At 47.7% G+C, this 119,279-nt stretch overlaps 4 protein-coding genes and 1 pseudogene across 11 annotated transcripts; 3 read left to right on the top strand and 2 right to left on the bottom strand.

The window, feature by feature from the left end:
* The first annotated feature begins 20,082 nt into the window (after positions 1 to 20,082).
* Positions 20,083 to 22,374, top strand: NFE2 (nuclear factor, erythroid 2). The gene is made up of 2 exons (XM_068561816.1): positions 20,083 to 20,196; positions 21,373 to 22,374. The coding sequence occupies exons 1-2, from the start codon at positions 20,083 to 20,085 to the stop codon at positions 22,372 to 22,374; spliced, it is 1,116 nt and encodes a 371-aa protein (XP_068417917.1).
* A 4,511-nt stretch (positions 22,375 to 26,885) lies between these two features.
* On the bottom strand, positions 26,886 to 31,507 carry HNRNPA1 (heterogeneous nuclear ribonucleoprotein A1). The gene is given in 12 exon segments (XM_068559919.1): positions 26,886 to 27,604; positions 27,839 to 27,867; positions 27,870 to 27,904; positions 28,173 to 28,328; positions 28,873 to 29,022; positions 29,230 to 29,304; positions 29,574 to 29,666; positions 29,753 to 29,845; positions 29,943 to 30,153; positions 30,301 to 30,447; positions 30,720 to 30,836; positions 31,395 to 31,507. Coding segments are annotated over 12 exon segments (1,224 nt in total). The 5' UTR covers positions 31,410 to 31,507; the 3' UTR covers positions 26,886 to 27,501.
* CBX5 (chromobox 5) lies at positions 31,125 to 68,142 on the top strand. Of its 6 annotated transcripts, none has more exons than XM_068559924.1 (6): positions 32,089 to 32,229; positions 36,530 to 36,631; positions 49,823 to 50,001; positions 54,655 to 54,841; positions 57,887 to 57,987; positions 59,643 to 68,142. In XM_068559924.1, the coding sequence occupies exons 3-6, from the start codon at positions 49,865 to 49,867 to the stop codon at positions 59,791 to 59,793; spliced, it is 576 nt and encodes a 191-aa protein (XP_068416025.1). In that variant the 5' UTR covers positions 32,089 to 32,229; positions 36,530 to 36,631; positions 49,823 to 49,864; the 3' UTR covers positions 59,794 to 68,142. The 6 variants fall into 6 exon arrangements, with proteins under 6 accessions (XP_068416027.1, XP_068416025.1, XP_068416021.1 ...); XM_068559923.1 differs by lacking the exons at positions 32,089 to 32,229; positions 36,530 to 36,631 and adding exons at positions 47,941 to 47,986; positions 48,127 to 48,227; XM_068559926.1 differs by lacking the exons at positions 32,089 to 32,229; positions 36,530 to 36,631 and adding an exon at positions 31,125 to 31,142.
* LOC137775008 (leydig cell tumor 10 kDa protein homolog pseudogene) lies at positions 45,608 to 46,203 on the bottom strand (annotated as a pseudogene).
* Positions 68,143 to 103,296: 35,154 nt separating the features above from the next.
* Positions 103,297 to 110,708, top strand: SMUG1 (single-strand-selective monofunctional uracil-DNA glycosylase 1). Of its 3 annotated transcripts, none has more exons than XM_068560854.1 (4): positions 103,322 to 103,349; positions 104,017 to 104,092; positions 106,691 to 106,989; positions 108,027 to 110,708. In XM_068560854.1, the coding sequence occupies exons 2-4, from the start codon at positions 104,023 to 104,025 to the stop codon at positions 108,552 to 108,554; spliced, it is 897 nt and encodes a 298-aa protein (XP_068416955.1). In that variant the 5' UTR covers positions 103,322 to 103,349; positions 104,017 to 104,022; the 3' UTR covers positions 108,555 to 110,708. The 3 variants fall into 3 exon arrangements, with proteins under 3 accessions (XP_068416956.1, XP_068416955.1, XP_068416957.1); XM_068560856.1 differs by lacking the exon at positions 103,322 to 103,349 and adding an exon at positions 104,687 to 104,958 and having other exon boundaries at positions 103,363 to 104,092; XM_068560855.1 differs by lacking the exon at positions 104,017 to 104,092 and having other exon boundaries at positions 103,297 to 103,349.
* Positions 110,709 to 119,279: the final 8,571 nt, after the last annotated feature.

Here is a 119,279-nt window from a genome sequence, read left to right as displayed (position 1 = left end):
GAGAAAAGTGGAGCTCAGAGCAGTTAAATAATTTACTTAGGCCATACAACTATTAATTGACAGCTATACATTTGGGCATAGGAGGTCTGGTTCTAAAACCATGTTCTTACCCACAATCCACTCCTCTGATCTGTGTTACAGCCTCCCTGTATCCCAGTCCTACCTGAAGTACCCTATACCAGTGCCAGATGTTCTATAGGGACCACGAGGAGGAAAAATATGTGATGTGGTTGGTTTGGGGGAGGGGGTTGGCTCCTCTTTCTTTGTGGAGTAACTGACAAATTTTAACAGTCAGACATTGTTCCAGAAGATGGCTGATTCTTAGCTCTCCAGCCTCTTGAGTAACTGTGCTGTGGAGGGAAGACAACTGGCTGGATAGGAGACATTAGTTCTTGTCGTGACTTTGCCTTAATAAAGTCCTTGTACCCTCTCTGGACTACAGCTGCCACTTTTGGAAAATGGGGAGGCTCAGACCAGAGTTTTTTTGGGTCCTACCTAGCGTTAAAACTCTATGGTTGGGCTTCCTTGGTGGCGCAGTGGTTGAGAATCTGCCTGCCAATGCAGGGGACACGGGTTTGAGCCCTGGTCTGGGAAGATCCCACATGCCGCAGAGCAACTAGGCCCGTGAGCCACAACTACTGAGCCTGCGCGTCTGGAACCTGTGCTCCGCAACAAGAGAGGCCGCGACAGTGAGAGGCCCGCGCACCGCGATGAAGGGTGGCCCCCACTTGCCGCAACTAGAGAAAGCCCTTGCACAGAAACAAAGACCCAACACAGCCAAAAATAAATAAATAAATACAAAAAAAAAAAAACAAACCAGAACTCTATGGTCATTGCTCTTCCTGCTTCCCTCTCCTCTTCACCTCGAAAACCTTTAAGAACCAATCAAATGGAAAATGCATGTTGCCCTCCCCTTACTCTTTCTATATACACACATAGTATAAAATCATGTATATATGGTTACAAACAGTTTATTAAAAATATGTGGAGGGGGCTTCCCTGGTGGCGCAGTGGTTGAGAATCTGCCTGCCAATGCAGGGGACACGGGTTCGAGCCCTGGTCTGGGAGGATCCCACGTGCCGCGGAGCAACTAGACCCGTGAGCCACAACTACTGAGCCTGCACTTCTGGAGCCTGTGCTCCGCAACAAGAGAGGCCGCGATAGTGAGAGGCCCACGCACTGCGATGAAGAGTGGCCCCCGCTTGCCGCAACTGGAGAAAGCCCTCGCACAGAAACGAAGACCCAACACAGCCAAAAATAAATTAATTAATTAATAAAAATTAAAAAAAAAAAAATTGTGGAGAAGACTGGAAGTAAATACACCAAAATGTAACCAGTGGCTGTTTTGAAATGCTAGGACTTTTTTCAATGTTTCCATATTTTCTTTTTTTTTAATTAATTAATTTATTTATTTATTTTTGGCGGCGTTGGGTCTTCATTGCCACGCGCGGCTTTCTCTAGTTGCGGCAAGCGGGGGCTACTCTTCGTTGAGGTGCGAGGGCTTCTCATTGCGGTGGCTTCTCTTGTTGCGGAGCACTGGGTCTAGGCTCACGGGCTTCAGTAGTTGTGGTGCGTGGGCTCAGTAGTTGTGGCTCACAGACTCTAGAGCGCAGCCTCAGTAGCTGTGGCGCACGGGCTTAGCTGCTCCGCGGCATGTGGGATCTTCCCGGACCAGGGCTCGAACCCATGTTCCCTACACTGGCAGGCAGACTCTTAACCACTGCGCCACCAGGAAAGCCTAATTTTCCATGTTTTCCAGGTGTCCTAAAATGTGTGGGTGCTGGGGAATTCCCTGGAAGCCCTCGCACCACAATGAAGAGTAGCCACCACTCGCCGCAACTAGAGAAAGCCCGCGCGCAGACATGAAGATCCAATGCAGCCAAAAATAAACACATAAATAAATAAAATTTTTAAAATGTGTGGGTGTTATTTTAAAAGGAGAAAAATAAGCTATTTTTTAAAGGATAAAATCAATCAATATCCTCTCCCATGATGCCTTCCATGATATCCCCAGGTGGAGTTGGACACTTCCTCTTTGCTGCCATCCATGGCTCTGGTCATAGTCATGTTGTAATACATCAATCTAAGTCATCAGACTTGCCATCTGGGGCAGTGCTTTGTCCCATTCATTTTATTTCCTTAGCACCTAGCCCTCAAATCGTAAATACTCAAACAGTGTTTACTGAATGGAATGAATATTTGTGAAAATGCAAAATATAAAGAAGAATTAGCAATATCAAAGGGGAGTTTAGATTAAATGCCAAATAAGGGGCACAGCTATTGAGAAGGAAGTGGTCCCTGGGGATTTGGGGGTGGCGATGTCAAAGTTCAGGAGAAAAGGAGGTGTTGAGTTAGGACTTGATTCATTCATGCATTGATGGAATGATAGGTAGGGTTTGATATGAACAAAGGGATAGAGGCTGGGATGTGTAAGAAATTTTTTTTCACTTTTTAAATTGTAAAATAAAATATTTTCATTTATTTTTATTGATAACATAAAATTTGCCATTTTAACCATTTTTAAGTGTAAAGTTCAGTGGCATTAAGTATATTCATATTGTTACACAACCATCTCTCCATCTCCAGAACTTTTTATTATCACAAACTGAAGCTCTGAACCCATAAGCAATGACTCTTCATTCTCCCTCCCCCTCCCCAGCCTTTGGTAACCACTATTCTACTTTCTGTCTCTATGAATTTGACTATTCTAGTACCTTACATAAGTGAAATCATATGATATTTGTCCTTGTGTGTCTGGCTTATTTCACTTAATATAATGTCTTCACGGTTGTGTAAATCTTTAAGGGATTGATTTCATGGGACAGAGGATTCAAATAAAGATATAGGAAAGAGGCTGGAGAGGAAACTGGAAAGATAGCCAGATTGTGAAACAACTTGAGTGTAAACTTAGGTAGCTGCTATAGTGCGACCAGATGATTGTGGGAGTTGGGACTGTTATGCTCTCTTGGGAAGTATTATGGCAATATCTTTTAAAATTAAACGTGGACACATCCTCTCCTAGAGAATTAAAAACACAGCCAGCACATAATGATACATACATAAGAACACTTATTGCAACATTGTTTATAATGGTAAAAAAAAATTATTGTCTATCAATAGGGGAATAGCTGAATAAATTATTGTACACCTGGACTGTAGAATAATATGCAGTTTATAAAAAAGTATGTTAGAGCTGTTGCATTTACCTGGAGAAATGGCAATGGCATGTTAAATGACAAAAATAAGTTGCAGAGGGAGACTTCCCTGGTGGTCCAGTGGTTAAGACCCTGCCCTTCCACTACAGGGGGCACGGATTCGATCCCTGGGTGGGGGATCCCACATGCCCAGCAGTGAGTCCAAAAAAAAAAGAAAAAAAAAAGTTGCAGAGGAATTTATGTGGTATGATTCCATTTTATTCATTAAAAAAGTAAGACTCTAATCATGAGTAAATGTTTCTTTCTATTCATTCACTCATTCAACAAATATTTATTGAATGCCATCAGTGGGCCAGCCTGTCATTCTGGGATACAAAACAAACAAGTATCGTGAAACTTGCATTCTAGTTGGGGAGCAGGAGCAGACAATAACCAAAGAAATAAGTAAACTCTATAGGAGGTTAGGTAGTGATAAGTGTCATGGAGAAAATGAAAACTGAAAAGGAGGCTGGGGGCAATTCCACTATGTTGCACAATTTGGAGTGCTACCACTCACATTGTGGAGAAGTGCTCTCACTTTTTTTTATGGCCACTTTTTGGGGGGCGGGGGGAGCCAGCACCGCGAGGCTTGCAGGATCTTAGTTCCCCCCAACCAGGGATCTAACCCACACTCCCTGAAATGGAAGCTGGAAATCTTAACCTCTGGACTGCCAGGGAAGTCCATGAAGTGGTGTTTCATTGTGGTTTTGATTTGCGTTTTCCTAATGACTAATGATTTGAGCATATTTTCATGTGCCTGTTGGCCATTTGGATAACCTTTAGAGAAATATCTATTCAAGACATTTAGCCATTTTTTAATTGGATTGTTTGTCTTTTTGTTGGTGAGCTCTAAGAGTTCTTTATAGATTCTGGATATTAGACCCTTATCAGATATATGAGTTGCAAGTATTTTCTCCTATTTTGTAGGTTGTATGGAACAGATTTTAAGATGATTAATTTGACAACTCTGTGTACCGGAAAGATTGGAGGAGAAATGAAAGGCAGTAAGACCGACTAGGAAGCCATTGCACTTCTTCAGTTTGCAGTGAACGCAAAATAGTAACAGTAGGAAAATGCCCTATTAAGGAGCAAATAACCTGGTGTAGTTTCAGGAAAGCATAATTCTATCAATATATCCAAAGCTCTAGCAGCCTAATCACTTAAAGTAAAATGGCTTAAGCCCTAACAAAATCAGACTCTAACCCGATCAATTATAATAAAATGGCTGAAGTGAACATAAACAGAATCAGTTATATTAACTTGGCTGGAGCTGAAACCCAATCAACTGAATTGAACCTTGTCTTCATAGAAGGGAGAGATAATCTGCATAGAATTCTCCCTCTCCAACCAAAAAAAAAATATTTTTTTTTTGTCACTATTTCTCCTGCGATGTTTAGGGAAGAACATTCCGTTTGGCCAAGTGAATATCTTATATATTTACAAAGGTGAGGGATGCAGTTCTATTAGCCATTAAAATTATCCAGCTAATTTGAATCACTTGTTCACTAAATGACCTTCTCATTATAATATTTGACTTCCAAAATAGTCAACTATTTCGATCAGTCAATAGAATTGCCTAGTCTACTGTAAGTTTTATGTCGAACTATGTAAATGAACTGTATGGCTTATATATCATGCTCTTTTAAGTTTAGTCATCATAAGTGGGCTCTCCCAACATGAATTAATTGACCAAAATCAGCTTCTGGGAATTCACGCTGAGGTTCGGATCCTCTTAAAGAAAAAGAAAAAAACAAAACAAAACAATGTTTCTGTCTCTTGTCACTCTAACATAAACCTAAGTGTGGAAGGAACCATATTTCATGTCCTCAGAGAGAGATAGTGAGAGGAGTTTTTGTTGTCCTGTTTTTCCATTCTAGAATGGAACCAGAGACTCAGAAAAGTGATTCAAATTGCCTAGGGCCATACACAGTTCACAAGATTGACTGAAGCTGAAACCTAATCCTTTGAATTATACTTTGTCTTCATAGAAGGAGATAGTCTGCATAGAATTCCCCTCCTCTACTTCCCTAGTGGCGCAGTGGTTAAGAATCTGCCTGCCAGTGCAGGGGACACGGGTTCGATCCCTGGTCTGGGAAGATCCCACATGCCGCGGAGCAACTAAGCCCGTGCACCACAACTACTGAGCCTGCACTCTAGAGCCCGCGAGCCACAACTAGAGAGGAGTCCACACACCACGACGAAGAGCCCGAGTGCTGCAACTAAGACCCAACGCAGCCAAAAATAAATAAATATATAATAATAATAATAATAAAAGATACATGCACCCCAATGTTCATTGAAGCACTATTTATAAAAGCCAAGACATGGGAGCAAGCTAAATGTCCATCGACAGATAAATGGATAAAAAAGATGTGGTATAGGGCTTCCCTGGTGGCGCAGTGGATAAGAATCCGCCTGCCAATGCAGGGGACATGGGTTCAAACTCTGGTCCGGGAAGATCCCACATGCCGCGGAGCAATTAAGCCCGTGCGCCACAACTACTGAAGCCTGCATGCCTAGAGCCTGTGCTCCGCAACAAGAGAAGCCACTGCAATGAGAAGCCCGCGCACCGCAACAGAGTAGACCCCGCTCACTGCAACTAGAGAAAGCCCACGTGCAGCAACAAAGACCCAACACAACCAAAATAATAATAATAATAATAATAATAATAATAATAATAATAATAATAAAAGATGTGGTATATAAATACAATGCAATATTACTCAGCCATAAAAAAGGATGAAATAATGCCATTGCAGCGACATGGATGGACCTAGAGATTATCATACTAAGTGAAGTAAATCAGACCAAGAAAGACAAATATATGATATTGCTTATAGGTGGAATCTTAAAAAAAAATGATATAAATGAACTTATGTACAAAACAGAAATAGACCGAGAGACATAGAAAACAAACTTATGGTTACCAAAGCGGAAAGGAGTGGGGGAAGGGATAAATTAGGAGTTTGGGATTAGCATATACACACTACTCTATATAAAATAGATAACCAACAAGGACGTCCTGTATAGCACAGGGAACTGTACTCAATAAAAATAAATAAATTTTAAAATTTTTTAAATAAATAAATAAGGGAATTCCCTGGTGGTCCAGTGGTTAGGACTCGGCGCTTTCACTGCCATGGCCCGGGTTCAATCCCTGGTTGGGGAACTAAGATCTCTCAAGCCTCGTGCAGCCAAAAACAAAAAAAAACAAAAAACAAAGGAGATGAATGCCGTTCTATTAGCTGAGCTCTCTAACTCCTAGACCAGGGCTTGCTCTGCCTCTTGCTAAAGCAATCATAGATTGCTTCTACTCCAGCCGCTGCAGAATGGGAAACAGCACAAACAGCGGTAACCACAGACAGCAGTGTTGGCAGCTACAGCTTATGGCCTGGAGATGTGGGCACATGCCCTCTACAGGATGACTGGTGAGGACACCTCCCTCAAGTCTTGGGTGCTCAGTGGGGCACTCCCTGACAGTGAAGCAGGTCTTAAGGAGACAACAGAAGAAGGTAGCATCTTTCTGACCTAATAACAGTCTGGCTTTGTCTCAGAGGTGTAGGAAGTGTCTCCCCAACATACAGCTATGATGAAACTTAAGACGCAAAGAGGAAGCTTCCTGGGTTTATATAGCTGCTGTTTTCATCCAAGGGAATGGGTGGGGAGTTCTACCTGGATGAACTCTTAAGACTGCCACCTTGTGATTCAGCCGTACCTCTGAATTACTTTATCATTCTTCCTCATGACGGAATCCATGCAGTCGGCAGCACTTTGCTGTGGTGCAGAATTGAATGTTAGTTATGAACTCAGAGGAATCTAATTTTCTCAGCTCTTCACAGAGCTGAGAGGGGATGGCTTAGGAACAGGGATACTTCTTTCATCTTAATAAGGTAGAAGGTCAAGCATGTAGATGCAAGTAAGCTGGTAGATTTGGTATTGGAAAGATAGGGCAGTCTCATCTAATTGCATCTATTTTATCAATGAAATATGGGCAAGGTCATCTGCTGAGAGGGAAGTGGAGGGGGTGTTGGAGATTTTAGAAGAGAGAAAGTGTGAAATAGTTATTGAGCAGAGTAGAAAAAAGAATTTACTAGGGAACTATAGAATTATTTGGCAATGTTGAGTTTGGGGGGCATAAATTTGAAGTATACTAGTCAGCAAGATTCTGAGATTTCCTCCATCAATATTTAGCTGCCCAGGTATAGATGTGGAGAAGCTGAATTGTTGGACTTAACCAGAAATGTTTTGTTTTGTTATGTTTTGTTTTGCTTTCCAGGAAAGTTCAGTGGAGACGGAGAGGGGCAAGGAAGTTTACAGTGTCTACAAGTTTATAGTTCTGGATATGAAGGGGAGTGGATGGATTACTTTAAAAATAAAATTAAAAATAGTACAAATGGTTTAGAGGTCCTTGAGGCAGGAGGGTATTAGGATGGGAGGAGGGGTGTTAGGGTATGAGAAGGAAAGGCAGATAGTAAACAGAGGATGGGTTTTTTTGGCCATGCCTCACAGCTTGCAGGATCTTAGTTCAAACCCAGACCCCGGCAGTGAAAGTGCTGAGTCCTAAACACTGGACCACAAGGGAATAGGTACTTTCAGTTTCAGAGGATTTTATCTGGATTGAATTGCTCCAGCTCACTCTTCTTTTCCAACCCTTGGTTTTCCCTTCTTCCTTCTTTCCATCTCTCCTCCCACCAGAGAGAGAGAAGCAATGAAGTCTGCTTTTCATTTCCTGTCTGGATGACTGAGAGGCTGGCTCTCCATCAGTCCTCAGATGGATCTCTCTTTTTCTCTCTCTCCATTCTGGAAAAGGGAAGCTGATATTTGGGGGATGATGTGGCCCAGGAGCCCTTGACCTTCCTCCCCGTGGGTGTCTCATTCTCTGGCAAATGATCCCTTTGGGGAAAACAAGGCCAGAGACAGCAGCAGCCAGGCTAGGAATGTGGTTTCAGCTGCAACCAGAAAGAGCACAGACAAGAACCAGGGAGAGTGGGAGGCCCTGGTGTGGAGACAGCCTTCATGGGAAGAACTTGCAACACCAGAGAATCTGGGAAGTGGCCCAGACACACTGAGCAAATTAGACAACCCTCATCCTGGCTCTCCATCACCATACATGAGACTTGGGGAATCAAAGGGACCCGGGCTCACACAGTGAAGACAACCCCAGGATGCTCCCTTCTTGTTGGTTTGGCCCAGATGGTCACTCCAAGAGACTGGAAGCACCTCAGGAAAGCCCTCTGAGTCTTCCCAGGGGAGGCCAGACCAACCTGCCCCAGGGTCCTCGGAAGGAGAGGACTATCTGAGAACTTTGATAGGCAACTAGACTCCTGGCAGGGAGTGGGCCCTGAACCTGGTCACCATGACCTACCCTACTGTCCCAGGAAAGTGTGGAAAACTTCCCCTCCACCCAAACCTCCTTTTAGACCCCTGGACTTCCAGACTCTGTAACTGATCAAACCTTTATAGACTTTTCCCCCACAGCTATGTATTTACACATATTGTTTCTTCTTCCCAGAATTCTGTCTCCCACTTTTCTCCCTAGAAAATTCAGATTCTTCTTTTTTCAAGACTAGTTGAAAGGTTACCTCCTCCCTGAGGCCTTCATTGAGAAAGTTAGTGGCTCCTTTTCCTCTGTTTCCCCGAATGTAACTTATCCATTCTCATATCACATCACATGTTTATACATGTGTCTCTGCCCAAAGGCAAGGCTCACTCTTTTTTTTTTTCAGTATTATTTATTTGAACCAATTTAGCACTTTATTCATTTTAGTTGGTGTGGCATTTATTTTACTTATTTATTTTCCCCATTATTATTATTATTTGGCTGCGTAGGGTCTTAGTTGCGGCATAGGGGATCTTTGTTGAGGCATGCGGGATCTTTTCCTTACAGCAACTGGTCTGCTCGGGTTTCTCCCTAGGTGTGGCGCGGGCTCCAGAGTGCGCGGGCTCTGTATTTTGAACTGCGTGGGCCCTCTCGATGAGGCGCGCAAGCTCGGTAGTTGTGGCACGGGGGCTTAGCTGCTCCCGCCCCGGCATGTGGGATCTTAGTTCCCCAACCAGGGATCGAACCCGTGTCCCTTGCATTGGAAGGCAGATTCTTAACCACTGGACCACCAGGGAGTCCCAAAGCTCACTCTTTAGTCATCTTGGTATCCTCCAAATTTAGCAATCTGTTAAATACTCTATAAATATTTGTTGAGTGAGTGACAGTATATTGTACTCAGAACTAGACACCTTGAGGTATATATAAAAAAGACAAAACATAAAATGCAACCCCTCACAAGAAATTTACCTATTAGTTAACAATAAGTTAATTTAATATATTTAATATTTATTTGATAATAATAGATGTACCATATATGTGCCATTTAATAGTGCTTACTATATCCCAGACACTGAATCACTAAATTAAACATACATACTCAGTTGTTAACTTCTCACAATAACATGTAAGGTAAGTATTGTTATTATCCCTAAATTACAGATGGGTAAAATTAGGCTCAGAGAGATTAAAGAATTTGCTTGAGATCTCAAAGTGACTGTCAGAGCCAAGATTTGAATGCAGGCATTTCTGATTCTAAAACTTGTGCTCTTCACCATTAAACTACGATGCTCGTGAAAAGTTCTGTATAATACTGTTTATGTCATCACTATTACAAGATAATATAACAAAACACAGAATCATATGGTTCAACTGGAAAAGAAAAAAATTTTTTTATAAATTTATTTATATATTTTATTTTATTTATTTGGCTGCATTGGGTGTTCATTGCTGCGTGCAGACTTTCTCTAGTTGCGGTGAGCAGGAGCCACTCTTCGTTGTGGTGTGGTGGCATGTGGGCTCAGTAGTTGTGGCCCGCGGGCTCTAGAGCGCAGGCTCAGTAGTTGTGGTGCACGGACTCAGTTGCTCTGGGGCATGTGGGATCTTCCCGGACCAGGGCTCAAACCCATGTCCCCTGCGTTGGCAGGCGGATTCTTTTTTTTTTTTTTTTTCCAATAGTGGCTTTAGGGTTTTTTCGTTTTTGTTTTTGTTTTATAAAGAAGGGAGTCATTATTTTTTAAAGTATTTGTTTATTTATTTATTTATGGCTGTGTTGGGTCTTCGTTTCTGTGCGAGGGCTTTCTCTAGTTGTGGCAAGCGGGGGCCACTCTTCATCACGGTGCGCGGGCCTCTCACTATCACGGCCTCTCCTGTTGCGGAGCACAGGCTCCAGACGCGCAGGCTCAGTAGTTGTGGCTCACAGGCCCAGCTGCTCCGCGGCACGTGGGATCTTCCCAGACCAGGGCTCGAACCCGTGTCCCCTGCATTGGCAGGCAGATTCTCAACCACTGCGCCACCAGGGAAGCCCTGGCAGGCGGATTCTTAACCACTGTGCCACCAGGGAAGTCCCAGAAAAGAAAATATTTAAACGAGGTTATTAATTCTCTGGTACATATAATAATTGCAAAAGGAGTTAGACAAGAGAAATATGTGTAAGTGTTGAGGTAGCCAGAGAAAATGTTGTGGAGACAGAACTTGAACTGAGCTGGGTCTTGGAGAGTAGATCAGAGGAAGGGATCCAACATTAATGTCCTTTGTGTATAAGCACTATATGTACATTGTCTCATCTGATCCTTAACAAGAAGCTCTGTTCTCCCCAGTTACCACGGGGAAACCGAGGCTCAAGGAAGCTATATAATTTGCCCAAGTCCACACTGCTAAGTGTGAGCTGAGACTCAAACCCAGATCTCTTTTCCACTCTACACTGCCCCTGGTTGGTAAAAAGGGCCAAGGAGAGCATTCTGGTGCAAGGGAGCAGGAGGAGCAAAGATAGGAGGCTGGAATGAGCAGGATGCCTGTTTAAAGGAGGAAATAAATAGTCAGGCATCAAGCCTTCCATCCTCTAAGGAGCAGAGGGTGGGACTTCCTAGGCAGCTCCGCCCACTGCAGAGGATTGCAACAGGGTGGGGTGGGGGTGGGGGTTTTGGGGTTCCTGGAAGGTGACTGAAGCCCATAAGGCTGGCACTATGCCCATTGTGTGGCTACAACTGGCCCCGCCCAATAGTGCTGGGGTGGGAGAGCCATGGCCCCAGAGCTAGTTCCTGGAAGTCTACCACCCCTCCCCCCCAAACACCGCTGCATCCTGGTCCTGGTTCTCTCCCAGAACCAGGCTGCCTACTGGCTTCAGTTCTGTCCCAGGTATCTCTCCACCAGAGTCTGGTTCCAGATAGACTGTTCTCAGTTCCCAAGCCCCTGAGGCACTCTGGCGTCCAGCTTTCTAAGCTTCTATCTCCTAATAATAACAGACTCACTTTCTTATTGATCTCTTTTTATCTTCCCCAAAACTCCTTTTATCTTCTCCAAAACTCCATTATCTCCATTTTCCCCGTGAGGAAGCAAAGCTCAGAAAGGTTGAGTTGCCCAAAGCCACGTAACCCGTGAATGCAGGGACTCAAGTCCAGGGTTTAAGGTTCAAGATCTGATCCTCCCTCATTCTACTCTACACCATGCAATCTACTGTTCTCTCTAGATTTAGAATTAAGCTCCAGGGGTTATTTCTTCTGGACTATTCTGGACTCGTTTATCAGCCTTCATCTGTTTTGGATTCAGTGCGGGGCTCTGCTAGCAGGGCATAACTCATAGTCGCCCAGGTCTGGGAACCTCAGTCCTACCCAACTCTCTGGACCCTTTTGGCCTGAGAGTGGGGCTCAGTGTCCTCAACTCCTGAGTCAATCCTCTAAGAATTCTTATCTGTGGAAAGGAACCTCTTCAAAGACTTTTTTATCCTATCCTCACCCAAACCAGAACACAAGGAAAAACCAGTGGATGGCTTAGGAGATCTGTCTCCACCATCTGGGCCTCAGTTTATATCTCCCTTTTCTTACTTTAGTAAGAGGGGCCTCACTATTCCCTGGTCCCAGACCCCCTCCAACACCTCCCCCAGCCATCCGGGGTAACCGCCGGGCTCTGCAGCCTAGGATAACGCCCAGCCCTCCCTTGCACCCTGTGGCTGCCTCCCTTTCCGTCTGTTGAGAGAGGAAGCCAGGGGGTGGCGGGTGCAACCCTGCAGGGCACTGATAAAAGGGCCAGCCCTGCCCCCGCCCCCTGGGGCCACTGCGGTCAGCCCAGCAGGCAAGCAGGCTAGGCAGCCAGCTCCTCCGGGACCTGTGGCCCTCCCCAGGTTCCACCTCTACCCACCCCACCCTACTCGGGAAGCTGGTTGCATAACGCAGTGGGGTGTTTGGCAACATTGCTTGTGGCTTGCCCTGATGCTGGTGGTGGTGTGTGCACACGCGCTGGAGTGAGGGTGGGGTGGATTGACGGGGGGTGACAACAAGCCAGCCTTTTGGGGGTGCGTGAGCAGCATAGATGGAGAATGGCATAACAGTAAAGATATGTGGTCATGTTTTTCTCCATATTCTGTCTCTGCTGCCTTTGCTGAAGCAGGAGAATCTTAGGTATCCTATCTTAGGGATAGGAAAATCTTAGGTATCCTGGCTTGCCCAGCCACAGACACTATCCAACCCATTCAGGCTCCTAATCCCCTGCTAATCTTACATCAAGCAAAAGAGATTTAAGATAGAAGGAGGTTGACTCTGGACCTCAGGAATCTGAGAGGAGGGAGCTAAAGGAATCATCCGCACCCCTGAGGGCTATAAAGAGTGTTCTGGAGGCAGGACAGAGCCTGGGAACCGCAGTAACAGACTCTTCCTATGGGAGGGGAGTGGGGTGAGGTGGGAGAGACACCCTGGCCCGTCGCCTAAATGAAGGCTGTCTGTTCACTTAGCTCAGCCTGCACGACCATGTCTGTCCCCGCAAACAAGTAAACTGCTTCAAACACATCTATGACCCGCACAAGGGATGAAATACAACCTCCCTAGTTTAACTTTCAAGACTTTACTATCTAGCCCCAGTCAAATTTCCCAGGCTTATCTTTTACTACTTCCTACCCCACACCCCATCCTAGGAAACCCAAAGTACTCCTCTGTGTTTGATGCCCCTATGTCTTCACACCTTTGCTTGGAATACCCTTCTCCCCTTCTTTTCCTGGTAAACCCTGAGTCATTCTCCACAGCCCAGCTCAATTGTCGTCTCCTCTGTGAAGCCGGCTCTGAATTTCACCAGCAGCAGTTCAGCTCCATAGCACATTATATAGACCTTTATTACTGTAATTCCCTGCCTAGGCTGTTAATGAGGACACGGACTCTGTCTTATTCATCTTTGTGTTCCTGGAGTGGGAAACGTGGTAGATACACAATAAATATTTTTTGAATGAATGAATGAATGAATGAGTAGACACTCAGTAAATATCCATTCATTCATTGGACAACTTGTGTTATCCATAGCTGTATCTGCAATGCCACAAATAGCGTCCTGAACTGGTAGCTTTCATTCAGTAAATGTTTGTTCACTAGCAGTAGCCTGATATCATTACTGAATCAGTCACAAGTGTGACTATCTCCACCCCTCATCCTCACTGAGGGGCCCAAATAAGTATATAAATGAGAAAGCTATCTGAATGCTCATGTATGTGACCCAGATTCATACCCAGGTCATCAAGAGATTCTTTACCCTCTTGTAACATGTAATGAAGCCAGGGGTCACCTCCTGCCCTACACAGATCATGCCTGTAGAATTATGATCTCCTGGGATGGGGATGGGATTCAAAACATTGAACCATGGGTTTGGCATGGGTGTTGATCAAACCCACACACACAGGCTGCAAGGAGGCTGCAAAGAGGCGGGTATCCCATTGCCTCTTGAGTTGCTTGGTTGGGTTATTGGGTTGTGGGGTGGTCCTGAGAGAGAACCGGGGTGGCTGACATAGTGGTGGAATGGTGGGGAACACTTGGAAGACTCCCAGAAGCTATTCTTCACCAACGGGGACAGAATATTTTCATTATTTTAATAGTGAACGCAACCCTATAAGAGAATGCTGGCTGAATGCCAGCTCTGCCTTACGGTGGCACCTGCCTGCCTCCCCAGTCTTTAACTGTTTCCAATTTAACTTGAACATCATAAGAAGAACAAATAGAAAAAAGGTGTAAGCTGCAGCTATAAGGAGTGAAGCTAGACATAGGAAGGACTTTCCTTAGAGCTGAAAACCACTAAAAGCTAGGAGGAAGCAAGACTTTTCTCCTAGTCTCTGGAGAGAGATCTGTTTGGCTTGGGACTTGGGTTGTGAGTTTGAGGCAAATGGATGAATGAGTGACTTCTGGGGTGTACTTACTGGCCTGCCCCAGAGCTGCCGTGGGTGCTGGGGGATGGACCTGATATCCTACACACGTGTACTGGTCTGTCCAGTGTATGTGGCTGCCATGTGGCTGGGGTGCCTTGCCTGGAAGAAAGGACAGAGGGCATCTAGGGTCCCCTTTAAGGGAGGTGAATAATGTCCCTGCCGGGAGCCTCCTCCACCCCCAACTCCCCTCACACACTGACAACAAACCTGTCCAAGAAAGAGGCCTTTGTCCTAGGACATCTGAGGCTGCAGGGGGAGGGGAGAAGGCTACAGGTGAAAGGACACATCAAAGCAGCTGGCCCCTCCTCCCCCCAAAAGCTCCCCTACCCCTTGCCCAGAACCCAGGCTTTCCTGAAATAAAAGCACTGCCCTGAATGCCCACCTGCCTAACAGCTGGGATGCTAGACATCTGGTCCTTTTCTTCAGCTGCCCTCCACCTTGCCAGGACTCAGTTTCCCTGTCCCTAAGAGAGTCAAGGGGGCAAAGGGAAGGAGGTTACAACTTGTATAAAGTCTAGAGGTCACTCTGCCACGGATTATCAGGTTGGAATCCATCAGATGCATGGGAGAAACACAGAGCTGGCTGGACTCCTGGGCTCAAAAGGAGGGCTGGGAGAGGCTTGGAGCCATGTGTGCCCCCGCTGGCTGGGAGCAAGGTGGGGGCGGGGTGTGGGCAGAAACCACACCGGGCTCAAGTTTCCTCTCTTGGCCAGAAGGGGCAGGAGGAGAGGAGGGCCACGGGGAAAGGGGAGGGCTGGAGGCAGGACAGAGAACTCAGGCTGAGGGCTTCAGAGAGGAGGCTGGTGTGCCGGCCCCTGAGGTCCCCTCACTCGGCCCGAGCCTACACTCTGGGCGCTCAGCGATGGCCTGGGGGCAGGGCACGGCCCTCCCCAGTTCTCAGAGGTAGCAGGGATCCTCACCCAGAAGGTGTCAGCCCAGGCCCAGCCTCCCCAGAGACAGCACCCGGAGCCACATCTCTCTCCTCACCCTGCTTGGACCCTGCCACAGGTGCCTGAGGGGCAGGGTGGGAGGAGGATTCCAGGGGAATCCAGGGGCAAGCTGGGGAGGTGAAGGAGGCAGCGGGAGAAAATAAGCAACTTGCCGTGCATTCCTAGGAGATCTCAGACCTTTCCAGGCTGCCCCTGGTTTGGGAATTTGACATCTTTGGGAATTTCTCTGGGAGAAGACCTAGATGGCTTCTTGAGCCCTCTGGGATTCTTGGGGTGAAAGGCTATGGATGGGGACCAGATAGTGGTCCCCTGAGGCACGCCTGAGGGGCTGGGGAGTGACACTGAGTAACCCTTCAGCAGGCTGGCTGCTCTGGGGCAGCCAATAGACTCTCAGGTATATGGTACCATCCTTTCCCCTACTCCATTCTATCCCGCTGTCCTGTCCAGCCGTCTGGGAGGTTTGGGGAAAGCTGAGGAATCCGAGACAGTGGATGCCTGGATTGCTGGGTAGTGTCGTTGCAGCAGGATGGGCTGCTAGGGGTAGGGGGTGCTGAGTTCTTGCCTCCCTTTGCCCGTTCTCTTCTCTGGACCTAGGGCAGTAGGGATCAGCTGGAACTGGAAGGGAGAGGAAGGCATCCCACCCCAGCATAGTTTCTTCTGACTGGAAATCTTGGCAGCTTGGGAGGTAGAGGGCTGGGAAACAGTGGAAGAGAAGAGGTCAGGTATCACATCTGCTGGGGCTGAGATTCTCTAGTCACTGGCCCCCGAAGGACTGGAGTTGGGGGTCTAGTGACCAAGTGACAGGATGGCAGAAGCTTGTCCCTCTCTCCCTTGTTCCCATGCACCTGTTTGAGTCATGTATGCCCCCAGGAGACTGAATCTTACTGTGATCAAATCTCCCCCCCCTTACCCCGCTCACTCTCCCTCCCCACCTCTCCCCCCAGCCCCTTTTCCCTCCATTCTATTTCTTTCTCTCACTTCTGTGTGCCTCTCCCTCCTTGGGCATTCTTCCTAATCTTTCTAAATAGGCTGCTCATCTGCCACACCACAACCCAAGTTTTATTGATCCCTCCCCATCCTTTCCCTGCCTCTATTGACACCTGGAGAGGAGGGGTTGTCTAATAAGCCTCAGAACACGGTCCCAGAAAAACAACAACAACAGGGTCCCAGAGGTGAGCCCTTTCTCTGTCTCTCCCCCTTGTCAAGGTGTTAGAGCCCTGGGCTGCAGATGAGGCCAAATACCTTCATTTCCCCAGCATCCCTCCCCAGATGGTCCTCATTCTGTGTCCTGAAACATAAAGCTCCATGTCATTCTGTGTGTGCTCAGGGATTGTGATAAGTTCTTTCTGGGTAATCCCATCAGGATGAGAGTAAAGAGGGTGGGTTTTAGTCCCTGGAGGTGGTGTCCGTCCTACCTGATGTGCAATGTTGGGGAGCAAGATGCCTGTGTGACCTCAAAAGTGTGGCTAAACTGGAAAGTGGGAACCGTCTGTTGTAAAAGAAAAGGGACACAGGGAGGCATGTTCCACTTTCCCAGTATCTCTCCAGCTTCTGTACCCTCTGTGATGTTCTATTTGATCCAATTCTGACTATACCCTCCTTCCTGAGCTATACCTCTGGCTGCCAGCCCCCTGGCCCGTCTTCAGGAAGGTAGACTCCTAAGACCTGTTGAAGGTAGACTTCTTGACCTTGCTTGTTGTATAGACCTTGCTTGTTGTATAGACCTTGCTTGTTCCCACCACCCATCTCTGAATGTCTAGGGAAAAAACAGACTACGCCTTTTTGGCCTGGTGCAAACTTGCCACTGCACCGGAGAGCTGGTTGGATTTGATCCTGAGGTTCTCCTTAACTGCCTCTTTCCTAACCTCCCGCCTCCCCCAGCAGCCCTTCTGGATTCTCATTTCCCTGTCCCAGGGTGAGGGGAAGATTAAATTCCTGGTCTTTATGAGGAGGGGCTGATATCTAGTCTCAGAGACTAGGGCAGCCTAGAACCCAGCCTTGCCTGGATCAAGGGTGTGAAGCTAGGAGAAGTCTGGAGATTACTTGCCAGGTGCTCTTCTGGCTTTGCATTCTTTTAAGTCCATATGGTTGGACCAGTTTAGTAGTTTTCAAAGTAGGGTGGGCCTCTGGCATCAAAAACACCAGGCCACTTGTTAAAATGCTGATTGCTGGGTACCTGCGCCTATGAATTCAATTCGATAGGTCCAGGGTGGCTTTCAGAATTCTGTATTTTCACAAGCACCCCAGGTGAATGCAGGCCACAATAAAGTTTGTGACTGCCTGAGGCAGATGCAATCTACTGCAAGGAGGTTCTCCAAGTCTGTCCCCATTTAATAGGAGAGTCTGAATAAGAAGCGATTTGCCCCAAATCATGCATCTGGAAGGCCAGAGAACCTGGTCTCCTGCCTCCTAGGGCAGGATCTTTGTACTGCACCTAAGAGTCAGATCCGGGAAACTATGAGAGACAAAACGGGATGTGTGTGTGTGTGTGTGTGTGTGTGTGTGTATGTGTGAAGGACTGTGAGGCAAGAGTCATTGTCCCTGCCCCCTAAACCCCTTCTCCATTCACTTTGCCTTTGGGCAATTTCCGCCAGAACCTGGGTGGGGGAAGGTGGGGTTCCGGTGTTGAAATGGCATCCTGGACAGACATAAACACCCCACCCTCTGCCCACTTGCCAAGGGCCTGTGCCTATACCAACTCCCAGCTCTGGGGATGGCAATATAACAAGGGTTAGGGTTAGGGGGCAGGGGCTAGGGGAGATCGTCCTTCAAAAGGACAATTTAAAGTTCTCACCAGTTTTGTGGTGAGTCAAAGAGTGGATCCCATATTAAATAGCTGTGATAGGCCAACCTTGTGGTGATCTAAGGTCATCCAGTCCTATGCTCTGTCCTTCTATAAGTCTCCCTCACCCACCCAGCCTGCCTGCCTTCACTTACATGGCAAAGGTAGGGTGTGGTGTCTGGCCCTAAGAGATCAGGAGGCCCCTGCCACATCTACTTGAAGTCTCGTGCCGAAGGCAGGGAGAACAGATGAGGGTGAGATGGGTGTCAGGGAATAGGGAGGTGGGATGAGGAGAGAGGTTGACAGAGAGGAGAAGATGAAGGTGGGGTGAGGGGTTGCTGAGAATGTTGAGCTATCCAAGCAGAGAGGGACCTCCAAGTTCAATTTGTCTCACTCCCTGGTTTTACAAATGAGGAAACAGAGGCTCAGAGAAATGTGATGGCTTGCCCAACATCACGCTGCTGCTCTGTGGCAGAGCTGCAGCTAGAGCCCAGATCCAAAGAAAAGGGGCTGGAGGGAAGTGTGTATTCAAGCCTCTAAAGAAATATTCCTTAGAAGAGAAAAGAGACTGAGATTCAGGACTTCCCTGGTGGCGCAGTGGTTAAGAATCCACCTGCCAATGCAGGGGACGTGGGTTCGAACCCTGGTCAGGGAAGATCCCACATGCTGCGGAGCAACTAATCCCGTGAGCCACAACTACTGAAGCCCGTGCGCCTAGAGCCTGTGCTCCGCAACAAGAGAAGTCACTGCAGTGAGAAGCCCGCGCACTGCAACGAAGAGTAGCCCCCCTTCGCCGCAACTAAAGAAAGCCCATGTGCAGCAACGAAGACCCAATGCAGCCAAAAATAAATTTAAAAAAAAAAAAAAGAGTCTGAGATTCCACAGAAAGAGTTGATTGATGTCGACCGCCAATAGAGTCTCGGCGTATGGAGACGTGGGAGCAGGACTGGGAAGGCGCCTGGAAGGTGGGATAGGCTAGTAGAGTCGGCAACTCTAGTTACCAGACCTGACTCTGCTATTTATCAGCTTGAGTCTCAACTTCTGAATGGAACTTACAGGATCTCTGTGGAAATCAATCTCATAAACGAGTGCTTATACACCACCAGCTCGGTTCTCCACAAATGCCAAATAAGTCTTTGCTGTGGTTATTATATGACCTTAGGAGAGAAAAGACCCCTGGTTGTATGGAGTGGTGTATAGCCAAGATGACCCTGTGGGACACAGGGCAGAGGTCCAGTGTCTCCAGAGACCATTCCTCCTCTGCTGCCTGCTGCTGATAAACCTCTTATCTGGCCCAGGCAGGGGAACCCAGGGCCTGGATAGGAGGAGAGGGCAGGGCTGCTATCAGTCACCAGGCCTGGGCCATATCTTAGAGAAGGGGAGGGGCTGTCTGCTTGGCTCTTCCCACAACACACTCCTTGGGGATCCCCAAGCACTCGCTCTCATCTTGGAAAGAAAAGACTGAGATCCTAAAAGTGAGGGCAGAGGAGGAGAGCAGGAGTGATCCTTGATGTTGCTGCAGGAAACAGGAAAAATAAAAAACACTGGATGATGTGACTTTTGTCCTGGCCAGTGATACAGTTTTGAGGAGTAAGAAGTAGGGGAAAGAGAAGGCATCTTGTCTGAAACGAAGATAAAAACCTACTGTGCTCCCAAAGGAACTGCCTACAGCCATAGCAGGTGAGATAGAGACAACACAGCAGAAAAAGGCTTCCTAGCTTAAGGAGTTTGTCCGATGAGTACAGCATGAATGGGGGTGGGGTGGAGCGGGGAATGAGGCATCTCCTTCCCTCAGGTGAAGCTGGAGGGAGCCTCTCCTTGGAGGAGGACAAAATTGCTGACCTGTGGCAGGAGAGGCCCTAACTCCTGTTTCTCCTTTCACACAGATTGCTGGGACCATTTGGGCTTTCGGGACCTTGGACCAGGCCCTGGCCCAGTAGGATGCCCCCGTGTCCTCCCCAGCAGAGCAGGAACAGGGTGACACAGTTGCCCACTCTGGAGCTGGGTGAGATGGAATTGACTTGGCAAGAGATCATGTCCATCACTGAGCTGCAGGTGAGTGGGGTTAGGGGGCAGGGGTGGGGGGAGGGAAAAGCAGAGAAACAGGGATTCTGGCTGGGACTGAGGCGGGGGGCTGGAGCAAGCAGAGCCCAGGGTCTCAAGATGGAAATGTTCCAGGCACTGTAAAAGGAAGGGCTGGAGTCAGAGGGCGATCTGGTTGGAAGACCAGAGCGTTGAGGGGGAGGGAGTGTGGATGAGCAGGAGATAGGAGTGGTGGGGAAGGAAGGATCTGATTGGGGGTGTAAGCTCTCTTGGCATTCACTCTGCTTACGTCTCTCTGCCCCACCTCCTGTCCCGCCTTCCCTTCCTCACCTTCTTCTGTTCTGACCTCCTCCAATCCTGCCCATCTTCTTCCCTCATTTCCTCCCCCTGCCCTCAGCAGCGGGGGGGGGGGGGGGGGGGGGCCCTTTCCCTCAGGTAGCAGAGCTGTAGTTCTGACCTTGGGAAGGGGGGTCAGACTATGCCGGGGTCCTCTCCTCCTGCTAGTTGGACAAAGGGGTGTCTGTTGGCCTAACAATGATGCCTTTGTCCCCAGCTGGGCTGGAGCAGGGTGGCTCCCCGATGTGGGTTGGGGGCCCTTTTCCAGCATGTTCTCTCCTCTTCTCTGCACCTGGGCAGGGACAGAGGGACTGAAGGGGAGAGGGCAGAGCTTGTGCCGGCTCCCCAAGGTAACTCTCAGCCCCAGACCTGGCTCTGTGCCCACCCCCTTCTCTTCCCTGCCACCATGCCTGGGCCCTCAGGGTCTGCCCTAAGCCCTCTTCCCACACAGCAGCTCCCTCTGCTGGACACCCAGGGCATGGCCAGGGTCTGAACTTGACCCTTTGACCCTAGATAGCGGCAGCAGGAAAAGGGTTCCGAGGGTCATCCTGGAGACACTCCTTGTCTTCCTGAAGGAAATAAAGGGACATGAGCCATTTCAATACAGTAAGAACTTCTCCTGAAGAGGAGGGGATTCCATAATTGTTGCGTGACTTCTTGTTTAAGCCGCTTTCCTTGTGAACGAACTGTATCACAACTTTGCCAGAAGCTTTCAATGATACTCAGCACCGTTCTCTTCCCTTGTGATTATCTCACTGGGTCTTTCAGCGGGACCCAGCTTGGTTCTGAGAGAGAGCTGGTTTCTTTTCTTCCTCAGCCTGTCTCCAAACCTTTTGGTGTCTTTTCTTGCAGGGTCTAAACGCTCCAAGTGAGCCATCCTTCGAACCCCCAGCCCCATACCCTGGGCCCCCGCCGCCTCCAAGTTACTGCCCCTGCTCAATCCACCCGGAGGCTGGCTTTCCCCTTTCTTCACCACCTTATGAGCTCCCAGCACCCACATCTCATGTCCCAGACCCCCCATACTCCTATGGCAACATGACCGTACCAGCCTCCAAGCCACTGACCCTCTCGGGCCTGCTCAGTGACCCCCTCCCAGACCCCTTGGCCCTCCTGGACATTGGGTTGTCAGCGGGGCCATCCAAGCCCCAAGAAGACCCAGAATCCGACTCAGGATTATCCCTCAACTATAGTGACGCAGAATCTCTTGAGCTGGAGGGGACGGAGGCTGGTCGGCGTCGCAGCGAGTACGTAGAGATGTACCCAGTGGAGTACCCCTACTCACTAATGCCCAGCTCCTTGGCCCACCCCAACTATGCCTTGCCACCTGCCGAGACCCCCTTAGTCTTAGAGCCCTCCTCGGGCCCCGTGCGGGCCAAGCCCACTGCACGGGGGGAGGCGGGGAGTCGGGATGAGCGTCGGGCCCTGGCCATGAAGATCCCCTTCCCTACGGACAAGATTGTCAACTTGCCAGTAGATGACTTCAACGAGCTGTTGGCGCGGTACCCGCTGACGGAGAGCCAGCTGGCACTAGTCCGGGACATCCGAAGGCGGGGCAAGAACAAGGTGGCCGCCCAGAACTGTCGCAAGAGAAAGCTGGAGACCATCGTGCAGCTGGAGCGGGAACTGGAGCGGCTGGGCAGTGAGCGGGAGCAGCTCCTCCGGGCCCGAGGCGAGGCCGACCGGACCCTGGAGGTCATGCGCCAACAGCTGACGGAGCTGTATCGTGACATTTTCCAGCACCTGCGGGATGAGGCAGGCAACAGCTACTCCCCTGAAGAGTATGTGCTGCACCAGGCTGCTGATGGGGCCATCTTCCTGGTGCCCCGGGGGACCAAGATGGAGGCCACAGACTGAGCTGGCCGGAGGGGTGGGACTGATGATGGAGGTTTCCTTCATTCTCTTCTGATAAAGGTACTCCCCAACCGTGAGGCCCAGAAGGAGCTGAGTTCTGTAGACCAGGAGGGACCACAGTGGGAAACCTGGCATTTGGAAGGTCCAAGGTGTGTTTGGTGAGGCTTGCCTGGAGGCGAGGATGTGAGGGCAGGGCTGGAATCTCTCTTCCGTGATTCAGTTTCCCAGGTCTCCAATCTCTTGTTTGAGCTTTGGTATATAAAGCACTCTACAGAAATAGCTTTCTGCTGTGTCTTCCTTCTCGAGGGAGGGTGATGAAAGGGGTGCTCCTCAGAGCTCACTGCCTGTTGGTGGCAGGGAGGTAGTTCTGCTGAGCTTGCTTCTTTCCCCTACGGCTCTGTATGAGGACGGGACACATGACAACACTTGGGCCTGAGCAGTGTGATATCTACCACCTTCACTCCCCTTCTCAGAGCCAGGGGCCATAGATGATTTGAGGAACCGCACCTTCTCGGGTGGCCCCCTACTTATAGAGCTGAGATTGATTGCTGCCAGAGCTGGCTAGACCCTCTGTGAGAGGTCCCGGAGTGTTAGGCCACTCCTTTCTCAAACTCTGGGGCACTGGAAATCCTAGAATGCCCACAGGCCGTTTTCCCCTCCTCGTGCCTACTTCTACGGGACTCCCTCAGCCTGGGTCCTGATATGCCAGAGCTCTCTCAGAAGACTGAGTGAGCTGCTCTTGATTGGAATGAGAGAATTTGATTGGACACCCAAGTTTCAGGGGATTTCACACCCAGGTCTGGGTAAAGTCTGCTCCACAGCAGAGCACAGTATGCATTTCAGTGAACTCTTCCATCTCCCTGGTTACATTAGACAGATGTTACCCAATTCTTGTTTTGGTGCCTCCGTCCCCCTTTCTAGATCCTTGAAGATCTAGGGCCTTATTATTTCTTAGAACACAACTAAGTTTCAGAATCTTAGCCACACGGATCAAAGTCCAGTCAAACCTCCACACACCTTCATCTCCTTGCTTGGAATTGGGGTGGTTCCCAATCTTCCCAATCAGTAAATTATATAAATTACCTCTGGTGTGTTTTGTTTCTCTTTACACTTCTATTCAATTTTACTAGTTCCATTTCAATACAGAAACCATACTTCCAAGTTTTGATACTCATTACAGTCGTGACACAAAAAAGCAGACATAAGTGATCAAAGTGGAATCTTCATGCCTACAGATTCAGAAAAAAAGTGGTCTCTAGGGAATGAAAGCTTCCTATTCCTAATAGATCTGAAGACAGTCCAACCTGTCAACTTTCTCAAAAACCTGAACATGTGGGATCAAGTAGTAATGAGATTAGTTGTCAAGTAGTGAGATTAGTTGTTCAATTTGATTAGTTTGCTTAAGGGCTATCAGAATGAAGTTTTTCATTCTAACCAAACTCACAAAGATGATTAATTCACAGGCAAATTTAAACATTCATTCAACCAATATTTACTAGGCACCCAATAAGCTTAGGTATTAGGTATCGTTCTAGGCATTGGAGGTAGTGAACAGGAGACACTTCTCATGGAGTACTCCGTAGCGGGGAAGACCCTCAGATACACATATTTAACAGTAACTAAGGCCAAAGACGGGAAGGGTGGTCACAAGAATTTGAACAAGGTATTTATCTTCCTACAGGTTCTCATTTAAAAACTAGGGAATTTACTTTTCAGCAAACTGGTAGCCTCAGTTGTCCTATCCCTCCAAACCATTGTTGTATGAATCAGAGAAGCCTCATTCAGTAAATGGAGATTCTTACTTGTAATTCTGGTAGTAAGATAACTGACCTATGGATTCACACACTTCATTTCCTTTTATCAAGGATGGAAACTGAGGCTAGATAATGACCTTTCCTGAGGATGGTAGAAAAAATATAAACATTTCCTAGAGTTCAACTATTGCTTTAAAATATTTTTAGGTTCATTACCTTTGAGAAGGTAAAGAACTTCCTTCACCTTCTTACCCTTGGCTCAATATTTTTGAAGCCTGAAATAACTGACCAATTAAATATTTATTCACCCAAGATGAGATCCACTATGCCCCTCAGGAACTGAACAGATAAGCGCAGTTCCCAGAAGAGACTCAAATTCAACAGCATCTGCCATTCAACAGCATTCAACTACAACTTGATTTTCCCTTGCCAAGAGAGCTACAAAAAGGACCTGTTCAAGAGGAGCAGTAGCAAACAGCTCACTTCCAACTGGGTCGAGATTTACTCCTGCAGCCAAAGAAAACCAGTTTCTCTGATTTCACTAAACCATGGATGCTGATGGGACAAACTTTAAAAAATAGTAATACATAGTATTAGAATCACTTCCAACAAACCCAGTACTTCCTCCATCTGAATTAACACACGGCTGTGCTTAAAGCATTTATAATGCAGTTTTCTTTCAACAGCTTACAGTGACTACAGGGAAAAACACTGGTAAGCAATGAGGGTAAAATTCTTCTGGTTTACCATTAACTCCTGCATTTCCCGTTCTCAAACTTGATCTAGTAAAGAACATGCACTATCTCAAATTATTTACCATAAACATCATGAAGAAGACATAGAAAACAAGAACCAAAACCAAGTTAAACGCATTTTATTTTTAAAAAATCCATTCACAAAATTGAATGATTAATTCAAGCTGCACAGCAGCTAATGACTACTGCATGGCAGTGAAAACGAAGTGCACAGTGGCTCAGATAAAGGTCCTCATAAGGATGGTCCTGCAAAAAAGAAAAAAGTATATACATAAGTAGCTGAAAGATGCTACAATTATATCCACTCTCTTTACTGAGAATCCCATTGTTTTAATAGCTTTTTGCTGGCTACAGTCTGTCAGACAGTCTGTCAGATCAGATAATAGAAAACAAATTACGAGATCTTACTTTTTTAATTCTGAGGCACAGCTTGCCGTTTTACTGTAGGAATACTAAGCACTGTTACTATGTAAACACCTACCTTTTGGCCATGAGCTTGAACTGGAATTTTGTTTGTTAAGAGTTGCTAAGCCTGTGGTAGCACACTCCTCCCTAGAAAAGTAAACAGCCTTTAGAACTAGCTTTTCTCAGAGCCAAGTTCCATCTCAGGCTAAACCCTCCCACCTCCCACTAATGGTCCACCCACCCTCCCCCACCAGCATTCTGGGGAAGATTCTAATACATTACTTTGAGCCATTGTTTTAAGTTAATAGGTCAAAAGATAGGAAATATAGAAATTAAAGGGTAAGAATGTATCATTATACAAGTAATTAAAGTGCTCACTTCCTTCAGTTGGGAGCCACCAAGAATAGGGTGTCAACTTAAAGCAATTGATTTCCAGAAAAACCAAGTTCAGCTTAACTGGACTAGTTTTGGCTCAATATATTAAAGAAAATATGAGAGAAAGCTGGATTTTAGAGAGCTATATGGATGTAAGTAAAATCTGTTCTTACCTACCAGCATAGCAATAAAACCTTTTCTCCTGGTTCTGACTGCTAGGTCTAAGAGTCAGGTGTGCCTTACTCTTGTCTCCCTCCTTCCTTGCGATGGTCACTGAAACTTCACTCCCTCCTAGCTTTCATGGAGCGTGCCGTGGCCTGCCCCTGGCTTATCTGTACTCCACATACCACAAGTGTCTACTCTCAGCTGTAGAGTGTCTGACCTCGGAGCCATTCGCGCTATACTTGCTAGCAGTTCCTAGTAGCTGAACATCTCTCCTGGATCTTTAAAGGCATTGTCACGAATCCTGAGGTATCTGCAAACTCCCTCAATAGTTAAGGTTCCACCTGCCATTGCAAACTCAGCCAGTATCAAGCCCATGGAACTATTATCCACGCTTTCCCACCCACCTCCACCTCCCACCCAACCCCACCCAACCCCCTCCCCAAACTTCCAAGTAACACACCCATGGGATGGAATACACAGTCCTAGTGATAAACAAATTTCTATTCTACTAAGTACAATGGCACTGAAATTGAGGGTACCAAAGGGAGGGCTCAAAGGAAGCTATGTACAAATAACAATTAGATATTAAGTAAACTGTTATAAAGGTTTAGAAATCATTTTCTATACAATCAACATTTTAGAATGTTTGTGTCACCTTGTGCCGTATTTAAAGGAAAACTGCAGTTAGCATGAATTAAAGTAGATAATATGGCTCACCATATCAACAAATTTTTATCTCCATACAGAAAATTACTAGTGTGTCAATCCATAAACCTATATAAAGACCCACCCAACCAGAACAAAAACCGCAGTTTTCCTTTAATGTAAACCTGTTTTTGTGTTAAGAGTAAGTTCCTTACTGGTACTGGTCAGTTTAAAAAGGTCTCCCCAAAACTTCTAATTTGTGGATTTATGGGGTGGCATTAGCCAGCATCTGGTTTCTATTCTCTGGCAGAGTTTTGAACTTGAATTGTGATAGAAGCATTCAACATTATCAGGGGTAGCGGGTAGGGAAGGTCCAAAGCTCTGCCAGTCCCAAATCCATACAGTTGTCATTGCATTCAAGAGGGTATTAAATTGTTTATTTATTACACATGATAATGGATGATACACAAGCTTCATTCCCATCTATATCTGGTACCATAATCCAATTTAGATATATTGCATAGGATGTGCCAACAATCATATTAATAATCAAAAAAACTCCATGACTTTGCTTGGGTGACCCTTTTTTCACGGTGAACTCCAGGTCACAACGCAGTAACTGTCAGTTCAACTACACCAAGGTTTCGGAAGACAATAGCTTCTCCACCAAAGCAGGTTGTAAATAAATTTTGAATGGAACCTGGCATCACCCTGAAGGAATACTAACTTCACACTGTTGGGGTAGTTTACCAAAATGGCTTCAGAGTAGACTAACTTTACACAGCACATTTAAAAAAAAGACACATTTATTCAGCGTCATGATCAGACTATTACATTTAGCAATCAACAGCATGGGTGCAAAAAAAAAAAAAAAAAAAAAATCTACATTAAAACCCTTTGTTGGAATGCTTTACACTTTCCACAGAACAGAAACTAAAATAACCTGTTATACAATTAGTCACAAATACAGTCCTCGAGTTTTTTTGCCCATACACATGAGTATTGTCTAAAACATGTCTTCTTTGTAGCAGCTAGGCCCTGCCACCACTGTGCTTGGCTGAGTTCACAAATCTGTTGTAACCTGTAGCTTCCCTGTCACTTCTCTGGCTCTCCTCTCCTGCTAAGCTTTGTTTCCTGTTGAACAATATGGAATAAAGTTGTTAATCTAAACATATTAAGACTCAAGGCTACAATCCAATAGCAAGTTGTTTCCCACAAATTTTGCTGATCTGAATATTAACTTAATATCCACAATTTTATTGTAATTATAATGTTAACTATGTTTCACTGCTCAGCTACATTAGGGTTACTGTGTTCATTATCAATTACAAGAAAATTAAGTGGAAACAAAAAAAGGTGTTCACTTACCTGGCATTAATCAAAACCTTCTGCCACTGCCATAGCTACTGCTGCTGCTGGAACCACCATAGCCACCTAAGAACAAATTTGTTCCCTTAAGCTTTAAAAGTATGAATAATAACGGTAATGCTTTTATATTTGGGGCTTTCATATTTGTATTGTGTAAGTTCAAATTCACAAGTTTGGGCTCACATGATTTTCCTAACTGAACTACAAGTTACCACTTAAAATTTCCTCAAGATTTTAAATTGTCAGCTTTTTTCCTGCACCTGCATTGCCTAAAGGTCTAATATTTTCCTCAACAGTACTAGTTTAGCCCTCCAATACCACATATACACCATACCTTGGTTTCGGGGTTTGGCGAAGTATTGGCCTCCACCACCATAGGGGCCAGAACTTCTGCCTCCAAAGTTTCCTCCTTTCATGGGTCCAAAATTTGAAGATTGATTGTTGTAACTGCCAAAATCATTGTAGCTTCCACCACCTCCAAAATTGCTTCCTAAGAACGGAAAAGAGGGCCTTTATCTGTTACTCGGGGAAAACGAAAAATTCTGGTGTTCAAAGTAAAAAAGTTCCTTGATCTGCCTTGCTCCCAAAACTGGTGGCTCCAATGTTTATCTTTGTATTTTATCCTTTCTGGGCAAGGCATTCAGTTGAATAATCCAATAATTTAAAAAAAAATTTACCCAACTCACCACAGCATAGCAAAATGATATATTCTCTTGCCTTGAAGACCTTTACCCATCCAGGGGCACGGCAAACACATGCTGGATACATCAACTAAGTGCCTGAGACCCCAAGAGTTAAGACACTAAAACCTGCTAGAATCTAATCTAATTCCAATTGAAGACACCACTATCCACTTATCCATCTATCCATTGGGAGTGAGGCGGCCCCAGCTTAAAGCTAGGAGGAGGTAGCATTGCAAGCCCGTTAAAAAAGTACCATGCAGCGTTAACACACAAGCATCAAGTCCCCATATGGATAAACTCTAAAAGGCTAATCTAGCTATTGCACCAGTACTTGGATCACTGGATACCTACCACTACCACCGCCAAAGCCGCCTCCGCCTCCTCCGTTGTTATAGCTGTCACTCCCGCCATAGCCACTGCCCTGGTTTCCATAACCCTGTCCACCACTTCCATAGCCTCTGCTTCCTCCAGAGTAACCAGGGCCGCCTCCTCCATAACCACCTACAAGAATACAATTCTTCTCAATAAGACAAAAGTATTCAACAGTCAAATTCTGTGCTAGCATGACAGCTAAAAACCTGCTCACAACATGCTATTAGGTCAAAATTGAGCTTATCATGCACTAGAGTTTTAGTCTCTATTAGCCTATTCTAAAGGTTGCCAAAACTTTTTATCTGTGGTTCCTTAAATAAAACAAACAAAACTTACCATCATTACCAAATCCGTTATAGCCATCCCCACTGCCACCATATCCACCACCACCGCGGCTGCCACCAAAGCCACCTGGAGAAAAGCAGAATTTAAAACAACAACAACAACAACAACAACAAAAAAACAGGTTTGAAGTACGTGGATCGCATACAAGTCACCCCCTTTTAAGTTTAAATTTTAGGCAGCATTAAATCAGTGCATTATTTCCGTATGCAAGACTAACTACCGGTTAGTGAGAAGCCGGAACTACATCTGGATTAAAATGTAACTTTGGATAAGTCATCTGGGGGTAATTATAATTTTACCATTAACTCTTATTAGTAAACTATAACCACACATACCTCGACCACTGAAGTTTCCTCCACGACCAAAGTTGTCATTCCCACCAAAACCACCTCCACGACCACCACCAAAGTTTCCAGAACCACTTCGACCTGAAGAGACAAATTTTAAGTGTTAGGCTGTACAAATTGGAATTACTCAAAATTATGTTTAAGATTTAATTAAGTAACAAACTCACCTCTTTGGCTGGATGAGGCACTAGCCATCTCTTGCTTAGATAGGGCTTTCCTTACTTCACAGTTGTGGCCATTCACAGTGTGGTATTTCTGAACTGAAAAAATTTGAAGATAAAGAAAACACCAACTCAGCATTTAGAATACAGCATGGATTTCAGAACCCTTAGCAAATGCCAGCCACCTAATACTTACTGACAATCTTGTCTACAGAGTCATGGTCATCAAAGGTTACAAAAGCAAAGCCTCTCTTTTTGCCACTGCCTCGATCAGTCATGATTTCAATCACTTCAATTTTCCCATACTGTTCAAAATAATCTCTTAGATGATGTTCCTCAGTGTCTTCTTTAATGCCACCAACAAAAATCTTCTTCACAGTTAAGTGGGCACCAGGTCTTTGAGAATCCTAACATGAAAAAAATTAAGTTAACTTATATTAACAAAACCTATCCACAAGTTAAGAATTTTAAGTTTGTTACACCCCCAAATGTTAAGTCCCCCTGGTGGCACACTTCCAAATGACTAAAGGAAGGGGGGAAAAAAGATCACTTACTTCTCTTGAGACGGCCCTCTTTGGTTCCACCACTCTTCCATCCACCTTGTGTGGCCTTGCATTCATGGCCGCATCCACCTCCTCCACAGTGGCATATGTGACAAACCCGAAGCCTCTGGAGCGTTTGGTGTTTGGATCCCTCATTACCTTTAATGTTTAATACGTGGTAAGCCCCCAGAAGCTATTGCCTTTTCTACCCTAAGTAAGGCAATACGAGACTTCTTACCAACCCTTTGTCTGAAGCCCTTCGATTTCCCACTAACCATCTAAAGTTAATCTACCAATTGGGAGATTTTTAATCAGCTAAAGCCACACCTTACTTAAAACCATAATCCCATTAGCATTCAGACGGTAACTACAGCAAGCTAAGCCAGAGAAATCAAGGAGTTCTACGGTCCTTTGTCTTTTTCAAGTCTTACCACACAATCTGTGAGCGTTCCCCACTGCTCAAAATGGCTCCTCAGACTCTCATCGGTTGTTTCAAAGCTCAAACCTCCGATGAAGAGCTTCCGCAGCTGTTCGGGCTCTTTGGGTGACTATGAGTTGGGGGAAAAAAAGCGGTAAGTGGGGCTATAACGCAAAACACCTTCCAGTTACAAAAACCAAAACTAAAACTAGATAGCAACGTACGAAACACTTATTGTTCCTTCTGGTCGCAGCAAGCCACGTGCTTCTCCGCACTGGGGGAGGCGGTATGTTGGGTGCTGGGTGGGCCGAGAAGCGCCGAGCGCATGCGTCCCTCACTCCATTCGACGCACGCGCAACAAAAGGACTAGGAGGGAGGAGTACATCGCCAATATCGACTACAAATGCTCTTTAAGAAAGTCGCCCACTGAGACAAGGTAAAAAACAGATTGAATGTGCTTAAGAGTTTTGCAAGGTGGACCGAGCCTGCGTGATTGCTAAGAGTTGCAGGACGGCAACCTCATGGCGAAGAGGACAAAATGGCGACCTCAACTTAGGGAGGGATAGGCCCTGGCAGCGACCGAAGAACTGCTGAACCGGCTGGGGCAAGCAGCCAAACCAGGCCGAACCCTACTGAACTCAGGAAGGCGCGAGAAAAAAAATTTAGCTAGAAAGAGCATCTTACTCACCTCTGACTTAGACATGACGGCAGTGGAGGGGGGGGGGAGGAGAGACGTCAACGATGCTTACTCGGCGGCGTCCACGGGCAGAAAGAAGTAATCTGCCGAACGTATCTGCCAGCCTACCTTCGGCCTCGCTCTTTTATCCCGCCTCCTCGCTTTCAGCATTGGTAGACTCCGCCCCTGAGTAGCTCTGATTGGATATTTGAAATTGCTTCCCCCTACTATTGGTCTCTTGTACTGCAGTGCTGTGTAACGTCATCCGTTTGGGCGTTCTACGCAGTCTCCACCCCTCGGGGGGGGGGTCTATGGGTTCCCGAGTAATATTATTCTTAACTAGTCTGATTGGCTAGTCAACCAATCATTCATGTTTGAATGCACTTAGGGTAACTAGATAACTTTTTAATTCTCTATGCTACTAATTTTATGTTCAGCTCATCTGGCAAACCATGATTAATACTATGTATCAGAAAAGTAGTTAGCCTGTAACAATTTTTGTTTTTGGCAGCGACTGCCCGCTGAGCGCATGTGTAGTAAAATGGCGAGTTTACGCAGGCGCGTTAAGAAGTTCCGCCTGGCGCTTGGAACACGTGAAATGGCGGGCAGGAGACAGCGGCGAACCTAAGGCGCCTGCGTAGTGGCGGGAGTTGGGCCCCTTTTTGCGCAGGCGTAATGGGCGGGGAAAGGGTCCAGTCCCAGGATTGGTCGCGCAGGCGCAGGGAAGGATCCGTTTTGGCGGGCGGTTGGCGTTGCGCAGAACGCGGCGGCAGCGGCGGCCTGTGGTCCGGCCTCACCACCGAAGAACAGGGGAGACGTTAGCGTGTGTGATCGGTCTCGATCCCGGGTAAGTGGCGGACAGTCTTGCCTACGCATACGACGTCTTGAACCGACTCCAGTTGGCCCCGTTATTGTGTGAAATGAATGGACCGCGGGGTGGGGGCTAGTGAAGGGGGAGCGGTAGGTCCACCCAACCAATGGAAGAACAGGGGCGGGATGTTTTAAATCCCCGTAGTTTCTGTGGAGCTTTGCAGCCGAAGAGTTTGACTGGCGAGTGAATAGGCCAATTGGGTCCGCCTTTAGCTGCCGACTGACCGGTCCTTGGGCCATCGGTATGTGGGGGGCGGGCTTTCTCGTCCTGAGCAGCGGCTCACTGAGCCAATGAGCACGAAGCGCGCGGTAGGTTGGGCTCCTCCAAGAGGCAGCGGTTTGACTCCAATGGGGGATGCGGCAGTTGGGCGGTTAAATGGATGGACCAAATCTGGAGCCAGTAGGCGGACAGCTTACGGAGAGCGCTCGGGCTGACCGTCCAATCAGCGCTCCAAAAGAGGGAGGTCTTAGATTTGGGGATGCAAGGATGGGGAGTCACTGCCTGCGATGGCGCGAGGGGTGGGTATTTTATTCACAATGACTTGAACGAAGCCGTTGGGTCTCTAGGCCACACACTTCTCTGGTAGGGAACCTGTAAGTTTGCTACTATATTTCTCGAGTTTGGCTTTATTTCCCCATTTAGGTACATCCCACCATCCAGCAATGTTTAGGTTTTGCGGGGGGGGAACAAGGGAGGTCTTTTGACTTTGAGAGCTCGCTTCTTTAGAAAGACTGACTTGAAATGTTAGAGCGAATAGGATAAATCTTTGTATTGTTGTGGAAAAGTACGCAAGAAAAATCAACATAATAGTAATAATGCATATTTTCACGGACAAAGAGATTTGTAAATCCACAGAAAAAGTTTTGGAAAGCTACATACCAAAGCGTGTTACCTCTAGGGATACAGTGGGATGGAGACAGGTCCGGTCTCCAATGTTTAGGTCTTTGCAGGGATAATAATTTGTGATTCAAGTTAAATTTAAAAGCCAATTGTTTTTGTGTTTTCAGTTATAAGCAAGTACTTCTCAACACCTCCTTACTCCTTACACCTCCAAAAAGTTCTATTTTTCCATTAAGAACTAAGGTGATCCTCTGTTTAAAAATACAAACTTTAAAAAGGTAGCTTTTTTTGAGTACTTAGTATTGATACCTGCTAGGCATTATGCTAAATGCTTTGCAAGCATTGTCCATGTCCCCAATGCCTTTATCTTAGGCTCTTCTCTGTGGAACTTTTCTCTCCATGTATTATCTCTTTCTTTACACCATTACAGATCTCCTAAGCCCTTTCTGCTGTTCCATTGAGGATATCTGGATTTGGATAAAAAGGAGGTTGCTTAAGGAGGATGATACTTAGGGTGTTGGAGAAAGGAGGACTCATCCATCACCTGGGTTATTTTTTTGCCTTTTGATTATATTTCCTTCAAAGTATTTTATATGCAGTTCATATCCTGTTAGTAATGCCAATTCTTATCAGTCCAGTGTATTTTAGTAAAACAAATTTTCATTGCATATTGGCTGTATCAGACTCTATACTGCTCTATTATTTACTGATTTATTTAGTGTCAAGAGAAAACTGTTTAAATACTGTAATAAGTTGAAATACATATGAAGTTTTCTTATAAGTAGAGACCTTTCTGACATTGTACAAAAGGAAGATGATTTTAGATGAGCTTATCGTGAACCAGAGGAGAGATTTTCATGTTCTCTGGCACTTGCAAAAGGAAAACCTATTTTGTATTTGCTTCTGAACTATTCGTAGGTATGCTAATAATGCAGCTACTTAGTTTATAAGAACTAAAGTGAAATAGATTAAGGGTATGTGTCCCTAATTTATTTAGGTTTGAAAGGAATACAATCTTGATCTACTACAGGGTTTCTCAAGCTCAGCACTATTGATATTTTGAGCCTGATATTTTGAGTCTTCCCCCCACACCCCCACTTGTGACAACCAAAATGTCACCAAATGTCCTGGGAGGGAGGGGTGCAAAATCTCCACTTGAAAACCATTGATCTGAAATGACAGATGGTAGAGTTGATTATCTTGTCAAAATCTTTTATTTTGCCAATTGGAATTTAGAGGGAGAAGAAGGGTGAAGTGTTTAGGAAGTGTCCTTTGGTAAATGGATCACTAAATCCTCATGATTATCTCTTCAGATATAGCGTGATCATTGTTTGATTGGATAAAAGCAAAATTTCATTAAGGTTTTTACCATTTCTTGCAATTTGAACGTTGATTGCATCTTGTGTGTGTTTGGCTTCCTAAAATAATGGCAAATATGTTTTTGAAGAAGGTAGACTTTGCTTCAGATGCTTATTATATTCTCATTTGACTTAATCCTGTTTCCTTTAAAGTTTCATTATGCAAATAAATGTGCAAAGCACTCTGACATTTTCTTTTTTTTAAATATATATATTTATTTATTTTTGGCTGTGTTGGGTCTTTGTTGCTGCACGCGGGCTTTCTCTAGTTGCGGCTAGCGGAGGTTACTCTTCGTTGCGGTGTGTGGGCTTCTCATTGCGGTGGCTTCTCTTGTTGCGGAGCACGGGCTCTAGGCACGCGGGCTTCAGTAGTTGCGGCACGCAGGCTCAATAGTTGTGGCTTACGGGCTCTAGAGCACAGGCTCAGTAGTTGTGGCGCACGGGCTCAGTTGCTCCGGGCATGTGGGATCTTCCCGGACCAGGGATCGAACCCGTGTCCCCTGCATTGGCAGGCGGATTCTCAACCACTGCGCCACCAGGGAAGCCCCTCTCTGACATTTCCTTATCTACAATACTCTATTTCATTTTCTTAAAAGCACAGGTCGATTGCTGCTGATCTGATTTTTCAGTTGTGTAGAGACCCGTACACTGGGAGAAAAGAAATACTGACTGAAAAATAGGTAACCAAATCATGCCACCCTAGATTACTCTGAATAGATTCATCTCATCTCCAGCCCCACCTACTTGGCTGTAATCAGTGACCCCTTATTTGATGTTTTTTTTAAATTTTTTTTCTATTTTTTAATTAATTAATTTATTTTTTGGCTGCACTGGGTCTTTGTTGCTGGGCACGGGCTTTCTCTAGTTGCAGCGAGCAGGGGCTACTCTTCATTGTAGTGCTCGGGCTTCTCATTGTGGTGGCTTCTCTTGTTGCAGAGCACAGGCTCTAGGCGCATGGGCTTCAGTAGTTGTGGCACGTGGGCTCAGTAGTTGTGGCTCACGGGCTCTAGAGCGCAGGCTCGGTAGTTGTGGCACATGGGCTTCGTTGCTCCACGGCATGTGGGATCTTCCCGGACCAGGGCTCCAACCCATGTCCCCTGACTTGGCAGGCGGATTCTTAACCACTGCGCCACCAGGGAAGTCCCTATTTGATGTTTTTAATGGTATATTTTAATTTGAAAAATATCAGGACTGGAAGCTAGACTTTTTGGTTTACTGTGGTGTGCAAATAAAAGTTGTTTGTTGTATTGGAAATTCTCTTACAGTGTCATAGTTAATAGGTCTGATAAACATTTCTTTCTGGTGGGGAAATTTTGGTGGGTAATTTTTCATTGAAATTCTGAGACTATCACATTGAAAATCCTAGGTTTAGACTTTTATTTCTTGCCTTTAGAGAACCTGGTTTGGTTGTTAATTTGTTCCTCTCTGTTAACAATATAAAATGCTGAGCCTTTGTTATAAAGATTAAATTTCAGGCACTTGCACTTAGAATTTAGAAGCATATTATTGCATCCAAACATGAAATGATTATTCACTAAAAGGGAAAATAACACATCTTCACTGGTCTGTCTGAAAGCTTCTGTCTGGGCAGGAGGTGAGCAAGATGATAATTGGGGAAAGAGAAAGAAAGAACATACCTCTGAAGTGACTGGATTTTTATATTATCTAGGGAAGTTCTGGTGATTTTCAGTGCCCTTGATAGTACCTCTGGAAAAGAGAGAAAGGTATCCAGGGTACAAAGGTTTCTGAGGAAGACTACTATTTTTTGCTTTTATCAAGGTATTTTATTTAACCACATAGCATGATTTATATATCTTATTGAAATAGCCCATTTAACATCCCCTGGTAAAGCATTTTTTCTTGTCCTTTTACTTGGTCTATTTTTATTTCCGTTTACCTTACGTGAAATTGGGCCTAAATGCTCTGGATGTTGATTTAAAAAGCAATAAATTACAGTGTGAGATATCACAACTGACTTAGTATGGCTGATATTTACACATTGTTATCTATGAACTTGGACTCTGGGCAGTTGTCTTTTTTCCCTGACATAAACTTTGATTTTCCTTCCCTCCTTGTAGAGGATGGCTTTAGCTGATCATCGTACTAATGGGAAGGAGTCCAGGTCATCCTGAGAAGAGTTGGCTTGTGCAGAGTCCAGGACGCAGATTTGTTGGATTTCTGTAAGCCACTCGAAGCCACGTGTTCATTTCTGATGACAACTTTACACTTGTGTTGGCAGAACACCCACAGTGACAACTGTTGCCCATGTTTAGTCTGTTCGGGAGCTCTACCAGCTAGCATGTTTGGGGGAAGACCTACACTGTTCTTGTTAGAAGCTGTGTAAATATTAGATCTTTCTGAATTTATCTTCTCAGATCTGCCATAATTTTAGATAAATTGCATCCTGTGGTCGCCTCAACTTACTCTTTGAAATGAAAGATAAAGGGTTTAGGCATTCTTTGGGTCATTTAAAGTACAATTCTTTTTGCATCAGTAATTGGTTTTATATATGTCCGGTTTATGATTTTTAAAATTTTATTTCCCCTGTGTCTTGGTTTCTTGTGGCTGCAATTACCACAAACCTGGTGGCTTCAAACAACAGGAATTTATTCTCTCGCAATTCTGGAGGCCAGAAGTCTGCAATCAAGGTGTTGAGCCCATTCTGGAGGCCCTATGGGAGAGTCCCTTTCTTGCCTTTCCAGCTTCTGGTGGTTGTCAGTTTTCCTTGGCTTATGGCCTCATCTCTCCCTGCTCTGTCTTCATGTTGCCTTCTCTGTGTGTCTGTCTCAGAACTCCTGCCTCTCTTAAAAAGATACGTGTGATTGCACTTAAGGCCCACTGATAATCCAGGATAAATTTCTCCTTTCACATCTTTAAATCACATCTTTTGCCATGTAAAGTAATATTCACAGGTTTGAGGGATTAGGTCACGGATAACTTTTGGAGGGCTAGCATTCAGACTGTTATACCCTGGTTCTCTAACCCCTATGCAAATAAATTTTACCTAATTCAAAAAAGGAAAGGTTATTTTTAAAAATGAGGGGCAGCTGGGGGCAGGGGAAGGCTCAGGAGACCCAAGTGAGCCATTTGCCCTCTTCAGTCCTTAGTTTCTTTTTTCTTTTTGGCTGTGTTGGGTCTTTGTTGCTGCACACGGGCTTTCTCTAGTTGTGGCAAGCGGGGGCTACTCTTTGTTGCGGTGCGTGGGCTTCTCATTGCGGTGGCTTCTTGTTCCAGCGCGTGGGCTTCAGTAGTTGTGGCTCGCAGGCTCTAGAGCGCAGGCTCAGTAGTTGTGGCGCATGGGCTTAGACGCTCTGTGACATGTGGGATCTTCCCGGACCAGGGATCAAACCCGTGTCCCCTGCATTGGCAGGTGGATTCTTAACTACTGTGCCACCAGGGAAATCCCAGTCCTTAGTTTCTTATATGGACGAAATTGGATAGGTGAGAACTAATAGCCCTCTAGACCTAAGACTTTTATGAAGTGACTCCTAAATTGTCTTGGAGTTTATTTTTGAAGTTAATTTTAAATGCAAATCAAGAACTCATTCTTATATTTTGGGCCAGTGTAGTCCACTGGTGGTTTTGCCTAGGACTTGAGGGACAGAAGACTTTGTTGGCTGCTTGTCAACTTCTCAGGGTGTTAACACAGGATAACAAACTGTACTTGTTAATTGTGTGTGATTTTCTAAAAAGAATGTAATGGACTAGCTGGACCACTTTTCACTCATTCTAATGAGGCTGTGGACTGTGTAGTCTGGATTTCCTATCCAGTAAGAATAGTTCATCAAATTTAAACACTTACAATCAATTATACCTCAATTTAAAATTATTTTTAAAGAGAGGGGAGTAAGCAGAATATAAAAAAAAAATAGCACTGACAGATTTTTTTGTAACTGAAAATAGGTCATGGACCTAGTTTTAAAATTTTTCACATGCAGTCTTTTTTTTTTAACCAATTGGCATGCCGGATCTTAGTTTCCTGACCAGGGATTGAACCCGTGCCCCCTGCAGTGGAAGTGCGGATTCTTAACCACTGGACCATCAGGGAAGTCCCAACATGCAGTCTTATTCTTCAGACTTACCAAGTGCCTGTTGCATTGTGTTTCATTGCTAGGAAGGACACCAGAAAGCATAGGATTGAGATGGTGTCATTGAAAGGACTACTTTAAGATCAAGTTTCATAACACACTCATTATTTATTTCTTGCATGGAGAGGAGGAACCAAATTGAATTCAAGTATTTCTCTGATTGTAATCTACAATTCTTAGAATAAAGCAAGTTCATATCTGAGACAGCAGGCATAATTATGTTGGAATAAAATGCCCTCTGCTAAAGAGGTCAGCCAATAGGCTGGGAAATCTATCTTAAGTTTGGTTTCTGAGGCAAATCCTTGAACTCCTTGTGCCTTGTTTCTCATCCCTAAATCATTAAGACTCACTACCTCACAGGGAGTTGTGGAGGGTAATATACTGCTAATTTGTTCAGTGTTTCACAACAATAAATTATATCTAGGAATCTGATGAAACATAGGCAACCCTCATGTATATGTGTAGTTGGAGACAAGCATAGATGAAACTTAGAGATAGTTCAACAAATTCATTAAAGTTATTTTTAACATCCAACATTTCACCTTCTGTTTCCTGTATATTTTCCGAAGTGTTTTCTTGTTCTTTTTCCGTGACAGACATGAGGTAGGTAGGGCAAATAGCTAACACTAGGTTAGATGATAAAAGGATCAATTCATCAAGAGGACACAATAATTCTAAATTTTACACAACTAATAGTAAGTGTCAAAGTACAATAAAGAAAAAAACAATAGAACTAAATAATAGACATCCGCAATTATGCTGGAGACTTCAACACCCTCTTTTAATTAAAAAAAACAATAGAACTGAAATAGTAGATATCTGCAATTATATTGAAGATTTCAACACCCTTTTTCCGTAATTAATAGAACAAGTAGACAGAAAGTCAGTACGGAATAGACTTGAACAACACTATCAACCAGCCTGATGTAATTGACATTCATAGGATATTCCATCCAACAGTAGCAGAATACACATTTTTTTCAAGTGCACGGGAACATTTATCAAGACAGACCATCTTCTGTCATAAAACAAATCTCAAAATTAAAAGGATTTGATCATACAAAGTACGTTTTCTGGCCATAATGGAATTAAATTAGAAATCAGTAACTGAAAGACATCTGGAAGATCCCCAAATATTTGAAACTAAACACACTTCTAAGTAACCCATGGATCAAAGAAGAGATCACACACAGAAAATTAGAAAATATTTTGAACTGAATAAAAATGATGACGTCAAAATTTATGGGATATAGCCAAGGCAGTGCTTAGAGGAAAATTTATAATATTAAATGCTTTAATTAAAAAGGCAGAAAGATCTAGAGTCTGTTTCTATCTTAAGAACCTAGAAAAAGAAGGGATAAGAGTGATGGTGTTTAAGGGTACAAACTTGTAACAAGTAGTAAATAACCCTAAAGACCTAATGCATGGTATAGTGAATATGGACAATAATATTGTACTGCAATTATGTAACATAAATATCACTACATTGTCCACCATATTACAATACACAAATGTATCAAAGTAACACACTGTACACCTTAAACTTACAGTGTTACGTGTCAAATTTATTCAATTAAAAAAAGAAAAAGCAAATTAAACCCAAAGTAAGCAGAAGAAAGGAAATAGTGAAGGTAAAAGCAGTAAGTAGTTGATGAAGTATTAAGACAAAACCAGTAGAGAAAAATCAATGAAACTGAAAGTTGGTTTTTTGAGATGATAAATAAAATTAACGAGCAAGTCTGATCAGGGGGAAAACGTCACAAATTACTAATATCAGGAATAAGAGAAGGGCTATCACTACTGATCCTACAGACAGTGAAAGGGTAATAAGGGAGTATTATGAACAACTATGCCAATACATTCAATGTCTAAGGTAAAATGAATGGCTGCCTTGAAAGACAAACTACCAGAGCTCACTTCAGAAGAAATTCAGAACCTCACTAGCCCTATATGTATCAAGGATAATGGAATTTGTAGTTAACAGCCTCCCCACAAAACTCCAGGTCTAGATGGCTTCACAGGTGAATTTTCCCAACTTCTACAGAAGAAATAATATCAAATTCTACACAGACTGTTCCAGAAAATAGAAGAGGAGGAAACACCTACGTGTTCATTGTTTTTAACTTCATCTACTATTAACTTCCCTGCTTTATATATATATATATTTTTTTTTTTTAATAAATTTATTTATTTATTTATGGCTGTGTTGGGTCTTCGTTGCTGCGCGCGGGCTTTCTCTCTAGTTGCGGCGAGCGGGGGCTACTCTTCGTTGCGGTGCACGGGTTCTAGGGTGCACGGGCTTCAGTAGTTGTGGCTCGCGGGCTCTAGAGCGCAGGCTCAGTAGTTGCGGTGCATGGGCTTAGTTGCTCCGCGGCATGTGGGATCTTCCCGGAGCAGGGCTTGAACCTGTGTCCCCTGCATTGGCAGGCGGATTCTTAACCACTGCGCCACCAGGGAAGCCCCTGCTTTATATTTTTAAAAGTGTTTAGCTTTTTTACCCCCACAGCAGACCTATGAGATAAGTGGGGCAAATAGTTAACACCCTTAAGGTTAAGTGAACTGTCCAGTTCAACCTTTCAGTGATCTAGTTGGGATAGGACCCACATCTCCTTATTCCTAGTCCTGATATTGCCACTGTTAACTAGCTACCCCTTTAGTAGCTTTTCTGTAATAACCTTTGGGGATGGTGCTAACCAGTGCTGACTTAACTAAGGAGAATCTTAAAATCCTTAGTCCTTAAGTTGAAGACTGGGCTAGACTCACTGCTTATGCAATGCTTGACACCTACTTGGCCCTCAGTAAATGTCCCATAACCAATTTTAGAGCAAGGATCAGTATTACTGTATCATCCTTTTGGCACAGGATCTGAATTGGGATGATGGTTGGAAGCTGGACAAAAAGAGAGTCAGAAACATCTTATTTGGCATAAGCAATGTGTCAGAGTGCTCAGTGGAAGAGCTGGGTGGTCTGAGATTGGCCCATCCCTTTAGCTGTTTATCTGATGGCCTTTCCTTGCATTTAACTATCAAGATATCTGAAGTGTAGAGCACACTTTTATGATATTGTGGCATAGTAACTCACACTTAAATGTCAATAGAGACGCTTGCAGAGATGTACAAGGTTCAATAATTTCTGGTGTAGGTTTGTTTCTCCTGTCATCACCCATTATGTATTTTTTTACAGCTTTTAAATTGCCACAGAGAGAAATTGGTCAGGATCATAATAGATGGCCAAGGAGCTGCCAAGGATACCGTTGTATGGGATGGGAAAAAGTTCAATACTGGCTTGATTTTATTTATCTAAATTGTAGGCTATGACTTCAATATAATTCATGTTGCTAATACACCAAGGTAATGGCAGAGCACAAAACTATGCCATATGTTGAAGGAATGCTCTCTTTTACTCCTGAAGTTTTACAGTCTGAGATATCTTTCTTATTCCAATTATATAAAAACTCCTTTTTTGTCAGGATGTATTAATCAGGTTTTAGCATATTGACTTAAAGTCTAATACCATCTCAACAGTTAGAGATTTTAGTTGGGATATGCAAATTAATTTTTATGACTCTTGAATGTCTTTGCAAAACTAAGACTATGTTAGAATGTAAATTGTTTGGCATAGTAGAAGCTCTTCCTTCAAATAGAGGATTTGTTGAAATGACCTGAAGGGGCCCTTGTAACCCTTAAGCTGCTGATAGCCAAAATCTGTACAAGCTAGATAAGCATGAGTCTTAATTTTATGGCTGTTTAGAAACTGCTTTATGACCATAATTTTATTTGGTGGTGGATACTTCAGTTCTCTTTTAACCCTTCCATATTTTGTGAACATGAATTGCCAAAGTGGTACGTAAAAATCTAAGATTCGTGGTAATCTACTCAAATGTTGCTCTTACTCATTTTTCTTAAGATTTATGATGAAATTGCTAGGTTCTTCATGAAAGGTGACAAGATCTACTAGTTCATGCTTCATCACATTTAATTAATAGAGAGGAGTGGGTGTGAGATTAACACTCACTAGAGACTGTGGTGCTTTGAGATGAATTCAGCACATTCCAAGGATAGAGTTGTTGGAAGCACCATCTGGAAGACATTTGCCCATAGTGATACAAATTCTACTTTCTCATGAATCTTGGAACAATTGACTATCTAACCTCTTGCCCAGCGATGGGTTTAGGTGTGCCCTAACTAAATTTAGAGAAGATGGACACTCGGTAGATTTGAATAAAGGAAAGAGACAAATCTCATGTAAAATTACTATTTTGTGGAATTGTGATCTGGTAATGAGTTATCAAGAATTTGTGTGTTAGTGCTAAATATACCAATGAACCAGACTTCACGCTTTGAGCAGTTCTGAGAATTGCTGTAGTACACATTCATTTATATTTTTTAATGGCATTCAGAGCTTGGAGGACAGTACAGTCAAATGAAATTTATAAGGCACCCTTTATCTCCATTTATAATGTAGATGTTTTAATCTAAAAGAACAAAAGGCTCTTTACTGCCTTGCTCGCTGGAGCAGGAGGCTTAGATAATCAACAAATAGGATACTTTGCCCCCAGAATAATTCTGTGACTGGTTGAAGCAGTGCCTTGGCCTGATTTTTGAAGGATCATGAACTGGAGCTTGTGCTAGCCAAGGGAGAGAGCATTTCCTCTTTCCACACTCCTCTCTATTAATAAAGTTTGTGTTCTCTGTATGTGGCTTGTTAATGACAGGGGTGTTAACGACCACAGTTAATCTTCCTCCTCAACTCTTTCCTAATCCAGTCTCTTAAATAGACATTTGAAAAGCTTTTAACTCCTCTTGAGTTGGGTGCTCATAGGCTTTTGGTGGAGGTAGAGTGATAGTTATCAGCCCATTTAACAAAACCTGAGACAGCTAGGACAGCTGTAATGTGCATCCCTAGGCTGTGTTTTTGTTAAAATGTCACATGGCTAATACTTTGGAAATCATAAATCTAGTGGAAGAAAACATCTTTATCAAGGGTATTTTAGTTTTATGCTGTATGTGTTAACAAACCTAAAACTATTGGTACTTCTAGATCTATAAAGAGCAAAGAACACAAACCAGATTAAAATGGTTCTGTAAATTTGGTTGCTTTTCATCTGTTTTATTTGCTGCAATACGGCTATAAAGATGACGCCTTGAAGACAATGCTGTAGCTGACAGTTTAATCTTCGCGTAAGCCACCAGCTTTCCCCAAGGGCCTTAGGGGAGAAATGGGAGTTTCTCAAGCCTAGACCAACTGAAGTCACCCATCAGTGGCATATTAATACATGTGATAGGGACCTTTGCATATGCCCTTGCCCTTTCCTACTCTTTAGAATGACTTTCTTTATAGAAGATTTTGCCTTTTTAGTGGGCTTATAAAATTTATGTTGAAACTCTAAAATAAAGAGCTCATTGATTATGCATTTTGACATTTGGTTTGACTAATGTCAGTTTAGTAGGTAGCTCGGTGAGGCAGCTTAGCAGTTGGTTTCATTAGTTTTAAACAATACAAAGAAAACTTAGAGAAAATCTTAGAATATATATAATACATATATATGCTTTTGCTCGTAAGTCGTAATGAAAATACAGTGTGCTACACCAAGATCTAAGAAAAGCCACCAGGACAGTTGACATTGAAAAGTCAACTGGAGGGACTAGAGCAGAGCCTGAACTAGACAGAGCAGACAGATACCAGAGATCTCATGTGGGTGGTTCTGTTTCCAGGATTGATTGGTTGATACAAACAGCTAATCATTACATCCGTTGTTCTTCTGGATTGCTCCAGTTTTCTGTAATGCCCTCTCTGTAATTTCTGGGCACTGGCAGTTTTTACCATTTTTTTTTTCTTTTACCCGTATAATGTGTGGGGTTTTTTTTTGTCCCTCTCTTTCTGCTTCACCTCCTCACCTCTTCCCCCCCTTTTTTTTTTCTGGAAGATTCATGTGTTAAAGAAGTTTCCTGTCATCGACTTGGAATGTGGGTTCTGACTGTGCCTGACCGCAGAGCTCTTTGATGTTTGTCCAAGGCTGAATTTTCACCAGATCCCTGGTTTAGGTGTTTCTCCCCCAGCACTCAGAGGCCTGTAAGGTGAATTTGCCTTGTATCATTGATATGAAGGGTTCGTGGGCCTGCTCTTTCTTGTCATCTGATGGGCCATTAAATTGCTGGACTCTGTGGTTGTTGATGCCTTTACCAGAGAGTTCCTGTGTATGTTCAAGAAAAGGCTGAGAGCTGTTATGTCTGAAGGACTCTAGAAACTTGAGAAGCTCTCCCCTTCCCATGGAGATTTCCATAAGGATAATAAGGTTGTGCTCAGAGGCTCAGCCTCTCTTTCTCTGTCATGGTATTGGGATTCTACCTTAATCAAGCCATCATCCTGCCAGCCATGTCTCATTTCTCACACTGGAATGCTCCCTCCTTCCAAGCTCAGCGTGAACCACCAGTCTTGATGCTTTATCTGGTCCAGGCTCTAGCCCTTAAATTGTCCGTCTGACTCTGTGTTTCATTTGACCCTAATACACTGGGTCGCACTGTCTAAAAGAGAATTACGTCCCCTCCAGTGTCTGAGTGCATTTCTCATTTACTGCTGCTCCTGAGCAGATCTGTAACTTCAAGGTTAAGATAAGACACATTCCATCAGAACTGTGTCGTCATCCTTGCCAGCTTCTGATCTGTGACTGTCCAGGAGATTTACAAGACAATTGCATGCCATTCTTTACAGAATATTATGGTTGGACTCTGACTCCCGGCATAAGGCCCAATTTGATTTGTCAGCTGTTACAAAACCCATTTCCCAAAGAGAAAGGGATCTTAGCCATGTGCCTTTTAGGCAGTTCTTAAGAGTGGGAAGGAGGGAATTCATCTGGCTCTTTATTTCCTGATGTTTTAAGGAGAAGGATGGACACCTGAATGTTTTTGTCCCTTTACTCGTTGAATTCCCTTGTTTCTCCTGAAAGGTTTCACTAAAATGTTAGCATTGCTGTCCTTCTTTCCTGTCCTTTATCCCTTTACAGAATTGCTTAGTCTTTTCATTCTGCCATCTCCAATGCTTTCCTGAATTTTTTTTTTTTTTTTTGGAATGACAAAGTCAGGTTTATTGCTCCAGGTTAAACCAGTGGAGACAGGATGTGGGGAGGGGGAGGGGGACACAGGAAGCTGGTGAAGGCATCCTCCTGGCCTTGGCCTGCGCTTGGCCTTGGCACCCTGGGAAGCGAGCCGGTGCACTTCTGACCTGCTGATCACCTGCTCACGGGCCAGGCCCCCAGTAAAGTTTGAGGCGCAACCCAAGGCTCTGGGGAGCACAGCCCCTCCTCCCTGCACAGGTCTGAGCACAGAGAGGGTTGCGGTGATGGCCTCTGCTGGGCTGCATCCTTAGGAAGGCGTCTTGGTGGAGGAAGGGGCTGCTGCCTTCTTTTTGGTGGGGGCCTTCAACAGGGCCAGCTTCTTGGGCAGACTGGTGCTGGCTTTCATCAGCACATCATGTTCGATCTTCTTCCGGATCCCGACCTCCAGGTTCTTCTTCAGCTTTTGCTGTTGCACGATGCGTGCCTTCTTGGGTGCGATAACGAGACCGCCCTTCCTCGGGCCCCGGTTCCGCTCCGAGGCTGCCGCAGCTGTCTTGCTCTCCGCTGGTTTCCGCGCCTGGAACTTGCGCTGCCCCTGCGCCATGATCAGTCATGCCGCTTTCCTGAATTTTAAGGAGTAAGAATTTTGCCCTGGAGAGAAAGGGTTACCTGCCTTTTCTCTGAAGGTTTATTAGTTTACCAGCACCTGGTTAACAGAGACACAGTTCCTCCTTTCTTGCTCTGTAACATGTTGAACTGCAGGAGTTACTGCATGTGATATGGTTTAATGGCTTAGGAATTTGGAAGGTCACATATTTCCTGCTGCTGTTGTATTAGGCCCTGTAATATTTTTACAAAAGCTTCTCTTTGGGGGACTTAATAGCCCTTTGGTTTCAACATAAACTCACTCTTTCCCTAGGTGGTAGGCAGTGGGGATTTATTTGGCCCACTTTAGTGATTCTGGGGTTAGAGCTAAAATCTATTTACTCAAGATCACACATGGCAAGTTAATCACAGAATCACAACCCTGATCTAATTCCTTTGGCATTGTTTTCATATCCCTTAACTACAAAAAGTTTTAAAAAGTTAGGAAGAATCGAGAAAGGCAGTTTTTACTCAGATTTCCTGATGGGTCTATTCAAGGTTGAAGAAATCCTCGTAGTTGAAAACTGTCCACTTTGCCCTCATACCCTACAGTTTCTTCTGTTTGATAACCAAAATAATAACCAGTCTCGATGCTTTATCTGGTCCAGGCTCTAGCCCTTAAACTGTAAAAGAATCACCATTCTTTTTTTTCCTCAGTCGGGTTCTTTGCTTTTGATTGTCCCTTTTTCTTAATCTCCTATGGCAGCAGCCTCTATCTCTAAAAGACCCATATCTGTAAAGCAGAGAGCAGAGTTTTGGAGCTCTCTAAAATGTTCTTAGGGCCAGGAGAAAGGAATTCATGGGACTGCAAGTCTTAATTCTCTTTTCTTTCAGTCTTCCTTTTCTCAAGTATTAGGGATTCTTAATATACAAAGTTTTAAATTACTATACCGTATAATTAATGTTCCAGGTGGGTAATTATTTAAAAATTTGTTTTATAACATTACAAGAACAACTAATGAGAAGTGGTTTTAATAGTAATGGTTGTGACTGGACTGCTCCCTCCCTTCTCTTTTTTAAAACTACTTAAGAATTAAATTTTTTTCTATCTATAATTTCAGCTGAAAGGTTCTTTGGTAGTGCTTCAAGTCGCTACATTCTGTTTCTGTATCCGGTGATTCCCCCCAAAGGGAAAGTTGTATAGCATCTTTGAAATCCTTCCCTTGCCCCTCTCCGATTAGTCCCTGCACCCCACCCCCACCCCAGCAATCTTAATTAACTGTTCAGTGACAGATGGTAGAAAAGGCCTTGTCTAAAGTGCTTCTGGTGGGCTGGATTAGGGGGTGGGTAGTTTGTACTGATCTTCTTGTAGAAGGAGCTAGCCTTTCCCCGCCCCCCGCACCCCCCCCCCAGTTGAGCTATAATCCTGTTATATCTTAAAATGCTATTGATTAATTCCCAGTGCTCTTAGAGGAATAAGCACAAGTTTTGGGTTGAAAATCCAAGCGCCAATTCCCTGGAGCTCTGAATGCCTTAGCCTTGAGGCCAAGGGAGGTACCTTCCAACTTCTCCACCCAGTCTTCACTGAAAAGAAAAGTTAAGCCTTTTAACTTTTCCGTTTGCCTCTCCCCCCGCTCCCTCAGTCTAGTACGGCTGCCAGTTGCCATGGCAACGGACTGGGACAGCTGCGCAGTGGCGCCTAGGCAGCTGGGTGGGGGCGGGGGAGCTGCCAGCCCGCCAAGCCCCAGACCTGGGAGGGGAGGCCCCTTCTGTTAGCCCAGAGGGAAAGAAAGAACTGGGGCGATCCGGTAGGTAAAGGAGGGAACCCCCATTCATCTGCTGCCTCTGGGGCTCCTCTTCTGCATGAAGGTGTAAAGGTAGATTTTCCTCTTTCCTCCCTCAAACTGAAGAGCACATATGTAAATCCTTGTTTTTCCTTGTGAGGCAGGGGAGGCCATAGCCACAATGCTTCACTGCATGCATCTAACCCGGGGCTGGTTTTAACCCTGGCGCGCTGACCTAAGCTGCTCAGCTCCCGGAAATTCCAAGGTGAGTGGGGGCGGGGGTGGGTTACTCTCCCTGGAATATGACATTTCCTGTCTCTGGTGAGGTTGGAGGCTGCTTTTATTTTAAATAAATCAAATAAGATTTTTTTTCTTGAAGCTTAGGGCTGTCCCCTGAATTCATGGAAAAATTATTTTGAAACCCCTCACCTACATTACCCCATCCTCCCACCCCGTCTTCCAAATAAAGTATGTTAATGAAGACATAGTTTTATTACGAGGCAGTAATGGGTACGGTTTTTTGGGTGGGCAGACCTATTGCTAGTAAGTTCTGGAGGTATGGTTTCCAACTGTATATTCTGGGAATAATTCCCTAAAATTTGCTAATTTGAAGTAAATTGATAAATGCAACTTTTTATGCTACTCGAACAAAATTCGGAGATCAGTAGTGACCTTCCCTATTGCTGGGGTGGTCTTCTGATCCGGATGGAAATATTTTTAGTGCTGAAAAAAAGCTTTAAAGGTTACAGCAAAATAAAAATAAGAGTTCAGCTAAGAAAACAGTTCCTGCTACTCTGTAATCCAGACTCTAGGCGCCATTTAACATGGTTAAGGAAGAATTCTTAAAAATGATTATGGTAACAACAACGTGGGAATTTAAAAAACTAGATTCTCTGTTGAGTACCCCTGGTTGTGCATATTTCTGAGCTTAACTCAATTTCCATTTGTGTTGCTTTGCTTCAGCTTTCCTTGGGCCTATGAATGGTTCCTCTGTGTTTTGAGGCTTCATGTTGATGTGAGTCTGGGACCAGACTTCTTTTTCCTCCTCCTCTTCCTTTGGCCCAAAGTCAACTCCAGTTAAGAGGAGAGGTACCTCCTTAATAATTGGATTAGTTGAGCCTTAAGAATTATTGAACAACTCAATGACTAATTTTGATTTTTAGGACTAAAAAATCTTTTTCTCCTTCCTGCCTCCCTCCCATCCCCAAATGAAAGGGGAAGCTTAATGTGTTTGAGATGTCAGCCTTGCTTTTGTGAGCTGATGGATGCTCAGAAGGGACAAGCTCAGTTTGTTTAAGGGAAATGTACTGAGTCACTGAAAATGTGGTGAAAGGTGCCTGAGCAGGACTTTTTTTGTGCTGCTAAGAGACTGTTCAGGATGCTCAGAGCAGAGGAAAGTTAGATTTTGGTGGCTTTTCTTATTTTCTTTTTTTTTTTTTCCATTTTTATAAAAAACCTTATTAACTTTGGAGGGAAATGTGTTAATTCTATCACGGTTCTTTTAAGTGAAGATTTTCCATACTTGTCTTTGAGTTTATGACTTGTAAACAGTTACAGAATTAGCTAGGAGTAAAATCCCATACATTACTTGTCTTATGGAATCTGAAATTAGAGGAGTTAGATAATTGTGCCACCTAATAATTTTGATCTTGTTAGCTGAAGAGAAAGTTGTAATTGAGAAAGTGGGGATCTGCCCATTTTTGATTAAACTCTTAGGACTCATTCATCTGTAGGATGCTTTAAGACACAAGAAAAAGGTACATGGCAACTTCGTGTTATACCCCCTGCATCCCATCAAGAAGAGACAGAGTTTTAACTGCTCACGTGGATTCTGACCATTTTTGTCCTTCCCATTTGCAGGAACCCGGTGGCCTTAGTCTTTCAGGTGGAACAGCGTGAGACATGGGAAAGAAAACCAAGCGGACAGCTGACAGTTCTTCTTCAGAGGATGAGGAGGAGTATGTCGTGGAGAAGGTGCTAGACAGGCGTGTGGTTAAGGGGCAAGTGGAATATCTACTGAAGTGGAAAGGCTTTTCCGAGTAAGTGCCTTCTCTCAGGCTTTGGGACTCTGCGCAGGTAGACAGACACAGACATTTCCCTGTGAACCATCACCATCTTTTTCTTTCACCACCTGCACTCCTTTCTAAGAGTCAGAAGACACAGCAATAAACTAAGCAAAATCTCCCCCTTCTTGGAGCTGATGTTCTAATGAGAATGCTTTTGAGAGGCAGTATAATGAACTGGTTAGGAGCATAGACTGGGGGCCAGATTGCCTGGGTCCAGATTCTTGCTCTACCACTTATGATATGAGCTGGGTGACCTTGGTGAAGTTCCTTAATCTTTTTTCTTCCTCAATAAAATAGGGATAAGAAATAGTATATATCATAGAGACATTGGGGAGATGTGTAGAGCCTGACACATAAGCTCAGTGTAAGTATAAACTGCTACTGTTACTATTCTTTTGGATGTAACTAAGCGAAAACACATACATTTAAGCAGAAGAAGTCGTAGTTGATCCCATAGCCCATAGCTTTCGATAATGATCCTTGGACCTCAAGATTGTCCTAGGATGAAACACTCATCTTAATGAGAGACTTAAATCTGAGACCACATTTTTCCCCCAATATTTATTTTTAAAAATTTCAAATATACATACAGCTGAGGCAAAAGAAATGGAGTGAACACTCAGATACACACCACCTAGTTTCTACAGTTAACATTTTAATATAATCTATCCCTTTATCTCTCAATTTATCTTTTATTATTATAAATTTTTATGTCAATGAGCTTTAAGAATGGTACTGAAGTGTTGACTATTCAGAATTAGGCAGTAACTGACTTTATGTTGAAGTGCTAAAGTAGGTTATTCTTTCCTTTGGAATAAGTAGAACTAGACACACAAGCATAGGAGAGGTAGCTTGAAAAGTGAAATACATGAAGCTGTGTGATCATTAGGCATTTTGCCTCAATTTCTCATTAATTCTCTTCCCAGGATGCCTGATAACAAAGAATGGGTTTCTCTGAACTCCAGTGAGCTTTTAGGAACTGGTTTAGGCTCCTTAGAGTGGTGCTGTCCAATAAAAATGTAATGCAAGCCACATATGTAATTTCAAATTTTATGGTGGCTACATTAAGGAAAAGTGGAATTAATGTTAATAATATATTTTATTAAGCACACTACATCAAAACGCTATTTCAAAATTAATTAATACAAAAATTATTGATAAAATTTTACATTATTTTTTCATGCTTAAGAATTCAAAATCTGATGTATATTTTACCTTTTGTAGCACGTCTCAGTTCACAGTAGCCACATTTCAAATGCTCATTAGCCACATGTGGCTAGTAGTTAACCATACTGAACATCACAACTTTGAAGTGTGAGACTTAAATATAATAAAAGATTGAATGTTTTGCCAGTACCTTTGGACAAAGTTATGATCAGGAGCCTTCAGAATATATTTAAGGTTATGTTACTATGGGAATCAAGTTTCTCATGTGGAGCACTGTTGGTGTTTTAGGTGGGGCAGTTTATGCACTGCACGATGCTTAGCATCTGTAGCACACACACACACAGCACTAAATGTGGGTAGCACAGCAATCGGAATGTGCCCTCCATATTTCTAAAGAGTAGTGGTATCACAACATCTTCTAGAGATGTGAGCTATGAATTTGAGAGACCTAGAGCACCATGAGAAAGGAATTAAAATACACCTAAAGACTTTGAGGGTATTTATTTGGCCCATTGAATCACCACTGGAAATTGTTGGGCAATTTGAAGAATTTCAAGACTATATAATTGAGCTACTGGTACCTTACATACATAAAAGAGGGAAAGAAAAGGTTTAGGGTAGATGGATTAAACCTTTTTTTTTTAGTATTTACTTATTTTTTTTGGCTGCGTCGGGTCTTAGTTGTGGCACGCGGGTCTTTCATTGGGCTGCGTGGGCTTCTCTCTAGCTGTGGTGCGCGGGCTCCAGAGCATGTGGGCTCTGTAGTTTGTGGCACGCGGGCTCTCTCGTTGAGGCGTGCGAGCTCAGTAGTTGTGGCGCACGGGCTTGGTTGCCCCGCAGCATGCGGGATCTTAGTTCCCCAACCACGGATCAAACACGCGTCCCTGCATTGGAAGGCGGATTCTTTACCACTGGACCACCAAGGAAGTCCCAGATTAAACATTTGTCCTTACTTTGTCAGAAATATCCAGAGTTTATTATTAAAGACCGGAACAGATTGTGCCCCTTCAGCATTGTCTACAACTAAGTACCTACTGTTTACTAGGCAGTGGTCATATTCTACCTCATGTGTTCTCTCTCTTTAATTCTCATAACAGCCTTTAGAGGTATTTTCAGTTTACATATGAGGAAATTAGTTGTTTGCCAAAGATAACAGCACTGGTATGTGCTGAAACAAGGACCCAGCATCAGATTTCTTTGGCGCTAAAACCCAGATTCTTTATAAATTATACCGTGCTATCTTTTGGGTGAAAATTGATTGATGTAGAAATAACAATACCAATATGGTAGGAAAAGGGATAAATAATCTCATTAGAAGACTGGCTTTCCTTGCTAGCAACAGAGATTCTCTCCTACCTCTGCATCTGCTTGCTTATTATGCTACAGTGTTGGCACGTCTCTTGATTTTCGTGCCTTAATTTCTCCTGGGATAGTAAACTTACATATATATTCTGTGGATTTAGGAGAAAGTTATTGTATGAGGAAATTTTTTTTGTTTTTTTTGTTTTTTTGCTGAAAGAAGAGCTATGAGGGAGAGGCTTTTCCGGTTTTGGCTCAAATGATTTAGAAATAAATTTTGTTTCATTCTTAAGCTCTTTTTGCAGAAAGTTGAAGTCTAGAGTAAATATCTCAGATCTTCCCATCATTGTGCTACTTAGTTGAGTCATTATGGCATGTGTTCAAACCATTCCAATTTAAAGATACCTTATTCAAAAAACAAAAACAATAAAGGATCTAAAATGAATGGTGCATAAATGTAAAAAATGTTTCCTCAGTCGATGAAGGGATTATAGAAACTGCTATGATATATTTACAGATACATCTTAATGTACCTAATTCTTACTATATAACCAAAAGAACCTCTGCCACTGGCTAGGAGTGAAGAGGATGCCTGGTCTAGTTTTTCCCGTGTAGAGACATTTCTTGCTTTGATTCCATAAACTGCGGATGGTAGTTGGTGGTTTGGTTTTCTAAAACCCATGCTGGGGATACAGAGAACAGCTTTGTGAATACCAACTATTTGTTTTCCTCATAGTAGGACTCCCTTGATCCAAGTTTAATTAGACACAATTTTTTAATTTGGATTGTTTTTGCTTATTAATATACAAATGTATTTTGACTACCTAGTATCCATAAGTTGAATCCAGAGCGTTGAATTAATGCACTCCGAATTCCAGTTTTGAGTCTTTTCCTTTTTATGGTTTGTCTATATTCTAATGATTTAAGCCCTTACTGCCTCTTTTCTAATTATTTTAATCTTCCAATAACTTGTTGGCATTTCTTCAAAATATAAGTAACATATTTAAGTTAGTATAAACTGGAGTGCATTTAGAATTAGATTGTCTTCTCTTCAGCATTTGCATAGATGATTATATGTATGAAATCACGTTATTTTGCCACTTACAAAGCAGAACTTATATTTGAGTGTTTTAACGGCTTTATTGAGGTATAAGTTACATACCATAGGATTTATTTATTGAGAGTATAAAATTCAGTGATTTTTAGTAAATTTACAGAGTATGCAACCATCAGCATGCTCCAGTTTTAGAACATTTCTGTAACCTCCCAGAATTCCCTTGAACCTAAATATTTGTATTTAATCCCAAGCCCTAGCCACAGGGAACCCCTGATCTGCTTTCTGTTTTTAAATTTGTCTTTTTCCTAGAGGTTTCATGTAAATGGAATCAGACAATGTATAGTCTTTTGCATATGTTTTCTTTCACTTAGCATGTTCTTTTTTTATACATATATATATAAATTTATTTATTTTTGGCTGCATTGGGTCTTCGTTGCTACGGGTGGGCTTTCTCTAGTTGCAGTGGGGGGGGATTACACTTCCTTGCAGTGCGCAGGCCTCTCATTGCAGTGGCTTCTCTTGTTGCGGAGCACGGGCTCTAGGCGTGTGGGCTTCAGTAGTTGTGGCACGCGGGCTCAGTAGTTGTGGCTCACAGGCTCTAGAGCGCAGGCTCAGTAGTTGTGGCACACGGGCTTAGTTGCTCCACGGTATGTGGGATCTTCCCAGACCAGGGCTCGAACCTGTGTCCCCCCTGCATTGGCAGGCATATTCCTAACCACTGCGCCACCAGGGAAGCCCACTTAGCATGTTCTTGAGGTTCTTCCATGTTGTAGCATATATTAATATTGTGTTCCTTTGTGTTGCTAAATAGTATTCCATTGTATGGATATACCACATTTTGTTTATCTATTCACCAATTGATAGACATTTGAATTGTTTTCTGTCTTTGGCTGTTAAACTGCTGCTATAAGTAATTGTGTGCAAGTTTTTTTTGTGGATATATTTTTTCTCTTGGTTAGATTCCTAGGATCAAATTTGTTATCTCCTTTAAGCATAGGGTTTCTTTCCTTTTTGCCTACTTGTCTTTAAAATAAAGGCATTGGATTCCCGCTCCTCCCCGCCCCCCTCATTTCTTTCCTTTTTTCTCCATTCTTCTTGCCCAGGGAGCACAATACTTGGGAACCTGAGAAAAACTTGGATTGCCCTGAGCTAATTTCTGAGTTTATGAAAAAGTATAAGAAGATGAAGGAGGGTGAAAATAACAAACCCAGGGAGAAGTCAGAAGGTAACAAGAGGAAATCCAATTTCTCAAACAGTGCTGATGATATCAAATCCAAAAAAAAGAGAGAGGTAAGCTTTATTTCTCCTTTTTCCCCCCGCAAACTATTATTCTGCCTCCCCCAATACCCCTCCTCCCAAAACAAGGGCATTATTTTGGTTATTTCTGTTCTAAGGATGGCCTGCAAAGTAAATTGTTGAACAAAAGAGCTTCCAGGAAGACATGTTGATCGACCACAGCGCCCCCTCCTGGATGAGTGAGAAACGTAATATGTGTTCGCTGAATTGCGTTAGGGTGGCAAAAATAAATCCCGTAAAACATTCAGCCACTCTGTGCCTTATCCATGAATAAGTAGCTAATTATCTTAGAGAGGGAGAGTCTTTGGTGAATTTTTTAAGGATATAAAGGAGCTTTTTAAAAGCTTCACTTTTCTTTTGTTCCAAAGGTAGCACTTAATTTCAACCCTTTATAGTCTTTCTTCTTTTAAATTAAGGTGAAATACACATAAAATACAATTAACCATTTTAAAGTGAACAGTTCAGTGGCATGTATATTCTCTTTTGATCCTATTATATTTTTATATACTCTAAATAAATTAATTTTCATCTTCCTTTTGAATCTTCTTATTGTTCAGTTTGGAAAAATGTGTTTATGAAATTTTGGTTTGATTCAGTTGCCTTAATTCTTCTGAATTTTAGCTCTCAAGTAACTAGCCATAAGCAGTTATTGCCTCTCTCCTTTTTTCATATATATCTTTTCCATCTGGGCACACATATACACATACCCCACCCCTCAGCTTCCACTCCTTTCATTTATTTCAAGGTTGTGAAGCCTTTTGTAGTGAAGGATGTACTGTACCCTTAAAGTTTAATAAAATAAAAGCGTAAGTCTGCTTCTGAATCTTCTAGCATCACTGCCATAAGCATCCTTATTTATCTTCATTCTCCTTGGATACCCATCTTTCCAGAGCATCAGTTCTCAGCCCTTGCTGCACATTAGGATCATGGCAGGGGACTGGGGGGTTGCTTCAAAAACCTCCAGTGCCCAAGATGCACCCCAGACCAATTAAATTCAGATTTCTGTGGGTCGGACCTAGGCATCAGTATTTTCTAGAGACTTAACACAAGTGATTCCTGGTCTCCTGAGGAAAGAAAATGGGAGACCAGCTTTCCAAAAAGAATCGAAATAAGAGTGAAAGATTGGAGGCTGCCAGTGAAAGTGGACTCTAGGTTTTTGTTTGTCTCCTTATTTGTTTCCCTAGTTAATTTTACGTTTTACAATCTTATTTTTTAAACTACCCTATTCTGGTGAGGTGTATATATCATTGTGATACAGTCTACTGGTAAATAATTTGAGAATGCCTTCCCTTCTCTAAGGCGCTAAGACTTGTTTCTTTCTTTTTTCCTTTTTTTTTTTAGCCCTTTGTATTCTGGCTCTTGTCATTTGATTCATTTTCTAGCTAAGTAAAAAGACCAAAAAACAACACAGCATAAGACTTCTGTAGCTATTTGTGACATATAGTGTGTATTGCCTCAACCTCAGGCTTCTGTCCTTTTCAAAAGGAGCGACCTGGCTTTGAGACGCTGGCCAGTGCAGAGAGTTTTGTTCCTAGGCCAGGTTCTGATGCTGCTGACCTTCAGAACCACCCCACGTGTCCCTTACATTGTAATGTTCATCTGGGGCCCCGACAGCATTCTCAGCAGTGCTGGCGGCTGTCAGGTAGGCAGCTGGGAAGATAGGTGATTGTATATCTTAAAGGTGCAGGAGGGGATTTCGTTTCTTTCTTTAGACCACTGCAGAAGAAATTTGTTAGTCGGCATTATGCCTGATTTAAGATTACTGCCTGTGTAATGATTTTAGCATTTTCCTCACCTCGGCTCCTTTTCAGCAGCGTGAACAATTTTCTTCCCTTCCCTCCCTATGTGGCAAACTGTTTTCAGCCGCCAGCTATGATTTACGACTTAGTTTGTGCACCAGCATTCCAGCTGTGAGCAGCTGTGTGCACATCTGGGAACCTCCTCCCTTTAAGCACCCCCCCAAAAGAGGCTATGCTTTTGAGTCTGTATGTCCCCTGATTCATGCATGGAATTTCCTTCCCAGTGGGGGTTCTGGTATCTTTGGGGACCACCTGGACGCTGAATGTATTTCTCAGAAGAAAGCAAGGTGAATGTCAGATCAAAGAGATTTTATCATGAAAATCAGACAGTGGTTTAGTTCACTTGGGCAGTCCTTCTGAAATCTTTTTTTGTGTTGCCACTAGATAAGTGGCATTAGCCTCCATAATGAGGTTTTTAAAATTACCTGGTTTGTATAAAATTTCACCATTTTGCTCTCACCAGTGCCATCACACCTGAATCAGACCCTATGCTCCTTATCTAGATTGCAGTTTGACCAAGTTTGAATAATCCCCTACGGAATTATCAGTTTGTTTTAAATCACTGTCCAGTTCTGCCCTCTAAAGCTAACGACCTATCCCCATCAGGAGGGGATAGGCACAGATCAGGGCCTCTTCCCCAAGTGTGTGGGTATTACAGTATGTGAGCGCTGAAAGAAATTTGCTATTTTATGGTAGTGCCTTGAATCATTCTTATCTCTTTTCTTTCATAAATATAGATGACTATGTGAAAAGAAGTATTAAAAATATTGGTCAGTGTTAGGTGAACTAAAAGTCTAGAAAATAAAGATTGAGAGGTGGTATATTTGAAGTTTATAAAATGAAAAAGGATTTAGTTCAGGTGGGCTTGTTTATCATCTCAGAAGCAACAGTTTAGGGGTAGTCCATTTATCATATCAAGGAGATTAGATTAGGGGATTAGAGAAGTTCCTAGATGATGACTCCAGAATATTTTAAGGGATATTACGAAGTTTTAAGGACCACTCCTAATCCTTTGAAGGAATACTTGAAGGACAACTGCATCTTCCTGCAAAAATATCTCTTAGCATTATTGTCACTGGCTGACCCAGTATTGTACTTAAGTTCTAAGAACTTTATGAATTGGGTGACAAAAATGGTATCCGGTGATATTAACTTAGGTTGTGCTTTGTTGAGCTGAGAAATGGGGAGGTTTTTTACTCTTATCTCCAAGCTGTAACCTTTCTTCATCTTCTATTTATAGCAGAGCAATGATATCGCTCGGGGCTTTGAGAGAGGATTGGAACCAGAAAAGATCATTGGGGCAACAGATTCCTGTGGCGATTTAATGTTCCTAATGAAATGGTGAGAGAGATTGGGCCTCACTCTGCGATTGTGTTTCTTTGCCAGTGGCTTGCATTCGTATGGAAGATAGGGAGGGAAGACTGAGTATTCCCCAACTAAGAATTTTGATCGTCACTGATCTAAATTGTTAACTGATACCAACTGTCAGTATTAAATGGGAATTATGGTTCAGAATGGATTTAAGACATTGTAAAGCTTTGGTATTAAGCCAAATTATATTAGCCCACATACCAGAGGATGGTAGAATTGAGGTAGGAAGCATATAAACGTGACCTAACCGTTTATTTACACAGTTCTGAATCATTTACCGTCACACCATGAGCCTGTGGCCAAGGAATAGGAGTTGAGTGAGGCTTTCTGCCATCGCTGAAGACAAAGACCACTGAATAATGTCTAAAAGAGAAAAATAATGTTAACAAAAAGCATTAGGAATAACACTAGCCAAAGCACAAGTTATTTCATCCGGTAGAGGGAATGGCTCTTAAAGGAAAGTGCGGTTACTAACCTTCAATTTGGTTTCTTAAAGACGAAGTGATTTATGGTGTGGCCCTCACTACCTCTCTGTTTCCAAGTGTTCTGGGCTTGTGATTTAAGTTTGGTCTCTAAATAGAGGGTTCATGCTACAGTGCCACAAAGTAAGCTAATTACATTAAAAGTTGTATAGTCAAGAGGTTTAATATTTTATCTGATCGAAATTTTGCTGGTAAATTACCCAGAAGTCTATATTTGCAGAATCACTATACTCTGAAGTAAGGAGCTGTATTGACTGCTTTTCTCACTCAGCCATATATGGGACTTATGATTTACATTCACATATTAACTAGCTTTTTCGACCACAGTCCAAATTTGGGTAGCTGCTCTAAGCTGTGTGTTTTCCCCCTTCTCTTCTCATCCATAATGCTCACCTCTATGAATTCAACATCTCCCGTTTTCTAGAGAAGGAGTTAGTTGTCTTTGCTCACATCTCAGTGGAATTTTAATTAAAAATTTTTTTTTTCTTGATTTGGAATCCTGGTTAGTTAAGGAACTTGCTAGATTTTTTTGTTATACTGGATAGTAGAGCGTGTGTAACTTGGGTACTTGAAATTTGCAGCTAATTCCTACATTTCATTTTAGTGACTAGATTTTACATTCATTGATGACTTAAATTTCTGTTTTCTTATTATTCCAATCCACAGTTCTGACCAAAAGGATGAGTGTTTAAAAAGGCCACAAGATGAGGAGGGTTAGGACCTTTTCATGATCCAGATGATCCAGAAACTGGATTGAGCAATTTATGCATAATCAATAGGGCTGAATGTAGGTTTGATTGTGTGTGCACTCACATGCTCATACACACAAATAAAAATTATGGGAGCAGAATGTATATAGTAGTTTAATTTTCAGCCTTTTGATTAAGCCTGCTGTTTTCGATCTATTCTAGCTGCAGACTTCTGTTTCTTTCTGATGTAGTGGTTAAATGATATTTACTAACAATTTGATTCATTTACTTAAATTTCTCCTTGAAAGTGTGGAACTGTTAGGATCCTTTTCCCTTTGAAATCAAGATGGAGAGGAAATCAAGTCAGCTAAATCATAATTTAATAACATAAATCTATGTTTGGACAGACTCTCGCTCTTCCTCTTGTTCTAAGTCTCATATTCTTTCTCTCCAGGAAAGACACAGATGAAGCAGACCTGGTTCTTGCAAAAGAAGCTAATGTTAAATGTCCACAAATTGTGATAGCATTTTATGAAGAGAGACTGACGTGGCATGCATATCCTGAGGATGCGGAAAACAAAGAGAAAGAAACAGCAAAGAGCTAAAGGAGGGGGTGGTCTCTGACATTTCTCTTTGTACATAATACATTCACCTCCCTGCCTCCTCTCCCTCTACCCACCCCCTTCTATCCTAAACACATCCATAGAAAATGTGCTTATCACTGTGCTCCACAGGAGAAATGTTGGTATTGGTTCTCTTGTAACATAACTGATGGTCTGATTCATGATAAGTGTCTCTCTGTGAAGACCAGGCATTTACATACTGTGTGTAATTCTCACCATTTTTTCCTTTGCCCTGCTCTCTTCCTTCTGCTCCCCTGTGACCTCAAGATGAGTTTTAACTTTTTAATCACCTTAGAGTCTTGATCTTTTCAGGGTTGGTCGCTTTTTAGTGGGGGATTTTGTTATAATGATGCTGAATTTTGGTTTCTTTCTTTGGCTCTTAGAACATGTTGATGACCAGCTAGGCTTTGTTTTGAGATGTTGGGTTGGAAAAGATTGGCTTTTTAAAAAGCCAATAGCAACTGCCTACCTGTTGGGGCTTTCCCAACCTCATTCAGCTCTACCCAGGAGAATACAGGGTTCCTCGTGTGGTCTTCTGGGCCACCCTCTGTTGTTCGTCCTCACCCATCCTCCCAGAATAGCTCCATCCTTTGGAGGGCTTGAAATTTTACATTCAGATTTGGCAAGGCACTCCTTTTAGCCCCAGGACTTTTGGCCTTGTTTCTTAGCAATCCCTGGTTCTGCTCCTGCAAGTTGGTGTAGTCTGTCATAAAATGACAAGATTATTGACTGTGGAGATTTGTAGCTATTAGTACATGAGGATGACGGGGTAGGATACAATTGTCTTTATTATCACATATGGTATATATGTATTATTTCCTTCCATCCCTCCCATTTGGATTATCTATTTATGTAGGTGTGAGTGACTGCCTGGTGCTTGCTTGTGCCAAGGTGCTGGGCACCCTCCAGCCCTGCCAACTTTTGTGGCCTCCCAAAGCATTCCTGTTACCAAAGAGGCTTCAAACCTGACCCTCACTTCTCAGTGGACCCAAGTTTCCCTCCATGCCATTATTTTCAGTGGGGAATTCTTAGAGGGGAGCCATTGGCCACAGTATCAATTTTAAATATTCATAGTGTTTATAATCATAAATTTCCTGCTTTGATGACTCCTGGATTTGCCACCAAGAGTCCCCAAAGTATTAATGCTCTTCCCTTTCTCCACCCTCAAACTCTTAGTTGTATCTTTTTTTTTTTTAATGCATTTCCATGGAAGACTATCAACCTCAGAGAGTGACGGGCCCCGGCAGTAGCATGTTGACACGACCTCTCCCTACTCAGCAAAATACTTCCCTTTTGGCTTCTTCCTGCTTTACCATTATATTGAGAGATTATTTTTCTGATTATATTCTCTGCCTTTGTTCCCCAAGAAACGCCCTACTTCTCGTTACCCTTTTTTTCTTGTAGTTGAAGGGAGCTAGAGAATCAAGACTAAAAGTAAGGAAATAACAGGGTTTTGAGCATCCTTGTCCCAGCCCAAAGCTGAGGAGATAAGAATAAATGCTTGAAATAGCCTTAACTCTAGAGTTCACCAGCCATTGAGGTTTTTGTGGTTGCTTTTGATTTTTAAAACATATAGCTGTCTGGCCAGGAGCATTCAACCATTTCTAGATTATTCAGAGTAACAAGGGGAATGGAGAGATTGCTCCAGTCCACAGATGAGCCGAATAATATGCAAATCATATACCCATTCATAGCATTTGTTAACATTGCTTCCCTGCTCAGCTGCTGATTGAATTCTGTGTGGTTGTATAAATTATGTCAAAAATTGTACTGCACGGTTGAGAAGACAGCTGTTGCTGCGGTGACATGACAGACTGGAACAATGAAGCTTTTGGTTTCAGCCATCCAGGAAAATCCTTCTGAATGGTAATGTGATTGGGTGAGAACTCATAACCCATACTCAAGTGGGTAGGGGTTTTATCTCCATCTTCCTTAACTCTCTGAAGGAATTAAAGGCCTAGATCAAGTGCTGGATAGTTGACAGTTGTTAGTACTTAATCTGATGGGCATCTGAAAGAAAGGATAGTCAGAAAAGAGATTTTTCATACAAGTAACTAAGGATATCCATTAGGGTATACTAGAATAGGACAGAAGTAGGCCAGAGCCACTGAGGAAGTGATCTGGGTCTCTAAGTTTGCAGGTGGAGAAAATGACAGCTTATCCATGTAGCCAGTGTGTGTCTCCCAGGAGCAGTGGGTATGTAAGCAAAGTACAGTGACCATATTTTTAGAGCCCAAATCCAGCCTGTGGACAAAGAACACGACCGAAGTATTTGGTACTAAGATTGGTCTTGAGAAACGTGGGACACATGGTTGCCAGGGTTATAGGTAATACGCAAGGCATTCATCAAAATCTGATTTCTTTTAACAAAAAAAACCCCAGTACCATCTACTACTCATCACCCCTTTAATACTTCAGTCTTCGCTCCATTCATCTTTTTCTGTCCACAGTTTACTGAATCGTGGTCTTGTACTGAGTGCTGCCCAAACAACTTGTTCTCTCCCTGCCTACCCACTGCTACTTCTGGAGGAACGGAGGGAGCCAGAGGCCAATACTGATCTCAGCCCTCAGCAGAAAGGAGACGGATGCCTGCCTGTTCCTTTGACATTTGTTAGTGCTGAGTAGCTGTCCAGGCCCTTGGAGGATTGCAGCCTCAAAGAGAAACCTGCATTCATGGGGCTTTCTCTTCTCAGAAGAGTTAGTGGCCCTGGGCTAAGCACTCTTAAACATCTAGGTCTCAGGTGCTCAAAGTATATTTTTCCTACGTTAAGTCCTCTTTCAAAACATCTTTCTAATGCTGAATGTTTTCTTGTAATCAGCATTCAAGGATTTATCTTTCCTGAGAATGTAGCAGAGCTTTGACCAGCAGAGTCTACCAAGGTCAGCATAGCTGCTTTTCTGAGCCCTGGGCTGGGCGGATCCCCTCACATTAAGATCAGCTGTTAGAGAACGTCAACCCTGATGGAAGCACCCATTTTTAACCTGGAGAGAGCTATATCATTTTTCCTCCTGCAGTCCAGTTTTCATCTGCTCAAGGGAGCATTTGGACCTGTGGTGTTCCTTAGTGCTCGAAAGTCTATATGGTCCTTGGCTGGCCCCCAGCCATATATCCGTACTACTTTTTTTTGTTGAAGAAAAGTTGGTCTTGTTCCTGTAGTTCCTGCAGTTTTAGATTTTTAGATTCTTCTTAACTTAACTCTTCGTACTTATGCTGTAGCCTCCCCGCAATCCAATTTCCTTATCTTTAGGCCAAATCCTTTGGCCTCAGGGAAGGTGCCTGTGATTTTCATCTTGTGGTTTTGTCTGATCTGTGTGTAGCCCAACTTACCTAAGGTACAGTGAGGGATCAGAGGGATCCGTGTTTGTGCTGGGGAGTGATTGTTTTTGCCCTTAGGGTTCAAATTTGAGGGCCTAAGATAAGCTTGCAGTGACCTGAGAACTTCAGGAAGGGTTCTATCATTAGATTTGAAATGTGGAAATGGTTTCTCACAAATTAGGTCAAAGGAAAAGCTCATTTTGCACCCATGACTCCATCCTTTTGGTTTAGGTTTTTAGAGTGTTGAGATCTGTACCTTTGTAATTAGACCACCAAGCAAGCATATCTGTGTCAGGGCAGAGAGGGGAAAGGTCTGGACCCAGTGTATTTCAGTTTCATTTTGGCTTTACCACTAATCATAAAAGTTACGTTTTCGAAAATAGAGATGTTACCAGCCTTGCCCCCAAGAGCACATGCTCAGAATTGCCACCCCCCCACCCCCAACTAATCATGGTGGATTTGTATTGAGCCATCCACATTCCAGCCACCTTAGTGTAAATCAACATGCATTTCATTCAACGGACATTTTTTGGCCCTGGGGATACCAAGTTCAAAAAGATGCAGTCCCTGACCTCAAAGAATTTTCATACAGGTGTGGGATGAACTATTAATAGTTCATTGGAATAAATGCTACAGATAGGCACACATTTTATATTTGAGCTCAGAGACAACTAACTGGTTGGTATAGTTTGTGGCCCTAAAGTAGGAGGGTGACAACTGGTTCGTGTGTAGAAAAGACATGACCTTGGATGAATTGAACTAACTGGCCACAGATGGACCACAACAAGGGGCTGTTTTATTCTAGAAAATAAAGATAACAGGTTTGGTTAGAGATGCTACTACCACAGAAAGGTGAGTGGAGGTTGAGAACCCCTGGCTTCAGTGCCTATTTGAGGCTCTTTGCCACAGTATTTAACGGTAGTTAATCCTTGCTTGTGGAAAGTATTAACTATGTTGCAGATCCAGTTACGTGTTGTTACTTTATTGTGGGTTCTGTAAAATGTATTCCTTGTGGATATTTTATCAGTGTTGCTCACACCTTTTTTTTTCAGTTTCTCATCCCTTTTGAAGGAATTAACATGAGGCTGGCTTGAAGCCTAAAACAGGGACATACTTTCCAATGACAAGATTTGCAAAAAAAAAAAAAAAGGCTTGGGACACGTAACACCTGGGCATCTATTCTGGGCAGTGTAGTTTTATTTAACACCTCAAGATGGTGATTTCTAAGCAGAGACTTGTGTCAATTATGTGGAAACCTCTCCCAGAAATACACATGACCCAGAGTTTCGGATTTAATCAGTCTAGGGAGGTCCAGGGTGAGGCCTAACCCTGTTAAGAAACAGTCTGACCTTAAGAAATGTCCTAGTTCTGACCATGTGACCACAGGAAAAATGCTACTTTTCTCTGCCTGCATAATTGAGAGTTGGATAATTGAAAGCTTACTAAAGTGTGAAGGTTCTTTGGATACCTTCATAAAAATTCTAGTTTCTTTTTGCTTGCGCTGGATTTCTTGGATTTTAAACTACCTCATCTCGTCTTTTTCGAGTTACTTCAGCTTGTCGTTGCCACTTGAACATCATGCTTGACTGTGGTGGTTTTCTAAGATGGAATGTTTCCTATTCGTTGAGAGCATGTTTTCTTGCCTTTTATCCTGATCCGCATTTCACCTAACATCATCTCATTTTGCTCCTCTGTCAGAGAAATATTTTAAGATAGTTTAAAATCTTGGTTCATGGGAAGAAAGTGACCCTCCAATGCTGTATTTGTCTCTGAGGTCAGTGAGAGAAGGAGTTAAAACAAGGTGGTGGGGGAAGGGACAGAACCTGCACTGGAGGCAGCTGACAGGGGAAGAGCCATTAATTAAAACAATTTCAAAGTCAACTGATTGTGATCATTAATGTCACAATAGATCAAAACCTAATTATCACTGCCTAGGTAAGAGCCATCAGTATTAATCAGAAAATCTAATAGGAAACTATTATCAAGAAATTAGGCCAAATTGAATGCAATGAACTTCTTGCCATTCTCCTCTCCTTTTTTTCTCTTTTCTTTTTTTTTAATTTGGCGATGTCCCCTGGCATTGGCAGGTGTGACCCTCAGTTGACTCAGGCCCCAGTGGCCAGTTTGTCATGCTTTTTGAGAAATTCCAACACAGACTGAACCTGAACTGTCACTGCTGTTTTAATCAGTCTTGAACTTTCTCATCACCTGGTCTTACCCAGTGTGATCAGCCATCAATGAAAAAAGGTTTATATTTAGGTCTTGGAATGGTTGGTCCTTCCTGGAACTAGAGCATCCCTGGTGAACATTATACTGTGTGTGTTGATAAGTCATTCTTCGAGCTTCTGAGGTACGTAGGGTCCTGTTGCTCTGGCTACTGCAAGTAGATATGGAGGAAAGGAGGGGCTTCCTGCCTGGAGATCCTTCCAGAAGACCTTAGAAGATAGAGTTTCATCATGTCACGGCCCTTTTAAGGCTCAAGTCACTGTTTTGCAGTTTCCAGGAGCTTTAGTATTTGATTCTAAACCAGGACTGGCTGTGGGTTTAGTTTTTTTCCCCTTAGTTTTAGGGTAAGGGTCATAGTGATTTCTACCAGAATCCAGTGTAAATCCAAAGGAGGGGGGAAAATGTTTTTTCTTTTGCCTTTCTTTTGTTAAAGATTTATGCCTCTGGCAGGAGGTAAGAATATTACAAGTGTCTTCTGACTAGTTATAGAGATCACTTTATACCCTCTCCCTGAATGGAAAAGTAAGTGTCACTGTCTATATCCTTAACTGTTTTTGAAGATACTGCAACTCCTGAGGTTGAGCTGAGGCAGAAGGGGTGGAAAGATGCTGGCCTTGGGTATTGTGGGGAGGGATGAGTGGCAGCAGGGGGTGTTTGGTGGTGCTGGGGTTCCTAGCTTAGCCTGTAGAGAATGTTGCTGCTGCCACCGCAGTTGCTGGCCTTTCCCCACCAACCTTGAAGCTCAGAGCACTACCCAGACCACCACTGAGGGAGTTGTTCTTAGCTTTCTGCTTGAGTGTGGTCTTGCTTCACTCTGAATTTTAGGAATTTGGGTTACTCAGTATAGAACTTTGAGAAATTGGTGTGACTTAGTCCTTCACCTCTTAGGGTAAAGTGAGTATTTCTTTACAAAAGAATTCATGCCCTTAATGTTTAAAATGTAATTTTATTTTCAAGACACCCATTAACACATGACTTTCAGAAGCAGCTTGTTTCTTCTCCAAGGTTCCTTGCGTTATGCTAGATAAATAATGGGCCATCAGTTAATACTTGTGGGTTGATTGAGTTCATCTGGTTTGCAGGGTGAGGTGTGCTACCGGCTTCCTTGTGCTCCCAGGTGCGCTCTAAGATGTAAAATGCTCCGGGGAGTGGACAGGAATTGAGTGGATGCTGACTATGGTGCCAACCTCCTCAACTGATTCATAATGGCTGACCTTGGGCAAGTCACTCCTTTCAATGCCTCAGTTCCCCATCTGTCAAATGGGGGTAATAATACTGACCTACCTCACAGGGGTGTTGTGAGGCATTGTAAATCAAAGCTGATAGAATACTTGAGGGTCCTCGACGGAGGATGCCCTGAGCCGGTGTCTAGGCCTGCCATAGGCTTTTGTCCTCACTGAGCTGTCCCAAGGTTGGAACTACTTAGTGACCTTGGCAAATTCTCTGCCCCCCCACCCCTCATCAAAGCTGCTAGTTCAGATGTTGACAGTGTTTCCATGAATGTTGAAGTCTTAATAGTCCAGACTTGACTTAGGATGTTACGGGGGAAGGCACTTAGTATATTTTATGTCTTGCATCCACAAAGAGAGGCTGTTTGAGACCCAAGAGCATTGCATTAGGGAATCAGGGATGCTGTTGCTTTCTCTGCTGGTTGGGAGTTAAGGTCCCATACCCCGTGGGCTTGGAACAGACTTGGGTTGTCTCAGGAGCAAAGCACACACAGTGGGTTTGATTTATATCTTGGCTTGCTGCTCCCTGAACTGATCCCAGGACGGCTGGGTCACTTCACCCCTTCGTGGTATCTGTACCCGAGCCTTTGCCTCCCCATAGGAACCAGCTGGTTCAATAAACATAACCACTTCCTCCATCCCCCACCAAAAAAGAGCCACATTGGAAAATTGTTTTTCTAGAGATAAGCTTAACACTCAGAATTGGGCATTGATGCTCCTGAAAGCTTCATCCAGTTCACTGTATTCAGCATCTGTCATCTCTTTCTCGGTGTCCACTGCCTGAACCTGACTTTGACCTTTTTTCCCTCTGGTTTGGGAAAGCTTTGGACACTTTGTATTTGCCCAGGTGTGGGCCCAAGAGCCTTGCTCTCCATCTCAGTTTAGGGGCTCGGCTGGCTCCTCCTCCCAATAGGGCTCTTTCTCCTTTCCCTCTCCTTGGCCCTAGATGTGTAACCCCTGAAAAAGCACAAGGTCCTGGCCCCTTGCTGTGGTCACATTCTGGTTCTCAGTGTTTAGCGGACTCTGCCCCTCTGTTCACTGCGCTGGCGGCACCAGGCGGTTCTGTGGAGTCCTGGAGGATGGAGAGAGCACAGTCGGCCATCCTGCCAAGTAGCCAGGAGTTGATTTGCCCACGGCCACGGGCCTTCTCACCCCTTCCCACAGGATGGGATCTGAGAGACTCCAGAGGCTGGGTTTCCTTCAGCACTCGGTACCATCCTGAGTAGCAAAACAAGTGACGCTTTGTAGCCAGATTTCTGAATGGAAAAATGGGAAATTGAATTCTCTATGGACCTTTTTGGTTTGTGGGGGAGTTTTGGTTGTGTTTCTTGGTTTTATTTCAGCCAAACATGTCTGCTTTTGATTTTTTTTTTTTTAGGATAAGTGATATATATATATATGTTCGCCTTTTAAATGTAAATGTTTAAAAGTAGGCAATTTATGTGTTTCCACAACTGACATCTGATGCAGACCTCGTTCTCTCCCCCTCTTCCACTCTCCTCTTTTCCCTCTTTTCATACTCTTGTATTGGTTCTAATAAATGGTTGCTTTTCAAATACGGATCCTGAGTGGTGGTTTCAAAAGTCTGGGTCTTACACTCCTTCGTTAATTTGGGCCCCGAATGTCATCCAGTGGCTGCACATGTGTTTGTGAAAGAGCTGAGAGACTTGGAGAACAAGGGCTTTTTTCTAAGGATTGTTGGTCTCTGACTTTGTGCAGATAGCCACAGGGTGGCGCAAGCCTGAGGGAATAAGAGAACGTGTATCCTGTTCCCCGCTCCTTCCCTTAACCCCTTCAGACTGTATGCCTTCCTGGTCTTGGAGCTGGTGTCTCCTCGAAATGGCTCCGAGAATAAACATTAACCGTTAGGAACCCAGGGGACCACTAGAAAAGTCAGCCCCTGGTTATTAGAATTTGTGGAAAACCACATTGACAAACAATCTGAATCAGGTTTGAAAATCCCAATACATGTGAATTATATTTATGAGCTGTTTTGATTTTGATTTCACAAATACCAAAGAAACTGAGGATCTAATGATTATGGGTCATGGTGGGGGCAGTTGGATGTTGGATTAGGAAGGAAAAAGAGTGTGTGGATAATCAAGCATTTATTGGGTGATACAAGCCTGATGCCGTTCTGAATCTAATGGATACGTGGGCAAAAACTCACAGAGGAGTGAGAAGTGAAGACGGAGGGATCCCAGAACCCAGACAGCCTCCCAGAGAGGCGCCTCCTCTCGTTTTCCACCATCTCTTATCTGCAATTCTCCCTCTTGTTTTCCCTTCTTGCTGCTGAGTTATAGGGTCTCCCCAGTCTAATCTCGTAAAGTCTTATGAAGGCATCTGTAGGTTGGCTAGTTTAATGGTCCATGACCCCATAAACATGGGACAGGAGAGCCATTTGGTCCACTTCAGAGCCAGACCTTTCTGGACATTATTTATTTCCTACCTCTGAAGCCTGGGACTGCTCACCCCCTTCCCATCTTTTTCTAGTTCTCTCACCATTGTGCCACTCTGTCTCTGCCTTGGGCTCATCAGAAAGCACGACTCTGGGGTTTTGACACCCACTCCCACTCCTAAACAACTGTGTCTTGATCTCTGTTTCCCTCTGACGTGTCAGGGGATATGCCTGCCTGGCCGTCACTCAGATGAGCTCCTCACCGCTCCGCACTCTTCTCCCGGGAGCCCTGCCTCTGTGTGCTGGGCTAGGCCCCCGCCGGCCGGTGGTGCCCTCCCTTTTGTCTCCGCCAAAGGGCCGCAGAGCTCACGGAAGCCCAGGCAGGCCCGACAGCCTGGGGAAAATGGAGGGCTGCAGTGTGGGAGTCTGCGCTTAGTCGGATGGCTGAGCGCACAGCTTGAAATCGCCCTGTTAGGAGGAAGCAGCCCCCCAGGCAGCCTCCGCCCTTTGGAAGGAGAGTGGCTACACAGAGGGGAGCCCATTACAGCCTGTGGGTACGCTGAGCTGATCCCCTGATCCCCGAGCCCGCGGTGTGACCTGGGGGGTGGATGGGGGACAAACAAAGCAAAGCTGGGCCAACGGGTGTGCGAGCGTGCCACACGGGTACGGTGCCCTCTGTTACTCCCGCAGAGCGGGGGGTAAAGGATGAGTGAGAGCCCTCAGTGACTCCCCTGCATAAAGTCGTGCACACGGTGAAGACACGTGAATGGAAAGGTCTGGTTCTCAGCTCCGTGGCTCCTCAGCCTTTGTTTTATCCTCCCCTTGCTCTCCTGCTTCCCCCACCCCCTCTGCAGCTGTAACATCTTGCTTTCCAGGTGCCAGCTCCCTCCTCTCTCAGCTTCTGTCTTTATTTGTGCGTCTGTATTTTTTTACGGTTCCTCCCCTTTGTCTGCTCCATCGTGTGTGTTTTTCTCTTTGTCTTTTATTTCTTCTCATTTCTGGTCTCCGCACCCCATGTTCTCTCCATCCCCCTTCAAAGTCCATAAGCAGCCTCAATTTGGACATTTAATTTCAACCCCATCAAATTATTATCTTTCTTGCAACAACCTGGGACTCTTTACGAGCTCTTTCTACCCCACACCGCCTCTGGAAACAGGTGCATCTTTTTCTCCGTATAACGTGATGCCGCCTCCCAGACGGGGGGAGGTGAGGTCGGCTCAGAGGCCTCGTGCCCCTTCTCAGCAGAGCCTTGTGCGATCATTTGGTTATGAGCCAAGGAGAGAGAAAGAGCTGCCGAGAATTGAGCTTGCTGGTAAATATGGGGGCTGCTGAGATGAAAAGGTTTGGGGTTATCATTGCACCCTTTCCTCTCCCTCCCCCTTCCTGCTGCTGCTGTCTTCTGGGGAAGGAAGCTGGTGGCGAGCCGAGGTATTGGGCACAGCTGCTGCAGCTTATGAAATTCTGCTTCTACATCTGCAGCAAGGGTGGGAGTGGGGGCAGGTGAGCTCTGCAGGGAGGGGGAGGAGGGCAGGGGCGCTAAACCCCTTGCCTGTGCTGTGTGGGAACGGCATGGACCATTCCTTCCTGCTACTTCCAATAACATGCAGCACCTCTCTCTGCAGCCTGTTTCCGCCGTAACTTCTCACCCCTGCTGTAACCCTCTGCTCCTTTCTGTTTCAGCTCTTCCGGGCAGAAGCCTGGAGAGCCAGCTCTCAGAGACCTGAGCCTGACTGCTCCTTTGTCCTCTGTCACACACCCCCTTTCTCTAGTTCCTGCCTTACCACTCCAGACCTGTCTGCAGGAGAAGCTGGGTGGTAGAGGGGATGGAGCTGCTTCTTTGATCCCTGGGAGAGAGCAGGGCTGGGGCTACCTGTTCCTCAGAGAGTACGGGGAGGGTGCAGGCACGTCGGCTCCTAGACCAGGACACAGGATGCTCTGTCTTTCCACGTGTTCTCTACCCTTCTCTCCTCTCCCCAACTACCTGCCTCTCTCTGACTTTTTCTCCTGTTCATCCTTTCTCTGTTCCTGTTTTTCCCTTCTTTATCATCATTTCAGTTCCTTTTCCCTTTTTTCGCTCCCTGTTTTTTACTTCCATGTTACTAAGAGTAGAAGTAAGTAAGGGGGCTTGAGGAAAGGGATTGAGAGGGAAAGAAAAGTACACAGGCTTTTTTTTCCACTTCCCCTTTGGAGGTGTGGGGATGAGGAATATCGCCCATTTTCCTCTTTCTGGGGATTGAAGCATCTCTCCACCCTCAGCCCTTCTGATTTTCTCAGCAATGATGTCTAAAACAGGGATTCCTAACCTTGAAAAACAGTTTCTATTTTGATTGGTTTCTTTATGATTTTGTAGATGAGAGAAAACCTTGCCATCCCTACAAAGTCGGTTCACTGTGTGATATTTTTCCGTTAGAATGTTTAAGATGATCACTTTTGAGAATTTCATAACCCTCCTTGAGATGATTGGAGTCTGGGGTGTTGTAACAAGGCAGGAAATCACTGATTTTTAGTGTCCAGCTAAGCCAATTGGATCCTTATTTCTGTGTGAATTTGTTGCAGCCTTTCAGCATGGGAGTAAAAACTTTCTTCTTGGGGGACTCTCGTTGCCCCATTCCTCAGCCTAGGGGATCATGGGGCAGGTCAAACCCAGATTGGTTCCCTGATTCCCTTCCTCACCCTAAAAGGCCAGCCCAGTCTGCCTGTAGAGGGAGGTGAGGAACAGTGATCTGATCTCTCATCCCCTCCCTTTACTTCACCCCACGCTTCTTTTCAGTCATTGAGAGTTTGAGGGTTTGGATCAGAGGAGAGGGTTTCTGGTTTGGATTAAGGAGCTGGGTTAGGAGGCATGATTGGGGGTGAAGTTGCAAGCTTGGATGGAGGAGGTGGGAGAGAGAGGGAGGGAGGGAGGGAGGGAGAGAAATGGGTACAAGGCTGTCCTCGTGAAAAACTGGGAGACTGGAACGAAATGAGGAAGGATGGGAGATGAGAGGCTTGGAAAAACATGATGCGCAGGGGGCGCATGTGCATGTGCGCATGTGCCAAAACAGATGCAAGGAATGTGGATGCTCACGGAGGGGTCTGCAAGGCCCTCCGAAGCTGCATCTCCTGTGTCCAGGCATAATGTCTTCTTCACTCTGACACAGCTGGCTGGAACTTCACTTCTGAAGAGCTCTGGGCAATGAATCAACGTAGTGTTTACCCTCATGTGTTCCGAGTTAGAAGAGTCTTTGCTCTAGACTGGATGACCACCCTGAAAATCTAAGAAATGTTTTCAGTTACTTCGGAAGGCCCTTCTGCACCCTGAATGACTTCTGTTTCCACACTGGCATGGGAGGTGGAGGGCCTGCAATCCTGATATTTCTCCCTTCAATCCCTGATCCTGCTTTAGGCGGTCCCAGGAAGGGTCTGAGAGGAGAGTGCGCTGGTGGCGGGGTTTGGGGGGCGGGGGTTTGACCATACAGGGGCCCCACTGGCTGCAGATAGGGGTGCACTAATGTTCATTAGAGATTCAGAACTGAATAGCTATTGCTATCTCCAAAGAAGGAATGGGGCAAACAGCTCCAATTTTGCCCCCAAGGAAATGGCAGGTTTGTATGTGTATGAGAGTTGGAGGAATGTGTTAATTTGAGTATAACTCTCTGAATATATGTTTTTGCTCATCTGAAGGTGTTAAATTCCATGGCGTCCAACTTCAGTCACTCTAACGGTGGGGAAGCAATGGCCTAGGTAATTCCAGGCAGCAGATAACCCCCAAACCATTTATGAATATGATTGAAATGTGCTTTGGACTGTGCTAGGGACGGGCTTTGGAAGGTGCCTTGTGGGCCAAGAGGAGGAAGTCATTAATCGCGGCAAAGGAAAGCTGCTCTTAGCTCTGCACCAGGACAGCCATACAGATCAGAGGCAGAAAATGGCAGGCACTGAGTCTGTTCAGGTGGAAAGGCAGGGAGGCCAGAAAGGGCCTCAGGGGCAGCATGCTAGTGCAAGGCTAGTAAGCATGTGGGAAGATCAAGGGCACAGAGAGTGGCAGGATAAATTGTGGATTGAGAGAGTTTAGGAAGCAATAGAAGCTCACAACTGACCTTGCTCTGGAGCCAAAGCACCAGCCTAGAACAGTCCGGGCACTGGAGAAAAAATCATTAGGTGAGAGTTCTATCAGGCTTTGTCTTTCACAGTCTGTGTGATATTGGTTAAGTTAATTTTCCCTTCTGGGTGTCAGTCTCCTGAGAAGAGTCAGCTGAAATGTTGAATAATTATTTCATTTTTCACAAAATAGTTTATCTTTTCTTATAATCATAACAGAAAGTTGATAAAAGAAAAAAGTGGAAAAAGCATAATCCTATCACGTTAATACAATACATATTTTTATGTTTATGCACTTGATCAGATTTTTGTCCATAGGAGGCAAATTCCTATTTTTACACTGTGTACCATTTTGTATGTTTTCACTTATCATAAAATAGTTCCATAGCACTATGTATTCTTTCTTTTTTGTTTTTGGTAGCCCTGGTGGGATACAAATAGCACTATGTATTCTTTTTTTTTTTTTTTTTTTTAATTTATTTTTATTTATGGCTGTGTTGGGTCCTCGCCTCTGTGTGAGGGCCCTCTCCAGCTGTGGCAAGCGGGGGCCACTCCCCATCGCGGTGCGCGGGCCCCTCACCATCGCGGCCTCTCTTGCTGCGGAGCACAGGCTCCAGACGCGCAGGCTCAGCAATTGTGGCTCACGGGCCTAGGTGCTCCGCGGCACGTGGGATCCTCCCAGACCAGGGCTCGAACCCATGTCCCCTGCACCAGCAAGCAGACTCCCAACCACTGCACCACCAGGGAAGCCCCAGCACTATGTATTCTTAACAATTATTGTTTAAAATTATTATGAGAGAAACTAAGCCCATGTGCCACTACTGAGCCTGCGAGCCACAACTACTGAAGCCCACATGCCACAACTACTGAAGCCCGCACGCCTAGAGCCTGTGCTCTGCAACAAGAGAAACCAACGCAATGAGAAGCCCGCGCACCACAACAAAGAGTAGCCCCCGCTCGCCGCAACTAGGGAAAGCCCACATGAAGCAACGAAGACCCAACTCAGCCAAAAATAAATAAATTAATTAATCAATTAAAAATAAATAAATAAAAATAAAATGATTATGAATATGCTACATATGAGTTCTATCAGGACCTGGGGTCTGGAAGGCCCCCTTCTACCTCTCTGGCTGCTTCAACTCAGCTTCGTACCTTCGAACTAGTGGTGGTTCCAGTGTTCCACCCTCAACGCTTGTTCTCATCTGTTTCCTCCTCCTGAAATAGCTCAAGCACTCTCATAATTTCAACCATTACTTATGATAAGGCTCGTGAACCCCAGACCTATAAGTCTGGGCCTCAACTCTTTCTCTGTCCCCTCTGTGTCCACGTGCCTTCTGCTGCCTCCTCCTGAGTATCCTGGAGGCTTCTCAAAGCAAAGAGCTTTACGGATGGAGTACATGTCGTCCCTGCCTCCTGACTTCACGGTCCAGGACACAGCTTGGTGCTGGAGGATGGTCATCACACACTGACTTGCTGAAAGATAGACAGTGAACAGGATGTGAACATAACTTAATGAATGACATGATATGACATCGAGGTGGGTTGGATTTGTCTCCATCGTCACCAGCAAGCGTGAAACTCACCAAGAACACCAGCGTGGTTTGCAAGACCTTCACTGCCTGGACTGTCTGGCCCCAGCCCCAGTCCTCCTTCCTGCCCTGCTGCTTTCTGCATGGGACGGTCTCGGTCTCAATACCCTTATCAGTGAGGCTGTCCCAGCAGTGAGGTTGCACATTATGTCCCTTGAAGCACCAGAAGATGTTGGTTTCTGAGTTTGGGATCTCCAAAAATGGCTCATAAATCCTTAGTGCCCTGGTGGTGTCTCAGGCCTGGGAGGGAAGCACAGAGGACAGAGGTGGGTATTGGAGGGAGACGATGGAGAGCTCCCCTAGGAGAGCAGGGGAAACACTGGGATGGAGAGAGGATAGGCTTTCTAGAGGATGAGAGGATGGAAGGAAACTAAGTCCCAGAAGAAAGAGGAGAGAGGAAATAGAAAGGTGGGTGTATAAAAGGAGAGGAAAAGAAAAGAGTAAAAAGAACGGTGAGAAGGATGAGGTATGGTGGAGAGTGAAGGAAAAGGCACCACATGAGGGAGGGGCACATGAGTTGTGTCCAGCACCTCCTGGACACCATCGCCATAAAAGAAAGTTGATGAGAGTCTTGATGGGGACAACTTCACCAAGTGTCCTGTCTGTGGAATGGGGCGGGGGAAGGGTATGTGTATCCAAGAAGGTGTCAGAAAGATGATGGGTCTTGTCACCAGTTCAAGGAAGTTGAGACCAGACAGGAAATAGGGCTGGTATGAGGGAGGCTCTGGCCTGAGCAGGGGTAGGGTGAACCCTGGGAAGAGTCAGAAGGATCAATGTTGAACGAGATACCCACAGAGCAAAGTAGAGCTTTCCATGCAATGAACGCACTGACACCTCACAACTCTGAAAGGAGACCAAGCCCTTTGTGAATTGCCTGAGGTGTCGCAGTTGATTAGTGATAGAGTCAGGCCTGGAACCCAGGTCTGTCTTCCCCAGAACTTCATGCTGTGTTTTGTTCCCAGAGCTTTTAGTTGTGCCCTCTCCAATCCTGGGATGCCTACTTAGGGCAAGATTGGCCATGATCAAGGGGAGGCTGGGCAATTAGGGGGCCTGGGAGTCTGCTGTAAGTTGACCAAGAGAGCATGAAACCACCAGAAAAGACAGGAGGCACCGGGAGAGGGGTGGGGGGAGACAGGATGGACAGGACACCAAGACTTGCCTGGGAGGGAATGGTAAGAACAGACAAGAGAGTCAGGGACCAGGACTCAGTTCTGAGGATGGCCCAGGAGGGTACTTGCCTCTAGCGGTCAGGCAGCCTGAGGTGATTTGGGGGTTTGTGCTGCCCCCTGGTAGCCATTAGGGGAACAGCAGTGAGGACGGCCCTCATCGGACAGGCTGGTATGACCTCTACCCTACTTCGCTGAATGTCTTGCTGTCCCAAACGTTCCTGCAGAATGCACACTGGTGAAATCAGAGGCTCTGGAAACCTCAATCCCTTAAGCTTCTTGGCTTGGATTGTTAGTGGAGGTGCTCTCTTCCCCAGGGAAGGGGGCAAGATGGATCCTCGCGTCATCTGCCTGGAATATCAAGGAATCCAACACTTTTTAACACAGAGTAAGCATTTCATGAACTATTTCATTCAATCATTATGAAGTCTCTATTAAGTGGTCAATATTATTCCTATTATTCCCAGTTAAGGAAACAGCCTCAGAGGGAGGAAGTTACTTTGCTGAGGTCCTGCAGCCCTAGAGTTTGACCCTAAGCCCCATGACTGAGTCCACTGCTCTTTCACTGCACTGGCTCTCCTCTCATAATCCTGGTTTCTCACTCCTCACAATCTTTCTGTTGCTTGGAGAGGTGCTTGGACCAAAAGGGAATGGGGTGGGAGCAGGAACTCTCCTGTGGGCTCACAGATGTCATGTACAGGATGCTTGGGACCAGCACAGTGTCTCAGCTGTGTCCTACTCCGAGTGCCTGGGGGAATTGCAGCTTCATTCATTCATTCATTCATTCAGTATTTCTGAACATCTCCTGGGCAGGAGGGCCAGGAACTTGGGAACTGGGACACAGCAACGAGCATAGTCCCCTGTCTTAGCAATCTGGTGGGTGCAACTGACCAAACGTTTATACTGTAAGTATTAACAGATGTCATTACAAATTGCCAAAGGTGAGAGAAATTAGGAAGGGAACTAATTTCTCCCAGAGGAGGGAACGTTTTAGCACCGATTTAAGGATGTGTTAGTCAAGCAGACAAGAGGGAGGGGCAGTCTAGGTGGAAACGAGGAGCAGGTAAAGGCCAGGCAGAGGAGGAGAGCTCCTGAGGAGTTTAATGACTCCCCTGCAGTTTTGTGTAACTGAAGCACACGCTGTTGTGTGCCTGGGTCTGGCTACGATGCAGGAGACAAGGCTAAAGGTAAAGAAGAGAGATGCCGGTAGGATGTGAGGGGCTTTCCTTGGTGAGAATATAAGCTTTATTCTGCAGGCCTAGGGAGTCCACAGAGTTTTAAGCTGCTGACCATGATTAGACCTGTTTTTTGGCAAGGTTCCTCAGGAGGCCGGACTACCACCTAGGAGGCTACGCACTAGTCCTGGCAGGAATATCCGCCCAGAAGCCCCTGGCCCGAGGTATCAGAGCAACGTGAATTCGTTGTTTGACCGGGTCGCGTCCCAGAGAGACGGAGAACGGGGATCTGGGGTTTTAGGCCTGGCCTGCGGCTGGCGGAGGCAGACAGATGCCCGGAAGGTGGCGCGAACTGGGGGAGGTGGCTCAGGGAGGCGTGAGAACCCGCTAGCGCCCGAGGCGTGAACAGGCACAGCCGAGATGCACGGAGAGAGCGCCCGCCCAGCGTGGGGCCCGCTCGCCCGGAGCCACCCGCCACGAATTTATGGCCCAAAACCGGATGCAGCTGTGCGCAGCTGGTTATGCAAATGTATGCAAATTCACACTGCCCGGACCCGGGTTTGGTCGCCAGCAGCGTCCATGGGGGAGGGGGGGGGGGAGGGGCGCAGCCTTGTGAGTGCTCTTCCGCTCTCCAAAGGAATTCAGAGAGGGTGTGTGCGGGATGCATCTTCCCCCCTCAGGACCGTGACAATCTATTGTGACGAACGTGGAGTCCCCTCCCTGTCCCCGACGACCTTGTGCACCCCCCACCCCTAGGGTGTGGGCAGAGGGACCGTCCCCGGCGGCGACGCTACCAGAGCATCCCTGCTGGAGAGAGCTTCCTTAGTGCGGAAGCAGCCGCGGGGCAGGGATTGATAATCCCACACCCGCCCCAGCCTCCTAAATGTCTCTGTCCTCACCGCCTGGGAAGGGGAGGGTCGGAAGGCATGTTTCCTTTCATCCTTTCATTGCGATGTCCTCCCAACCGCTTCTAGAGAAGTCGTTCCAGAAGTCTAACCACGGTCACAAGTGCTACTGTTTCTGTCTTATTTTTCCTGTGATTTGGTAAGAAGACTATTCCCTAAGTCCCAGTTGTTGAGTTTTTCGGGTGTGGAAGTGGGATGAAGGATTGCTGGGAACAGCTGCTCTTCCCACAGCAGCCACATGGGGTCTTCCTTGCGCTAAGAATGGGAAATCCAGCGCAAGGCCAGAGCGCTGGGAGGCTGGGGCGCCTGGCGCAGTGTCTTCTCTGCGGTCCCAGAGCACTCAGACCCGCAGGCGTCCGACCAGCCCCGCCCTACCCCGGTGGCTTCACTCGGCTGCAGATAACCTTCAGCTCTCTCACCTCGAGCTCCAGACTGGAGATCGGCACTCGGATCTCCCGCTCCTTCCTCTAAGCCTAGGGAGCAGCGGAGGGCTGCAAGTGAGTCGAGGCGAGGAACTCGGGCCGGACACAGAGTAGGCGCTCAATAAATGTTTTCGAGGTGAATGAAAGAACGTGGCGGTGTCCTGTTCAGAAGCTGGGGGAGGGACCCTCACAAAACAGGAGGGCGCCACAGAGGCAGCGCAACTCCCTACCGGGGAAACTGAGACCATCTATGGACCCTGGCGAGTGGGACTTGGATATCAGTACAGCTGGGGAGGTCCTGTACTGAGAGGGGATATTGGAAGGGAGGGGGCAGCCAATCAGAAAACACCTTGGATTACTTTGACCACGAAAGGCAGGAGAAACGAAGATCCCGACGACCGCTAAAGGGAGGCCTTGTCAGGATGGGGAAATAGGATGTGGAAAAGGGGCTGGAGGCTTGGATTGTTTAGCTAAAAGAAGGAAAGTTAAAGCACCCACTTTAACTTGTTAGGTTTAGCTGCAGCAGGAGGAATGGTGGTCAGACACCAGGAAGGACTTCCCCGTTGGAGTCAGACCTGCGCTGTACGGTGTAAGGGGATGATGATACCCCATACCCAGGGGCTGGAGGCGAGTTACCCGAAATCATGGAAGCCCGTCAGGGGTGGTTGGCATGAGAGAGGTAATATAGTTTAAGAGACACAGTTGGCAGAAGCCTAGGTGGAGGCGGCCAACCTTTCCCGACGGAAGAGGCTGCAGGACCCAAAGGGTAGGCGGCGTCCGACCAGGTGCTCTCACTCTGACCGCCCACTGGGACAGACTCAGGGTGGTCCTGCGACCCGCCCCCCACCTGGGGCTTGCTGGGGGCCCATCCCCAGCCAGATGCGGCGAGCTGTGTCTGGATGAGCTCAGGTTTCGAGTCTCGGACCGCACGCTGGCCGCACAGATCTCCACGAAGGTCTGCACACTGGCTCCCGCTGCACCTCGGCCCCCCGCGCCCCCTCCTTTGGCGCGTTCAGAGCCCTTCCTTAAAGGTCCTCTCTGTACCCTTGGGAAAGGGCTCCTTCGGGAAGCTTGCCCTGCTAGCGCCAGCCGGGCCGGTATTCCGCTTGGCACTCTAGTTTGTTTCCCTGGTGACCCTTCATCTGCGAACAGTGACCACACCTTGATTAGCACATAGTAGGGACATCAAATATAGCCTTGGGGTGGAGGCCTGGTTTTAAAATCTTGTACTTACTAACAGTGTGACCTCGGTTTGAAGCCTCTATTTCCCCATCTGTGTTTCCCCATCTCTGTTTCCCTCTCTTGTTCACTTTCCAGGCGGTTGGAAAGAAGAATGGATGAGAAAGTATTATTTTACGTTAATTGTGAGCTATGGGAGTTCAAGCCAGAACTGGCTGTCTCAGAACTAGGATCCAATATTCTAGGGCAGGACCCCAGTTCCCTGAGGGATTCTGGGTGTAACCCAGCGGGCGCGGCCCCAGAAACCAGAGGTGGGAGACCCCACTGTAGGAGCCGTGAGTCCGGGCCTCCGGGACCGGCCCCCAGCAGAGGGCGCCCCGGCCCGGGCGGCCACCTCGATACTGTCCTCTCCAGATCCGGCCTGCCTCCCGCGCGCCCTCTGCTGGCGACGGGGGGCACAGCTGCGCGGCCCCTCCCCTGTGCCCACCCATTGGGCGGGTTTCTGCTTATCTCTGTTCTCATGGCCACGCCCCCTGCTGAAGCCGGACTGAACTCAGAAGTCCGACCCTCCAGCCAGGCCTGGCTCTAAATCCCCCTGTTCCTTAGCTCTGTGGAGGAGGGTCTGGCTCATCCCCGCTCCTCAGCCCAGGTTTCCTGCCCATCTCCGCTCCCACGTTGGTCCGATGGCTGTGGGTGGTGAGGAAAATCGCCGCAGCTCGAGGCTTAAGAGTATCTATATCCAGACTCACGGAGGCTTGAAATCTAACCTGCCTGCTCCCAGCTCCCAGGCCACTGCCTGGTCCTAACCGGCCAGACCTTCGGGATCTCTCAGCCGGGACATGCTTCAGCCTTCTAACTGGACCCGCCTGCCTACCGTCTCTCCTCTGCACCTTCCATCTTCTCTTTCCAAAATAGAAATCAGGGCAGGTCACTCTCCTAAACTCTAGTAGCTCCCCACTGCCTGCAAGAAAAGGTCCAGACTCCTGCTCAAGCCACCTCCATCCTTGAAGATCTGGCCTCCAGTCTCATCAGGTTGCCTCCTTGCCTACCTACTCAAAACTCTCCAAGCACATATTGGTCTTCCATGTCTTTGCACATACTTTCCGTCTACACTTGGCAAATTCCTACTCATTCCTCAAGGCCAAGTTCAAATGTCCCCCTTTGGATTGTTTTTCTCTGATACCCCCAGGCAGGAAGTTTCTGTGCTCCTGTGGATTTTATATACACCTCTTTTTTATGGCACTTATGGGGGTGGGGAATTATCTACTTAAAAGCCTGTTTTCCTCCCAACAGGAACTTGAGCTCCTCTAGGGCAAGGTTTGGTTATTTGTCCTTGCACATACTGGCAGTCTAATATAGGTCTGAACTTACCATGAACGGCTGACCCATAGCTCAGCCCCAGACATGGAGAATCCGTGTCTTGTGTCTGCCCCTCTGCTTGAATGTAGCAGAGATACCCCGCCTGTTTAAAGACTGGCTGGATATGCCAATCATCTCCCTCCCTCAGCCCTGGGGCTGGATTCTGCCTCCCTTCCCAGCCCCTAGGAGATCAGCTGTCCCCCTTTTCTCTGTTATTTGCTCCCCTCCCTATTGGGAGGGGGGTGGTCCAGACCCTGTAGGTTCTAGACACTCAATTCTAAGTCCTATGCAGAGATTTATTTCTCAAGAGCCCAGAAACAGATGATAGGGGGAGGCTTCTCCCCTCTGCAGAGTCCTGAAGACACCCCACTGATTCTTGGACCCCACCCCAAGTCAGCCCCCTCCCCACCCCAGGACTCACCTGGTCCTTGCTTGTTTAGCCTGGGGCTTGGGGGCAAAGTCATAAATTTGGGAGACAAGAGGCGAGATAAAGATCATTTGTTGAAAATGGTGTCATCAGTCATGTGCTGGAGAGAACACATCCAAGATTTCCCCAAACCTGGGTGTTCAGCTACCCACCCCCAATTCCTGGTTATGGTTTCCTCTCCTCCCGGCAAAAAATGTACTCCCCCCCCACACCCACCCCGCCACCATCAGCTCCTTCCAGGGCTTGAAGTTGCCTGGTCAGTTTGTTTCAGCCCTTCCCATCTGCATTCTCAGAAAGCCCTCAGGCTCTCTTCTCTTCTACCTTGGGAGGGTCTCAGGATGGAGACGTCCCATCCCCCATCCTTCCTTACTCACATTAATTATCACATTTCTGAAAGAGCCTGGAGGGGAGATTCCCAAACTCCTAGTTGCAGAGTTTCAGGTTGAGGATGAACAGATAAATAATGGCTTGCCAAATTAATTAATTATTTTATTAGCCTGAGTAATTATTAATCAAGTCATTAATCACCCAGCTGTGCACTATGAATAGTAATTGTGCGGTGGTGGTGGGAGCAGCAGCAGAGCAGGTTATGGCTCTAAGGTCTGGCGGTGTCTGGACCTTCTACTGGTCCTAGGAAGATTTGGGAAGGTTTATAAAGCCCCATCATTCCCCCCACCCTCAGACTCATGCTTAGAGATTAGGAACTGAATGGGGTCTACCTGGATCCCTTTCCAAGGGCAGGTACCAACTTCATCCTTCTCTTCCTGATTTCCAGAGTTCAGATGGATGCAGGACTTGGCGGCTGGGGATATGCACACAGAGGTGAAAGGAAAATGAAGACAACTTGCACTTATGAGTGTGTGTGTGTGTGTGTGTGTGTGTGTGTGTGTGTGTGTGTGTGTAGGGGGGACAGGGTGAAAAGAGAGAGGGACCTGGTGTGGAGAGACAGAGGGACAGAGGCAAGTCCTAAATGTGCCAGATGTCCCCACAATCTCAGTCTGACGGGTCAGTTGATATAGAAGAACGATGCTGGGATGGACTCAGAGTTTTGCCTTTGAACCTGATGCTTTGGAACGGGGTGGATGCCACCGGAGAGGAGGAGAAGTAGAGGAGGTAGAGACCAGAGGAGGGAGGAAGGGAAGGTGAGACAGTCAGGAGAAGGGAGGAGGGAGGAAGGGAGGATGAATGGCTGGTTCTTTACCTCTGGCTTTGGAACTCTACTGGAACTCCAGTAGTCCGTATTTTGTTCTTGCTGGGGTGTCTGATGATTCCTTTTGTACCTTCTTTTCCATACCACCCACCCTACTCAGGACCTTCTCTCTCCTGAGGTTTGGAGTAGACCTCAGCATCTGAATCTTTCCCCTTGGCTATTTCCTGGGACTCTGCCCACTGCCTTGTGGGGTTGGAGGGAGGGGAGATGGGAGGACAAACAGAAAATGTGAAGTGGAGGCAGATGACTCTTGCCCTTGACACCAGGAACTCATTCTGTAAGTCTCACCTCCATCCCTCTTGCTCCATCAACTCGCATCCTTGTGTGGTGCCCCGTCAGGTGGCAGTAAGCTCTTGTCCCTCATGCTGTCCCTTCTCTGGGCCTCCTTCTCCCTGGGCCAGGTGCTCCTGGGTCCCCTTCCCTTCATGGCTCACTTGGGAAGGGGTCAGTGATCATGTTTTGAACTACCTCGGGCCCCTCTGTCATGGTCCGATTCACCTTCTGTTTATGGTGAATTTCACTCTTTATTTGCCATAGTCCTGCTTTGTTTAGGACCTGCTTTAGGGTCAGTTTCGGTTCTGTTTCTCCAGTTTCTCTCCCATGCACTGTGCTTATTCCTGCTCTTGACGCCCTCTTTGTAGGCCCTTCCTCAAGACCCTCCTCTGAAAGGGGCAGGGCGGGGGCTCTCGCAGGCCCAGTTCCACCTGTTTGGGGCTCAGGCTGCTGTGAGGATATGAACCCCACACTCTTGAGGCCCCGGCCGCCACCGGGGAGGGCCTGCCTGCGGGGCATCCCTGCTCAGTGTATCCTCTTAGCAGAGCCTTGGGGGCAGGGCAGGAGGTCAGGCGCAGGGGCAGCTTCTGACAAGACAGAGCCTGTCCTGAGATAAACACAAACACAGGGCCTGGAACCCAGCCTCTTGTTTGGAATTCTTCACAGCTGGGATGGTGGTGGGGTGGGGAGGGGCTAGTTGGCGGGAAAGGAATTGGAGAGGGGAGAGCAGACCTCCTGGAGGGTCTGGGGATGCAGACAAAAGGGACTGCGGCCCTGCAGCCCTTGACATTGCTCAAGGATTCATTGCTGATGACTTTGAGGAAAGGTCTAGCGTCTAGAGTCCCCGAAGGTTGACCTCCCTTCTTATGAAATTGCCCAGTGGTGGGCACAGGTGGGTGAGCAGAGGATGGGGAGATCCGTGGATTCGAAGTGCCTGGGGGCCAGGAAGGGAAATGCAGCGCAATCTCAGCCGAGGTTACAAGTTTTTCCTCTTGTCCGACTTCCACGCTTCCCTCGGTAAGGGACTGGGGGCGTGTCGAGGGGGGAGGGAGAGTGGAGGAGGCCAAGTTCCTGGCTCTTCCCTCCCAACCCTCCCTGGGAGTTGTTCATCTTCAGCCAGATTCTGAGCGTTATCTGGAAGACACTCCAGGGAACCAGCTCCAGCTGTGCCGGTGTCTTTATCTTGTCTGCAGACAGACTCAATTAACCTCTTCCCATCCTTGGAGAGTTAGCGAGGGCGTCCTCCTCCTAACCCTAGTGCCCCCCTTTCCGAGCGTCTCTGGGGGCATCATACATCCCTCCCAATCCATGTCCCCCCCAACCCCGGCCCTGTCTTTGTCAGGTGGGCATGTCGCTGGAAAGGAGCTGTCTTACATTTTCTCTCATTCCCTTCCCCTAAACTCTTTCTCCCTGCATCACTGGGAAGCCCTTCTAGAAGGCTTTCCTTCATCCCTCCTCTTCCATTCAGTTTCATCTGCCCAAACTTTTCCCTAGAACACAGACGTTCTAGTCCTTGACTCCTACTGCGAAACCTCTGTGAGCCCTATTGCTCTTGGTCCTTTTCTGGGTTCCACAGAGGTTTTCCCTGATAGTTGGAGTACCGAGGAGGACCTCTCCACCTCCCTGGCTCTTCTTTCCTTCCTAAGCCTCAGGTTTCTAGGCCCCAGAGGGGAGAGGAGCTGCAGTTCTGCCCATTGCCAGCAGAGGGCAAGGGCAACACACCCAAGCCCAGGCAGAGGGCGTGGAGGCTGAAGGGTCTGGGGTGGGGCCCACCGCGGTGAGAGGTGGGACAGAGGCAGCTTGTAGCATAGGGACTGGGGCTTGAGGGTAGAATTAGTGGAAAATTTCTAGGACCACTAAATGGGGTGGGAATCTCTAGTTCTTTGCCTTATTTACAAATTCTATAATAGCTAATAATATCAGCTAAAATTTGGGGCAGACACTTTATATATAATGTGTCAAATTCTCAAAATAACCATGAGGTACTATTATTTTCATTTTACGTAATGGTAAACTGAGGCTGGGGAAGGTTAAATCATGTTAAATCACCACGTGCCCAAGGTCACACAGGGAGGAAGTGGCAGAGCTGGGATTCGGTCCTGGGATTCGGTCCCTGTGGGGTGGCCCATGCTTGGGAGTCTGCATCCTCCCCCCAGACACTCAGTAAGGAGCTTGGAAGGGGCCTGGAAGGGGCCCTTGTGGCGCCCACCCAGCCCCCTCCTTCCGGCGCCCAGCAGGGTTCAAAGGAGGGGTTGGGAGGCTGGGCGGGTGGGGGGGGACCCCTGCCCCCACAAGCCTCTCTCAGCCTGGCCAGATGCCTTTGGGGCCTGGAGACAAGGGCTGGAGAATGGGGCTGCCATAAACAGTGTCCGGCAGCACCTCAAGGCTGTAAAACCAGCCCGGCAGAGGCTGGAATGTGGAGGGATCCAGGAAGGATTTTCCGGCCTGGTCTGACCTGATAGCATCTTTGGGGCCCTGGGGTCAAAGGGGAGCCCGCCTCCCTCCCCTCCCTCTCCCGGCCATCCTGCTGCTCTTTCCTTTCCCCTCCCCACCCCCTCCTCTCCCACGTTTCTGTAGCTGTGTCCATGTGTCTTTACCTCTACTTGGTCCTTCTCAGCTCCTTCCTGTGAGGGGTGGTTCAACCTCTATGTGAGCCTGTTGGCTGTGTAACCATGTGACTTCTTTGACTTGTTCCCCCATCTGTAAAATGGGGAATCACACGTGCCTATCTCAGAAACTAGATGAGATAATATTTGTAAAGCACTTAGGACAGTGCCTGGCTCATATGAAGTGTTATCTAATTGTCTGTTAATATAATAAATATTAGTATGTCTGGTATTTATTTCTGTTTCCTATTTCTGTTCCCTGCCGAGGGATCCAAATTAGCCAGTGGGTTTTCTTGTCCTCATCTTTTCTCACCGCCTTCACCTGGATCCTGGAATGGAAGCAACTGAGGGGGAGTTGACTCTAAAGAAAGGGTGCCTGCTGGACATTCTATCTCCCCTTCCTGCAGGCCCCCAGGGCAGCTCTGCGGGCCAGGCAGCCATCCCTTCTCTAGCCAGCAGGGGGCAGCAGACGCTTGACTGTGCTGCCTGGGAAGGGGTGTGCCCAGCTCACCTGGCCCTGCTGAGGGCAGGGGCCAAGGAGGGCCATGAAGAGAGCCCAGGGGTTGTGTGTCTGTGGCACCACCAGGCTGATTCCAGAGTGCCTCCTTCGTGCCCCTGGTCCTCTGTGTGTGTGTGTGTGAGAGTGAGGTGGGGAGGGCAGTGTCCTGCTCTGTGGTTACACATGTTGTGACATTGCACGGGGGCAGGTGTATGTTTTTCAATGTACCAGAACCACCGAATCAGAATGTTACAATCAAAAGGGACTCAGAGATTGTGTACTGGTCCAGTCCTCTTCTTCAGATGAGGAGGCTTAAGGCACAGAGAGAGCAAGCTGTTTGTTAAGGCTTGCGCAGCAAGTTTGCGGCAGAGCTTTCAGACTCTTACCCCATTGCTATTACTAGTGGGTGTACCAGCGTGATCTAGGTGCACATACAGTCTCATTCAGAAACGGGGCTTCAGAACAAGTGCCTGCTCGGTCCCCAGGCACGGTGGTTGCTTGCTGGAAGTGGTCCTGCCCTCCCCTTCCCGGCTCCCCTTCCAAGAGGTTCTGCCCCAGCCTCTTCCTCATGACCCAGCTGGGTGAAGAAAGCTAGGTTTCTGGACATCAGAGCTCTCGCAATAATAACAGTAAAAATACTTGTCAAGGGACTTTCCTAGCGGTCCAGTGGTTAAGACATTGCGCTCTCAATGCAGGGGCCACGGGTTCGATTCCTGGTTGGGGAACTAAGATCCTGCATGCCGTACGGTGGCCAAAAAAAAAAATTGTCGAATAAAAAAATGAAAAAAAATTGTCGAGTAGTTATTGCCACATGCATCAGATCATTCAATTACTTAATCCTTCAATAACTTTACAAGGGAAGCACTCTGACTGCTTTCAATCTACACGTGAGGCAACGGAGGCACAGAAAGGTTGAGTGCCTTGCCTGAGATGACACAGCCAGCAGGTAACCAGGCTGTCCCAAGGAAGCTCCAAGTGCTAAGGATAATGTATCATATGATGGTGCGAGCCCAAGTTCCAGTAACCTGACTGCTTACTGAGGGCTCACCATGGGCCAAGCACTGTGCCAAACACTTCTCATTCCAAGTGGGCTCCAATCCTCATGATGACCCTGCGAAGTAGGTTTTATCATCACTTTGCGGAGGAGGGAATGGAAGCTCAGTCAGTAAGCAGAGGAGCCAAGCCTGTGTGGCTCCATGTGAAACCCACGCACTTGGCCATCCGCTGGTGCGGTGCTCTCAAACTTTATATCACCTGGGGATCTTGTTAAAATGCAGATTCTCGGGAATTCCCTGGCGGTCCAGTGGTTAGGACTCCACGCTTTCACTGCCGAGGGCTCAGGTTCAATCCCTGGTAGGGGAACTAAAGATCCCACAAGCCACTCGGCATGGCCAAAAAAAAAAAAAAAAAAAAAAAAAATTGCAGATTCTGGTCCAGTCGGTTCGGGGCCAGGCCTGAGAAGCTGCATTTCTATAAGCGCCTTACAGTGGTGCACAGATCATACGTCGATCACTAAGGGTCTATGGCTAGGCCCGGTCCTGGCATGATGGACTTTCTCTGGGCCTCAGTGTCCCCATCTGAGAAGAAGAAGAGGCTTGTATGAATCTGGATTCTCAGTTCAGGCTCTTTCTCTCCCTCACCACTGCCTTATACCATCTCTAAGCACTTGGCATCACCGTCTCTCGAAGTGGCGGTGGAGGTGACCTTGAAGACCTCCTGGTGTGCCCACTATTTTTTTTTAAAATCAGTCTTTTTTTTTTTAAATTTATTTAATTAATTAATTTAGTTATTTTTGGCTGCGTTGGGTCTTGGTTGATGCGCACGGGTTTTCTCTAGTTGCGGCGAGTGGAGGCCACTCTTCGTTGCTGTGCGCGGGCTTCTCATTGCAGTGGCTTCTCTTGTTGCGGAGCACGGGCTCTAGGCACGCGGGCTTCCGTAGTTGTGGCGCCTGGGCTCAGTAGCTGTGGCTCGCGGGCTCTAGAGCGCAGGCTCGGTGGTTGTGGCCCACGGGCTTAGTTGCTCCACAGCATGTGGGGTCTTCCCGGACTAGGGATCAGGGATCGAACCCATGTCCCCTGCATTGGCAAGCAGATTCTTAACCACTGTGCCACCAGGGAAGTCCCTCCCTGTTTTTTAACAGCTGGGAAAACTAAGGCCCTCGTGGGGGTGGGTTCTTTCTCAAAGTCACAAAGCACATTCATGGCAGATCCTGAACTAGAACGCATATTCCTGCCTCTGTCAGGTGGCCTGTACTCTTCCTGGAAAGGGTCTTGGGTGCTCTAGGAATCCACAGGGAGGCCCAGCCACTGGACACTGGCAGGGCTGGGGGGTCCCTTGCAAGGCTGCGTGATGAGTCCTTGTTATGGGTAATGGCGTCAAAGGGGAAACTGAGGTAGCTGGAAGCAGGTTGCCCTCCTTGCATTGGTGCCGTCATGTCTGTTTTGCTTTTTCTCTCCTTCTCTCTCCCCTTCTCTGTCCCTTGCTGTTTTTGCTGTTGCTAAGCCCTGGGTGTCCCTAAGCTCACCCTATCTCTAGTTGACTCTCTCCCGCCTGTTCCCAGCCTGCCAGCACGCAGTTACAGGGGACTGTGAATGGCTCTGACCAGTTCGCCTGGACTGCCCCACTCTCTGTTTCTCCTGCTCAGTCGGATCTTCCCACGGTCTGTGCCCACCTGGCCTTCTGCAGCAGGAGACTTTTGGGGTGGACAGACCCCCTGAGGTTGACAGTGCGGGACCTGCCTATCTGAGGGGGGGGCTAGAACAAGAAGGTGGTCCCCTCCTGGCTGCGGGTGGACCTCCTGCAGAAGCTGGCTGGACAGGGCCCCCGGAACCTCACCCCTGCACCCAGCGGTGGCATTCAGGTTACTCTCTCTCTTGGCCTTTGGCTCGGGGGTGGTGGAGCACCCATACCCTTGGTCTTTTCATGCCACCAGCCCTGCCTGGTCTCCCGAGGGGTCTCCTGACCTCACGTGTTTAGCTAGAGGATGAGTAGACCAGCTGCTCAGCAAGCAAGCCTGAAAGCAGAGCTGGGTCCGGCTGCTCTTCCTGCCCCAGGTGGGGCTGGCTGAGAAAGGACTGGGGGTCAAGGGAGCTGGTCCCAGCTCCCTCCAGGACTTAGGCTGGAGGCAAGAGATGCCAGCAGCTTTCTTCCTGGCCTTTTCCCAGGGACTCCAAGGAAGTTCCTGACCCCCAGGTGGAGGCCGGGAGGGATTAACTGATGGAGTCATTCATTCTACAGATGCCTACTGAACACTTCCCATGTGTTAGGTGCTGGGATGGACATCAGAGACTCGGGCCCAACTCAGGTCCTGGTGAAGCAAGAGGCCCTGGACACGGACCAGAGAGAGGGACGGAGGCCCCCATGCATCAGGACTGAGAGGCAAGGCCAGGAGGACCTTTCCTGGAGTCTGCAGCCTGAACAGAAGAGAGAAGCTCTCCCTGCCTGCACGTGTGGAGACCGGTGTGCAGATGGCGACCTGGACAGGTTGCTCGGCCTCTCCGGGCCTCATTTCCCTCCCCTGAAAAATGACGGCGTGAGGCTAAGTCAATGGTTCTCAGGTGCCAACTCAGAATCACCTGTGGGCTGGTTAGAATTCACATTCCTGAGTCCCTCTGACCCAGGAGCTCTGGGTCAGGACCTGCGTTGTTCCCCTGAGCTCGCCATGGTTTGATGGCCAGGTGATGGGGGTGGAGCTGGAAGGCGGTGGGGCCTTCCAGGGCCCCTCCTGTCTCCTGCTCTGATCCAGTCGCTGGCCTGCACTTGGGAGGAAGCCACTGTGCCAGGCACTGGGCCGTGTTCATTTAGAGCACAGGCAGGTACTGTTACTCCCATCTTGGTGAGAGGGGAGTAGACAGAAGCCCAGACTGGTTAAGGGCAACAATCCTATCGTAGGTCCTCATCACTGCAGGTCTGGGGCTCCACTCTGTGTTGGTTTCTCTTCTTTTTTACGGAAGAGACGCTTCCCTTTTCCATCTCCTGACCTCTTCCCTTCCTCTATCTTTCCTCTCTCTCCCTGTCATCTCCAGTTTGTAATAATCTAAAATAACTTCAGACTCATCAATCCTTTTCTGGGAAGTCCTCCCTGTCATCTGCCCCGAGTCCCTCCTCCAAGGGGAGTTCATAATCCCCATTCCTTCCTCACGGATGGGGAGGAGAGAGAGTCATAAACATCACCTTTCTGACCGTCACCTGCCCCACCTGACTCCCCCTTGCCTCCTGCTCCCTCCCTCTCATCCATTGCCAGTCCCCCCCGCCCCCCGCCCTGCTTCCTCTTCAGGTTTTGGAAGTGTTTGTTTGGTTCATAACAGAGGCAAAAAGCCAGAGTAATCCTCAGGAAGAAATCCTCTCTGATCCCAGAAGGAAGGATCGAGGTTAGATGCTTGGAAGAACTTCCAACTAGCCAAAGGGAACAGTCCTGAAAGGAGGCCGTGGATCCATGGGGGAAGCCTGGTCTCTATCTGGGCTTATGACCCTCTCCCTCTCCCCACTCCCTCTTCTTCACACCCCCGAAGCCCCTGTTAGGGTGACTGCATACCCATCCTCTGACCTCTTCATGGACACTGGTGTGTGTCGGGGGGTAAGTGGTCATGGGCTCCTCAGGGCCCCACTGATGCTGAAGGATGGGCTGGGGCACACTTCCACCCTGGCCATTGTCCTTGCTCTGGGACCTGTGCTCTCACCACCCACTCCAACCTCCCTCACCTTCTCAGGATGGGAGCAACGGAGAGCCTGCAGGAGCTGCCTCTCAGGAGGTCTGTGTGTGTGTGTTGTTACATCTGTGGAGCCAGGGGTGTGTATGGCTGTGTGTGGATGTGTGTGCATGCCTGGCGGTCCCCCTGTGGTGTTTTTTGTTGTTGTTGTTATTTATTTATTTATTTATATTTATTTTATGGCTGTGTTGGGTCTTCGTTTCTGTGCGAGGGCTTTCTCTAGTTGTGGCAAGTGGGGGCCACTCTTCATCGCGGTGCGTGGGCCTCTCACTATCACGGCCTCTCTGGTTGCAGAGCACAGGCTCCAGACGGCGCAGGCTCAGTAATTGTGGCTCACGGGCCCAGTTGCTCCGCGTCATGTGGGATCTTCCCAGACCAGGGCTCGAACCCGTGTCCCCTGAATTGGCAGGCAGATTCTTAACCACTGCGCCACCAGGGAAGCGCCCCCTGTGGTTTTGCATCAGCCCCTGCCCCAGAGCTGTGGAGACCCGTTGGTCTCTGTCCCCACCTTGTCCCTGGGGTTAGCTGGTGGGTGTGATGAGCTCAGGGCGGCAGATTGGGCCTCTCTCCAAAGGTGGGGCACTGGGGGCTGCTTCCCTGGATCAGGGCTCCGGGGTCTCCAACCCCGCCCTCCTTTGGGGCAGCGGGAGGCAGAGCTGCCTGTCCTGCCTGCATGTGGCCACAAGGGGGCTCTGGGACCAAGTTTTCCTCCTTTCCTCTGGAGCTGCAGCGATTCCCAGCAGGGCAGGCACCCTGAGCTTTTCTGGGAGTGCAGGTCATCCTCCTGCAGCTGCCACTAAAGGGTCTCTGCCAGGCTGGGAGGCCACCGGAGGGTGACACTGCCTTTGCCCTTCATAATCCTATTCTGTCAGGAAGTCTTCAGCTGTCTACCCTCCATTTCTATTGCTACTAGGGGGAAGAGATGGGGCTGAGTGAGCTACCCTTCCGCTTCTCCTTCTCCTCTTTTTGCATTACCAGTCTTCCCTTTGCCAGACTTAAAGAACTTATTTTCTTCCACACCCCCTGACCACTAGAGTGCAGATTGTGCTCTGTCACAGCAAGGACAGGATAGGCAGCAGCAGGAAAGATGTAAGCTAGACATCAGGAGGGACTTCCCGACCAAGAGGGGCATGAGCCACTGGGCTTGGTATCTGAGGGAGGCTAAACACAGGGGAGTTGCCTATTCATCTGCGGTGAGGCTCTGGTTCTGTGGGGCTGGGGAGAGTCCTCTGTGATCCAACGTTCCCACCTCTACTTCCCTAGTGTGGGTTAGAGAGGAGCGCTGGGTACAATTGCTTGCCCCTGGGCATCTCCGAGCCTCAGAGAACCGTGGATGTTGCCGGATCCTTGGGCTTTGGGGATGGGAAGAGACCTGTGAGGGGTCATTCAAAGGAAAACACCTGAATCACTCCTTCCACTGGCTGGTGATCACTGGCAGAGGGAAGGATAAAATGTCAGAGCAGATTGAACGTCATCAACCTACTAGGCAAAGACTGCATTGATGCGGGGTGGGGGGGCCCTTCCTGGAGTGGGAGATGGCCCGCACTTCACACTCCTCCATGGGGTGTGGAGGTGACTGGTACCCTTCTGTCCTCAGCACCTCGACTTTCCAAATGGGGTGTGAAATGTCGTCTGCCCCTCTTTCTTTCTTATTTTTTAAAAATTTTATTTATTTATTTATTTATTTTTGGCTGTGTTGGGTCTTCGTTGCTGCACAGGCTTTCTCTAGTTGCGGCGAGCAGGGGCTACTCTTCGTTGCAGTGCGCAGGCTTCTCATTGCGGTGGCTTCTCTTGTTGCAGAGCACGGGCTCTAGGTGTGCGGGCTTCAACAGTTGTGGCACGCGGGCTCAGTAGTTGTGGCTCACGAGCTCTAGAGCACAGGTTTAGTTGCTCTGCAGCATGTGGGATCTTCCCGGACCAGGGATCGAACCTGTGTCCCCTGTATTGGCAGGCGGACTCTCAACCACTGTGCCACCAGAGAAGCCCTGCCCCTCTTTCTTGTGTGTCTTCAATGCCAAGAGGGCCCTGGGGTTGTGGGGAAAGCAGAGTTTTGGAGTCTGACCCCACAACATGGAGGCAAATGGCATACCTCTCTGCCTCAGTGCCTCCATCTGTACGGTGGGAATAATCACTCCTGCATCTCAGGCGAGATTTGTGAGACTGTGTGTGAAAGGGCCTCAGGGCTCACAGCACAGCAGGTGTTTCTATCCCCCACCCCCACCCCCACTCCAGGCTCACTTGTTCTTGGAGAAGGAGAGAAGTGCCCGGACGGGAGAAAGGGACCCAAAATAATACTAGGGCCCAAAGCTCGGGGTCTCTGCTGGATGTGCCTGAGGCTCAAAGTGTTGGTCTCCCCGCTTCTCCTCCCCACCTTCCTCACTGCCCTTCTCTGACTCTTCTTCCCTCTGTCCCTTGCCCCACCTCTTTTCTTCCTGTTCCCCCTTTTCCCCTCAGCTCTATTCCTCTGTTCTTCCAACTTCATCTCTCCATGCAGCATTAAATTAGGTGGAAGGGATTATTTGGAAAACCAAGAAGTGCACATCCTGTGCCCCTGGACCATCTCCTGGGACTTCTCTTGCTTATGGTTCCGACTTCTTGGGCTTTTTTCTTGACCTCCCCAAGAGGTTGATGCTTCTGTTCATGGGCTGGGCTGGGGAAGGAAGGTGGTAATGAAATCTGGTTCAGTTAAACAATGTGTGCTCTGGGGAAAGAGCTGAACAGGATGTGGTGATCCCTGCCCTTGAAGGACTCTCAGTTAAGGAGTGAGGCTGGGGCATCAGCAGCAGGTGACAAGTGCTTCATCGAAGGCTTAAATGTGGTGCTGGGGAGCCATGGAGGAAAATCAGGGAAGGCTTCACCAAGGAGGTGAAGTTGAGCTGGGTTTTGAGGGATGAGCTGGAGTCTTCCTGCTTCATAAGGGGGTGGGAAGAAAGACAGACTTTTCAGAGGGATCCACCATGGGCAAAGACATGTTGCTAGGAAAGGGAAAGGAGGATTCAGGGAACTGCTGTAGTAGTTCTCAGGGAGCTTTTGGGAGACTAAAATCCCAATCCAGGAGAAGTTAAGCAACAAGATCTAATGGTTTGCTCACCGGCCAGACAAGAGGGTTCCAGAACAGGGTGTTGCTCCCCGATAAATGAATGATAAGGAGAGGGTAGGACAAGGGACATTGAGAAGAGTGCCCTGGGCTTGAACTTCCTCCCTACTTGCTGCCTATACTACCCTGGGGAAATTACTTAACTGATTCTGGGCCTCAGTTGCCTCATCCATAAAATGGGGATAGTGATGCATCATCTACTTGAAGACGGGTAAGACAAACAGTGGGGTTTCTTGAGGTGCCTTCCAGTACTGAGAACTGTAGTATTATGATCACTCTGGGCTGTGTGACCAGGGAGATCTTCATGGAAGAGGAGGGCTTAGTGCCTGGCCTTAAAGGATGCTAATATTGAGCTAAACAAACAAGGGGTGGGAAGGCTGGGGGAAATGTGGGGACAAAGGTCAGAGGCAGGACAGTGAAAGTCATGTCTGGAAGAAAATGTGTGACTGGTGAATGGGGTTGAGAGGCTAGCTCTAAGGTAGGAGGGAAGTTGCCTGTTGGCAGGGCAGGAATGTGACTTGTGCTGGCAGGGGGTGTGGGAGAAAGACTCATGGGCACCAGTGTGTGAGCCCCACCCTCACTCCTGCCCACACTCTCTCTGCCCATAACCCTCCTAGGGACCAGAATGAGCTGGAGACAGCCTTGAATTGGAGAGACAGGGTCTGTGGGATGACTGGAAATCAGGGACACGCAAATGCGATGCAAACAGCATGTAAATCAGCCACTCTCCCCTAGACCCACTGCCTGAGGTCTGTTTGGTCTGAGGCTGAGTCACGGGAGGAGGTGGGGGGCAGAGGGTCTTTTCACCTTCCCTGCCAGGGCTCCTCCTGCCTCATTGGCTAAGCCTGGCCAGACATGGGGACACATGCTATGCTGCTCTTTCCCTCCTGCAGGCCTGGGAGCTGTCCCCCACCAAGCTGGAGCCCTTGCCTATCCTGTCCATCCCTGGAGGATTGGCCTGGTTCCTGTGGGAGCCTCCCAAAGCCCACAGGAAGTGTCTGAATCTCTCTGAGAGGGCGAGTGATGGGCAGGTCAGAAAGATGACCTGGGACAGAAGGAGCGACAGGGATGGGGCACGGCTGGGGAGACTGAAGGGTAAGGGACAGGGCGTGGAGAGGCCTGAGGAGAACACACATTCCCAGGAAAATGGATAGATGCGGACCCAGTGGGTGAAAAGCCCCAGAGACCCTGACTGACAGAGACAGACGGAGACAGCCCTTCTCATGTGTCCAGCCTGGGACACGCTGCACCAGTGCCTCTGTTGGCTTCCTCTCACCTGTCTGCCTGTCCCAGGCTGATGGTCCCTTTGTCTGTCTAGCTCTTTGTCTCTTTGTTTGCCTGTCTCTCTCCCAGCTCCTACTTTTTTCCCCTCTGCTGTCTGTCTGTTGGTCCAGACCTCTCTTTCTGTTGCTGCCCTCTGCCTTGTCCATCTCTCTATGGAGAGAAAACTGCTTAATGGGACTGTGGGACCCCTGGGTCCTTGCCTCCTGGTCTCAGACAGGTTCTCGCCTTTCCTCTTCTTGAATTTGGGTTTCAATTTCCTCCTTTCTAGTGTGGCCCCACCCTCTGCCTCTTATTGTGCTTATAAGACTCAGAGGTGTGGGCCAGTGACTGTATTTATGATTGCTCAGGCATTGGAACAAAAGGTTTAATTCACTTGAGACATAATATTGCTTTTCAAACTTCTAAGGACAAAGCAAGAAGAAAATAATGATTGCAGCATGAGGCACAGTGGTTAGACATTCAGAGGGACTTCCCAATAGACAGGTATGGGAAATATTATGACAGGTCAGCTAAAAGAGATTAAACAAGCACCTTCATAATCTCCTGTGGAGGAGCCCCATGGGAGGGGGGTGTTGGGCAACATGGCCTTCCCTAGTCTGTGCAGTCTAAGAAAAGGTCTTTTGCTGTTGTGACGTAGCAGGGACTCACATGAGGAGGCTAGGGTACCAACTTACCCTAGGGTCCCACCTGCACAACTTCCCAGGTGGCCGGGGGAGAGGGCCCGAGGGGAAAGTGGCGTAGAGGAAGTGCTATTTATCTATCTATCTCCCCACCTTTACCCTGTTTCCCCACCATCTTCCCAAGCTCAGGACCACCCCGCCCTCCCCCACCCCTCGACAATCCATGAGAGATGGCTGCTGGGGATGGAGTGATGTATGTAATGCAGATAAAATGTCAGCAATTCTAAATGGGTCCGGAGATGCAGCCATGGGGTGGGGGTGTGGGGGACGGGGAGGGAGAGAGGGCGGAGCAGGGGGGACAGAGGAAGGGAAAATGAGATGTGGGTCCTCACCAGGATGGCGGCAGGGGCAGACACCCCCTCCTCCCAGCAAAGGCCGGAGGAGGGGTGGGCCCAGGCGGCAGGAGCCCAAATGAGATTTTGAAGAGGGAGCTGGAGGGTGGGGTGTGGAGGAGAGGAGGAGGCGGGCGGGGGCAGCGGGGCCGGAGCTGCTGATGTATAGCGGTTTCATAACTTCCTCAGTATTAAAGGCAGGTTCATGGGGAGGGCAGCACCATTAATCACGAGGCTGAATGGGGCTGGGATTTGCTGAGAGGCGCGCTTGCTGTCTGCTGTGCCCGCCCGGCTCAGGGCGGGAGGGGATAGGCAGGGATGCCCCTCCTGAAATGAGGGATAAGACCCTAGGAATCTATCTTGGGTGTTGGGCAAGTGGGTCCTTGAGGGTAAGGGTGGGGGAGCCGGGGACCCTGGTAGGAGGGAGGAAAAGGATGGAGAGGGTTGTGGTAGGGGCCAGGGGAAGAGGGCCAGGGGCTGGGGGGAATGATGGGGGCAGCGGCTGAGGGGACCCTGGGGGGGAAAAACTGGGGAGGGAGGATTGTGCATTTGAACATGAAATTGATCACATGTAAATACAATGCAAATGACATGCAAATGAGCACAGGATTTCTCTGAGTCCATAGCTCAGGCATTCTCTTCCTTGGACTGAGAATTGGGGCCAATTTGCATCCAGGTCCATGTCCAGTGCCTTGTTTCTTTATTATTAATATTTTCAGAGGGAGAACACAAGGTCTCACTTGCTAAGCGGGAGAGGGAGCCAAGGTGAGGCTGGTCCCTCTGGGCTCCCTGGGAAAGGGCAAGACCACCCCCTCTCCCCGTTGGGAGTGGTAGCATCAGGAAAATTGACACGCCTGAGTGACAGTGAAGGAGCTGAGTGGTAGGACTTCTGGGCTATGCACCTGAATTGATGGGAGTCTGAGAGGCAGAGGCTCAGCAGTGAGGCAGAAAGATGGAAAGAGACAGATCCCCACAGCTCAGAGACAGATACGCGGATAAGATGAGGACGCCTCACATGTCCTGCGAGGTAAAGCATTGTCATCCTCTCTTCTAGGTGAAGAACGAAATGGCCGGCCCAAGGTTCAGAGAGGTGATGAACTTCCTAAGGTCACACTGCTGGTAAGTGCCAGACCCTCAACTCCGAGATTCCTTGAAAGTTTAGTGATGCTTTCAACCCACCATAAGAGCATCTCTGAATGAGATAAAAATAGAGAACAGATATTCATCATTTCAGCAGGTATTTATTGAGTACTTAGTAGGTACAAGGCAGTGGGCCCGTGCTCAGGAGAAGACTAAGGGTTGATCTCTCAAAATATACAGTCTAACAAGGTTCATAAGTATTTTAGCAATAAGTGAAACTGAACAGTTGGTGACAAGGGTCACCAGGGAGGTACAAGCAAAGGGAGGATCAGGGAATGCTTGCACGGGGAGGTGGCATTTGATGTGAGCCTTGGGGAGTGGGTAGAATGTATTCAGTGACAGAGATGGGGAGGGAAGAATGTTCCAGGTGAGGGGGGCAAGATGGGCCATGGCGCAAAGGCAGAAGAGGATGAGGGAGTCAAGCTCTCTGACGTGTGGGAGCACAGAATGTGTGGAGAGGTGTGAGGGAGGTTAAGCTGTGATGGTGAGGGAAAGGGGGGATCAGGACACAAGACAGCTGGGAGGCCACGCCCAGGATGTGGATGTTACCCGGCTGGAGGTCAGCCGGAAGTAGAGGAGAGGGTAAAGCATTCATTCAGTCATGAATTCAGTAAATAGAGATTTATTGTACATGAACCACATGCCAGGGCTGCCCTGGTAGCTTGGGACGCCAAGCTCAGGTGAGGTCCCTCCTTTAGGAAGTTGGGTCAGCGGCAGCGTCCTCATCAGTACGTGCAGATATGAGAGCATGTCACTCACGGTGTTAGGGTGAGGATTAGATGGGAGAATCCACATAAAGTTCTTAGGGTGCTGTCTCATCTAGAAGGAGCACTCAGTACAGGCTGGTTCTTGTAATCATTCTCATCACTACTCTGAAAGGTATGGGATGGAGGACAGAGGCAGGGAGAGGGGTCAGCAGTCCATTGCAAAACGTGGGGAGAGATGGAGTGTGGCAGTGTGGGTGGGAAGGAGGGGGCAGGCAGAAGGCTGCAGGGACCAGAGGAGACAAGTGACAGAGCCAGAGGCAGGGGCAGGGAAAGTGTGGTCTGGAAACACTGTAGGGGGAGGAGCTGGGCTGGGAAGACTCAGCCTTGGTCAGGTCCCTGCTCTGTGGCTGGTTTGCTGGCAGAGCAGGGCAGGGAAGGGGAGGGCCTGGGTGGTTGGTAGGCTGGAAGCTGGGGTTCTTGGGTCCTCTTCCCACTTGGCTACTGGGACCCTCTTCCAGACTCATCTTGACTTCTCAGTTGCTTAATTTGGCTCAATCTGTGGGAGATGCACCTCCCACTCTGCCCGAAGTGTAACTTTAATCCTCCTGCTGCAGGACCTAGCGATCAGACGAGTCCACTTGGCTGTCTGTCTGTCTGATATCTGTGTGGTCCCTTCAGGATAATTGCTCTGGACAACTCTAACACCACTCAGACAGATTGTCCGGCCTCCTGGCCCCGACATCTCCCACCACTGCATCAAGCCAAATTACTCAGCCCCCCCAAGCCCCAGGCTCTGGTGAAATCCGATTAGCGAGGAGAGCGCTGCGCTGAGCTGACAGCTCCTCCGATAATTGCTTCCCAAGTAAGCGATGCAAACCACCCCTCCAGCCAGTCCCTGCTCCTCTCCTGGGGACCCAGGCGTCCAGGCCCCAGGAGAGGGAGAACACCAGAGTTGGAGAGACTTTGGAAGCTGTCGCCTGCCTCCAGCTAAGTAAAGGCCACCAATCCATAAAGCTGGTCTGTGCTGCCTCTGGGCTGAGGAGGGGGCAGTGGGGTGGTAAGGCTGGGACAGGGGCCCCTCTGGCTCTGCATTTCTGCCTTAACTGAGAGGGCGTCATTCTGCACCTCACTCTCGCCCCTTGGAGAAGAATCCTACATACCCATTTCCCGGTAAGGTAGATGAAGGCAGAGATACAGAAGACAGAGACAGTGAGATGCCTGAACCTGTTAAGAAATAAATGGAATGGGGCTTCCCTGGTGGCGCAGTGGTTGAGAATCCGCCTGCCAATGCAGGGGACACGGGTTCGAGCCCTGGTCTGGGAAGATCCCACATGCTGCGGAGCAACTAAGCCCGTGCGCCACAACTACTGAGCCTGCACTCTAGAGCCTGCGAGCCGCAACTACTGAAGCCCGCACGCCTAGAGCCCGTGCTCCACAACAAGAGAAGCCACCGCAGTGGGAAGCCTGCGCACCGCAACAAAGAGTAGCCCCCGCTCGCCACAACTAGAGAAAAGCCTGCGCGCAGTAATGAAGACCCAATGCAGCCAAAAATAGATAAATAAATAAAAAACAAAACAAAAACAAAAAAACAAATGGATGAATTCACAGCCTACCTCCCCTGGTTCTCCAGGTATAGGAAGGAGGTGGGAGCGGGACCTGCAGGACCTACAGATAGCTTTCTCCATTTATGAATCCCCTCCCCACCAGCCTGGGGGAGAGACATCGAGGGTTAAGTCCCCACGGAGCTCTGGGCTGCGGCTGTGATATGATGTATCTTTGGAGGCGTGGGGAGCCTGATCAAATCCTGAGACTTCTGAGCCTTTACCAAGGAGGACATGTCTTTGGGATGCAGTGGTTCTTGCTTGCCGCGTGCATCAGGGACTCCTCGCCACTTCCCTAATTCAACGTCCTTTTAAGGGCTTGTTAATGCCTCTTCCTTAATGCCCTTCCTCCTACAGCTTCCCCTCATCCCATCTCCTGCTGATCTTGGAGACCTGAAACCACTTTCCTCGCAATCCTGAGCTTCCAGCCCCCAAACCTAGCTCATATGGGTCACTGTTTTTGTGGAAATCTCCAGGGACGAGTTGCCCAGACTTGTCCTCATGCTTGTGTGTCTGATGTGGCTCTATGGCCTGGATCTGGGGTCCTCAGACTAGCATCTGCCTGAGACCCTGGCACGTGGCCATAACAGCAACACAACTAACCTTTATGGAGCACCAATCCTGTGCTACCCACTGTACTAAGCACCTTACGCAATTAAGTTACTTAATTATCACAAAAGAAGACTTGGATTACAATCCCATTTTACAGTTGAGTTAACTGAGGCACAGAGAAGTTAAATAACTTGCCTCAGGTCACTAGTAAATGGCAGAGCTGCGATTCAAATGCAGGCGGTCAGAGTCCAGAGATCACACTCTAAAGGCCTCTGCTACATCGCCTCTCCTCTCCAATGCTCTTTGAATGTTTATTGGGCTGACTTAGAGAGGACAAGTGAGACAGCGCCCACTGTAGTGGGGTAGAGGGACACGGCTACACTGACAAACACCTGAAGCCCTTCGGGGTTCCCAAGGATGCAAGTGGCAGGAGCCAACAGGGTGATACCTGTTACTTGGGGAGGGAGAAACATGGCCCTCACCTTCTCCAATCCCCATATCTATTTTCTGCACTGGAGCCCTGTGCTAGACAGCTCCCCTTCCCTCCCCTAGGAGCCTGGAGGCAGGGGAAGGGCTGAAGGATCAGCCTAGAAGCCCAAGTGATCTGGGAGTCTGAGCTAGGACTTCCAGAGGCCGATAGATGGCGCTCGTGGCCCAATACAGCCCAGGCAGCCCAAGGAAACCAAAGGAAAACAGCCAGCAGGTTAACCCCTTCCCGCCTGGCTCCAGCCCCAGAAGCAGGCTGGTGGGCAGCTGAGGGCGCTGCCCCAGGCCTGGCTGGCCCCTAGGGAGTGACCCAACTCTCTAGGCTCTGTCCAGGCCACAGCCTGGGTCTGCTTCTGCTGCTTCCCCACAAGCTTTATCTGTAAATCCCAGTCAGCCAGCCCCCTGGAGACTTCCCAGAGGGCTAGGACACTAAGACATGGACAAGGCAGGGAGCCTCCACCGCAGCCAAAGTTTCATCTCTCAGGCTCCATCTCTTGAAAGCGTATGGATCTCTTTCTAATAACCTCCACTTCGGGAGAGCTCCTCACCTCCATCTTCCCTGAGAGGGACTCACCAAGTGGGGAGGAGTAGCACGGACTAGAGACAGAGAAGGCCCCCAGGCCACTGTGGGATCAGCTACAGGCACTCACTGGGGGTTGCCCAAGATTCAGTTTCTCCCATGTTGGACTCCCTACCTCTGGGTTCCCAGGGGTGAGTGGGCTTACAGGGACAGAAACAGTTATCCAACACTTCCAGGAAGTTGAAATTGGGGGTGGGGGTCCTGGGGATCTCTGCTTGCCTGTCACTCACTTCACTCATTACTGTCCTGTAAACAGACTTGGAGTGTGGAGGGGCTGCCATGATGATAACCTGGTAGTGCTTGGCAGCAAGGGGCCAAGGATGGGGTGGCAGGAGGGTTGTCAAAGGGTTGGTGAGGTTCCTAGAAATTTTTTTTTTTTTTTTGGCTGCACCATGCAGCTTGAGAGATCTTAGTTTCCTGACCAGGGATTGAACCTGGGACCACAGCAGTGAAAGCCCCGAGTCCTAACCAGTGGACTACCAGGGAATTCCCTCCTAGAATTCCTAAGCAATGAGATAACACCACCGGTGTGGTTCCCCTTCCCTCCTAATTTTTGTTTAGAAACACACAAATGCATAGATCTATGGAGATAGACGAGCCTGAGCAGGGACCTGTCTAGAAGTTCAGGATATTCTTTTTTTTTTTTCTGCGTTGGGTCTTCATTGCTGCGCACGGGCTTCCTCTAGTTGCGGCGAGCGAGCGGGGGCTACTCTTCGTTGCGGTGCGCGGGCTTCTCATTGCGGTGGCTTCTCTTGTTGCAGAGCACAGGCTCTAGGTGCACGGGCTTCAGTAGTTGCAGCACACGGGCTCAGTAGTTGTGGCGTGTGAGCTCTAGAGCGCAGGCTCCAGTAGTTGTGGCGCATGGGCTTGGCTGCTCCGCGGCATGTGGGATCTTCCCGGACCAGGGATCGAACCTGTCTCCCTTGCATTGGCAGGCAGATTCTTAACCACTGCACCACCAGGGAAGTCCCCAGGATATTCTTATTTCACTCATTCCAGAGAAGAAAGCAGAGATAGGGAGGTAGATGTACACAGAGGGAGAGAGAGACACACAGATACACAGCTATACAAGAGACTAGGGATAGAGATACATTTACATAGGCAGAGAGAGTCAAAGACACAGAGAGGGAGAGAATCTGGCACAAATGAAAGCTCAGGAAATAATGGAATTTGTTGAGGTGGATGATTAATTCAGTTTCCAAAGTCTTGCAAGGGTAGGGGTGGTTTCTCACCTGTGGTTCAGAGGGTCACTGCTCACAGTTTCCTGAAGCTCCTCCTCCATCCTTTAAGTTTTTGTCTGCTGGTAGGAGAGCAGGGGAGGCTAGGGAAGGGGGTAGCATCCTTGTTCTCTCACCTCTTCCTGTTCTGGGATTCACTGGTCTCCACCTGCAGGGAGACTGCTTTTCCCTGGTCTCAGTCATGGCTGTGCTGGAGTATTCAGGGCAGGGGGATGAGAGGAATCTACAAGATAACAGGACTTATGGTGTTTACAGTCTAATGAAAATATTATAGTCAAGACACAGAAACCGATCCAGAGACAGGACAAGAACAAAGCTAGGAGTGGGACAGCTTTGGATATTAGTATTGGGTTGGGGAGGTGGGAGGGCATGAACTGTTAGATGAGGCCATGAAATTGGTCTAGGAAGGTGTGCTGGACAGAGTATTCGAGGGGGAGGATTGGGAAGGATGGGAGGTCATAGAGCTGGGTAGACAGCAGAGCAGAGTCGGGAGAGAACTGAAATGGTAAAGCCATGGAGACAGGGGCTTGGACAGTAATGGGGGATGCAAGAGTCTCAAAGTCATTACTAAGGAGTTGTTAGAGATGCCAGAAGTGCCTCCGTGGATGTTCTATATACAGTCCTTGGAGAGCTGCAAAGGAGAGGTCTCATACCTGGGGCAGAAGGAGGGCTAGAAATGGTCTGTAGCCATTGTTAATACTCAGGTGAGTTGAGAGATTGCAGATAGTTGAAGCTCCTTGATTGACAATCCCTTTGGGAAAAGTGTTGTGGATGAACTTTTGGAAAGGTGATGCCCTTTACGGCTAGAATCCAGGATCTCCAAGATCCTTACAGAGCTTGGCTTCTCACTTCTCAAGTCTTCAGGATTTAGCCCCGCTGTAAAGAATAAACTACAATCCCCAGCGTCACTTAGGGCTAATTTAGCACACCTCCGGGAATTTGAGTATTTCCGGCGGAAGTGGCCTCAGCTACGCCAATCTCCTTCCCTAAACAAAGTAGACTACAACTCCCACAGCCCTCCGCGCCCAGGGGCGGGGGAAAGGAACCGGAAACCGGATGGGGCGCCGGACCAGGTGAGGGAGTGGGAGTCTGGGAACTTGGGGCTCTGGGGGCGGGCTGGGAGCTCCCCGGGCTCCCCGTGGGTGGCAGGCGGGGAGTCGGGATGTCTGTGTTTCCGGGCCCCTCGCTCCGTCAGGGGCTCGCCCGGCGCAGGGAGAGCCGAGCCCATGGAGCCGCCCGGGGGGCCTGCGGAGACGAGGCTTTCCCGTCGGGCGGAGCCCGCGGGCGGAGGTCGAGATTTCTTGTGGAGCTTAGCCGTCAGCCCCCTCGGAACTAGGAGGAGAGATGAAATGTTGTTTCTGTGTCCATGCTCCATTATTATTATTGTTATCATTATTGGCTTAAGGATTTGCTGATTGTCCCTGTGGATTCCTGGAGTGCCCCCAAGGGACAGGGGAGTGGATAGTGTCTTGGATTCCTTCTGCACTTGCTGGGTTTAGTGTCAGAGAGCCTGGGTGGCCAGACTTATCGGTGGGTCACCCTCCATTTCCTTCGTACTTAATGTAATATGACACTGTCATTTAGAAAGTATCTGCCTTTCTGAAGTCTCTGGCCCTGGGTGACTTCAGATAGGACATCCAAGTTTTTCCTTTGGGCTTTCATGGTGTTTTGTTCAGGACATTAAAGCTGGAATCACAGTGTATCACAGTGTATAACAATTGTTTATCTGTCTTGTCACAGTCATTTATGAGCCTGGCTTACATTTTATTCATTTTGGACTTCTTCCCCACCAGGAGACTACCACAGTGCTTACCATGTAAGAGACTCATAAATATTGAAAAGTATAAATGAGTTAACAGCTGGTGGTAGGTTGGATGGAATTTGTGATTTTTATTTCATAGAGAAGAGAGTTAAATGACTTAAGAGAACCTTAGAGATAAAACCAGGACTAGAATTTGAGTCAGTTGACACATAGCCTGCAGCTCTTGCCATCCGGTCAGGCTTTGAAATTCTGGAACACTGAAAATAAGACCTTGTCACTCTTTTGTGTACCCCCAGCCTTGCTGTCTTCAGCATGGGTCCCTAAAGATCAAAGGTAGGCTCAACTTAAGGCCTGAGAGAGATCCCAGACTTAGAGCAGCCAATCTACTAATGTTGGCACTGTGTGGGGAGATGGCAAAGCAAGGGCCCCTGAGACAATTGAGTTCTCCGCAGCTCCCTTCTCAGCTTTTGTTTGAGTTCAATTGGCCGTGGGTAGCCACCCAGACAGATCAGTTAAGGACTTCTGAGATCAGTCTAGGGAAGGATTTCCTAAGTTTGGCCCTGATTTTTTTTTTTTAATTTTTATTTTATATTGGGGTATAGTTGATTTAAGATTTTTTTTTCTCCCTCTCTCTCCCACTTTCCCTAGGCTAGGGTCAGAGAACAGGTTGATGGATCAAGCTGTTGTGTCAACCTTGAGGTCCCATCTGGGGGAAGAGGTTACTCTTCACCTGGGCAAGGGGTTGAGAGGGAGAAGAACCATGGTCCCTGCCCTGTGGGAGGCCCAGATGTGATGGAAACATGCCAGAGCCTGGCAAGCCCTCAGAAGCAAGCAGAGGGCAAAGCAGGCAGCTGAGCCTTGAGTGAATTCAGGATGTAGAAGTGGAGAGGAGTCCATCAGGAAAGGCTCCTTGGTAGAAGGTAGTTTTATTTATTTTTTAAATTTATTTTGGCCGTGTTGCACAGCTTGCAGGATCTCAGTTCCCCAGTCAGGGATTGAACCTGGTCCATGGCAATGAAAGCCTGGAATCCTAACCACTAGGCCACCAGGGAATTCCCAGAAGGTAGTTGTAAACAGGATTGAAAAAAGATGGTATGGATACAGCTGAGCAGGTGTTTGTTGACTGCCTAATAAAATCTAGGACCTTGGAGCTATGGAGGAAAATTAAACAGGGTCTCCTCTCTGATCTGCCTCAAGTCTAGTCCGGGAGGCCAGGTGTGAATTCATGAAGAAGCAACTAACCATGGTGATGTGCAGTGGTTCTCAGCCGTCACCAACAATCAGCATCACTTGAGGAAGCCTGTTTAAAATACAGATTCCCAGGCCTCACGCCAGCCCTACTTGGGTTGGGCGAGGCTGGGAAGGTACAGCAAATGCTGCAGCGTCCCGAAGAGGGACGGCTTTACCAAAGGGACAGTTCGAGCTGCATCTGGAAGGGGAGGTATGATTTGGATGTGTGGAGGGCTAGGGGACTCACAGTCCTGCTTCACTCAAGGGGTCTGTGAAAAATTGGGTTTGTAGAAATAGCATGTGCAAGGTTTTGGGAGTTGAGGTAGGAAGGGCGTTTTGAAAGTGTTAATGGAAAGGTCAGGGTGGACCACTGGGTTTGCACGGGAGTGATTAGAAGGAAGATTGGAAGGAATGGCCTCTGTGGGTTACAGAGTTCGCTGGGGTGCTCCCTCTTCCTCCTTCCCCCCCTCCCTCTTTCTCATCCTCTTCCCTTCCCCTTCTACCACCCCCGGGCCACGCTTTACACACAATATCTCATTCCATTTCTTATATCAATATTTTTAAGTGGATATTGTTTTTCTTAGTATTTGGGGGAGGAGACCTGAGGCTCTGGCCATGGTTACGTAGCTTGTAGGAGTCTAGTGTGAGTCTGGTAATCGTCTCACTCACCACTGAGGATTCTTGAACGTGGGCAAGAAGCTGGGCTGGGGTTGGGGGGTTGTAGGATTAGCAGGGTGGCCGATCGAACCGTCTAAGGCAAGATGCGCACAGCCTTGAGTCAGATGGTTTGGGTTCAAATCCCAGCTTCATTATTTGCTAAGTGTGTGGCCCTGGGCAAGTTGCTTGATCTTGCTAAGCCTCAGTTCTCTCACCTGTAACCTGGGAACAGTAATACCCACCTCGTGGGGTGGTTGTGCACAGCAGTGAGGGGTACCTGGTACAGAGCAGTTGCTCACCACCTGGAAGCTGTTGTAATCAGCTCTGTAATTAGTCTCTGGGCTGTGGCTGTGCACCTGCATCCCATCCTTCAGCACACTGGTTTCCAGGACACAGCCTCTCCTGGCTGGGCTTGTTTTAGGTGCTGAAAGTTTGCCATGTAAATATTTATTGAAAACCTAGGCATGGCCTAGGAACTAGTGACTCAAAACCTGTGCCTGATGGAAAGGAAGTTTGGAGTGGGGGATGATTGGTGGTTATAGGTTATGCTCACCAGGTAATATATGAAGAGGGAGGATGCTTGAATCCAGGAGAGGAAGGGCCCTTCATTACCAGGAGCTGAGATGAGTGAGGGCTTGCCTGGACGTTGGGGGTGACTGACAGTCTCTTCTGAGCCCAGGAAGTGGTAGTAGGGGCCCTGGCCAGCCTGGATCCCTCCCACGCTATGACTGGGGCTGTTGGGGCCTCCGTCCATCTCTTTTCCAGGTAACAGTGGCATGGCTGTGCCCCAGGCTTTCCTGCCGGGGCCCCTCCATGAGGGGGCTGCCCTGGTGGAGCCCCAGCCCTCCCCTCGAAGCTCGGCTGAGGGCTTCTTGGAGGAGGAGCTCCGGCTTAACGCTGAGCTGAAGCAGCTGCAGTTTTCTGAGCCTGTGGGCATCATCTACAATCCGGTGGAGTATGCGTGGGAGCCGCATCGCAGCTACGTGACCCGCTACTGCCAGGGGCCCAAGCAAGTGCTCTTCTTGGGCATGAACCCAGGACCCTTTGGCATGGCCCAGACTGGGGTAAAGAGGTCGGCTTCTCCTGTTGGGTGGAGGGGGAGGCTTCAGGGTGGATGCTTGGCTGCGCGTGCTGTGGGGAGCCTGTGCACGGCTGTGGACGTGTGTGGGCCCCCCCCCCCCGCCATACACTGGCTCCTCTGGTCTCAGACACTCTCCCGGCCTCGCTGCCCCTAGTTAACCAAGCACATTAATGGTAGTTCCATTTCCCCTGTGAGCTGTCCACTAATTGCCTCTGAGAGCCCTTCCTTCCGCCAGCCCCGTCCTTTCCTTACCCTGCCGGATCTCCCCTCTCCCTAGAGCGTGCTTGGGGTCAGGAGAGGGAGCAGGACTTATGGGGTCCGTGGGGAGACTGGTTGACCGGGGTGGGTAGGGCAGAGATGCAGGACTTTCCGGCAACCCGGGTTCTGCTTCTTAGCTTGAGGAGAGCTTCGGAACAGAGCAGACTCCAGAGCCTGCGTGCTTCCCTTTCGGACCTGCAGATGAGTGACTGCCCCTCAGTGCGGTGCTCGGCGGGTGGGGGAGGGGAAGGGGCTTCAGGGCAGGAGGCTCAATCGCTTTTATTGATCCCAACTGGGGACTGAAAGGTGATCCATGATGATCGATGGAAACGACAGCTTGAGGCTTGGGGCTGAGAGGGCACCCAGAGAGCAGTGGTCAGCCCTGTCCTTGTGCCTCCTCTAGCTCTGGCCGCCTTTCTGTCTCGGGCCATCTGTCTGTCCCCCCTGCCACCCGTCACGCCCTGTGTGGGACCACATATCCCCCATGCGCTTCCTGTACCTGGTCCCAAAGGCTCGTGGAGTAGAGGCAAACAAATAGCTCCTCCTGGACCGCAAGCCACATGAACAACTGGAGAAAGAGGGACAGGCTCAAACCAAGGGCCAGGAATCCTTGTCCCAGGCCCTTGGGTGAAGGTGGTTGGAGTGGGGGGGTGAGTGGGGCGCAGCTAGATCCTCTTGGAGGGTGGAGAGGGGCTGGTTGGTTCAGAGCCCAGGCGTCAGGTCTCCAGTCTGAAGCCCTGGTGTGTCTCTCCTTCCCCACAGGTGCCCTTTGGGGAAGTGAGTGTAGTCCGGGACTGGTTGGGCATTGGGGGGCCTGTGCAGACCCCTCCCCAAGAGCACCCCAAGCGACCAGTGCTGGGACTGGAGTGCCCTCAGTCCGAGGTGAGTGGTGCCCGGTTCTGGGGCTTTTTCCGGAACCTCTGTGGACAGCCTGAGGTCTTCTTCCGTCACTGTTTCGTCCACAACCTGTGTCCTCTGCTCCTCCTGGCTCCCAGCGGGCGCAACCTCACCCCCGCCGAGCTGCCGGCCAAGCAGCGAGAGCAGCTCCTTGGGGTCTGTGACGCGGCCCTGTGCCGGCAGGTGCAGCTGCTGGGGGTGCGGCTGGTGGTGGGCGTGGGCCGCCTGGCCGAGCAGCGGGCGCGGCGAGCTCTGGCCGGCCTGATGCCCGAGGTCCAGGTGGAGGGGCTCCTGCACCCCTCCCCTCGCAACCCGCAGGCCAACAAGGGCTGGGAGGTGGTGGCCAAGGAGAGACTGAACGAGCTGGGGCTGCTGCCGCTGTTAACGAAGTGAGCGCCCCTGTGGCCGGCACAGGCACAGGACGTGTTCAAGGTCCCCTGGGTCCTTCGGGGCAAGCAGATGGCCACACGCCTCCTGGACTGGAGCGACAAGGTCCCCCTCGGCTCCCTGGTTGCTGGGACCTGCTGCGGCAGTTTGGACACTACTCCTGCTTGCCCTCCCGATTCCTGCCCACCTCACCTTCCTTTGAGCATTGCTTCTTTGGTCTGTGGTACCCAGCTCCACAGAGAGCCAGCACCTGCAAACTGCTCTACCTCAGTCTTTCCCTGGAGCCTCTCTTTGGCGGAGAGTGACCTGAACAGTGACTTCCGAGGTCACATTTGCTGTTTTAGAGAAAAGATCCTGCCAGGATCCCCACCCGTTGTCCTAGAACGGCTTCCTTCAGCTCACCCCTTGCCTCACAGGGACCAGGACAAAGCGTGGGTCATGGCTGCTGAGAGTGAACTTCTGACTGGAGACAGGCTGCGTCAGAGAGAGACAATTCAGTGTGGCAGCGTGGGAACGGCCAGAAGACCTGGATTTCCATCTCCCAGCTTTGAGACTTGTGAACTTTATGACTTCGGACAAGTTGCTTGACCTCTCCAAGCCTCAGGATCCTCATCTATAAGATGGGGTCCCTGCCTCGTGGGGCTGGTGTGGGGATTAGCTGAGATAACCCTTAAAAGTGCCTTGCGTAGTGCCTGGCACGTGGGTGCTCATTACACCTTTTCTAGCTTTCTTGCCGCCAGGTTGGGGAGGCACTGCACTGCACTGCACTACACAGGAAGCCCCTCTGACCCAAAGACCCGGGTGGGGGTAGGGGTCTGGGCCTCCACCTGTAGCCTGAGTGACGGGCAGATTCTTGCCCCACCAGAGATGGACTAATGACTTTATGACAAACCCAGCCTGTGATTTTTCCGTCTAAGCATTAAAAGCTCCTAAACCCTTTTGTGTTGGCTCTTTTTCCCTCCTGCAGGTCAGGGGTAGAAGGTGGTAGTTTGTATTTTCCCACCTCTTACCTCTTCCTGTTTGCAAAGGGTTCTCTTGGGTAGCTGGGGGTGGTATGAACAGTCTCTAATTGCCTTACCAAAGCTGCAGGGTCTCTGTTAGGGGCCTGTCCAGTGGTTTGTCTGCTACTTGGGGCACTGTGATGGGTGGATGGGAGCCTGGTATCTCCAGCTGACTCATTTCTTACGTCTGCTGAATGGCTGCCCCTTTAGTGAGGGCTGGGAGAGTGAATTCAGTTGGGGGCAGAGACCAGCTTAATAAGGAACACATGGTTGAACTCTAGCTTCTAGGACAGGTCATCTCCAGCTCTCAAAATTAATAAGATTTTTTTTTAAATTTATTTATGGCTGTGTTGGGTCTTCGTTGCTGTGCAAGGGCTTTTCTCTAGTTGCGGCGAGCGGGGGCCACTCTTCATCGCGGTGCGCGGGCCTCTCACTATCGAGGCCTCTCTTGTTGCGGGGCACAGGCTCCAGACGTGCAGGCTCAGTAGCTGTGGCTCACGGGCCTGGTTGCTCCACGGCATGTGGGATCTCCCCAGACCAGGGCTCGAACCCGTGTCCCCTGCATTGGCAGGCAGATTCTCAACCACTGCGCCACCAGGGAAGCCCTCAAAATTAGTAAGATTTTTAATATGTGTCCCCCCCATTGCATAATAAGTAATTTGAGTGGCCTCCATTCTTGGTTCTTGGGAGGGAGCCTCTAGATCCTCAGAATTTCCCAAGTGCTGGGAGTTTGTCATCCATGGTGTGACCCTCAGACCACACTTGAGGTTATGCTGAAATTTGACTCAGGAGGGCCGACCATGCGTGAAAGACCAACAGTGTGATTAGAGGGCTGGGGTTTCAAGCCAGGTGATATCAGCCTGCCCTCCAGAGAGGGGAGGCGGGGCTGGAGGCTGAGCTCAGCCACGGACATGGTCAATGATTTCAATCACTTGTGCCTGCATAATGAAACCCTAATAAAGACTCTGGACATGGAAGCTTCGGGTGAGCTTCCTGGTTGGTGAACACATGGATGTGTCAGGAGGGTGATGTGTCCTGACTCTGTGGGAGATAGGACGTGGAAACTGTTTGGGAGCCTCCCAGACCTTGCATTATGTGTCTCTTCATTTGGCTGGTCCTGATTTGTATCCTTTATAATAAAACTGTAATTATAAGTGGAGTGCTTTCCTGAGTTCTGTGCCATTCTAGCAAGTTATCGAGCCTGAGGAGGGTGTGGGAACCCTTGAATTTGTAGCCAGTTAGTCAGCAGTGCAGGTGGCCTGGGGACCTCCAAACTTGAAGTTGGCATCTACAGTGAGGGCAGTCTTGCTGGGGGCTCTGCCCTTAAACCTGAGGGGTCTGTGCTAACTCCAGGTGGTTGGCATCAGAATTACATTACAGTTTTGCACCCCCATGTTCCTTAGACTCCTTTCCACTCTTTCTAAGTAGTTATTGCCCCAGTTAGAGCACTAGAACTGGGCACTGGAATAATTGCACAGAGATAGGAGCCATTGTTCTCTTATGTATTTAGCTAAGGTAGTCAGGGAGAGCTTTCTGGAGGAGGTGGCACTTGAGGTGACTTTAGAGACTGGGGAAGTTTCAGAGAGCTTAGAGAAGAGCATTGTTCTGTTCAAGGGCTGGCGAGTAGATTAATGTTGACTTGGCCCAGTTGGGAGAACAAGGTGGAGAGCTAAGTTGGGGCCAGCTTGTGAAAGGTCTTAAATGCTAGACTAATTTTTGAGAATTTGCAGTCCAGTGAAGGAAATCAGATGCACAGAACACACACTTAAAACACCCAACAGATGGGGGATGGAGGGGCAAGCCATATAGGAGGCAGAGTAGGTGCAGTGGGTCAGGAATGGGAAGGGAGGGGGTTAGTGTGTAGGGAAGATGTCTCAGGGGGATAGAGTTGGTTGGGGTGAAAGTCTAGCATTGGGGTGAGAATCATGGGGTCGTGGAGGTAGGGTTGGGCAGTGCGTAGAGGTTCTTGAATAGTAGTGACCAAGATGATGACTTGAAGACTTAGATGTGGCAGAGTCACTGCTGGATCTGGCTTCTAGAGGGTTGTTGCCCTCAATTCTTGGGGTGCATCTTTTCAGGGAGAGGCTGAATAGGGTCCTGGGCCTGCCTTTTCCCAAGGGCAGCATGTTAGTCTGCTAGGGCTTCCATAACAAAATGCCACAGACTGGGGGGCTTGAACAATTTATTTTCTCACAGTGCTGGAGGCTGGAAGTCCAAGATGCAGATGTCAGCAGGTTTGGTTTCCCCTGAGGCCTCTCTCCTGGGTGTGCAGATGGCTGCCTGCCTTCTCGCTGTGTCCTCCCATGGCCTTTTCTCTGTGTGCACCTCCCTGGTATCTCTCTTCTTAGAAGGACACCAGTCGTATTGGATTAAGGTGCCACCCACCCTTATGACCTCGTTTAACTTGGCTTCAATAGGAATTCGGGGGAGTCACAATTCAGTCCATAGCAGGCACCTAAAATCATATCACCGCTTCTTCTTCCCTGACCAATGTCAACCTCTAACAAATGGGTACTCAGTGCCTTTCCTCCAGTCTGGGCATGGAGGCTGGTGTGGTGGCTTAGCTGGCTAATAGGCCTTAATATACCAGACTGGCCCCTACCCCCCAGTCCATTTTAGAACAGTTTCTTCAGTACAGATGAGAGTGTCCTTAGGGAGGGGAAGCTCATTGTTTTCTCCTGGGCCAAAGGGAATGGTGATGTCAGCTGCTACAAAACAATATTGTAAGGGAATTCCCTGGCAGTCCAGTGGTCAGGACTCAGGTGCCTTCACTGCCCGGGCCGGGGTTCGATCCCTTATCAGGGAACTAAGATCCTGCAAGCCGCACGGTGTGGCAAACCGCCCCCACCACCAATGTTGTGAAAAGTATTTTAAAGCCAAATTGAAGTGATTTGGGATCAAGAGTTTTGCAGTCTAATATGTTGGCCACTAGCCATGTGTGGCTGTTTAATTAAAAGTAAGCAAAATAAAAAATTCAACTCTTTAGTCACTTGCCATATTTCAAGTGCTCAATAGCCACACATGGCTAGTGGCTACTGATTGGATGATGCAGATACAGAACATTCCATCATCGTGGAAAGTTCTATTGGATAGAACTGTGAATCAATTCACCTGTAGAGGTTTTAAAAAAAACAAGCGTCCCAGCTCCACTTTAAGAGATGTTGATTAGGGAGGTCTGAAGTATAGCCTCGCATCTATTTTTCTCTTTGTGCTGTGGATATGCAGCCAAGGTGAAGACAGGATTGCACTGGATGCCCTGAAGGCAAGGAGAGGGTCTTATTCCTTTCCCCGTATGTAACCCCACACCTGGCACAAAGTAGGTGTCCAGGATGAATGCACATCTGGGTACTCGCATCTGGGTTTGGAGATCTACCCCAGGGTGCCCATCCAGTAACATGAGTATCTCCAGAGTTTGTTGTGTTTGCCCAGTGATGGTGACGCGAATTCCGGTTCAGAGGAGTGATGGGGTCTTCAAGGTCCCACTCCAACATGTATGCATGTGCACACACATGCACACAATTACACACACTCAACTTGATAGAAACCAAGCTGTGCTTGGGGTGCGAGTGCTTCTGAGACTCTGCAGGATGGAGTGTGTTGGGGAGGAAAGGGGCTCTTCCTGTTTTTTTTTCTTACTGAAACAGGATGGCCTAAAGCAAGATTGAGTCTTTTTTTAAAAAATTAATTATTTATTTATTTTTGGCTGTGTTGGGTCTTCATTGCTGCGCGCGGGCTTTCTCTAGTTGCGGTGAGTGGGGGCTACTCTTCATTGTGGTGCACGGGCTTCTCATTGCGGTGGCTTGCGGAGCACCGGCTCTAGGCGCGTGGGCTTCAGTAGTTGTGGATCGCGGGCTCTACAGCGCAGGCTCAGTAGTTGTGGTGCATGGGCTTAGTTGCTCGGCGGCATGTGGGATCTTCCTGGACCAGGGATCGAACCCATGTCCCCTGCACTGGCAGGCGGATTCTCAACCACTGTGCCACCAGGGAAGTCCCAAGACTGAGTCTTGAGTTTGACCACTGTGTGGTCCTTGACTTCCCTTTCCCAGTTTGACAAACATTTATTGATCTCTGCTATGTGCCATTCCCCACGCTAGATGCTGTACGGAGTGACAGAGGTGAATTAGATGATTCCTTGCCCTCATGCTGCTCACTGTCTGGTGCTGGGAGATACAAGCATATAATTATAGTATAAATCAAACGGAAAACGTGCTGTGAGCAAGTTCTAAACACAGTGCTCTGGGCACACTGACTGAGGAAGGGATTAGCCCTCAGTGTGGATAGGAGGCTGTGTGCCACTGAGAGAGCGCAATGATTGGAAAGTTCTTCTCTCATCACTTGCTCAATCTTGCCACCTCCATGGCGTGGGTGTTCGAAAAAGGAGAACACCCAACGGTGTCAGATTGCCCCAAGAATTTCTCAGCCCCAACGGCAAGGTTGAGGGGAGGGGCTCAGGGGCCAGGATTGGCCGGAACCAGGCATTGGGCGTGGCTCTATGGGAGATGGGAAATGGGGCTTCCTTTCTGATCTCTTGTTCTGTGAACCTCTGGGATGGAAAACAGCAATAGGTGTGTCAGGGGGTGTCCAGGTGCTGAAGCAAAAAAGGCCAGAAACTCAGCCTGGGCATTGCTGGGCAGAGAAGATGAGTGGAATGGGGGGAGGGAATAGAGATTGTGGCCCAGCCCAGACTAGGTCTCAATTCTCCAAATATTCCTGTTTGGTAGGATGTAGGCCAGCTGTTTTCTATTTTTTCCTAATGCCCCAGAGAAGGAAATAATTTCAGTTGGAGCATAAGACATTGAGGTTAGACACATGGATAAACGTCCCAGCTATGAACATCAGGTGATCCAGAAATAAATTGCTTTGGGGGAGGCTGAATTGCTTTCTTCTTCAGAGGTCTTTATGCCAGCCTGGCCCCAGCCCAAGCTTACCAGTCAAGGTTGAATTATGTATTTGGGGAAACTTTCTCTCCCTTTTTCTTTTCTCTCTCCTTGTTTTGGCCCTCATTCTGTCAAAAACAAAACAAACAAAACAACTGCAATAGAATTTCCCTGCACATCTTCTTGCCTGTTCTTCTGCCCCTAACTCCTCCTCAAGGATCTCAGCCTGATGTCAGTCTCTATGCCCAGCTGGCAGAGGGGGTGGCCGAGAGCCCAGAACAGTCCTCCGTGGTGGCCTGCGCCAAGCCGGGTTGCCATTTCCATTTTCATTAATTGAAGCATCTTGACCCTGATCATTTCAGGCCAGCAATTTCCTGTCGGCTGGTTGGGAGTGTGTGGGGGACATGCCTCAGCAGGTCATTTTGTCCTTCCATCTACCTTGATGGTGCTGACTCCTAGTCTAGGCTGCAGAAATGGGTCTCTTATTGCAGTTGATAGGGGAGAAGCCCAGTCTCACCCCTTAGGATCTCAAACTTTCTGTCTTCTGAGGAAGGCCTTTCCGGTGTCTACCCTCAAGCCCACCTGTTGTGATTTTGGCTCAGTTTTGTTTCTTTGTTCAGTTTTAAGAAACTTGATGACTGATGCAGTTGCCTCTCAGAACCTCGTCCGATGATGCTTTCTGCTGCGCACTGGGAGAGGAACAAGTCTTTGAAGAAAGGGTTTGCCTTCCAACCGTGGAAAGGCACCGCAGTTGAGCGATTGGGGTGTGATGGTTGCTCTGAGTGTGAGAGTGAATGTGCGTTTTACTCCTTACCTAGCTTTAGGAAGGTCTATGAAGGTCACTGAGTTAGCAAGATCTTGCCCCCCTGTGTGGCCGTGTCACCTTGTAAGAACCATTCCAAGGGGTACGGTGATGTGTTCCCTACAGAGCGTGGGTCTCCAGTGTATTACATGCACTTGTGTACTTTTGTGATCCCTGGGGATCTTGTCTCTGCATTTTGAAAAATCTCCCAGATGGACACTCGTGGAATTCAGTGTGACCCATTTTTGCTGCCAATGGGTCTCTGTGCGTCTGGAGTATTTTTGTGTAGCCTCTGCCTTTTCACGCATCTTCCGGGGAATTGTGTCTTTCTGAGTGTCCTCTGGCTCCGTTTGGGAGGAGGGAACAGAAGAAGGAGCCCAAACGCGGAGGGGAGCCGTCGGGCTGGGGGAGGAGGTAGGGAGGGGGTGCGCTGCAATCTGTGACTCGGAAAACAGATTTGTGTTGGAGGCAGCCGCCCCGGCGCGCGGCGTGTGCGGGGTGGGGATGGCGGGGGCAGGGGCCGCTCTCGCCCCCAGCTCCTCCGCAATCCAATTAAATAACATTTAAATGCATAAGCAGCCCGCGCGGCGATGAGGCTGGAGATTGGAGCGGGTGCGGCGGCGGGCCGCGCGGGCAGCGTTTTGTGGAGCTCAGCGATTCTGGCGGCAATTTCCCCGCTCGGCGCGGCTTTTACGAGCCGGCTCCCGGCGCCCGCGCCCGCTCCGCTGCGCCCGCCCCGCGCCCGCCGCTTCCCGCCACTCCCGCCTCCGCTCTTTTTTCTCTCTCGCCTTCTTTGCAGCCTTCTGGTCTGTCCGTGCATCTCTCCATCTCTTTGGGTAGCCTCTGCCGCCGTCCCTCCCCGCCTAGCGGTCTTGCTCCTGCGTCTCTCTGTCTCTTTCCTCTGGTCTGTCTCTGTCTGTCCGTCTGTCTGTCTCTGGGGGTCAGACTCTCTGTCGCACCTCCTGTCTCCAGCTCTTGACGTCTGTCGGCTCTTGCTTCTCTCACCATTTCTGCTTCTGAGTGTGACCCCCATTTTCTGGCCGATGCCCTCTCGGCGTCCCTCTGGATCACCATCTCATCACAGCTTCTGATTCTCCTTGCTTGTTTCCTTGTCTCTCTGGCCTCTGCAGCCTCCCACCCCCAAAGCCTTCCCCTCAAGTCTACTTGCCTTCCGCCACGACTCGGAGGCCCGTGGCCGGGCTGTTCTGGCCTCATCACACCAGCCTTCAAGCCTCAGCCTGCCTCCAGTGTGTGCTAATGGGGGTCTGATGATTGGGAGCAGCAAGGCAGGGCCGAGGAGGGAAAGTAAGCAGAGGTTAAGAAGAGGGGGGAGCGGTGATGGACTTGATGGGCTCAGGCCCAGCAGGACTGTGGTGGAGATAAGTGTGTCTGCGTGAATGATTGGATGAGACCATTCTTCCCCACATCCTCTGGGAGCAGAGCGGAGAGGGTTGTCCCATTCAGCGTCAGGCGAGTGAGGTGTTTCCTTTTCGGGAGGTCCACGAGTCCTGGAGGGATGTGATGCCGTTGGAGCTTGAGGCTCTCCTGAGGGTGGGATGGAGAGTGGGGTGCTTCCTGAGGAACCAGGGTGGAGCAAGTTCCCTATGTGGAGGAAGACAGAGAAAGCAAGATGAACCATTTCGTTTCTTGTGTGGGACCAGACTCCATTATCATCTCCTCTTCCTCCTCATTCCCTTTCTTATCCCTGCTCAGGCCCCCAACATATGGAGCCTGCCATTTACCAGATGCTATGGGCCCATGCAGATTTCTGGGGGAAGAGCACTCCTGACAAAGAGAACAGCAAGGGCAAAGGCCCTGATGCGAGCGTGTCTACTGTTGGAGAACAGTGATGAGGCTGATACAGCTGGAGCAGAGAGAATAAGGGAGAGAGTGAATGGTGGGGCTGAGAGGTAATGGGAACCAGACCACGTGGGGACTGATAACCACCGTGAGGCTTTAGCTTTAGCTCTGAGTAAGATGGAGAGTCACTGGAAGGTTTGGAGCAGGGCAGAAGGTTTGACATGATCTGCCTTGTATTTGTATAGAAAATTCTTACTGTTCTATTGAGACTCGATTGAGAAAACAAGGGCGGGGGCGGGGGGGGTGGCACCAGGCAGGAGCCTATTGCAGTACCAGGTAAGAGATGATGGTGGCCGGGACCAGGGAGGTGGCAGTGAAGGCGGTGACGAGTGGTCAAATTCTGGATGTACTTTTCAGAGAGCCCAGGGATTTGCTGATGGGCTGGATGGAGGGTGTGAGAGAAAGAGTGGAGTCAGCATGAGACCAAGGGATTTAGCCTGAGCGACCAGAACCATGGAGATTTGGGGAATACTGCAGGAGGAGCTGGTCTGGGGGGAGTCAGTTTGGACCTGTTAGGTTTGAGATGCCTGTTAAGCAACCAAGTAGAGGGGTCTGGTAGGCAGAGGGGTGTACAGGTCTGGGTTTCATGGTGACGTCCAGGCTGGAGATATAAAGTTGGGGTCATCAGTGTCATTGAATGAGATCCCCTAAGGAGTGAGAACAGATAGAAGATAAAGGGCATCCAGTGACTGAGTCCAAGCATTTCAATATTTAGAAGTTGTGGAGTTGCAAAAACTCCCCCAAAATGCTGAGACATCACAGCAAGGAAAATTTGGGCATGGCATGTGTGGGGCTCTTGGCTTGATCATTTTTCTTCATTCCCAGCTACCCTGGTGGGCGAACTCTCATTGACCCATATCTAGATGGTTCCGACCCACTCTCTGGGTCTCGGCTTCATTCCCCTCCAGACTGCCCACCTCATGCCACCTCTGCTCAAGGACCTACAGTGGCTCCCAAGGCTCAGCATTCTGGTCTTAGAGCCAAGGAAAGAGGATTGGGGTGAGAAAGGACTGAAGATCTGAGACCCTGAGAGACAGTGACTTGCCCAAGGTCCCTCTGCCAGTAGGTGGTCAGGGCTCCCAAGACATAGTTGAGTTCTCTTTATACCACCCTACCCTGCCTTTTGGGTCACTTCTCAACAAGCAACAAATGTTTACTGAGTACCTGATTAAACCCGCCATGTGCAGAATATCAATGGAACACCCTAAGGAATCCAGTGGAAACAGATGATGCAATTCTTGCCCTCGAGAAGCTTGAACTAACGACCCCTGAATAGTTGTTCCCTTCTTTTCCCATCTCTTCACTCTCATTCCTTATGACTTCCCAACATGGACTCTCTTCTTCCCTACTTTATGCCCTAGGTCTTTCCTTCCCTCCAAACCTTGCCCCAACCCTTTCTTCTTGAACCCTTCCCAGATCACCTTGGATTACCCTAATCTGACAGGTAGCTCAGGCCCAAGACGCAGGGGTCAGTCATCTTCATTAACTCTCTTTCCCTCGCTTCTCATACTCAATCCATATGCAGGTTCTATCAGCCTTATCATCCAAGGAGATCCCAGATCTGACCACATCTCACAATCTCCACTTGTACAATTCTAGCCAAGACACTGGCTTGCCTGCACTGCTGAGCACAAGGGGCCCCCGATGGGCCTCCCTATAGTTCATTCTCCACACCACAGTCCCTTTCACCTGGAGCCCCACCCCGGCTCCTGAGTCTGTGTGCTTCTTACTATCCCTACGCCCTTCCAACCAGTCCCCCTGCCGTGGATACTTCCCCTCCGGGTGTGACCTGTCTTCTCCCCTCTCAGCCCCTGGGGTGGAGGGTGCTGGAGGGCTGGGGCTGTCCTTCGTTCATGGACCACTGAGGACCCCTGTCGTGGGAGGCCATCTGCCTGGAGTTGGGATGGGGCATGTCCCGGAGGGGGCACTCAACAGGGAGCTTGGGAGGTAAAACCGAGTGTGTCTCTGGAGTGGCTGGCAGGGGTGGTTCAGAGAGTCTGTTGTAGACTCACTTTTCCTCATTTCCGTCTTCCGTTTCTTCCCGCTCAGCATTCTCCCTCGTTCTCATCACTCTTCCCCTTCCATCTCACTGACTGATTCTCTGTCTTTGTATTGGGGAGTGAGAGGGATCCGTCACCAGCCTCAGGGTCTTGAGAGAGTCTCCAGTCGAATGCACCCCTGTTCCTGATCT

Source organism: Eschrichtius robustus, chromosome 13 (genome assembly GCF_028021215.1).
Source record: "Eschrichtius robustus isolate mEscRob2 chromosome 13, mEscRob2.pri, whole genome shotgun sequence".
NCBI classification, from domain to species: Eukaryota; Metazoa; Chordata; class Mammalia; order Artiodactyla; family Eschrichtiidae; genus Eschrichtius; species Eschrichtius robustus.
Note: the sequence above shows the minus strand (reverse complement) of the source record. Positions and strands in the feature narration are given on the sequence as shown.

Excerpts from the sequence above, each read along its gene's own strand:
- NFE2 (XM_068561816.1), top strand. The coding sequence starts at position 20,083 with ATGCCCCCGTGTCCTCCCCAGCAGAGCAGGAACAGGGTGACACAGTTG. Across the intron at positions 20,197-21,372 it reads TGTCCATCACTGAGCTGCAG|GGTCTAAACGCTCCAAGTGA; the intron begins GTGAGTGGGGTT and ends CTTTTCTTGCAG.
- CBX5 (XM_068559926.1), top strand. The coding sequence starts at position 49,865 with ATGGGAAAGAAAACCAAGCGGACAGCTGACAGTTCTTCTTCAGAGGAT. Across the intron at positions 50,002-54,654 it reads AAGTGGAAAGGCTTTTCCGA|GGAGCACAATACTTGGGAAC; the intron begins GTAAGTGCCTTC and ends CTTCTTGCCCAG. Across the intron at positions 57,988-59,642 it reads TTAATGTTCCTAATGAAATG|GAAAGACACAGATGAAGCAG; the intron begins GTGAGAGAGATT and ends CTTTCTCTCCAG.
- SMUG1 (XM_068560854.1), top strand. The coding sequence starts at position 104,023 with ATGAGCCTGGCTTACATTTTATTCATTTTGGACTTCTTCCCCACCAGG. Across the intron at positions 104,093-106,690 it reads ACTACCACAGTGCTTACCAT|GTAACAGTGGCATGGCTGTG; the intron begins GTAAGAGACTCA and ends TCTCTTTTCCAG. Across the intron at positions 106,990-108,026 it reads TTGGCATGGCCCAGACTGGG|GTGCCCTTTGGGGAAGTGAG; the intron begins GTAAAGAGGTCG and ends CCTTCCCCACAG.